The sequence below is a fragment of the Pipistrellus hanaki genome (assembly GCF_964339955.1).
Source record: "Pipistrellus hanaki genome assembly, chromosome: 9".
NCBI lineage: Eukaryota > Metazoa > Chordata > Mammalia > Chiroptera > Vespertilionidae > Pipistrellus > Pipistrellus hanaki.
In genome coordinates, this window is record NC_140511.1 from 79,273,912 (window position 1) to 79,404,383 (window position 130,472).

The 130,472-nt window shown below is 61.7% G+C and overlaps 12 protein-coding genes across 36 annotated transcripts in view; 7 read left to right on the plus strand and 5 right to left on the minus strand.

Moving 5' to 3' along the window:
* The first annotated feature begins 2,141 nt into the window (after nucleotides 1-2,141).
* ZNRD2 (zinc ribbon domain containing 2) lies at nucleotides 2,142-4,124 on the plus strand. The gene is made up of 4 exons (XM_084894732.1): nucleotides 2,142-2,395; nucleotides 2,490-2,641; nucleotides 2,773-2,857; nucleotides 3,252-4,124. Exons 1-4 carry the CDS (start codon nucleotides 2,377-2,379, stop codon nucleotides 3,593-3,595), a joined length of 600 nt encoding a protein of 199 aa, XP_084750858.1. The 5' UTR covers nucleotides 2,142-2,376; the 3' UTR covers nucleotides 3,596-4,124.
* A 136-nt stretch (nucleotides 4,125-4,260) lies between these two features.
* On the plus strand, nucleotides 4,261-5,892 carry FAM89B (family with sequence similarity 89 member B). Its single transcript, XM_084894733.1, has 2 exons — nucleotides 4,261-4,705; nucleotides 5,097-5,892. Exons 1-2 carry the CDS (start codon nucleotides 4,406-4,408, stop codon nucleotides 5,373-5,375), a joined length of 579 nt encoding a protein of 192 aa, XP_084750859.1. The 5' UTR covers nucleotides 4,261-4,405; the 3' UTR covers nucleotides 5,376-5,892.
* Nucleotides 5,893-7,809: 1,917 nt separating this feature from the next.
* Nucleotides 7,810-22,590, plus strand: EHBP1L1 (EH domain binding protein 1 like 1). 12 transcript variants are annotated; one of them, XM_084894803.1, is made up of 21 exons: nucleotides 7,813-8,166; nucleotides 10,478-10,535; nucleotides 10,739-10,834; nucleotides 11,146-11,199; nucleotides 11,285-11,463; nucleotides 11,542-11,684; nucleotides 12,109-12,144; nucleotides 12,232-12,297; nucleotides 12,383-12,545; nucleotides 12,695-14,090; nucleotides 14,163-14,717; nucleotides 15,166-15,323; nucleotides 15,408-15,456; nucleotides 15,863-16,462; nucleotides 20,020-20,077; nucleotides 20,192-20,247; nucleotides 20,338-20,461; nucleotides 20,678-20,777; nucleotides 21,704-21,777; nucleotides 21,851-21,965; nucleotides 22,248-22,590. In XM_084894803.1, exons 1-21 carry the CDS (start codon nucleotides 8,063-8,065, stop codon nucleotides 22,345-22,347), a joined length of 4,284 nt encoding a protein of 1,427 aa, XP_084750929.1. In that variant the 5' UTR covers nucleotides 7,813-8,062; the 3' UTR covers nucleotides 22,348-22,590. The 12 variants fall into 12 exon arrangements, with proteins under 12 accessions (XP_084750930.1, XP_084750929.1, XP_084750924.1 ...); XM_084894805.1 differs by having other exon boundaries at nucleotides 7,815-8,166; nucleotides 12,695-13,376; nucleotides 14,550-14,717; XM_084894806.1 differs by having other exon boundaries at nucleotides 7,815-8,166; nucleotides 12,695-13,376; nucleotides 14,556-14,717.
* Nucleotides 22,591-22,827: 237 nt separating this feature from the next.
* On the minus strand, nucleotides 22,828-27,093 carry KCNK7 (potassium two pore domain channel subfamily K member 7). 3 transcript variants are annotated; one of them, XM_084895515.1, is made up of 3 exons: nucleotides 25,531-27,093; nucleotides 23,831-24,229; nucleotides 22,828-23,040 (listed from the first exon to the last, which is right to left on the minus strand). In XM_084895515.1, the coding sequence occupies exons 1-3, from the start codon at nucleotides 25,847-25,849 to the stop codon at nucleotides 22,919-22,921; spliced, it is 840 nt and encodes a 279-aa protein (XP_084751641.1). In that variant the 5' UTR covers nucleotides 25,850-27,093; the 3' UTR covers nucleotides 22,828-22,918. The 3 variants fall into 3 exon arrangements, with proteins under 3 accessions (XP_084751641.1, XP_084751643.1, XP_084751642.1); XM_084895517.1 differs by having other exon boundaries at nucleotides 22,907-23,605; nucleotides 23,831-25,649; XM_084895516.1 differs by lacking the exon at nucleotides 22,828-23,040 and having other exon boundaries at nucleotides 23,485-24,229.
* A 64-nt stretch (nucleotides 27,094-27,157) lies between these two features.
* On the minus strand, nucleotides 27,158-40,746 carry MAP3K11 (mitogen-activated protein kinase kinase kinase 11). Its single transcript, XM_084895514.1, has 10 exons — nucleotides 38,945-40,746; nucleotides 34,528-34,708; nucleotides 34,193-34,341; nucleotides 33,928-34,103; nucleotides 33,561-33,804; nucleotides 32,994-33,107; nucleotides 32,058-32,193; nucleotides 31,874-31,965; nucleotides 28,580-28,963; nucleotides 27,158-28,019 (listed from the first exon to the last, which is right to left on the minus strand). Exons 1-10 carry the CDS (start codon nucleotides 39,675-39,677, stop codon nucleotides 27,682-27,684), a joined length of 2,547 nt encoding a protein of 848 aa, XP_084751640.1. The 5' UTR covers nucleotides 39,678-40,746; the 3' UTR covers nucleotides 27,158-27,681.
* Nucleotides 40,747-41,401: 655 nt separating this feature from the next.
* Nucleotides 41,402-60,267, plus strand: PCNX3 (pecanex 3). Its single transcript, XM_084893854.1, is given in 36 exon segments — nucleotides 41,402-42,157; nucleotides 42,513-42,700; nucleotides 42,901-43,000; nucleotides 43,122-43,161; nucleotides 43,246-43,341; nucleotides 43,558-44,682; nucleotides 45,153-45,276; nucleotides 45,353-45,531; nucleotides 45,951-46,041; nucleotides 46,392-46,527; nucleotides 47,907-48,028; nucleotides 48,704-48,857; nucleotides 49,100-49,132; nucleotides 49,362-49,533; nucleotides 49,629-49,739; nucleotides 50,006-50,097; nucleotides 50,244-50,353; nucleotides 50,532-50,637; nucleotides 50,739-50,831; nucleotides 50,959-51,109; nucleotides 51,837-51,981; nucleotides 52,282-52,459; nucleotides 53,799-53,907; nucleotides 54,048-54,177; nucleotides 54,515-54,576; nucleotides 54,659-54,874; nucleotides 55,481-55,734; nucleotides 56,650-56,880; nucleotides 57,220-57,323; nucleotides 57,605-57,752; nucleotides 57,863-58,093; nucleotides 58,419-58,422; nucleotides 58,425-58,692; nucleotides 59,066-59,199; nucleotides 59,278-59,573; nucleotides 59,648-60,267. Coding segments are annotated over 36 exon segments (6,081 nt in total). The 5' UTR covers nucleotides 41,402-42,004; the 3' UTR covers nucleotides 59,843-60,267.
* RNASEH2C (ribonuclease H2 subunit C) lies at nucleotides 46,378-102,440 on the minus strand. 3 transcript variants are annotated; one of them, XM_084893846.1, is made up of 5 exons: nucleotides 102,215-102,440; nucleotides 101,846-102,027; nucleotides 101,651-101,770; nucleotides 101,317-101,360; nucleotides 46,378-46,388 (listed from the first exon to the last, which is right to left on the minus strand). In XM_084893846.1, exons 1-4 carry the CDS (start codon nucleotides 102,384-102,386, stop codon nucleotides 101,334-101,336), a joined length of 501 nt encoding a protein of 166 aa, XP_084749972.1. In that variant the 5' UTR covers nucleotides 102,387-102,440; the 3' UTR covers nucleotides 46,378-46,388; nucleotides 101,317-101,333. The 3 variants fall into 3 exon arrangements, with proteins under 3 accessions (XP_084749972.1, XP_084749973.1, XP_084749971.1); XM_084893847.1 differs by lacking the exon at nucleotides 46,378-46,388 and adding an exon at nucleotides 56,151-56,160; XM_084893845.1 differs by lacking the exon at nucleotides 46,378-46,388 and having other exon boundaries at nucleotides 101,228-101,360.
* On the plus strand, nucleotides 60,878-71,809 carry SIPA1 (signal-induced proliferation-associated 1). Its single transcript, XM_084893826.1, has 16 exons — nucleotides 60,878-60,956; nucleotides 63,512-64,277; nucleotides 64,889-65,016; nucleotides 65,096-65,272; nucleotides 66,080-66,254; nucleotides 66,945-67,048; nucleotides 67,279-67,436; nucleotides 67,512-68,127; nucleotides 68,466-68,740; nucleotides 70,134-70,355; nucleotides 70,481-70,592; nucleotides 70,675-70,783; nucleotides 70,876-70,977; nucleotides 71,067-71,121; nucleotides 71,305-71,383; nucleotides 71,474-71,809. The coding sequence occupies exons 2-16, from the start codon at nucleotides 63,599-63,601 to the stop codon at nucleotides 71,582-71,584; spliced, it is 3,102 nt and encodes a 1,033-aa protein (XP_084749952.1). The 5' UTR covers nucleotides 60,878-60,956; nucleotides 63,512-63,598; the 3' UTR covers nucleotides 71,585-71,809.
* RELA (RELA proto-oncogene, NF-kB subunit) lies at nucleotides 73,926-82,755 on the minus strand. Its single transcript, XM_084893841.1, has 11 exons — nucleotides 82,573-82,755; nucleotides 82,046-82,072; nucleotides 81,798-81,949; nucleotides 81,551-81,699; nucleotides 80,612-80,703; nucleotides 80,137-80,268; nucleotides 78,772-78,876; nucleotides 78,384-78,596; nucleotides 76,235-76,315; nucleotides 76,069-76,143; nucleotides 73,926-75,322 (listed from the first exon to the last, which is right to left on the minus strand). The coding sequence occupies exons 1-11, from the start codon at nucleotides 82,577-82,579 to the stop codon at nucleotides 74,706-74,708; spliced, it is 1,650 nt and encodes a 549-aa protein (XP_084749967.1). The 5' UTR covers nucleotides 82,580-82,755; the 3' UTR covers nucleotides 73,926-74,705.
* On the plus strand, nucleotides 93,814-101,177 carry KAT5 (lysine acetyltransferase 5). Of its 9 annotated transcripts, none has more exons than XM_084893833.1 (14): nucleotides 93,814-94,095; nucleotides 94,195-94,261; nucleotides 94,558-94,626; nucleotides 94,718-94,854; nucleotides 95,110-95,292; nucleotides 95,382-95,456; nucleotides 95,532-95,636; nucleotides 96,088-96,336; nucleotides 96,408-96,497; nucleotides 98,144-98,284; nucleotides 98,365-98,458; nucleotides 100,135-100,294; nucleotides 100,408-100,489; nucleotides 100,562-101,177. In XM_084893833.1, exons 1-14 carry the CDS (start codon nucleotides 94,084-94,086, stop codon nucleotides 100,694-100,696), a joined length of 1,599 nt encoding a protein of 532 aa, XP_084749959.1. In that variant the 5' UTR covers nucleotides 93,814-94,083; the 3' UTR covers nucleotides 100,697-101,177. The 9 variants fall into 9 exon arrangements, with proteins under 9 accessions (XP_084749959.1, XP_084749957.1, XP_084749964.1 ...); XM_084893835.1 differs by having other exon boundaries at nucleotides 93,815-94,095; nucleotides 95,562-95,636; XM_084893834.1 differs by having other exon boundaries at nucleotides 93,815-94,095; nucleotides 95,137-95,292.
* A 7,482-nt stretch (nucleotides 102,441-109,922) lies between the features above and the next one.
* Nucleotides 109,923-113,300, minus strand: AP5B1 (adaptor related protein complex 5 subunit beta 1). The gene is made up of 3 exons (XM_084893827.1): nucleotides 113,269-113,300; nucleotides 112,798-112,965; nucleotides 109,923-112,706 (listed from the first exon to the last, which is right to left on the minus strand). The coding sequence occupies exons 2-3, from the start codon at nucleotides 112,945-112,947 to the stop codon at nucleotides 110,220-110,222; spliced, it is 2,637 nt and encodes an 878-aa protein (XP_084749953.1). The 5' UTR covers nucleotides 112,948-112,965; nucleotides 113,269-113,300; the 3' UTR covers nucleotides 109,923-110,219.
* A 7,048-nt stretch (nucleotides 113,301-120,348) lies between these two features.
* Nucleotides 120,349-130,472, plus strand: part of OVOL1 (ovo like transcriptional repressor 1) — an 11,828-nt gene continuing 1,704 nt past the window's right edge. Inside the window, exons 1-4 of one of the 2 annotated variants that reach the window (XM_084893844.1) lie at nucleotides 120,349-120,487; nucleotides 128,053-128,270; nucleotides 129,965-130,154; nucleotides 130,325-130,472. The exon at nucleotides 130,325-130,472 is cut by the window's right edge and continues 1,704 nt beyond it. In XM_084893844.1, coding sequence (XP_084749970.1) covers nucleotides 128,139-128,270; nucleotides 129,965-130,154; nucleotides 130,325-130,472 — 470 coding nt within the window. In that variant the 5' untranslated portion in view covers nucleotides 120,349-120,487; nucleotides 128,053-128,138. Of the gene's footprint in view, nucleotides 120,488-120,690; nucleotides 120,983-128,052; nucleotides 128,271-129,964; nucleotides 130,155-130,324 lie in introns of those variants that run through there. The other variant, XM_084893843.1, reaches the window with a different exon arrangement.

Genomic DNA, 130,472 nt, shown 5'->3' on the forward strand with positions numbered 1-130,472 from the left:
CTCTCCCTTCCTCTCTAAAAAATCAATAAAATATATTTGAAAAAGAAATTTCAATCGTTGTGCTGTTGATATTTGGCTCTGTTGACTAAGGAGTTTGCCAACCACTGGGCTAGATGGTTTGGTCAGCTGTGGTTTGTTTCCCCAGTTAGCGGAAAACTCTATTGGGCGGCTGGGCTATTATTGACATTATCTATTTCATGTTTGGGACTCTTGGCTCAGCAGCTTCAGCCGCACTGCCTGCCTTCCAGCCGGAACTGCCCTGCTCACAGGCATGATGCCTGCTGGGCAGATGAGTGATTGAAGTCCGGAGAGGTGAGGTAAGCCACTCCAGGTGGCAGCCAGGAAGCAGAGACGCAGGATCAGACCTGGGCCTGCCTGCTTCCAGGCCTGTGCCTGGCCCACCCTCCTGCGAACCTGAGGCAGGGAGGGGCCCTGAGCGGAGAAAGGCTAGCGGAAGAATGCAGGGAGGGCGGGAGGCGCTGAGAGGGCTGAGGGCCAGCTTTGTAGGACCTTGGAAACCACAGTAAGGACTTTGGATTTTCATCTAAATGTGATGGGGAGATGCCAGAGGGTTTTAAGCAAAATAGTGACATGATTTGATTTCTATTTAAATAGAATTACTCAGTTTCCTGCTCTGTAAAATGGGGCTCACTGTAGTACCGCCCCCCCCCCTAAGGTTGTCATGAGGAAATGAAAGGGACTAAGTGGATGAGTGTAAGGGTCTCCGGTGGTGCCAGGCAGACAGGCTGTTGAGTGGATATTGGCCATGACGATGACACAGAAGGTGCACTGAAGAATTCAGGGTGGGGCTGGGAGCCGAAGACAGCGAGGACCTGGAAGGTCTACGCATACAGGTTAGAATCCAAGAATCCCTCTCGTCAGCTTGGCAGGACTGACGTGAGGCCGGGTCCCGAGTCAGGGACGCTGCCAGGAGAGGGCGAGAGCGAAGAGGGCTCAGGCTCTCCAAGCAAGAGGCAGCAAGGATCAGAAAATGGCAGTCCCGTTTTCTTATTTTTGTTCATCCTCACCTGAGGATGTTTTTCCATTGATTCTTAGAGAAAGTGGAAGGAAGGGAGACAGAGAAAGAGGAATATCAGTATGAGAGAAACACATCAGTTGTTTGCCTCCTGAACTCAGGATGGAGTCTGCAACTGAGGTACGTGCTCTTGACAGGAATGAACCAGGGACCCTTCGGTACACAAGTCAATGCTAACCACTGAGCAACTGGCTAGGGCAAAATGGCAGCTCCAACGTTTGTATAAGAAGATGGGGCCCTAACTGGTTTGGCTCAGTGGATAGAGCACTGGCCTGCAGATTGAAGGGTCCCAGGTTCGATTCCAGTCAAGGGCATGGACCTTGGTTGTGGGCACATCCCCAGTAGGGCACATCTCCCTTCCTCTCTATAAAAACTTAATAATATATATATATATATATATATATATATATATATATATATATATATATATATAAAAGAAGATGGGGCTGGGAGGGCACTCAGTCTTCAGGTTTATTGCAGAAGCTTGTGCTGTCCAACTAAAGGAGGAGGCTGCAGATGAGATTATGGGATGGCCTGCGCATCTGCCTGTCCCACTTGGCTTCGGACGTGTATGGAAAAGGACAGAGAAAATAGAAAACAATCACCAAGACCAATGTTAGGGAGCACGAGTGATTTTAATAGCAACCGACCCAAGAAAGGCATAATGGTTACCCACACGGGAAACAAGCCCTGCACCCCGCAGCTGTGGCCGCTCCCGGAACTGCGCATGCCCAGTGCAGTGTTTTACGCACCAGACTTTTTGAGGGCTTAACTTAAAAAAAAAAAATAAAAGTTAGGAGCTGACTCTGCTATCAGTCCCGGGCCTGAGGGTGGGTAGGGGCTGGAGAGACCGAGGCACCAAACATGCAAACAGGCTGAACGGAATGGAACGTGGGAATGGTGCCTGCTGGCCCGCCTTGCAGGCTGAAGGGATAAGTACTGAGGCCTGAAAAGGCTCCACGCGCGGGCCAGGGCCCGTGGGCCAGAAGCGACGGTGTCGTAGCGGTGACGCCACGGCCGCGCCCGTCCAGGGACCCGCCAGTGCGGAAAGGGAAACCCCGGGGGCGGAGCCGGCGCGCAGGACGGCGCCTGCGCAGTCACTCCCGTGCGCCGCGAAGGAGCGGAGTCACCGCGGGGAAGTCCCGCCTCCTGGGTTCCCGTCGGGGAACGGCGCCGGGTGGGCTACAGCAGACTCGCCTCACTCGGGGCGTCGGGACTTCCGGGAAGCCTCTGGGCGTCATTTCCGCCCTCGTCCCCTGCCCACACGGAGGGGGCGGAGCCGGGGACCGGCGCTCTGCCGGTGCGTCACTTCCATTGAGCCGAGCGGCGACAACGGCAACATGGCCCTGAACGGTGCAGGTGAGGGCTTGAGCTGCGGGGTCCGCGGCCGCGGGGTCCGGGGGCCCCCTGCTCCGGCGAGAACACCAGGCCCCTTGTGCCTTTCTTTCCCCAGAAGTCGACGATTTCTCCTGGGAGCCTCCGACCGAAGCGGAGACGAAGGTGCTGCAAGCTCGGCGGGAGCGGCAGAACCGCATCTCCTCGCTCATGGGCGATTACCTGCTGCGTGGCTACCGCATGCTGGGCGACACGTGCGCGGACTGTGGGGTGAGGACGGACTCGGAGTGCGGGAGCAGGGATGGGGCGCAGACCAGGCCGCACGGCCCTTCCCCAGCATCGCCTCTCCGGCCCCTATTGCCTGGCGTCTCACCCCCGCCCCTGTGCTTTCTGACCCATAGACCATCCTCCTCCAAAACAAACAGCGGCAGATCTACTGCGTGGCTTGTCAGGAGCTCGATTCAGACGTGGATAAGGACAATCCGGGTGAGGGGCTGCGCATGCCGGGTGGAGAAGCGTGGTGATAGAACCCTGGGGCCGCAGTGCTGGGAGGGGACAGTGGCGGCCTTGGGTGGGACGGAGGTGAGGCGCTTTCCCTTTTAGCTCCGTAAGGAGCATCCATTCAGTAAGAGCGATGAGCATTGCTGTGGGCCAGACACAAGGGAGGGTCCCAGCTCCAGGAGCGATAGTCCTGACGAGACAGATGAGTCCAGGACATGCGTAAATAGGATAGAAAAAGCAAACGAATGAGTTGCCCTATCCAGCGGCAGGGAATACATCTGAAGCACGGACAGAGCAGAGCAGTAGAGAGGTGGGAGGTGGCTCAGGGCCGAGGTGGGCGGGGCATCCTGACCATTCTACTCGGTTTCTCCTCTTTTAGCTCTGAATGCCCAGGCTGCCCTCTCCCAAGCTCGGGAGCAACAGCTCGCCTCTGCCCCGGACCCCCCCTCAGGCACTCGGCCCGCCCCTCAGCCCCCAGTACCCCGCCCAGAGCACTGTGAGGGAGCTGCGGCAGGGCTCAAGGCAGCCCAGGGGCCGGCCCCTCCTGCTGGGCCTCCAAATGCAGACGTCATGGCCAGCACCCGGGAGGCCCTCCTGCAGAAGCTGGCCTGGGCCTCGGCCGAATTGGGCTCCAGCACCTCCCTGGAGGCCAGCATCCAGCTGTGTGGCCTCATCCGGGCTTGTGCTGAAGCCCTGCAAAGCCTGCAGCAGCTGCAACACTGAGAGACCCGCTTGAGAAAAACCCGCTAGAAAAACAGCTGTTCCTCTTGTGTGGTTTGTTCTTCCCGTGGTTCTGAGTGCATGCCAGCCCCAGCGGCTCTCACCTTGCTCCTGCTTTAGGCCTCTCCCTCCCACTACCTCTTCTCCTTGATGCCCCAAGACGTGAGTTGGGCTTGTTTCTGCTCATTTTCCCCACTCGGAGGGGGGGGGGGTGACAGGGAGGGAGAGGACTCTGGGATAGTTGCCTCCTGGAAGTCAGGAACAGGAGGGCTGGGCCTCTGCAGCACCCCTAGCCGCCTGAGCCACCCGTGCTCCTTCCCCTTCAGTGAGACAGGGATTCCTGTCCCCTTGGTAGCTTCTTTCCTGCCCAGCCGGGCACTCAGACACTCACAGGCCCCAGGCTGCACGCTAGGGACCAGGGATGGATTTACCCCGGCCTCCTGACCCCCCTTAGATCCCCTTCCTTGGGAGTTATAATTGGGCCGGACAATGAAACAGTGTTGGGGGAGCATAAAGGACTGAGTGAACCGTGGCCGCCGCTTTTGGTCTCTTCCCTCCCCACTTTCTGCCTCCCTCTGTCACCCATTCCCTTCACTCCGCTTTCCCTGCACAGGGGGAGGGGAGCTCGGCCCGCCGCCGCCGCCCCTTTAAGAGAGGCCCCGCCCACGCGCAGGGGGCGGGCCTGGGGCGGGGCCGGAGGCCTCTGGGAAGGAACAAAGCGCGGCCTGCGGCGCTGGGCTCGGCCGGTGCGGCCCGGGGTGCGGGCCCGAGGGCGGCAGCCGGCGGACGCGGAGCGGAGCGCGCCGGCCGGCCATGAACGGGCTGCCCTCGGCCGAGGCGCCGGGCGGCGCGGGCTGCGCGCTGGCCGGGCTCCCGCCGCTGCCGCGCGGCCTCAGCGGGCTCCTGAACGCCAGCGGCGGCTCGTGGCGGGAGCTGGAGCGCGTCTACAGCCAGCGCAGCCGCATCCACGACGAGCTGAGCCGCGCGTCCCGCGTCCCGGACGGGCCCCGCGGCGCCCCGGGCGCTGCCAACGCCGGCCCCGCCGCCGGCGCCCCCGGCCCGCGGCGCCCGGTCAACCTGGACTCGGCTCTGGCGGCGCTGCGCAAAGAGATGGTGAGCGCGGCCGGGCCGGGGTTCGGGTGGGAGAGGGGTGGGTGCTGCTGCGGGATAGGAGAGTCCGGGGTGGGTGGGGTGGGGCGGGGTGGGGTGCAGAGCGCGGAAGCTGGCCCGGGGCTCCGGACATGCAGGGGCCGGCGGGTCAGAAGGGATAGGCTAACGGTAAGCAGTTACCTTTATGGCAGTAGTTCCACGTGTTTTTAAACGCTTTCCTCGGATTTCATTCCGGCCTTACAGATGTGGGTTCGTGACTTGCTAAAGAGTCACAGCTTGCAGGTGGTGTCTGTGTCCACAGACATTCTCACTCAGTGTGGGGAGACGGCGAGGGCTGTGGCCGGGCTGAGGGCGGCCTGGACCCCAACCCCAGCCCACCCTCAGTGTTTTGCAGGTGGGGCTGCGGCAGTTGGACATGTCCCTGCTGTGCCAGCTGTGGGGCCTGTACGAGTCTATCCAGGACTACAAGCACCTGTGCCAAGACTTGAGCCTGTGCCAGGACCTGTCCTCCTCCCTGCATTCAGACAGCTCCTACCCACCTGATGCTGGCCTGTCTGATGACGACGAGCCTCCTGATGCCAGCCTGCCCCCAGACCCGCCTCCCCTCACCGTGCCCCAGACGCACAATGCCCGTGACCAGTGGCTGCAAGATGCCTTCCACATCAACCTCTGAAGAGCTGGGGGAGGGGGGGGGGGCATGTACCATGCAAAAGGCTCAGAAACTTCCCCCCAACAAGTACTCAGACTCTGGTGCCTGCTTTCCCCCATGCCACCTCACTCCACCCCTCAGAGGCACAGCTGCCAGCCTCCTCTGTCTCGGGTTGGCTGGCCCTGGGGCAGGCACCTGGGCTACAGCCTCTGCCCATGGCACTGGCCTCCACTTCTCCACATGTACGCACCTCAGCTTAGCCAGCTCCGCCTGTCAGCGGGCCCAAAGCATCTTGCTCTCCCTTGGCGTCTCTGGGATTGGGATGAGTATCTGGCTCCCATCTCCCTTTCCCCTGCTGCTGCTGTTGGCAGCTGCTGGCTCAGGGGCATGCCACCTCTGTCCCTGGGTTCCACTGCCCTCCACAAGGGCTCCAGGACCCAATCCTGCACCCGCCCACGGCCTGGAGGGCCAAGACTCTGCAGGGCATTTAAGTTTAGGGGCCAACCCCCTTGGCCATAGATAAATAAATACTCTCATCGTTCCTGGTGCTCTGACTGCTTGGTTCCGGGGCGGGAAGATAGCGGTTTCTGGCCAGTGCGGTCCCGAGCTCCGCCGGCAGGTGGCGCCAGGACCCTGGGTGGGAAACGGCTTGGCGGCGGCGGCGTGCGAATCCTCCCCCAGGCGATGGGGAGCCTTCCGAGTTGGCCTGGCCTGTCCCGCGGTTGTGTGTCTGCGGGCGAGTCACTTCCCCTCTCTGGCCGGAGGCCTGGGCGCCCAGCCTTCCCCGCTCACTGGGCCTTCCTGGCCGGCCTGGAGGGAAGGAGAAGGAGCCGCCCATCTTCAGGAGAGAAATTTTCCACCCCAGTGGAGGGGGGGCGGAGCTGGAGCAGCACAGGAAATGGGTGGGCCGGAGCTCCGGGCCGCCAAGGGGCCCCTCGGAGGGAGAGGGGAAGGCGCTTCTGGGAAGGGCCTGGGAGCTGAGTGCGCTGTGGGTGGAGGAGAGCGCCGCAGAGGTAGACGGGGTGAAGTCGCCATTCCAGTCTCCCAGAAGCCAGACAGGCCTGAAGGGGCGATGGCGGTCAGTGCCCCAGGCTTTGGTGCATAAGACAAGGTCCCAAACACCCCCATTCCTCAGTCTCACAGACCGCCTGGCCCCGCCCCTCCGCACTTGGGACCTTGAGGGTTTAAGTTAAAAGACAGGAAATGGAGGCCTACTCTGCTGGGATGGAGCCAAACCCGCCAGAGGAGCCTGCGCACTTGGGGACGGTGGGAACGGTGGGTACTCATTCCCGCATGCACACAAACACCCCACAACTTCATACAGACACACACACAGCCATACATACATATACATATACATATATATATATATATATATATTATATATATAATTGATTTCAGAGAGGAAGGGAGAGGGAGAGAGAGAAACATCAGTGATGAGAGAGAATCATTGGTTGGCTGCCACCTCACTGTGGATCGAGCCCACAGCTCAGACATGTGCCCTGACCAGGAATCAAACCATGACCTGGTTCATAGGTCACTAACCACTGAGCAATGCCGGCTGGGCACCACCCCACCACGTCTGAGACCAAGAGAGGTCAGGCCTCAAAGCGGACACTTGGGCTTTGGGGTTCTTGCCTCCTGGAGGCAGTCAGTGGTCCTCCCGCAGAGGAGGCATTCTGTGGACGTGGGTGTTTATCAGGCACCAGGTTCTCGGGCCGCGCACCGACCTCAGAGCTGGGCCCGCAGGGTGGGAACAGGCCGATGCGATGCCCGGGCCAGTTCCCTAACTGGGCTTGACACCCGCGGCTCATTACCATACTGGGCGGACGGGTAGGCTGCGGCTCTAATCTAGGTGTGAACAGGCGGCTTCCGAGGGGAGGAGAGTAAACACACATCCCGTTAGTGATAACGGATTCCACCTCACCAGACCTCACAGTGTAAACAGACACATCTCCATCCCTGGGGAAGGCGGGGCTGTCATTCCGCCTGTTTGACAGGCGGAGCGGGGGCTCGGCGGGAGAGCCTGCTCAGGGCCCGCACTCCCGGAGGACGGGGTTTGAGTCTCCAGCCCCGCTCGCTGGTGCTGGGACTGGCTCCTGCTGACGGCTCAGGAGTCCGGCTCTGCCCGGCACACGGATGCTGCCCGCGGCAGAGCCGCCAGCCCGGTGCCTGACTCCTCCTCCGGGGCCGGCGATGAGTGATGGGTGCGCCTGGCTCCGGTCCAGGCTCGCACTGTGGCTCTGAGCAGTCTCCCTTTCCTGGGCCTCAGTTTCCCCGCCTGGGGAATGGGCTGCCGGTGCGCACCCCGCGGGGCTGTGGGCAGGAGGAGGGCGGCCCCGGGGTGCCCTCTCCCCGCCAGCGCGTCCCCGCCGCCCCGGGGCGCAGCGAGCGGCGCTGAGTCCCGCCCCCCCCTCCCGGCGGGGAAAGGCCCCGGAAGCCCGGCCGCCCCGCCCCGCGCCCGCCGAGCCCCGCCCGCCTTCCGACGGGGGTGCGGCTGCAGGAAACGGCGCGCTCCGCTCCGCGCTCCGGCACCGACGCCCCGGCCCCGCGTCCCAGCCGGACCCGCCGGCGCAGGCGGCCCGGGTCCGAGCCTCAGACCTCCGCCCCGACGGGGCGGGCAGCGCGCCGGAGCCCCGGAGCCATGCGGGCCTGGGCGGGGCCGGCGGCGGGCCAGCGGGAGCCCGGGCTCTGAGCGCGCCGGCGGGGCCATGACCTCGGTGTGGAAGCGCCTGCAGCGCGTGGGCAAGCGGGCCGCCAAGTTCCACTTCGTGGCCTGCTACCACGAGCTGGTGGTGGAGTGCACCAAGAAATGGTGAGTGCACCGGGGCCGGGCTGCGGGGACCCCCTCTGGCCTCCGGAGCCCGGGAACCGGCCCCAGCGCTGGGCCAACGTGCCCCCGCCCCCGGCTGGCCCTGCTGTCCGGGCACAGACACCAGAAGGGCCCTGGCAGCTTGTGGGACCCCCAGAGCTGGAGGGGGTGGGGGGGAGCTCTGAGGGAGTGGAGTCAGGACTTCCGCTGAGGCTGTCTGTGCCCGCACTTCCCTCAGCTGCGCAGGGCTGGGGGAAGGGAGGCCTGGTTTTGGCCAGAGGATGGCTCGGGGAGGCCAGCTCCGAGGTGTGCGGCGCCAGGCTGGGGCGAAGCCTCCAGGGGCCTCAGTCCAGCTGGGAACAAGGATGCTGCCCCTCCCCCTGCCCACTTGTTGAGCCAGAATCCCCCCCCCCCCCAGCCAGCCTGGGCTCCGGGAGGCTGGATTCATCTCCACCATGTCCTTAAAAGGGGAAACTGAGCGCTGGAGGGATGAGGAGGGAGGCGGGAGTGGCTTAAAGGGGCCTCGGAAGTTGTGGGTCCGGGAGGAGAAGGCCTGGGGAGGCAGGGTAGGGGGTTGGGGGAGACGTGGGGGGCCGGGGCCCGGCCCGGACGGCCAGAGGACCGGGGGTGTCTCGTTCTCCCCAGCTGCCGAGGCCCCTGCGTCACACCCTAAATATATGTGCTCACCGGTGTCAGCTTGCCTTGGCTGGATTAGGGCACAGCTGAGGGGATCTTACCCGCCAGGCTAAATTTAGGCTCCCGAGAGGAAGGGCTGCGGGGCAGGAAGGGACTTGGGGTCCCTTAGGGCGCTGCCATGTCCCTGGTCTTGCTGGGCCGGCCCGCTCAGCGAGGCCCGGGCAGACGGCTGGCAGGGGAGGGGACTCTGGCCTCTGGCTCTGCCCCCCGGGGAAGGCCAGAGGACAGCAGACATGGTCCCGGAGAGCAGGCCAAAGGTGTGGGCAATGTCACTGCGTGAGTCACAGCGGCAGACAGGCCTCCGGCTTCTGAGCCAGGTTCGGGAGCTGCCCCTGCCCAGGTCCAAGCTCCCGGGAGGGCGTGCCCAGCTGAGTCAGACTGCCGGCCAGGCCCCGCCCTCCCTGGGCACCCCTGTCCACTTCCCCTTTCTGGGCAGGCCCCATGGGTACCCCTGCTGGGCCATCGCTGCTGTTTGGGGTTGGGGAAGGAGCTTGGCTCCAGGCCGGAGGCCTCAGGGTCAGCTGTGTGACCTTCCTGGCCCCCCTATCTCCAGGCCTCAGATCCTCAGGGTCTGACCAGGAGCCATGCATCTTGGCTCCGACTCCAGAGCCAAGGGGCAGTGCACTGGGTGAACTCAGTGCCCTGGCAGGAGACTGGGCTCAGGCAAGGAGGCTCTTGCTGCCCTCGGCCGTCCCCACCCTCTCACCCAAAGGGGCCCTTCCTCCAGGCCCAGCCAGGTGTGAGCTCGTGTGGGGACCGGGCCCTGCACCGGGGACTCTCCTCTGGGTTTGTCTGTCTCCTCACACCTCTGCCTGCCCTCTGAGTCTGCCCTGCACATCTGCTCAGCTTCGATAGAGCCTGGAGGCCTTCCCGGAGGCCCCTCACGGGAGTCATCACCCTGCAAAGCTGGGGGCGGGGCTCCGGGTGTGAGAGGTGGGACGCATGCTGATTCCCAGGCCGGGTCCCTGGACTGGGCACAGAAGGCCCTGGGAGGGTGTCTAAAAACAAGGGGGGCCTCCAACCCTCTGGCCACCTCTCACCCCTGCCCCCTCCTCTGACTCAGGGCCTCCCCCCAGACTTGGACCTTGCACTTGCAATGGACCCCGGAGCCCTCACACTGCCCGTCCCTCCCCCACACGTGCTCTGCGCCCACATCCGATCTCCAGGAGACCCCGTGCAGGCACCACACGCTTGCGCGGCTCTCTCCCGCCTCTGAGGTCGGCGTGAGGTCTTTTTCTTCTTGGTTAGCACTCCCCCACCTTTGTTGTTCTGAGCCCAGGGGTCCTGCCTCTGCTCTGCCCCTGAGAGGTGCTTCACAGACGGTGTGAGTGAAGGGCTTCACAGCCTGGCTGGGCCTCTGGCGGGTCCTCCTGAGCTTCTCTGTGCGGTCCCTTCTCCCTGCCTTCATAACCCCCGCCCCCAGCCACACCGGGCCTCTGCCCTTCTGCCCTGGGCCCCGCCCTGCTCAGCAGCCCCGCCCTGCTCCTGTGGCTTCAGATAAGGGGCTGTCCATGCCCTCTCCTGGGGGAGGGCAGTGTGGGCAGAGGGAGGACCCTGGAGGAGATGGAGGAGCTGGGTAGCCTGACTGAGCGTCCCCCGTTTCCCTCCCCCCTCCCAGGCAGCCGGATAAGTTGGTGGTGGTGTGGACCCGGCGGAACCGGCGCATCTGCTCCAAGGTGGGGAGATGTGAGCTGGGGGTGCAGGCTAGGGGTGGGCCCGGGGGTGTGTGGGTAACGTGGGTGAGGGCTGATGGGGTCTTGGGCTCCGGTTCGGATCAGAATCCACAGAACGGAGAGAAAGATGCCGTCAAGGTTGAAGGCAAGGGCAGAGGGGGAGGGGAGGATTACGGCTGGGGGAGGACTCAGGCTGCTCCTTGCAGGCCCACAGCTGGCAGCCGGGCATCCAGAACCCGTACCGGGGCACCGTGGTGTGGATGGTGCCCGAGAACGTGGACATCTCCATCACCCTGTACCGGGTGAGTCTGCCTCCCGGGAGGGGCTGGGCTGGGGTCCCCTGCGGGCCGTCCATCCAAACAGGGAGGACTGGTGAGACCGGGGACAGGGCTGCCTATTCAGCGGGAGCGGCCAGGAGGTCTCCTTGGAGGCGTTCATGACCTGCCGCCGGCGTAGGACAGAGCTGGGACCAGGAGGAGCCGGGGCAGCCCAGGCAGGATGGACCAGCAAGCGGGAAGGCCCCGACCACACACCCCTGAGCCGGCACAGGCTCTGCTCCCGGCCCTGCCCCTACCCAGCAGCCCCTGCGCTCACCGGGGCCTCCCTTTTCCAGGACCCCCACGTGGACCAGTATGAGGCCAAAGAGTGGACGTTTGTTATTGAAAATGTGAGTGCTGTGGGGGCTGGGGGCTGGAGGCTCGGGGGCAGCTCTGTACTCATTCCTCCGCCCCCCTCCCCCCCCCCGCCCACAGGAGTCCAAGGGGCAGCGGAAGGTGCTGGCCTCGGCCGAGGTGGACCTGGCCCGCCACGCGGGGCCCGTGCCCGCCCAGGTCCCGCTGCGGCTGCGGCTGAAGGCCAAGTCGGTGAAGGTGGTGCATGCGGAGCTGAGCCTCACCCTGTCGGGGGTGCTGCTGCGAGAGGGCCGTGCCACGTGAGTGCCCGCCCGCCCTCCCCGGCCCTCGTCCTCAACCTCTGACCCCAGCCCTCACGCCTGACCTCTGACCCCCAGGGACGATGACATGCAGAGTCTGGCGAGCCTTATGAGCGTGAAGCCGACTGACGTGGGCAACTTGGACGACTTTGCTGAGAGTGACGAGGAGGAGGCTAACGGCCCAGGGGTCCCCGAGGCGCGGGCTCACGCCCCCCAGCCAGGTGGGCTCACAGCCGTGGCCGTGGCCTGACCACCCAGACGGAGGGAGGGTGGGGCATAGGAGCCACTTGCCCTGTGGGGCAGGGGCAGCTGGTGCACGCCAGTGATGGAGCTCACAATCGCCCAGGCCGCTCTGCCCTGCCACCCTGGTTGTCCAAACTGGGCCCCCGCTCCTGTGGGGCCTGGGGCCTTGGCTGACCTGCAGGATGTCCTGGCCCTCTCCACCTGCCTGGGTGCCTCCCCCACCTTGTCCTTGTCCTATAACTGTGCCCAAGGTGCAGAGAGGGCACCCTCACCACTCTCACCACCCCCGCTTCTGCCCGTCACAGCTTCCGCATCCCTCCCTTTAGCTTATTGAGGCTTTTTTCCTGTCTGTCCTCCTGTTCTCTCTCTTCTCTGCATTCTCGGGCCTGTCTCTTCTCGCAGGCCGGGGCGGCGCCCTGAGGCCGGGGCGGCTCCCAGGTAGGCCCAGCCTCCAGTTGGAGGGAGGGGGTCAGACCTTCGGGGCTCTGCCTTGAGCTGAACCTGCCCCTCCAAACCCTCCCCCAGATCCCCCTCGAGAGCTGAAGACACTGTGTGAGGAGGAGGAGGGCCGAGCACAGCCCCGGCAGGCAGGTGAGGCCCAGACTGGGGCTGGATGGGGCCTGGGCCTCCAGTCATGGGCCCAGGCCTCAGCACCCCCTCCCTCCTCCTTCCCCAGGTGCCAGCCCTCCGGGTACCAAGGATGCCAGCCCAGCCCCTGTGAGTGTCCCTGTGCCCCCCGCCAGGGCCTCCCGGGGCCAGGGGTCAGAACCAGCTACTGTAGTTGGGGGCCAGGTGGGGCCTGGAGCCCCAAGGCCCCCCGGAACCCCGCTGGAGACAAGGTGAGCTTTGGAAACAGCCCCACCCCCGTGCCCTGACCAGTTAGGACGCTGCACACCCTCTACCAGCACCCGGGCAGTCTGAGGGCGGGGGCGGGGCTGAGAGGGGGGGGGCAAAAGACTCCTCCAACACCCCCTCCTTCTCTCCTCAGGTCCTCAAGACACTCAGACCAGGATCTGGCCCCCGTCCCGGCCCCTCGGCTCCGGAAAGGCTCTGATGCCCCCTGGCCCCCAGTCCCCCAAGGGAAAGATGAGGCCCCCAGAGCCGCAGGAGTGGGTTCTGCTGGGGAGACCCAGGCCCGGGCAAGCCCTCAGGAAGGGACAGAGGCCCAGGGCGCCAGGCTGCGCGCAGGCATGGAGGACGGAGGCCGCAGGAACTCTCTGGGAGAGCAGACAGTCAAGGTTGAGGAAGGCACCGTTGGGGACAGGCCAGAGGCCAGTGTGGTGGACAGTGAGCAGGGGTCAGGACCCAGAGGGGTGAACACTAAGAGGTCAGAGGCCAGAATGGGGGAGGCTGAAGAAAGTTCAGAAGTTAGTCAAGTGGATGCTGAGCAGAGGTCAGACATGAGACAGGTGGACCCTGAGGGACCAGAGGCTCCAGGGGCGATGTCTGAGGCAAGGGTGCAGGGAACGCCTGAGGCTCCTCTGAGCACCTCTCAGGAGAGGTCTGGGGTCAGCACCCAGGATGAGGCTCCTGCTGCCCAGAGCTCACCCCCAGCGGGACCTGCAGGCCAGGAGAGAGAGGGTGCAGAGGTGAGGGGCGGGGCCCCTGGTGTTGGGGGGACAGGCCTGGAGCAGGGCCCCTCTGTTGGAGCAGCAAGCACCAGCCCCCAGGTGAGCAGGTCCCAGGAAGCCCCACCCACAGCGGACCAGGGGGCGGAGTCTAGGGATCTGGGGGTCTGGGAGGCAGAAACTGGGGTCTTGAGCATCCTGGGGACAGAGATGGGGAGGACGGAATCAGAGGTTCTGGGGACCCAGGAGACAGGAGCAGAGGGGTCAGGGTTCCCAAAGACAGAGAGCGGGACGGCAGAAGCTGAGGTGTCGGAGGCCCAGGAGACAGAGGCTGCGAGCTCAGGGGTCCTTGAGTCGGAAGCCGCTGGGATGGCAGAGTCTGAGGAACTGGAGGCCCAGAGAACAGAGGCTGGGCCTTCAGGAGTTCTGAGAACGGAGACTGGGATGGCAGAGACTGAGATTCTGGGGGCCCAGGTGATAACAGAGGGCTCAGAGGTACTGAGAATAGAAGCGGAGATCGCAGAGCCTGCAATTCCGGGGGCCAAGGAGACAGAGGTGGGAGGGTCAGGGGTCTCAGCAATAAAATCCGAGGTACGAGGGACCCAGGAAACAGAAGTAGGAGGTTCTGAGGGTCCAGGGTTTGAGACTGAGACAACAAAGGCAGAGATACTGGGGACCCTGGAGAAAAGAGCTGAGGGCTCAAGGGTCCCCGAGATAGAAACAGACATAGAGGGTTCTTCAGGGGTCCCAGGGATGGAGACTGAGGCAGAAGCTGAGATATTGGGGACCCAGGAGGTAGCAGCTGGGGGTTCAGGGGTCCCAGGGGAGGTGACTGAGACAGAAGCTGAGATATCAGGGACCCAGGAGGTAGCAATTGGGGGTTCAGAGGCCCCAGGGGCGGGGACTGAGACAGCAGGGGCCCAGGAGACAGAGGTGGGGGATGCAGGGGTCTCAGGGCCAGAGGTTGGAATGTCAGAGGCTGAGGGACTGGGGACTCCGCAGACAGAAAGCACCGTTTTGGAGGCTGAGAACTCGGTTTCTGGGGTCCCGGAGGCAGAGACCGGCCTCGTGTGTGAGGAGGCGGTAACGGCCCCAGGTACTGAGCGAGGAGCGTTAGGGTCCCAGGACTCAGAGGCAGAGCCTGCCCTTTTGAGGGTCCAGGAGTTGGAGGCTGGGGTTTTGGGGATCTCAGAGGCCAAGCCTGGGGTGTGGGGAGCCTGTGAAGCAGAGACGGAAGTTTTAGTCCCCCCAGAGAACCAGTCTGGTATTTTTGAGGCCCAGGAGGCAGAGGCTGGGGTCTTGGGAACCGAGAAGGGGAGAGAAGCTGAGGCCAGCCTGACTGAGACACAGGTGGCCAGTGGGGCAGGGGCTGGGGTGGCCAGGCCCTCAGGGGCCTCCTCCCCAGAGGAGCCCGAAGAGGACGGGAGGCTGCCCGGCAGCCAGGTAGGGATGGGGGCTGCCGAGGCCCAGTCTTCTGCTTCCCACTAACCTGGGGCTGAGCTGCCGGCGGCTCTGCATGGACCCACCTGGCCGACGGGGTGGGGTGGCGCGGGCTCAGCTCCGAGGAGCCCCCTCACCCCTCCTCTCCGGGACACCCTGGCCCCCACCCCCACCCCGTCTTCCCTGGGCTGCATGGAGTGGGACATCCTTAAGCTGATTTTTCTGGGTTGACCTTGAGGTGTGGCTGCTGTGACCTCTGATCTTGCCTGACCTTGCCTGGGGGTAAGATCATGTAGATGACTTTGGCTGATGACCCCAGAGCTGGAAACTCTTGCCTGGCTCCGAGGCTCTGGCCGGTGGTCTCTGGTGACTCCTACAAACCCAGAGCTGGGGCTGTTTTGTGCCCAAGGGCAGAGGGTGCCTGTTCATGTCCCCATCCCTGTGTCCCCAGGCACCACCCGGCCCGGTCAGCTCCAGCCAGTCGCTGCTGGAGTGGTGCCAGGAAGTCACCGCTGGCTACCAGGGCGTCCGAGTCACCAACTTTACTACATCCTGGCGCAACGGCTTGGCTTTCTGCGCCATCCTGCACCGATTCCACCCCGACAAGATGTGAGCCCCCAGAGGGGGTAGGAGGGCCCTGGGGAGCCTGCGGGGGCCCTGCGAACCAGCCTGTGACCAGAGCTCTCTCCACAGTGACTACGCCTCCCTGGACCCGCTCAACATCAAGCAGAACAACAAGCAGGTGAGGGGAGCGGGGAGCAGGGCCTGGCGGGAAGGGGGGCCAGGATTGCGGTCCATTACCATGTCTGCAGGAGCGGAATCAGGTGGCTTTTGGAAGTTCTGCCACCTTTTATCCTTCTGGCCTTTTAAAATTTAAGTTGTTGGTGTCCCACAGTTTCGTTGTGTGGGTGTTAAAGCGTATTTCCACTAGTTGGTTTTTCCAGAGCCGCTCCTTCCTGCGCCGTTGCTGGGGTGCATGAGCGTTGCACTGTTGCTACGCTCCCTCCAATGGGAGAGCGGAGGCGTTGCTAGGCAAACCCTGGCACGCGGGTCGTGGGGAGCCTGGGCGGCCCAGGGTGGTGCCACAGCGGAGCTGGGCAACGGGCCCCCACCGGGCCGCCCCGCTGACCCGCGCCCTCCGCCCCCAGGCCTTCGACGGCTTTGCAGCCCTGGGCGTGGCGCGGCTGCTGGAGCCGGCGGACATGGTGCTGCTGTCGGTGCCGGACAAGCTCATCGTCATGACGTACCTGTGCCAGATCCGCGCCTTCTGCACGGGGCAGGAGCTGCAGCTGGTGCAGCTGGAGGGCGGCGGCCGCGCGGGCAAGTACCGGGTGGCCAGCGCCCAGGCCGGCCCGCCCGACGCCCTGGACGCCAGCGGCCTGGCGCAGCGGCTGCGGGAGCACCGGGCGGAGCCGGCCCCCGAGGAGCCCCAGGAGCCCGCGAGCCGCGGGGCAGGCGCGGCCCCCGAGGGCGCTTCCGAGGACCAGGGGCCCGGGGCCGCCCCGGAGGCGCGCTCGGCGGAGGCCCCGCCGGCGGAGGGGCTGGTGAACGGGGCCGCGGCGCCCGCCGGGGCCGTGCGGCTGCGCCGGGCCTCGGTGAACGGGGAGGCCGGGCCGGTGCCCCCGCCCCGCGCGCACGGCTCCTTCTCCCACGTGCGGGACGCCGACCTGCTCCGGAAGCGCCGCTCGCGGCTGCGGAACAGCAGCTCCTTCTCCGCCGAAGACCCGGACGCCGGCGCCGCGGCCGCGGTGAGTGCCCCTCCCCCGGGGGCACGGGGCCGGGGGCGGGTCCCCAGGTGCCCCAGGGCAGCGCCGGCGCGGGGAGAGGTTTGGGGTTGGGGACTCGCGGGGCTCGGGGAGGCCCTCTCCGATCAGAGGGAAGAGCCAGCCGGGCCGCCGGAAGCCCAGCGACAGTGGCAGAGCCCTGGCCGGGGCGTGGGTGCCTGCTGGTGCCGGTTAAGTGCTGGCACCCAGCTCCTGGAGTCCTGGGCTCCAGAAGGAGAGTCCCAGAGGCTCCCGGTGTGGGCATGCAGGGCAGCACTCCGTGTGGCCTTGGAGTGGGCGGGCCCTCCTTCCCCTGCAGGTGGCCCTGGGTCAGCCGGTAGCAGTCGCCGCCTCGCAGGCTGGGGGCAAGCTGTCCGTACCCCCGGGGCCGCTCAGGGCCTCCCAGCACCGAGTCTCTGGCCTGGGTCCTTAAACTGGAAACCAGTTTCCTCCTTTCTGTGGTGATGGGGGGCTGGAGACTGGAGACCCCGCTGGGCACCCCATACTCCATTCATCCCCTGCGGGTCTCAGGCCAGAGTCTGCCGGGTGTCACGTGGTCGCCACAGATCTTAAAGGAGAGATGGTCCCAGAGGGGGCAGGGGGTTGCGCAAGGACTGACTCCGAGCCACTGCAGTCCAGGCCAGGGCTTTCCAGCCGGTCTGCCCGCTACACCATCCTGCCTGTGACGGCAGGAGCAGTGGTCAGACCACTGGATACACTGGAAAGCCTTTTCTGAGCCAGGCGGATAGGACCGGCAGGCTTCCGGGGTGGGGTGGGGGATGGGAGGGGTGCTTCTAAAGTGGAGGGGCCCGCACAAGCCAAACATGGCGGCAGGAACTGCCAGGCTTCTGGGGTCAGGTCCGCAGGTGGGGGTGAGGCAGCGGGGGGGGGGGGGGGGGGGGAGCAGAAGCCTTGAGGGCAGGGTCAGAGGCACAGCCCTGAGCCCTGAGGAGAGACAGGGAGCCCCAGGAGGTGTGATTGACAGGAGTCAGAGGGACACAGCCGCCGGCCTGGCCAGTCTACTGGCCTCTGGGCACAGCCTTGCTAATGGCTTCCCAGTGGCGTAGCTCAGTGGTTGAGCGTCTACCTACCTATGGGCCAGGAGGCAGCCAATCAATGGTTCTCTCTCATTGGTGATGTTCCTATCCTCTCTCCCTCTCCCTTCCTCTCCGAAATTAATCAAAATATAAAAAAATAGAGGGAGACTTCATCCTACAGTCTCCTGGTCCTTCCCAGCCAGGCCTCTTCCGGTTCTTGTCCCACAGGAGACATTGGGCCGATGGGCGAGAGGGCGTCTCCTCGGGCCGCGCCCATCCCCCACGCCTCCGTGTGAGAGGGGGCATGTCTGGGGCCTCGCCCTGGGGCGCTCCCGTGTCCTGGAGGAGGATGAAGGCCGCGCCCTGAGGCTGGGGTGGGGCCGCAGCAGTGCCCTGAGGAGGGCAGGGTGCCCGGTGCCGGGCAGCAGGGCTTCCGGGAGCAGGGAGCAGGGGCCGCACACGGGGTGTAGGAGGGGGGTCTGGGCAGACAGGAGGAAGTGCTGGAGTTGCCACCAGCGCTGCTGTGAGTAAGCTCGGCGGCTGCTGAGGTTGGGTTTCTGCGCTGTCCTGCCCCTGCCTGCTGCTGGTGAGCTCTTGCCTCCACACCCATGTGACTCCTCACTGTGCCCCTTCCTGGGGGAATGACTAGCCCATTTCGCAGGTGGGAACAGTGAGGCTCAGGGCGATGGTGAAAGAGGCAAAGGGTGTGAACCCGGCTCCTGAGCCTGAAGGGTGGCCTCCTCTGGGCCAGCACTACTGGCTGTGTGACCGGGGAAAGCCCCTGCCCTGACCAGAGAGGCAAAGGCCTGGGAACCCCCCAGGGGTCTCTGAAAAGGGAGTCTGTCTGGAGCCTGCAGCTCCAGGTTACACAGGGCTGGGATTTCTTCCCATTGGACATTCAGGAGCACGAACAGAGGCCCAGGGGTTCTGTTCAGCCTAGAGCCGTGGTCGGCAAACTGCGGCTCGAGAGCCACATGCGGCTCTTTGGCCCCTTGAATGTGGCTCTTCCACAAAATACCACGGCCTGGGCGAGTCTATTTGGAAGAAGTGGCGTGAGAAGGAGTTTAAGTTAAAAACATTTGGCTCTCAAAGGAAATTTCAGTCGTTGTGCTGTTGATATTTGTCTCTGCTGACAGTGAGTGTGCCGACCACTGGCCTAGAGGCAAGCAGCCAATCGGTGGCCACGCTGCGAACAAGCCTTTGGCTTAGCATCCCTGGGCCCTCGGCCAGGCTCTGTATGAGCCTCACCTGTGACCCTCAGTTTCCTCATCTGTAAAGTGGGCAGAGCAGTCGTGCCTGCCTCTCGGGGTTGTTGGGGAACTAAATGAGCGAATGCAGGCAGAGTGCCCAGGGTATGAACGCTGAGTCAATGTCAGCTATTCTTTAATGATAATATAATAATGCTTTACGGTAATCCGTGTGCTCTGAGGGCGTGCTCTGGGCCCACCCTGTCTGCAGGGGCTGCCTCTGGCCGGGGAGACACGGGGAACTGACAGCACGATGGGGTGGGGGGGCTATGATGGGGGAAGCATCTGCCCAGCCTGGGGCTCAGGGGGCGCTCCGGAGGCATGGAGGGCCAAGAAGGAAGCAGGAAGTGGTACGGCAGCCCGAAGGGGCTTCTGGAGGGGGTGGAGCTGAGCCGGGTTGTGAAGGTCAAGTTGACTCCAGGCTGAGGAAGCTGCTTGGGGAAGTGAAGCCCATGACTGCAGCTGGAGGGGGGCCCTGGGAGGGGTCAGGGTGGTGGGAGTGGAGGCTGGGGTTGTGGCTGGAGAGGCGGAGGGTCAGGAAGACCTTCGGTGTGCCTGAGGGTGTTACAGGCGGGGCACGGGGAGCAGCTGGTGCGGAGTCCACTCTGACTCCGGCCAGAGAAGTGGCACCTGAGCAAGGGGTGTCTGGGACTCCTTCTCAGAGGGGTGCAGGGTGGGGTGGACAGTGGGGAACCAACAATGGGGCCTGGCTGTCAGCTGAGCTGAAAGTTGGGGGCCCCCAGGCCAGTCCCTGGGATTCGCCAGGGGTGGGGCACATCAGGGGCCAGTCCTGCCCTCCAGTCTAAGATGGTGGTTCCAGGCAGCTTTCCTGTCCTGAGGGGTGTGTGCCGCGGGGCTGCTCCCGGCCTAGACATTGGTAACAGGAGAGCACCCCCTTTTGGTCAGTAGGTGGAGGTGCTGTCCCTGTGTGGGGCCCTGGCCATGACGGGGATGCCAGGAGTCAGAGTGGCCTGAGGGGGGAGCTCCGTGGAAGAGGGGCAGTGGGGGAAGAAGGGGCTCCAGCTGGCCCCTCGCAGCCTTTCGCCCCTGACTCTCAGCAGTGCTCTGTGAGGCTCAGAGAGTGGACTGGCCGGGACCGAGGGCCGGGAGGAGAAGGCCTCCTTCCTCTGGGGAGGCATCCTCCTAGAGGAGCTGTGTGAGCAGGACCGGAGACACAGCCGGGTGGGCAGGGATGGAACTGCGTGTGTAAGGCTCTGGCTGGGCCCCTCCGAGCCCTCACCGTCTCCTTCCTCCACAGGAAGGCCCCAGCCCTGCCCCCAGCCCACCCCCAGCCCCGGCCCCCCAGCAGCCCCCCGGTGAGTAGTTTGGAGGGGCGGACCCAGCCCAGCCCAAGCTGCTCAGGGACCCTGCGCTGGGGGCCTCCTGGGCGGGTTTGGCTGGGGGTGCCTCAGCCTGGTCTCTGTCTGCAGGTGGCGGGCCCCCCGCGGAGGAGCCGGCCCCAGGCCCCGGGGAGGAGGCCGGGCTGGTAAGGCGGGCGGAGGCGGGAGGGCTGGCGAGCGGGCACTCCCTCGGCAGGGCCTAGGGGAACCCACCCTGGCCCCCTCCCTTTCCCCAGCAACGGTTCCAGGACACCAGCCAGTACGTGTGCGCGGAGCTGCAGGCCCTGGAGCAGGAGCAGAGGCAGATCGACGGGCGGGCGGCTGAGGTGGAGACGCAGCTGAGGAGCCTCATGGCATCAGGTGGGCGTCTGGAGTCCACGCCCCAGCGCCGGCCCCCTGCAGCCCTTCCCGGCCTGGGGGAGCTGGGGGAGGCGAGACCGGGCTCACAGCCCCACTGACAGCTGGCACCCTGAGGCCCTGCGCCGGGAAGCAGCTCGCTGGGCGCACTCTGGCTTCTGGGATGCCATGAGGGAACCCCGGGTCCAGGGCAGGCCGGTGACTGTCGGCCCAATGCAGGTGCCAACAAGCTGCAGGAGGAGGTGCTGATCCAGGAGTGGTTCACGCTGGTCAACAAGAAGAACGCTCTCATCCGGAGGCAGGACCAGCTGCAGCTGCTGTGAGTGCGGCCCCTGCCGGCCCCGGCCCCCGCCGCCCACGGCCCAGAGCAGAGGGGCTTTGCTCCTTTGATTAGGGCGACTCACTGCCTTCTTCTCTGAAGATCTTTTTGAAAAATTGCTCAGCCATCTTATCCCCCAATTTCCTGTTTAAAGTGTGTGCCTCTTAAATTGGTGCTAATTGTACTAATGAGAGAGAAATGTGGTGCAGACAGGTGGGGGCGGAGGCCCCGGGTTGACCCTGTTCCTTTACAGTCAGGAAACAGGCCCAGCGAGACTGAGCTGGTGTCCCAGTGGCATCAGAGGAGCCGCTCTGGCCATAATCGCCTTTGTCGTCCTGCATTTTGGATTTTTCAGAATAAGTTTAATACCTGCTGTTTATGAGTAATGTCCATGCAGATAATCCCGCTGGGCTGCAGAGGAAGTGATTTTTTCATGGGTTCTAGGGGGAGAGATAAGAGAGGGAGATACATCCATCTGTCTCCCAACTGGGATTGAACCCACCACCATTCAGTGCAGGGAGCAATGCTCTCCGAGCAACACACAGGGCTGTTTTATATTTTGAAAAGGGGTGGGGCACCCTGGCCGGGTAGCGCAGTGGTTAGAAAGTCATCCCCGTAGGCCAGGATGCAGGTTTGATCTCTGGTCAGGGCACATACAAGAAGCAACCAATGAATGCATATGTAAGTGGAACAACAATATCAATGTTTCTCTCTCTCAAATCAATAATTAAAAAGGGGTGGGGGATGGGAGGAGACAATATAAACTTCCAACAACTGGGGGACAGTTGGGACAAAGGAGAGGGCTGACTCCAGGAGACAGCTCTGCCCCCAGCCCAGTCCTCGGACCTGGTGGTGCGGCGGATGGGGGCCAGGGAGTGGCTCTCCGTCCCCTCCCCTGACCCGGCACCCGTCACCTCGCCTCCCAGCATCGAGGAGCAGGACTTGGAGCGGAGGTTCGAGCTGCTGAGCCGGGAGCTGCGGGCCATGCTGGCCATCGAAGGTGGGAGACGGGCCGGAGGGCGGGGTGGAGGGCGGGCCGCGGCCGGGCCTCCTGACCCGCCTCCCGCCCGCAGACTGGCTGAAGACGGCGGCGCAGAAGCACCGCGAGCAGCTCCTGCTGGAGGAGCTGGTGTCGCTGGTGAACCAGCGCGACGAGCTGGTCCGGGACCTGGACCACAAGGAGCGGATGTGAGTGGCGGGGCGCGGGGCGGCGGGGCGGCGGGGCGCGAGGCGGCGGGGCGGCGGGGCGCGGGAACGGTGAGCGGGGAGGGCGCGGGGCGCGGGGCGCGGGGCGCGGGGCGCGGGGCGCGGGGCGCGGGGCGCGGGGCGCGGGGCGCGGGGCGCGGGGCGCGGGGCGCGGGGCGCGGGGCGCGGGGCGCGGGGCGCGGGGCGCGGGGCGCGGGGCGGGAGGGCCGGGGCGCGCACCCCCAGCGCCGGCACGGCCGCGGGCTGACCCCCGTCCCCCCGCAGCGCCCTGGAGGAGGACGAGCGCCTGGAGCGCGGCCTGGAGCAGCGGCGCCGCAAGCTGACCCGGCAGCTGAGCCGGCGCGAACGCTGTGCGCTGAGCTGAGCCCCGCGGAGCCCGCGTCCCGTCCCCATCGCCGCGGCCTCCCCTGCCGCGCCGCCTGCAGGGGGCGCTGTGGCTCCTTCTCCGGAGGCTCCTTCCCCGGAGGCTCGGGCGGCCTCGGTCGGGGAGGGAGGGCGCCCGGCCTATTTATTTTGTCTGTGAGTGAGTGTGTCCGCGGGGCGGGCCCGGTGGCCACCCGCGCCCCGGCCCCGCGCCCCGCGAGCAATAAAGTTGGACGAGGCTCGCTGCACGGCTCTCTCTGGGGCCGGTTTTCGGTGGGCGGGAGGGGTTGTCTGCGATCCTAAGGGGGCCGTGCGGGCTTTGAGGGGGACCCGCCAAGGCTGATGGGCTTTGGGGTGGCTGGGGAAGAGACAAAAAACGGAGTTGGGATTGTTGACCATTTTATTTTATTTTTTTATTTTATTTTTTTAAAGTTTCACTTTTTTTAAAAAAATCTCATATTGTTTTTCTTTTTTTAATATATTTTATTGATTTTGTACAGAGAGGAAGGGAGAGTGATAGAGAGTTAGAAACATCGATGAGAGTCATCGATCAGCTGCCTCTTGCACACCCCCTACTGGGGATGTGCCCGCAACCCAGGTACATGCCCTTGACCACAATCGAACCCGGGACCCTTCAGTCCCCAAGCTGACGCTCTATCCATTGAGCCAAACCGGTATCGGCTAAAGTTCCACTCTTTTTAAAAAATATGTATTTGTATTGATTTCAGAGAGAGAGAGAGAGAAACATCAATGATGAGAGAGACTCATCGATCGGCCGCCTCCTGCTCGTCCCATTGGGGCCCACAATGGGGATGGGGCACACAACCCGGCATGTGCCCTTGACTGGAATCGAACCTGGGACCCTTCAGTCTGAAGGCTGACGCTCTACCCACCGAGCCAAACCAGCCAGGGCAACCATTTTATTTTTTTTAACATTTTATTCTCTGAAGTTCCCACATCCACGCTTCCCCTTCACCTCTGGAGGATTCCTCCTCAGGCATCTTCACCTGAGAGGAGTTACGCCATCACCTAACGCCTGCCGAGCCATCACCTGTCGGCAGGCGGGGCCTGGTCGGGGGCTGCAGCCGAGGGGGGCAGGGTGCTCAGAGCCAGCTCATCCTGACCCAGGATGCCACCCTGGTCCTCAGCAGCCAGAGGGCCACTGGCCCCAAAGAGCTTCACCAGGGCGCGGGCCTGCGGCAGCTCCGCGAACGTCTCCGCCGCCAGCAGCACGGCCAGCAGCCCCAGGAGCAGGTAACCTGAGGGGAGAGGCTCCAGGGCAGCTTTGGGGGTGCCGCCGACCCCCTTCGCCCCCCGCTAGCCTGGCGACCCACCCTGGTACCCGATGCCGCTCACAATTCCCTGCCTGGTTCTTCCCACTAAAATCCCCTACCCCTGTGAGGCTCAGCTCCCCCAGGGGTGTATGGGAGTTGTAGTCCAGGCTCCTTTCCTCCCACTGGGTGCTCACTGGCAGCTGAACTCACCGAGAAGTGCGATCTGGCCAAGGTGGTAAAGCACTGGATTCAGGTCCCGCTCACGCCCAGGCAGCAGGTCCCCCAGGCCGATGGTGCTGAGGGAGCCGAAGCAGAAGTAGATGGCCCCCAGCAGGCTGTAGTTGCCCTGCAGGCCCCACAGCAGCAGCGCGGGCAGCAGCACGAAGGTGCCAGCCACCAGCAGGCCCAGACCAAGTGCCTGCAGCAGCGCGGCCCTGGCTGGGGCCAGCTGCCAGCGGACAGCTACCCAGGCCCCCGGGCAGCTGAGCAGAGGCAGCAGGCAGTGGCGCAGTATGGCCATCAGGGCTAGGGAAGCTGGCAGCCCCAGGGCCGCGTAGACCACACAGAAGGCCTTTCCGCCTGCGGATAGTGGGGCCATGTGGCCGTAACCTGGACAGGAGAGAGACGGTGGGCAGTGAGTCCCTGTGTGCAACGCCTGCTAGGGTCCCAGCTTCCCCCAACGCCTCAGCGAAGGCTGCCCTCTAGTGGCTGAAACTGCTGGAACCGCTGGGGCTCTGGCTCTGCTCCCCATCAACCGGAGAGCCTTGGGCAAGTCCCTTAACCTCTTTGGACTGCTTTTAAAATGAAAAACCGAAAGAGACAGCCTGTCCCCAGGCCTCTTGTAGCTGGGACAATTCTGAGAATCGCTGTCCTGCCCCAGGAATCTGGCTTTCTAAGAACCTCAGTCTGCCCTGGGCCGATACTTCTGCACCCTCTGGGCAGGCCTCACCCCCCCTTTCATTCCCCAAAGGTGTTTTGTGTTGTCCTGCGCGCTGGGCCTAGGGCTGGCATCTGGGTCTGAGGCCCTGCCATGCGCTGGGCAGAGGGCAGGGAAGTCTGTCCGGGCTCTTCCCCGGAAGAGCTGGCGGAGAGGCTGCTGCCCGGGACAGGGCCTCGGCGCCAGGGCAGCTGCGGGAAGCAGGGAGAGGGGGACAGCGGAGGACAGGACCGGCTCGGCCAGACCTTGTTTACTCAGACGCCGGAGGAGCCAGACAGTGGAGGAAGCAGGAGACAAAAGGGAGCGGTGGGGACTGGTGCCCTGGAGAGCCTGTGCTCTGCCCGGGAGGGCAGGCCCGCCCGCTGCTGCCAGCTGGGCCTGCAGGGATCCTGGCTCAATGCAAATAGGTTTCCTGATTTTTCCAACCGAAGTTGGAAAACAGATGAAAAAAAAAAAATATTTAGCGACTTTGCTGACAAAAAACACCAACCGAAAAAGCCAGGGCTGCGTGTCCCGTTGCGTGTTTTCTCCGGCCCCTCACACCTGCTGCTCCCTCTGCCGGGGATCCCTTCACCCTTCAGATCCGCGCCTCGGCTGCCATCTCCTCAAACTTCTCACCGCGGAGCCTTCGCTCCGGAGCCAGTGCTGCCCACCCTGCTCCCAGTTCCCTCACTTCCCTCCGCCCGGAACCCACCCCATGGCCTGCTCCCTGCCTTGCTGCAGGCCCATGGGGTCCGGGCACCTCTCCTGGGGCTGAGTGTGCCTCGGGGTGGGGCCGGGAGGCCACGCCCCTCCTGGCAGCTGAAGTTGAGGCACCAGTTGGGGTGTGTTGGTGTGGAGAGACCCAGCTGTGATGTCAGGCCTCATAGGGCCTGGGCTCTGCCTGGCACTTCGGAGCTGGGGGAAGGGTTGTGCCCCCAGGGACCCCAGGAATTAGGAGGCTCCCTTCTGCCCGGCCACCTGGCAGCCTTACCCGTGGTGGTGAGGAGGCTGGCAGTGAAGAGCAGGGCTGAGGGCAGATCCCAGGTCCCAGCCTCGGAGACGTTGCCCAGGCTGGAGATCCCATGGGCCTGGGCTGCCAGGGCGGTGCCCAGCAGCTCCTCCAGTGCCCCGGTTGGCAGGCATGCCCCATACTCCGCCTGGAAAGCGGCCAGCTCGGCCCTGAGCTGGGCCTGGAGCCGGCGTGCAGGGGGCCCTTCCAGGGCCTGGAGCACCGCAGCCCCGAGGCCCAGGGCCAGCAGGTGAGCCGCGGTCAGCAGCCCGTACCGAGCCCAGGGCCCCAGCCCCCCCATGGTGTCTGCCCGGGAGTCTGAGGTGTCCTGAGAGCCGGCTGCTCCACCTCAGGCAGCTGGGAGGGTTGGCAGGTGGGGCTGGGAGGAGGTGCCGCGTGGGTGGCTGAGGGTGAGGCCTGGGACCCAGCTGGGTGAGTGTGAATGGGAGGAGAGGAGCTGGCTCACGCCTCCCAGGTTCACGCCATTATTTGCCCAATTCCCCCAAGCTGGGTGCTGAGGCCCAGGCGGAGGAAGGCGAGGCCGGAGAGGTAAAAGGCTCAGAACCGCACTGCAGTGGTTTACCAGGGACACGACCCCTCGGTCACCCCCCTCCCCATCCACTGGGCGCGGCCTGGATCCGAGGACACGGCGGGAGAGGACAGACCCGTCCCTTCCTCTTCGTTCACACAGGACCTGTTGGCAAGGAAGCCTGCGGGTCACCTGCCTCTGCGCCCTGAGGGCACCCCTGGCAGCGGGCGAGAGCCTGGGCAGCAGGGGCCCTCGCTGGGCAGGCTCCTGGAGGAGTGCCAGTTCAGCTGGGGATAGAAGAGGCTGTCAAGGTGGGAAAGAAAGGGCTGGGGTGTGAGAGGAACGGGCTGAAGGTGAGGAACAGGGCCTTGAGGACAGATGGGGCCCGGAGACGTATGGGGAGGGCATTACTGTTTGCCTCCTGGATGGCAGGCAGTGGCTGGGCAGCCGAGTGGGACAGGGACATGGGATTGGGATGGGTCTGGTGGGGAGAGGGTGGCAAGGCGTGGAGGACACAGAGCACTTGGGACGGATGGTGCCGTCAGGTCCCATTCCAAATCCTTCCTGGTACCCCCCCCCCCCAACCCCCCAACACTGGAGACAGTGAGCCTGGCTGCCGTGGACCATGGAGGGGAGGGGAGCCCAGCCTGGGACTCCCATAAGCCTCGGGACCCCATGGTGATAGGAGAGTGTGAGTGGAGCCAGGCGCCAGGGAGGCTCACTCCTGTGTCCAGACCCTGGGACAGACAGCCAGCCAGCCAGGACAGACCTCTGGGATGCTGCCCAGCGAGCAGCGTGGCCGAGTCCCAGGCGAGGTCACACGAACTGGCCCCAGAGGCTCAGCAGGGGCCTCCGGCAGCGGGACCAATCAGACGGTCACCTGCGGTGGCGGGAAGGGCCTGGCAGGGTGAGGGGGTGGGTGAGGCCAGTTTGGGTGGGTGCCAGGGAGGCCGACAAGGGCCTCGAACGCCTGCCTGAAGCTGGTGGACTGGACCCCAGGAGAGGGTGTGGCCCAGGCCCACTGCCCGTCTGCCAGGGGTTGGATCCCTGGTTACTTCCAAGAACGGCGACAGGCTGTGCTTGGGGCGGTAGCTTGGGGAGTTTATTTGGCTTCATTGGATCCTGAGGCCAAGGCCCCAACCCTGGCCGGGCCGGCAGGAAGGCACCTAGAGAACCCTGGCCCCAGACGGCCCCCAGGGCAGGGGGTTCAGGCACTGAGCCCGGGGGCAGGGGCCACAGTAGCAGGACTTGGTCAAAAGTGCTGGTGACAGCTGAGGCCGGCCCCTCGCCCTCGCACCTCCCTCCTCCCTGCGCCACCCCTGGGGGCGATTCCCTGAGACAGGCTATGGTCCTCCCAACCAGCTGGGCACAGTGTCAGGCCCCGTGGGGCAGGTAAGGCGGGGGACCCACAGGCTGCAGGCATGCGGGGGGTGCAGGCCCCCCATCCAGTGTGAAGGCTTCCTGTGCAGTGTAGTGTTCCTGGCCCCCAAGGGGGGCGGGTCCCTGGGGGAGGCCAGGCAGCGGCAGAGGCTGGCCAGGCTCCTGTTCCAGTGTATGCTGTGGCTCCTCGGGGGCGGCTGGAGCGTGGGGAGCAGCCGGTCCACTCACGGCCCCGCCTCCGGCATCCACGGGGCCTGGGCACCCATGTCTTTGGTCTGCGCCCGACAGTCCTGAGGCGCCCCCCGGAAGGGGTTGGCAGGTGGAGAGTCCCAGAAAGGGTCCGAGTCTGGGAACAAGGTCCAGGGCGCCCGCCGGGGCGCGGGCTGTGGCGAGGGCAGGGGCGAGGGCCGCGGTCCGGCGGACACGAAGCTCCACGGGTCGATGCGGCTGCGCAGGGGGGAGGGCCGAGGCCGGCCGATGAGGCCCAGGGGCGGTGAGCGCGGGGTCCCGGGGGTGCCCGGGGCAGAGCGGGATATCCCCGGTGGCGGGGAAAAGGTGCTTCCTGTGAAGAGGGAGAGGACGGAGGGTCAGGCAGCACCTTCCTTGGGTGCCCAGGAGGCGCGCCCCCTCCGGGCCGTTTCCCCACCTGCACAGCGAGCTGCCTGCCTCCTCACTTCCCGCCCCTCATGCTCTCGGCGCCTCTTCCAATGCAGGTCGGGAGCCAGGCCCCGGGGCGGGCGGCCTGGGCTGGGCAGCGGGAGCCGCAGTCCCTGGCTCTCCCTGTGCCTTCGTTCCCCATCAGAGATGGGCCCACCAGAGCAGCTGCCACAGGGTTCCTACAGGACCCGAGACAACCTCTGCGAAGCACTGGAAACAGGACCTGCCATCACTGTGTCACCCTCATTCCTTTTATTTCTCCGCCAGCCTGGGGGCCCCGCTCCACTCCTGGCACTGATGGCTGAACTTAGGATTCAGCTCCTTTCAAGCGTGCCCAGCCCAGGTGGGGGGGCCCAGCCCAGGTGGGGGGCCCAGCGGAGACCAGGGGGCTGGCCCTACTGCCTGCACGCCCGCCCAGCCCTCCCTCCCTCCATCACCAGGCAGGAGCCTCCCCGGGCCACTCACCGCGCCTCCCTTCCTCGCGGCGGGGACTCTTGGCCGAAGGCTGGCCCGCGGGGACACCCAGCTCCAGCAGCAGGGGCGCAGGGGTGGGCGGGCCTGGGGCTTCGGGGCTCAGCCGGGAAGCGGGGGCTTCGGGCGTCTTGGGGGAGGCGCGGAGGAGCCGGGAGGGCAGTGAGGACGGGGGCTGGGTGGGAGGCAGGGTGGGGGGCGCTGGCTGGGGCTCCCCACGCGGCTGCAGGTCGCGGCCGAGGCCCAGCGAGGCGAGCAGGGCGGTGCCGCGCAGCAGCGCGCGCTGGATCAGCTTGGGGGTCCCGGAGCCGCCGCTGCGCTCCGCCGGGGCCGGCCGCCGCGGCTCCTCCGGCTCCGGGCTGGGCCGCGGGGGGTTACCTGGTGGCGAGGGGGCATGTTAGGGGGTCTCCAGGTGGGTGCTCTGTATCCCTCACTGGCCCTGGCGTGAGGACTAGTTACCATCTCCCTGACCCGCTGGTTGTCCTCCCCCATCGCACACACCCGGGCCTTTCACGGGGGGGCGGGGCGGGGGGCGGGGGGAGCCGTGCAGCCAGAGCAGTGGCGAGGGCAAAGCCCGGAGGCAGCTCGGCGCCTGGAGCCAGAACTGGGGTTGTAAGGGGAAGAAAAGGTGTCTCAGAGGCAAGCACTGGCCAGGTCCTCGCTGGCCAGGCAGGAGCACCTCAGGGCCCCAGGGACAGGGTGAGGGACAGGGTGAGGGCCTGAGCCCCTCGCCCACAGTCCTCCTGGCTGGGCAGAGCCCGGTCCTCTGCCTGCCTGTCCCCGCTTCGAGGTGGCTTATCGGGGGCAGCAGGTGACCTCCAATGTGCACAGCAGCCCCAAGAGGCACATCTCTGTCCTGTTCCGGAAGTGAGGCAGGCTCAGAGAGGCCCAGCTGGACGGTTTAGCGAATGATGTTGACTGATCTCGTTCCGCAGGAGGCCCAGGATCAGAGAGGCGAAGGGCTTGTCTGAGGCTGCACAGCCAGGATGGGGTGGAGCAGAGGCCTTTGTCCTCCACCACTTCCCAACCGTTCTGCTCTGGAGTGCAGGACATCTGTGTCCTGGGCCCAGGGGACCTGTCAAACTCCAATCTGGCCGGCCCTCCGTGGCTCCGGGACCTGCCACGGCTCTCCGTGGCCGCTAGAGGAAAGGCCACGCTCCTCGGTTGGGCTTTCAGACCCTCCCCGGCCTGCCCCTCCCCTTCCCTTCCTCCCTGGGCCCAGCGTAACCCGGGCCTCCTAGAGTGGAGCACTGGGCGGGTGTCAAGAGAAAGAACTAAAACTGGGGGAAATGAGCTTCTACTTTGAATCAGAACTTGGGTGTTTTTTGGGGGAGGGTGTCCCTGTCCTCAGCCACAGCCCTTACGCAGTCTCTGCCTCTGAAGACAGGTCGCTGCGTAAACCCCCCACCATTTTCAGGCTCGTCCTTAACGGGCGCCTGCCTATTTCCCAGCTTTGGTCACTCACTCAACAAACTTCAGCTGACCAACTCCCACTGTCAGGGCCGCGCTGGGCGCCACAGACCCCCGCGGCGCGGGCCTGGCGCTCTCGGGTCACTGCCGGGCTCCCAGCCTGCTCTGCGTCCCGCCAGACTTCCTGGTGCTCAGGGCTGCGGGCCCCAACCATTCCCTCCGCCCAGCACACCTTTCCCGCCCAGCGAGACCCAGCTCAGGTGCCGCCGCCTCCGTGAAGCTGGCATTGTGGTTCATAATAAGAAACATATGCCTGCTCTTCCTCTCATTCCAGGCACCGAGCTCCTCAGACCCTGGAATTTCCTAAGTGACAGAGTGACAAGGGTAAAAGGAGCACCTCTTAAAATTCATAACAAGCCCCTTCGACCACACCTGAGTTCACATCGATGGGGTGACTTTCAGAAAGCCCGTAGGGATAGGGGTCTGGTCGCCAGAGGAACCAGCCACATCATTAGAGTTGGAACTTCCCAGGGAGGGGAGGGGCTGGAGATTGAGTTCAGCCACGATGTGTTCATCGATCCATCATATCCACTCAATGGTAAACCCCGGCTGAAGGGGCTCGGAGAACTTCCTGGGTAGTGAGCACAGCTGGGCGCTGGGAAAGCGGTGCATGCTGGGAAAGCGGTGCCTGCAGGGAGGGTGTTGGCGCCCACGCCCCTCCCCACAGCCCTTGCCCCATGCATCTCCTTCGCCTGGCTGTTCCTGATCCGTATCCTTTATAATCAACTGGTAACCCAGTAAGTACACTTTCCCCGAGTTCTGTGAGATGCTCTAGCAAATGATCAAACCCGAGGAGGGCTGTGGGAACCTCCAATTTATGGCCAGGCGGTCAGAAACCTGGTCTTGCCCCTGGCACCTGAATGGGAGCAGACTTGAGGGACGGAGCCCCTAACCCAGGGGTCTTCAAACTACGGCCCGCGGGCCACATGCGGCCCGCAGAGGAGTCTGATCCGGCCCGCCAGGTTTTTTGGGCAGTGAGTGCAGCCGAGGTGTTACAGTGGGAATTAGTAGTTCATATAGTCCGGCCCTCCAGCTCTCTGAGGGACCGTGATCTGGCCCCCACTTTAAAAAGTTTGAGGACCCCTGCCTATGGGGTCCAGGTAACTCACTCCGGGTCAATAGTGTCGGAAATGAACTGCACTCTTTGGGTTAGGGTTAGGGTTCGGGTTATTGTGTGGTATTTTGTGGAGTGGGAAGTTCTTGCAGGGGCTAGGAGGTTAAGGTCATGAACTCTCGTGGGCGACGGGAGAGCGGCTTGCACTCGGGCAGTGGTCGGCACACTCACTAGTCAACAGCCAAATATCAACAGGACGACGATTGAAATTTCTTTTGAGAGCCAAATTTTTTAAATTTAAGCTTCTTCTAACGCCACTTCTTCCAAATAGACTCACTCGCCCAGGCCGTGGTGTTTTGTGGAAGAGCCACCCTCAAGGGGCCAAAGAGCCGCATGTGGCTCGCGCGCCGCAGTTTGCCGACCACTGCGCTAGGGGAACCCAGAGCTCAGCCGGGGCTGGGTGGGCAGGTGATGTCCTTTCAGGGGGCCATTCCATCTTCCCTCCTCCCTAGAGCCTGCCGAGGGCGCAGGGGCTGCCGTGGGGCCAGGAAGGTGCCCTGTTCCGGCCAGGCCTGCCAGGGGGACCGGGGAGCCAGGGAAGAGCCTCTCCAGACTCCGGGCTGGGAGGCTGGGCTCTCCAGCTCAGCTGTGGGCCTCAGTTCCAAACTGGGTCCCAGGGCTCGCTCTGCTGTGCCTGCTGGCTTCTGGTGGTCTCCCCACAGTCCCCCCAGAAAAAGCCTTCCGTGGGCAGCAAGGCCACTCACCATTGAGCGTTGGGGGCGTGGAAGGAGATCCTAAGGGGGAGGAATCCTCCGAGTCCAGGTACCAGGTGGCTTCGTCCATGCGGGACCTTCTCCTGGTTACAGGAAGGGGAGGGCGTTGTGCTGGGTGAGCCTCGGGACTGTGGGGAGGCAGACAGTCCCGGACGGGGGGCGCTCAGGCACTCACCTCCCGTTCTGGGCTTCCCCGGGCTTGGGGGAGCTGGGACCCCAGGCCCAGCAGGCCCGGCGCTCCCCATTGCTGGAGTCCTCCTGCCGCCGGGGGGACTGGCGGCCCCAGGCCTGGCCTGGCTCTGCAGGCTCCACTGTGGAGGGAAAACCAATGGCGCCTGAGCTGAGGGCCAGGCTCTGCCCCCTGTGCTCTCCCGTCATTAGACCCGGGCTCCGGGGGTAACAGGTTAGAGGCTGGGAGCAGGCCGGGCTCCGATCCACAGAGAACTTAACAGAACTGGGCTTCGTAGGTGGGTTTGGGTCCTGGGGTAGGCAGCAGGGGGTGGGGGCATCTCATGTAGTCCTCCAGCGGGCACCTGCTGTTTACAGTCAGTGCAGACACTGCAGAACTCGGCCTGGGTTTGAATTCTGCTCTGTCATCAGCTGTGTAGTGTTAGGCAAGTTGCTTTTTTCACTTTCCTTGTTTATAAAACTTAAAAGGGCAGCTCCTCACAAAGTTATCGTGAGGAATTAAATCAATATTAGCAAAACATTTAGAAAAATGTGGACTCATAACATCAGAACATACTAGTATCATACAACTGTTTGACGTTTTAAAAGTCAGTAAAACAAATGCTTGCCGAAGCCGGTTTGGCTCAGTGGATAGAGCTTCGGCTTGCAGACTGAAAGGTCCCAGGTTCAATTCCAGTCAAGAGCATGTACCTTGGTTGCGGGCACATCCCCAGCAGGGGGTGTGCAGGAGGCAGCTGACCAATGTTTCTAGCTCTCTATCCTTCTCCCTTCCTCTTTGTAAAAAAAAAAAAAATGTTTAAAAAAACACACACAAAAAACAAATGCTTGGGGAACTCGAAGGTGCCAGCCTAGACTGATAAGAAGGGAAACTGGGGCCGGGGCTCACGGATCAGGTTGGACAGGAGGAGGTGAGGTTGCTTACACTGGATGGCCCGAAACCGGGGGAAGGTGGGCGAGTCCCCAGCTCCGACCTCGAAGACGTTTCTCCTCCGGTCCAGGCCGGGCGAGGCCTGCACAGTGATGCGGTGTTTGAAGTCTGGGTTTGGGAAGGAAGCAGGGCCGGTTCGTGGTGAGGGAAAGCCAAGGTCCCATCCTGCAGGGGCCCTGGGCCAGCTCGGAGGCCGTGCGGGACCGGGCCCGGCGCGATGGGAATGTGACCGGGGCCAGTGTACCGCCCTCCCTGGCCCGGGCTCTCCTTCTGCCTGGACTCCAGCCTCCGGAGGAGCAACCGAGCCGAGCTTCCCCGAGGCCGCCCCGCCCCGCCTTCCCAGAACTTCCGGGGTTCCCGCCCCTTTCCCGTTGCAGCCACTCACAGGCAGACATGCAAATATCACCGCCAGGCCCCGCCCACAAACACGCCGAGTCCCAACCCCGACCAGCCTTCAGCTCCCGGGCCCGCCCACTCGCTCCCCGAGCCAATCGGCACGAAGGCCTGACCCCGCCCCCGCCGCCAATGGCGGGCGGCGCGCCGGGCCCGCCCCTTCCTTACCGAGCGGCATACTGATGCGCTCGCCGCCGTCGCGCGCGCGGAGCTTGCTGCGCTTGAAGGTGCCGCGGCGGCGGCGGACGTGCGGCCGCTCGCGGTCCACCTGCTGCAGCAGCAGCGTCAGCTCGCGCTCGAACACCTCCAGCTCCCACTGCGCCAGCAGGTGCTCGCGCCGCCGCAGCTGCTCGGCCTGGGAGCGCTGCTCGCGCGCCGCGCGGGTCAGCTCCTCCTCGCGGCTCAGTAGCTCCTGTGCCCGGGACAGCGGAGACTGCGTGTCAGTCCGGGAGGGCCTCGGCCCCGCCCCAACTCTCCGCTCGGAGGAGACCCGAGTGTCTCCCTCCTTCCGACCCCGGACACTGACTCCTCCCACCTTTTCCTTGGCCCGAAGCTCATCGAAAAGGCCTTGGATCTCCCGCTTCCAGCCTTCCTGCATGGAATGGAAGGAGTCCCGCGGCATTTCCCGCAGGACCTGGGCCTCCAGCGCCTCCAGCTGCTGCAGGATGGAGGCGAAGTCCGGCCTGCGGTGGGGGTCCTGCGCCCAGCAATCTGGGGACACAGCATGGAGGGGGACAGAATAAGAAGAGGTCTGTGGGCGGGGGAGATCTGTCCCGCACCCTCCCGCCTCGTCCCCTTACCGGCCATGAGCTGTGCGAAGGGCTCGGGGCAGGTGGACGGGATGGGCAGCGTGAGCTTGTTAACGGCCACCCCGTAGGCCACGGCCAGGCAGTCGATGCCGCGGTAGGGCACCTCTCCGGTCAGCAGCTCCCACAGCAGCACCCCGAAGCTGTGGGAGAGAAGGGCGTGTCCTCTCCGCTGCTCAGCGCCCTCTCACCCCAAAGCAACCAGGAACTAAGGGGCTTGGGTGCTTCCCCCTGAGCTCCACCTGTCTGCCCAGCCCTGGGCTTTGACAGCCACATCTACCCTCTGCAGCCCCACGGCTGGCCCCGTCCAGCCTCCGTCCAGGCCGCACCTCCAGACGTCGCTGCCCTTAGAGAAGGTGGAAGCCTTGATGACCTCGGGCGCCATCCAGGCGTAGGTGCCCGCGGCACTCATTTGCGTGGTTTTGTGCCACTCGCGGGCCAGGCCGAAGTCCGTGATCTTCAGGGTCTTGTGCTCCATGTCGTCACCCTCGATGGGCTGCAGCAGCAGAACTGGGGGGGGGAGAGAGGCAGGGCTGTGGGTGCTCCAGGCTCAGGCGGGAGGGACCGGGGAGGAGCGGGGAGCTAACTGTCCTCTGACAGACATCTCGCTGGGTGCTGGGGGTACAGGCGATCTGACCCGGGAAGGAGAGCTCACTGCCGGGGCTGGGATGGAATCGGACAAAAATAACCAAACTGGGGGATGTTTCCAGAGGGGCTGCTATAGGCCACGCGCTGTACACTCAGTTCCAGCAGTCACACACAAACGTGTTGTGAGGTAGGCGTCCGTATCCCCATGTTACAGGTGAAGAAACGGAGCAAGGGAATGACTAAGGTCACAAACAAATTACACAGAGATTCCAACCCAGCCTGTGTGGTTCCAAAGCCCGGCCTGTAACTTTCTCCGGACACTGCAGTGAGTAGAAACTAGCAATACAGCAGCCTCCTAGCCCCGATGGCCTCCATTTCAAGAGAGACCTGCGTCTTATCACTTTGCTAACGCAGGAGTGTGAGCCAGAGCCTCCCTCGGGGTGGGGAGCAGGAGGGAGCCCTCTGGGAAAGGAAGTCCACCAGGCGCCCAGACCCCTGGTGCCCATATCGCAGTGTGGCCGGGGCCGCCACTCCCCAGGGAGCGAGACTCCGAAAGATAACTCCTCACGCAGCTGGATGTGAGAGGAAGGGAGGGGTCTGGGCAGAGGACGGCTCTTGGCCAGAAAGGAGGAGCCCGGGGTAAATGTAGGAGTGGATGGTTAGACTTGGCAGGGGCTCATGGCTTGGACCCAAATGGGGCCACCATATCTGTACGGAGAGAAGCAGCAACTTGCAAACCTCTCATCAGGAAAAACAGGGCTCACAGGAGAGGCGTTTCAGAGGACAAATAACAGAATCCCCAGGCTCTGAAGGACCTCTGCTCTTCTCGTTGTGGAAAACTGCACTGCAGGAGTGCCGTCCACGCCAACGGCATTTCTGAGCCTGGGGCACTCCAGAGCACACCTCAGCTCTCCTGCCCAGGTGGCAGCTGCATAGTGGGGGCAGCACAGGGTACTGGGGCGGGGTGCCAGCGTGCCCTCGGTCAGGGGCGGGCCCCAGCACCCAACGCAGCCCCGTGAGTCAGAGAAGACTTCTCAGAAGAGGTGGCAGAACCGGGGTACTCACTTTTCCAGGCCTAAAAGCCACAACTCCTGATCCTGCTTCTGGCCAAGCACCTGGCTCCCCAACCCTTCCCCACTGTCCTTGGCTCCTGGGCCTCTGACGGCCGTGTTTCCTTCAGGGCCTCCCCTCTCAGGGCAGGTGTCCCTCAGGTCCTGGCCTCTCTTACCCCTCTGCCCACTGCTCCCAGCCTGTGCTGGCTCTCCCGGGTGCCCGCCACCCATTGGCACCTCCCACAGTTGGACCTCTAGGCCAGAAGTCAATTCAGCTGGCCTACCTGATGCCCACAGGCCCTCAACAGCCACCTCATCATCCCGCCAGGCCCAGCCGTTTCTCCTCATCATCCCGCCAGGCCCAGAACTCTTGCCATTTCTCCTCATTCAGAGAACGGTCCTACGATTTCCCCTCTCCTCTGAGCCTGAGGGGCTGGGTCCCGAGCAGTTAATAAAGGCGAGGAGGGTTGTCACGGGATCCTGCTTTTGAAGGAAAGCCTTAGCACAGGGTCTGCCCCCAGCAGGAGCATGCTGAACGCCAGTGTGCTAAAGACGTCCCTCACTCACATCTCTCCGTAGACTCTCTCTCGCCTCCATCCTCTACACAACATGCTCCGGCTTGGCTGCTGGAGGCTCAGAACGGGGCCGGTTAGCAAACCCTTCAGGGGCTCATTCCCAAGAACTGCAACACGCGGGGCAGGCGGCTGGAGTGGGACCGCCAAGGGGGTCTGTGTGCCGGGGTTGGGAAGGGACTCCTGTCTCCTCTGGTGCCAGGACCCGCCCGTCCTCTTGGAGACCAGCCCTTGCTGCCCCTTGGCTGTGTCTCTAGCCACAGGTGGGACCTCACAGACCAGCGAAGCACCTTCTGCACCAGAGTCTCAGGCCGGCAGGCCAGCGCCCCTTTCCAGCCGGCGAATCTGAGACCCAGATAACCCACCCCACGTCTCAGGACTGGTTCGTACGGCGGCCATTCTGCCGCCTCCCACCCGGCTTGACCTGACAGCTTCCATGTCTCGTCCTCTCCCCGGCATCTCCGGTTTTTCTCCGAGGGCTTTGAACTTGTCCCACCCCAAGTTGCTCTTCTGGTGTCTGATGCGAACCTTGGGGACGGGGTGGTCAGGGGCCATTGGAAGAGAGAGCTAGAGACGCCCCTCTCAGCGCCCCCTAAGGGCTGTCTGGCCCCAGCCCCCCCCCCCCCCCCCCCCCCCCCCCCCGGCTGCTTCTGTGGGGCTCGGGAGTGGCCTCGGCCGCTCACACCTCTTCCGCTTCCCTCCCACGGTCCCCACTTCTCCTTTCTGCGGGCCGGCGCAGGTCTCCAATGGGGGGGGGGGGGGTCCTTCGGGGAGAATTGGGGAGGTCAGCCCCAGGCCGGGCTGGCTGGTCAGTCCTGTGACTCGTGGGCCTGGAGAATTCCCCCTCGCTCCCGCCAGGCTTCCTCACAAGGCCCCCATTGTCCGGGAAAATCACGCCATTGTTTCCTGCCTGCGCCCCCCCAGTCCAGGGACTCCCCCGCCCCAATCCCGCAGACAGTACCTCAGGCCTAGGGCTGGGGTCTGCAAGGTGGGAGGCCAGGTCAGGGAGGCTGAGGGCACCCCGCCTGCCCTTGGCCACCACCACCCAGCCTGGGAGAGAAGCAGGGGAACGGAGAGGAGTGGGGGTGCAATCCCTGGCTCCTTCCTCTCCCGCAAGCCCCCCGCCCCCAGCTCTTTCCTCCCCTGCAGGCAGCTGGGCTGGGGAGGGAGCAGAGGCTGGAGCCGGGGCAGGAAGCTGGCTCAGGGGCAGCAGGAAATGCAGGAAGCGGTGGGGAGGGTGGGGAGCAGGGGCCTGGGCTATTGTTCCATTTTTTCTGGAAAGAAAACTGGAGGAAAAACAGAAGATGGAGTCCCCTCCCCCTGGGGCCTTCGGGGAATCCCCCTCAGGCTGGGCTGTGAGTTGGGGGTCCTAGATGGCTGGAACCGAGAAGATGACAGGAGGGGGTGGCTGGCAGACAGCCCCGGCCCCTCTGGCCCTGGCAGGGGCTTGGAAATCACCGGGTCCCAGCGATCTCCCTCCAGGTTCCTGTCCGTGGTGAGCCCAGGCCAGGAGGCTCAAAATATACACCTCACCCTGCAAGCACTGCCCGTGCCTCTCCAGTAATCCCGCCGGCCCCTCCTGCGCTTCCGTTTGCTCCACAGCCTGCACCCGGCCTCCCCAGGCCCAGCCCTGTGTCCCCCCACTGTGTGCTGGGTGCCGCCTCCTGGCCTTCGCTCTGGCCAGGCCCCGCTGGGCGTTCAGCTGGGCGCCTCTCTGGACGCTGACCGCCTTGGCCTGGGTGAAGCCTGCTGCTCGAGGACGCGCTCTGAACTGTCACTCCTTCTTGTGGTCCCTGCTGAGCAGTGTGCACTCCCAAACGGCCGAGGACGGAGGCCCCGTCCCCCCCCCACCCAAGGGCTGTTCCGGGCGAGGCCCCAGTGGTGATCCAACCCCCAAATGTCCACACTCACGACTGAGGACCTACTGTGTGCGGGCAGCAGACACCAGGGCTTGTCAAGGCTGTGAAGCCATTTCCCCCTCCCTGTTACTCCCTTTTCACAGAGCCTGAAATTGAGGCTCTGAGTGAAATAACCACCTGGAGGTCATGCAGCCAGGGGGAGGGGGAGGGGGAGGGCGGGAGTTGCAGCCCACGACCACCAGGACCCCCAGGCTCTCCCCTCGGAGATCTTTGTCTGGAGTACCTGCCCGTCACAGAGGAGGGGAGAGGAGAGAGCCAGCAGCACAAGTGTGAATTTTAGGGGCCAGGAAGGCGAGTGGCAGCACCCAGTGTTCTGCTACCATGAGGTGGCCATCATTAGGCCGGACCATTGTGGCCCACCTGAGCGGTCCCAGTGTGTCAGCCTCTGTAAGCTGGGGCCCAGCACTGCGGCTGGGGCATGAGGGACTCTGGTGCCTGGTACCCCTGCTTTGGGGGCAGTGGGCATCCCAGCCAACTGGGACTCCCCTTGGGCAGTACCACAGAACATCCTGGTTCCCTCCAGAGGCCAGGCAGCCCAGCGGGTCCAGCTGAGCCTTGGCAGTGTGTGTGCGCGCTCGGCCGTGCCACCCGCCAGCCCTGCTCCCCAAAACTCACTGTTGTTGGACTTGAGGTCGCGGTGGATGACGGGCACGAGGGCCTCACAGTGCAGGTAGTGCATCCCGCGGGCGATCTGCACGGCCCAGTTGACCAGCACGTGGGGGGGGACACGCCGCCCGGCCAGGGCGCGGCTGAGGGGGCCCCCGGCCGCGTACTCCATCACCAGGCACAGGTTGGGCTCCTCCAGGCACACCGCCTTGAGGGCGATGATGTTGGGGTGTGCCAGCATGGCGAAGAGCCGGGCCTCCTGGCGCACGCTCTCGGCCGTCACGCTGATGTCCTCGTCGGGGTCCTGCCGGGCGGCCTTCACGGCCACCAGCTCCCCCCGCCAGCTCCCGCGGTAGACCTTGCCGAAGCCGCCGATGCCGATCACCTCCTCCAGCCGCAGCTCCTGAAAGCTGGCCACCTCGCAGGGGGGCGGGCCGCCCCGGGACACGTAGTTGGACGGGAAGATGCCTACCTGGCCGCCCACCTGGCCCGCCCACCAGCCCTCGTCGCCGGAGATGGCTGCATCGCGAGACAGCACCTCCACCCGGTCCCCCTTCCGCAGGGCCAGCTCGTCCTGGCCGTTGGGCTCGTAGTCAAACAAGGCCGTCCACACGGGGTTGGCGTAAGCCGCTGCTTTCGGGGCCCCCTCCGGCCAGCCGCCGCCGCCGCCGCCCCCGCTGCCGCCGCCGCCGTTCCAGGAACCCAGCGGGCTCTTGAGGAAGAGGTTCTTCAAGGGCTCCATGGCGGGGCGCCGGCGCCGGGGGTGTGCGGGACCGGCCCGGGCGCCCCGGGTCTCCACCCCTGCCGGCCGCGGAGGCCCTAGTCCTGGGCCCCGGGCATGCGGGCCCCGGCCTCTCCGGGGAGCCGGGATCGCCTCCGGGCCCGCCGCATCGCGGGCTTTCGGAGGGGGGCGGCGCCGCGGCGCGGTCAGGCTCGGGGGCCGGGACCCCGGGGTGTCCGGCGTCTCACCATCGCCAGCTCAGGAGGGCCCGGCGTCCCTCGGCAGTCCGGAGCCCGGCCCGGCGCCCGCCGAGGGGGAGGGGGCGGCGAGGGGCGGCGCTGGCCTCCGGGCGGGTCTGTTCGCGGCCGGGGCGTCCCTCGGAGGGCCGGGCTGCCCCTTCCTGGCCCAGCTCCCTCGGCCCGACGGCTCCAACCCCGTTCCCTTCTTCCTCCTCCCTTTGTACTTTGGCCCCGGGGGCGGGAGGCAGAGGTGGAGGGTGGAGTTTCACTTTTTTCCGCTCTTCTCCCTCCTGCAGGAAACAGCATCAGATGACGCGGCTGGTAGCAGGCTCTGGACGGAGGCTGTGGGGACGGAGCGGGGCAGCTCCCGGTCGCGGTGGAGGAGAGACCAGAGGAGGGGGGGTGGAGCCCTCCCCGGTCGGAGTGGTCTCTGAGGACGGGCCACCCCCGCCCTTGGCCTCAGTTAGGAGCCCGGCTTGGAAGTGGAGCAGACCCGCGTCTGGTCTCGGCTCCGACGCTGTGACCCATCCTCTCCGCGCCTCCTCCTCCTGTCTGAAATTGGGGCTCGCTCGGCAGAGCCAGTGGGGCGGGTGGGGGAGATGGGAGGAGGGCAGAACTGGCTGCACCTCACATTCTTGGAACCGGTTGTCTCAGGCGCTCCTCTGCCCCTCACCGGGGAAGCAGTCCGCTTCTTCATGCCTCTTCCCAAGGAGGCGGAGGCCTGAGACCTGTCCTGAGCGTAGCCCAGGGATTGGCGTCAGAATCAAGGCGCCCTCCGCCACAGTGTTGACCCCAATTGCCTTGAGCCTGTCACTTTAAGAAAAACGATGCTATCCTATTTTGACTACTCCCGCCTGCCCTGGAGTGTCGCTCTCTGCACTCCTAATCCGAGCTCTGACCCGGAAGTAGAGGCAGCTCCAGTCCACAGATGCTCATGACGTTTGAGGTCCAGCCCTAAAAGGGGCTGACGGAGAGGGAGGTGCTCCAGCGGAGCTGAAATCGCTGTAACCCTGAGGAGTCCACACGTCCATCCGTTTCCCCACCGCTTTCACTGGGAGGGCTTTAAAAAAAAAAAAAAAAAAAAAAAAAATATATATATATATATATATATATATATATATATATATATATATATATTTCTTTATTGATTTCAGAGAGGAAGGGAGAGGGAGAGAGAAACATCTACTGGGGATGGAGCCCGCAACTCAGGCATGTGCCCTTGGGCAGAATCAGAACTGGGACCCTTCAGTCCGCTGGCCGGCGCTCTGTCCACTGAGCCAAAGGGCATGGGAAGAGCTTTGCGCCAATTAACAGTTCCTGCGTGGGGGTTGGGGGGGGGAAGGGGTCTCGCTCACTGCCCGTTGGCTCTTGGACCCGCCCCCGAGCACCTTCCGTTCCACCCAGCGGTGGTTTTCGCTCGGTTGGCAACGCCTAGGTGTGCGCATGCGCCCAAGGGCTTCTCCCCTGTGGCTGCGCCTCCCGTAGACTTGGACTCTGCGCATGCCCAGAGGGCTCCGGCTTCTCGGCGCTCCGACGCCGTCAGATTTTCCTTTTCCGGGTCCCAACCGGGCCTGTCGGGCGCATGCGCCGCTGCAGGCTGGCGGCTCGCGGCACCTTCTTCCGGCCTCCCCCTGGGCCCGGCGCCTGCGGGAGCGGGGCGAGTGTGGGTCCCGGAGCGAGTGACCGGTGACCCCGGAAGTGGACCTCAGGGTCCCGGGGCTCTCCCGGACCGGAGCCGGGGAGCCGTCGCCTGCGTCTCCGGAGCACCCACCCCACGCCCACCTCTGGATGCCGCCGACGGGTGCCCGGCCCGTGCCCCGCGCCCGCTCGCCGGTTCGGCCTCTCGGAGCAGTTCTGGGTCGGGGGTGGGGGCCCAGACCCCGCCCCTGATGCGGCTCCCCCGCCGCGCCCTGGCCTGGCCCCGCTGACTGCCCCGACCGGCCCCGCCCCCTGCCCGCAGCCTCGCCCCGCGGACCCCTCTTCCCTGCGGGGGAGGCCATGGCGTGAGCGCGGCCAGCCCCGGGGCCTTCGGGCGCCAGGCGGGGCATGGGCCGGGGGCCGCCCCCATGAGGGTCCCAGGAGCGGGGCGCGCGCAGCAGTGGCGGGGCGATGGGGTCGCAGGTGTTACAGATACTGCGCCAGGGGGTGTGGGCCTCGCTCACCGGCGGTTGGTTCTTCGACCCGCACCAGAGCACCTTCTCCAACTGCTTCCACCTCTACGTCTGGATCTTCCTGCTCACCTTTCCCTTCCTGCTGTACATGGTGAGACCCCGCCGCCGTCTACCTGTAACTCCCGCCGCCCAGAGTGAGGGCAGATGTCACCGAGGGTTGGCAGCCTGGCAGGGGTTCGGGACTGCGCCCTGGGTGCCGGGGTGCGGAGAGAGGAACCTCCGCAGAGTTTGGATCGCGTGGAGGAGTCAGATTCTTCCTTCGCTGGGCTGGGTGACCTTGAGCACCTCATGTAATTTCTTGAGTTAGGAGGCAGGACCCCCGGCAAGGTGTCCCACTGGTTTCCCTGAGGGCTGGCAGAGCTGCTCGTGAGTTTGAGAGTGGCAGCCACACCGTGGGGGTCGGGCTGTTGAGAAGGGACCTGACCTGCTCCTGCCCACCCCTCCAGGTCCTGCCCCCCAGCTTGGTGGTGGCCGGCGTGTACTGCCTCGTGGTGGCCGTCATCTTCACCACCATCAAGACCGTGAACTACCGGCTGCACGCCATGTTTGACCAGGGCGAGATTGTGGAGAAGCGCAACTCTACCCTGGGGGAGCAGGAGGAGGAGGCTGCCCAGGGGGGCAGCAACCCGCTCAGGTGGGCGGGGCGGGCGCCTGGGCCTGAGCACTGGAGGGTGGAGGAGGGGCCTAGGGAACATTGGCTCCAGGAGTGGGCAGTGCGGCTCTGTGGTTGGCGCTGGAATTGAGGGAGAGCCGGAGAAGTGACGGGGATGGCAGAGGAAGTGCGATGTGAAGAGAGAGGGGTAGTTCCTAGCTGACGCTCTCTCCCCCTGTCAGGGACCCTGGAGTGGAGATGACAGTGTTTCGGAAAGTGAGCTCCACGCCCCCAGTACGCTGTAGCTCCCAGCATTCCGTGTTTGGCTTCAACCAGGTCTCGGTGAGTGGTCCCGGCCTCCGGCCTCTGCTGCTCCTCTCTTGGGAGCCCTCCCCACCATGGGTATGTCCTGGGCTTACTTCCTGTCCTGTTCTCCCCTTCACTTCTTTTTCCATCTGCTCAGGAGTTGCTTCCCCGGATGGAGGACTCTGGGCCGCTCAGAGGTAGGGGGCTGCAGGTGGCCGTGGGGAAGGGGAGGGCAGGCAGCCGCCCTGGGCCCTGCTGATGCCTTCGGGTCTCGGTTGCAGACATCAAGGAGCTGGTGCGGGAGCAGGGCAGCAACAACGTGATCCTGACCTCAGCCGATCGGGAGATGCTCAGGCTAAGCTCCCAGGAGAAGCTGAGTGAGTGGGCCTGGTGTGAGCGGCTTGGGGGAAGACTGTCTTGTCTTAGGGTCACCCCAACTTTGCTTCCCTGGTGCTTTCTTTGTTCTGGGGGGGGCCTCCTCGGGGTCCTACCCCTGCTGGGCTCTCAGAGAGAGCACGGGCCCCGGGTCCCTCAGCCGCCAGGTCCTTTGGCAACGTGTCCTTCACTCACCTCTGCCTTCCGTCTGTTGACAGTTGGAGACCTTCCCCAGACGCCCTTGGGGGCTGCCCCAGACCCCTCTCTCCCCAGCACGGATTCTTCGGAGCGCTCTCCCCTGGCTGGAGGCGGAGCCGCCTGGAGCGGGAGCAGTGTCGCTGACACTCCCATGAGTCCCCTGCTGAAGGGGAGCCTCAGCCAGGAGCTGAGCAAGAGCTTCCTGACCCTGTCCCGGCCCGACCGGGCCCTGGTGAGGACCAGCAGCCGCCGAGAACAGCACCGGGGCGTGGGGGGCTACCAGCCTCTGGACCGGCGCGGCTCCGGGGACCCCATGACCCAGAAAGCTGGCTCCTCGGACTCCTGCTTCAGTGGCACCGACAGGGAGACGCTGAGCAGCTTTAAGAGCGAGAAGACCAACTCAACCCACCTGGACAGCCCCCCTGGCGGGCACGCCCCCGAGGGCAGCGACACAGACCCGCCCTCCGAGGCCGAGCTGCCGGCCTCGCCGGACGCCGGCGTGCCCTCCGATGACACGCTGCGCTCCTTTGACACGGTCATAGGCGCGGGGACACCGCCGGGCCCAGCGGAGCCACTCCTTGTGGTGCGGCCCAAGGACCTGGCCCTGCTCCGGCCTAGCAAACGGCGGCCGCCTGTGCGGAGACACTCCCCGCCTGGCCACGCCCCCCGCAGGCCCCTGCTGGAGGGCGGGGGCTTCTTTGAAGACGAAGACACCAGCGAGGGCAGTGAGCTGAGCCCGGCCTCCAGCCTCCGATCTCAGCGCCGCTACAGCACCGACAGCTCCTCCTCTTCGTGCTACTCCCCGGAGAGCTCCCGGGGCGCGGCGGGGGGTCCCCGGAAGCGCCGGGCCCCTCATGGGGCTGAGGAAGGGACCGCCGTGCCCCCCAAGCGGCCCTACGGGACCCAGCGGACGCCTAGTACTGCCAGCGCCAAAACACACGCCCGTGTGCTGAGCATGGATGGGGCGGGGGGCGATGTCCTGCGGGCCCCCCTGGCTGGCTCCAAGGCCGAGCTGGAGGCGCAGGCAGGGGTGGAGCTGGCTGCTGGGGAGCCCACCGTGCTGTCAGCCGAGGCCCACCGGGGACCTGCTGCCAACCAGCCTGGTTGGCGGGGGGAGCTGCAGGAGGAAGGCGCTGTGGGCGGAGGTGAGTGCCAGCTCCAGGCTGGGCGGGTGGGGAGCCGGCTAGAGGCTTGGGTTCAGACAAGGGGCAGGCTGGAGTGGGCCCGGTCAGTCGGCTCAGCCTGTCTCAGGCAGCAGATGGGTGTGAGCTCAGCGCTTGAGTGACATTGTCTGCCAAACCCCTCAGGTAAGCGGGGCTGTGAGGAGACGGGCAGACGCCTCGGCACCTTGCCCTGGGTGCTGCGGTTCGTACCTGAAACCTCTGCCCTGAGGACTCAGCCTCACATCGTCATCCTGGGCCCCCAGTGGGCAGGGCAGGTCGCACTGTCCTTACTGTCAGACGGGGAGCTGGCATGAGCGGTTGGTGGCCTCACGGGGGCCGGGACCAGGGCATGGTTGGACTAGGCCTGACCTTCGCTCCAGGCAGGAGTGCCTGCCCGCCCCAGCAGCTCTGTCTCAGCCTCTGTCCCTTATGCCTGGGGTCTTTCCGGGCAGCAGCTGAGGAGGCCGGAAAGCGGGACCACGTGAGCAACGTGAGGCGGACCCAGGCGATCCGGAGGCGCCACAACGCGGGCAGTAACCCCACGCCCCCAGCGTCTGTCATGGGCTCGCCCCCGAGGTGAGCGCCTGCCCCGGTCGGAGGGCGGGGGGGCCCACGGGCTCTGGGAGCTGCTGACCCGCGCGGACCTGTCCAGCAGCCTGCACGAGGCGCAGCGGGCCCGGGCCTCCTCCCACTCCCGTGCGCTGACGCTGCCCTCCGCCCTGCACTTCGCCTCCTCGCTGCTGCTCACTCGGGCCGGCGCCAACGTGCACGAGGCCTGCACCTTCGACGACACCTCGGAGGGCGCCGTGCACTACTTCTACGATGAGAGCGGTGAGCCTCCCGAGCCCCGAGGGCCCTGCAGGCCCAGCCTCTGGCTCCGGCCGCCCAGCGCCCCCCTTCCTCCTGCCCGGCCTCGTCAGCCCCGCAGCAGTGCTCGCCGTGGGGACGTCCGCACCTCTGGCCTCTGCTGAGCGCCTTGCCTGCATCCCACCCGCGGCCTCTGAGATGTGGGTGGTCTCCTGCCCAGCCTGCTGATGAGGAAGCTGAGGCGCAGCCTGCAGTCAGAGGCTGAGCCGGTGGTAGAATGGGATCTGCACCGGGTGCCCGAGTGCAGGCCCTCCCTCTGCTCTGTCCTCGGGCTGGGCAGGGGGACACAGCAGAGTGCTCTCAAAGGCTGTGGTGTCCCCGTGGGTCGGGCCTTGGTGCTCCTGTCTCTGACATGTTGTCCAACGCCCTCACCCCTGCTCCAGGCGTGCGGCGCTCCTACACCTTCGGGCTGGCTGGAGGCGGCTACGAGAACCCCGTAGGGCAGCAGGGCGATCAGGCAGCCAATGGGACCTGGTGAGTCTTCCCGGTGTGGGCTGCCCTTTCTGAGACGTTTTCTCTCCCAGGCTGAACTGGAGGCCCAGGTGGGGGTGGCAGTGGCTCTGTGCGTCTCCCATGTCTCCGTTCGCTGGGTTGGGGAAGGGGCAGTGAAGGCAGGCCTGCAGGACCTATTGGGTCCCTGAGTCCATGATACTTTTAAGCAGGAGGCTTCCAGGGTCTTCCAGGAACCCAGGGCCTCCTGCCCCCTCTGGAGCCCCCGATTCTGTTCTTTTCCTGCTCTGAGCAGCCCCTCCAGTTATGGCCTGTGTTGGCCCCAACCCCGCCCAGAGCCAACGGCCCTGACCCCACGGCTGTGGTTTCCACAGGGACCGCCACTCACATTCCTCCAGCTTCCACTCGGCTGACGTCCCCGAGGCGGCCGGCGGCCTGAACCTGCTGCAGCCGCGGCCCGTGGTGCTGCAGGGCATGCAGGTGCGCCGAGTGCCCCTGGAGATCCCGGAGGTGAGCGCCGTCGGCCCGGCGGGGACCTGCGGAGGGCGGGGGGAGGGAGGGCTCCGGCGCCTGCAGGTGTCTGTTCCGGGCTTCGGTGGCTGGCACAGGATTTGCCTGGATCTGAATAGTTCAGGGAGCTGCTTACTCAGCAGATGCAGCTGGAGCATCGTCTTTTTCTTAACATGTTCTCACTGATTTCAGAGAGGAAAGGAGAGAGAGAGAGGGAGAGAGAAGCACCAGTGTTGAGAGAGAATCATTATCAGCTGCCCCTGCCCGCCCCACACTGGGGATGGAGCCCACAACCCAGGCACATGCCCCGGCCGGGAATCCCCCATGGCCTCCTGGTCCATAGGCTGATGCTCAGCCCCTGAGCCACGGGCTGGGCGTGGAGCATCGTCTTAATCCTGGAGGGGCCACAGTCAGTGGGGATGACAGTTGTTTGCGAATCCTTACAGAAGGGGCAGTTTAACTTACCAGACGGTAACTGCTGCTCCCTGACACGTGGGGTAGCTTGGGGCCAGTGTTCTGCCTGTCATCTCAGCAGCCACAGGGCTCTCTTACTCTTAAAAGTGTCCTGATTAGGACAGTAATTTGCAGGGTCAGCCAGAGCTGGAAGTACTAGGCAGGCGTGGAACAGAGATTCGGAGGTTAGAGTGGTGATAGGAGAGCACTCAGGCCTCTAACACCCAGGCCCACGGGCAGACCCTGGGCACTGCGCAGAAGCCCCAGTGCCTCTGCCTGAGGCACACGTTCTCCTTCACTTCCACACGGGGCAGCTGCGCTGTCCTGCACAGCCGCCAGTCACCTCCAAGGGCGTGCAGTGTGTTCCTGCTCTCCCTTACATCCCCGGCCCAGCACCCAGCCAGGCCCAAGGCTGTGCCCCATAAGTACTTGGGGAATGAAGAACACAAATCAAAGAGGTTGTAGCAGTGACAGTGGCACCAGGTCTGTCCGAGCCGGTGTTCTGTGGGCGCCAGGGTGGCTAGTCAGAGTGACCCCGATGGCTCTGTCTGGGAGATGAGCAGCATGGACACTGAGTCCTGAAGGACAAGGTGAACTTCATTGAGCCCCGGAAGAGGCAGGAGGTGCTGCCCGAGCGGAGAGGACAGACAGACGCGGGAGTAGTCCCGGGCAGGCGTGAGCCATGTCCTGGGAACCTCGAGCCATGAGGAGGCCCTTGCAGTGGAGAGTCAGGGCAGGGCACGGGGCTGCTGGAAGGTGGGGACTTTCTGTGCTGGAGGGAGTGGTCCACCAGTATAGTATGCGAGGGGGGGGGGCGGGTAAGCGGGGGAGGGGGATGGACTGTGGAGAGGGCGCCGGGCTGATGGCCGCGGCTGTGGGGACTGCAGTTTGACCTGCTGGACCAGGACTCCCTGCACGAATCCCAGGAGCAGACACTGATGGAGGAGGCCCCGCCCCGAGCCCAGCACAGCTACAAGTACTGGCTTTTCCCCGGCCACTGGACGTCTGTGCGCTACGAGCGTCTGGCCCTGCTGGCCCTGCTGGACCGGTGAGTGCCCGCCGTTAGCCCCCGTCCCTTCCGGACTTCGTGCATGTGGAGGCTGTCATGGCGTCAGAGAGCCTGACTGCTGGGGCTCTGAGGGGCCCCGAAGACCAGTCTGCAGTGGGGTTTCTTTAGGTTCCCCTGGGCACAAGGGGATGGCCAAGTGGGTAACACTCTCTCCCAAAGCTCTGCTCAAACTCCTTTTCAGTCTATCATGTCATTTGTTTCTATAGCACATTTGGCTAGATTGAGTCCTGTTGCCTAAAAAGCTGACAAGCTATTTGTCACCCATTTCTCGGGAAACTGAGGCCCAGAAAGTCCGATGACTTGTTGTCTGTGTGGACAGTTCGGCCTTGGACCCCCGTCCTGGCTTCCTGTGTACTGGGTCCCCCAGGCTCTGAGCAGCGTGTGCTGAGCACGGCCTGGGTCAGAGGGTGGCATGCCTTCGCTGGGCATGGGCAGGTCCCACGAGTGGTGGCACCTGGAGCCCTCAGTCTCTAGAGGGGGCACAGATTGGGGCACAAGGTGGCTTCCTGGAGCAGGTGCAACCTGGCCACGCCCCTGAGAGGTCAGAGGTCAGAGGATGAGCCTGGCCTGAGCACAGGCCCAGACGGGGCCTCTGTGGTCAGGTCTGGCGCCCGTTAGCGGTGAGGAGGTGTGTGACGGCCGCTGTCTCTCCAGGACCCGGGGGCTCCTGGAGAACGTCCTCGGTGTGGGCCTGAGCAGCCTGGTCGCCTTCCTAGGCTACCTGCTGCTGCTCAAGGGCTTCTTCACCGACATCTGGGTCTTCCAGTTCTGCCTGGTCATCGCCTCCTGCCAGTACTCCCTGCTGAAGGTCAGGCTCCTCCCCTCTCCCAGCCCTTCCCACGGCCTGTCCGAGGGCGGTGAGCAGGCAGAAGGCAAGGTGCCTTCACCCCCTAAGCCAGCCCCATCTTACAAACGGGAGAACTGGGCTCAGTGCAGTTTAGGGTCCTTCCCTGTCACTCATAACAGCCCGGTGGTAGCACTCAGGGGCTCCTGGGGCCTCTGTCCCCCAAGGGTGCTGGCGCCCATGCAGTGTGGCTCCCTCTCTTCCAGAGCGTCCAGCCTGACGCGGCGTCGCCCATGCACGTGAGTCCTGGAGGGCAGCCTGTGCCAGGAGGCTGGGCCGGGCGGGGCTGGGCCGGGAAGGGCGGGTTCGGCCAGCCCCAGTCCTCCGTCCTCCTGCCCCTCCCGGCCAGGCTTTCTGTCTTCGGTCCCGGGCCAGGCCTGGGCGCCTGAGTGCATGTACGCGCCTGAGTGTGCACAGCGTGCAGGGTGGTCGGTGGGAGGCCCCGCTCCTCACAGGCCCGCTTCCCAGGGCCACAACTGGGTGATCGCATACAGCCGGCCGGTCTACTTCTGCATCTGCTGCCTGCTCATCTGGCTGCTGGACGCCCTCGGCTCGGCCCAGCCCTTCCCGCCCGTCTCGCTCTACGGCCTCACGCTCTTCTCCGCCTCCTTCTTCTTCTGTGCCCGCGATGTGGCCACTGGTGAGCCTGGGCAGGGCTGCAGGGGCGCGGGGAGCACAGCCTCGGGTGGGCCTGGGCCAGTCCCCAGGCTGACCGGGCCCCCCTCGCCCTCCCAGTGTTTACCTTGTGCTTCCCCTTCGTCTTCCTCCTGGGCCTCCTGCCCCAAGTCAACACCTGCCTCATGTACCTGCTGGAGCAGATAGACATGCACGGCTTCGGGGGCACAGGTACGTGCCCGCAGGGCGCTGGGAGGCTGGGGGCGGGGGCCCCAGGAGGCACCATGGACTTGAAGAGCTGTTTGTTCCTCTCCTCCCCAGGCAAGTGGTTTAAACCCCCAAATGCCAGGAGCTCCGGAGGCCTCTCAGGGCTGGGGGACTGAGAGGGGCCAGGGATGGGGTCCCCGGAGGCTGGCCTCTGGGAGGTGAGGGGAGCAGGGCAGTGAGGGGGCCGGCGGGCGGGAGCAGGGCTTCAGCTGCCGTTTCCTCCCTCGCAGCCGCCACCAGCCCGCTCACCGCGGTCTTCAGCCTCTCCCGCAGCCTGCTGGCGGCCGCGCTGCTCTACGGCTTCTGCCTCGGGGCCATCAAGGTAGCGGTGACTGGGGCGGGGTGCGCTGAGGCCCAGGGGCTGCCGAGACGGGCTGTGTATCGGGCTTAGCTCAGCAGCGGCTTCTCCCGGGGGTGGCCCCCCTCCCCCCTCACCTCCCGCCCGGCCGGCATGCCTTCTCTCCCCAGACTCCTTGGCCAGAGCAGCACGTCCCAGTCCTCTTCTCCGTCTTCTGCGGCCTCCTGGTGGCCCTGTCCTACCACCTGAGCCGGCAGAGCAGCGACCCCACCGTGCTCTGGTGGGTGCCTGCATGTGCCAGTCCGTGTGCACACGTGTGTTCGTATGTGTGTCTGCATGGCAAGGGTTGGGGGCGGCGGTCTGTGGGACTGCATGTGCCTGTCACCTCCTGACCTTGGGGCTGTGGGCGGAGGGGGCCTCTCCAGACCTGGAACCTGGTTCTTCTCACCACCCCCCAGGTCCCTGATCCGGAGCAAGCTCTTCCCCGAGCTGGAGGAGCGGAGCTTGGAGACAGCCCGGGCCGAGCCCCCCGACCCCCTGCCAGACAAGATGCGCCAGTCTGTGGTGAGGGCCGAGGGCGGGGCTCTGGTCCTGGGAGGGCGCTGAGAGAGGTGTTGTCGGCCACTGGGCGGCGGGCACCCAGCTGGTTTCTCCTGGCCCCGCAGCGCGAGGTCCTGCACTCCGACCTGGTGATGTGTGTGGTGATCGCCGTGCTCACCTTCGCCATCAGCGCCAGCACCGTCTTCATTGCCCTGAAGGTCTGTGTGGCGAGCCCCACTTGGTGCTTGCGGGCGCCCACTTTATCTGAGGCCCCTGCCCAGCCTGTGCCCAAGGCCCCTGTGCCCCTCGCTCCCCCCGTGGCTGAGCCTCTGGCCTCTCTTGCAGTCCGTGCTGGGGTTCGTGCTGTACGCACTGGCCGGGGCCGTGGGCTTCTTCACACATTACCTGCTGCCGCAGCTCCGCAAGCAGCTGCCCTGGTTCTGCCTGTCGCAGCCTGTGCTGAAGCCGCTGGAGTACAGCCAGTACGAAGTGCGCGGTGAGTGCCGGGACCCTCCACCCCACCGCCTGCCTGACTTCCTGGCTGAGCCATGTGGTCCTCTCGGCTCAGAGTGCCAGCAGGGGGCAGCCTCCTCCTGGGCTGCCCTCTGCTTCACGGCCCTCGCTGCCCTCGCCTGCCGCTGGGCCTGCTTGGCCCCCGCTGTGCCCTCCCTGCCTGCTCTGCCCTCTTCTGCTCACCGTGCTCTCCGAGGAGAGGGGAGAAGTCCGGGCCTTGCAGAGCTCTCTGGTCCGGAATCACCGGCTGTTACTGGCGGACTGAATCCGTCCGGTGCACATTGTCACCGGGCGGGGCAGCAAGCTCCCTGGAGTCTGTATTTAATCGTCTGGGTCTGTTCTACCGAGGTCCACGGGCCTTGTTTTTATAAAACGATGGCAGATTTCGCCCCTGGGCCAGCTTTTCCATGTGGTTATAATTAGCTCGAGCCAAGCCCTTCAGAAGGGCCCTAGAGCTCAGGTCACTGTGTACCTGGCCTCACCCACCGCCTGTGCGGCTGTGGCATCTTGGAGCACCGCCCTCAGCCCCTCAGTGCGCCCTGCCCAGGCCCCGCACCTCTGTGCGCTGCAGAGATCACCGCCTCCCACACAGTCTCCGGGGCCCGGGACCCCGCGCCCAGGTCTGCCCTCCCCGGTTCCTCCGAGGCACGCCTGCCCGCTCTGCGGCGGAGGATGGAGGGCAGGGCTGACAATGGCGCCTCGTGTTGCAGGCGCCGCCCAGGTGATGTGGTTCGAGAAGCTGTACGCCGGCCTGCAGTGCGTGGAGAAGTACCTCCTGTACCCCGCCGTGGTGCTCAACGCCCTCACGGTGGACGCCCACACGGTGGTCAGCCACCCGGACAAGTTCTGCCTCTAGTGAGGACCGCCCCCACCGCTCGGACTGGGCCGGAGGAAACGGCCTGCTCTGCCCGCAGGCGGGGGGGGGGGGGGGGGGGGGGGGCCCAGCCCCTCACCTCTGTCCGGGAGCAGTGTGTCTCCCAGATAGGTCTAAGGAGGGGACCTGAGAGGGCAGAGACTAAGTGTCATCGGCCCGAAGAGCAGGGCCAGCCCAGAGAGCCCAGACAGCACAGCCCCTGTGCCCTGAGCGCCCCCCTCCCCACCCCCCCTCCCCCACCCCGCCAGGCAACTGACACAGTGCCTGCCCCTCCCCCGCAGCTGCCGGGCGCTGCTGATGACCGTGGCCGGGCTGAAGTTGCTGCGCTCGGCCTTCTGCTGTCCACCCCAGCAGTACCTGACCCTGGCCTTCACCGTCCTGCTCTTCCACTTCGACTACCCGCGCCTCTCCCAGGGCTTTCTGCTCGACTACTTCCTCATGTCCCTGCTGTGCAGCAAGGTGAGCCGCACGGGGCTCCCGGCGGTGCGGGCTGGAGGTGACTCGCCAGGCCTGCGCCCCTCTAGCTGCCGCCCCACTCAGCCCGCTGTGGCCTTCCGGCAGCTTCTAGAGGGGCCGAGAGGAAGGTGTGGTCTAACGGGGTAAGTGATTTGCTTCAGGTCCCCGAGAGATTGGTGGCCAGCTAGGATTTGTGTTTATTTACACACACACACACACACACACACACACACACACGCATATATATTATTTGATTTTGGAGAGAAAGGGAGAGGGATAGAAAGAGTAGCGTCAACTGGCTGCACACACCATACTAGGGATCGAGCCTGCAACCTGGGCATGTGCCCTGACTGGAAATTGAACCCAAGACCTCATGGTCCATAGATCAATGCTCAACCACTGAGCCACACTGGCTGGGCCCCACCCGGACGTGAATCCCGGTCTTCCTCTGAATGATGATACCTCTCCACCCGTCTTGTAAGCAGTAGATGGGTCTTAGCCTTGTTCTCGGACACCGACCTCTGAGCTCTGCCCCTTGGCAGCAACAGCCCTGGAGCCCAGTTAAGAGCTGAGTTGCAGCCCTAGCTGGTTTGGCTCAGTGGATAGAGCGTCAGCCTGCGGACTGAAGAGTCCCGGCCAGGGGCACACGCCTGGGTTGTGGGCTTGATCCCCAGTGGGGGGTGTGCAGGAGGCAGCCGATCAATGATTCTCTCTCATCACTGATGTTTCTATCTCTCTGTTTCTCTCCTTCTCTAAAATCAATAAAAATATATATTTTCAAAAAGAACTAAAACAACAACAAACCCTCTCTGCCAGCTGCAGGACTCCCGTGGGTTGGGCTCACAGTGAACAAACCACTGGTCCTGGCTCTGCCCTGGGTCCTGCCGTCTTGCCGCCTCGTAGGCCCGAGCCTCTCGCTCGCTGGGCGTTCTGGCCTGGTCTGGTCTGGCCCATGGTGACGGGGAGCCAGCTCATCTCTGAGCACAGCGCCTGTGACTGTGTCTTGACTTCGGTCCCATAGTCGAGGCCAGCCTCCTCACTGCCAGGGATGGCCTGAGCCAGTCCTGTTCCGCGCTCCGTCCTCTGAACCTCAGCCTCCGGCTGTGAAGGGAGTCTGCAATGGAAAGCTCTCGAGTGGTTGGACGAATTAAGTGCCCCTCAGTGTGGTTGCTAATGGTAACAAGGGCTTTGAGCCAGGTCCAGAGAGAGGGCTGGGAGTGAACTTGAGCTTGACTCCCATGTGGGCAGCCAGTGGGCTGCGCCAAGGCTCTGAGTGGGCACTTGGTAGACCCCACTCTGTGAGTGACCTCATGTCTTTGACCTTCTCCCTCTGACCCTGCAGCTGTGGGACCTGCTGTACAAGCTGCGCTTTGTGCTGACCTACATCGCGCCCTGGCAGATCACCTGGGGCTCGGCTTTCCACGCTTTCGCCCAGCCCTTCGCCGTGCCCCGTACCCGCCTACGCCCGCTCCTGGGCGGGGTGCAGAGAGGACCGTGGCTCGGGAGGGGTGCAGGGATGGATTGGCGGGTGAGGGGGTGAGGGGGCGGGAGGGTCCAATGTCCGGCCGCCTCCTTGACTCGTCGCGCCCAGACTCGGCCATGCTGTTCGTCCAGGCCCTGCTCTCGGCGCTCTTCTCCACGCCCCTCAACCCCCTGCTGGGCAGCGCCGTCTTCATCATGTCCTACGCGAGGCCCCTCAAGTTCTGGGAGCGCGACTACAAGTGAGTCTCGGGGAGACGGCACCCACCCCGAGGGCCCGGAGGCGGGCTGCTGCCTGAGGCAGGCGGGGGCAGCTGGGGCCCTGCGGCGGCGGGGTGCCGGGCAGAGTGGGCTTCGGGTGGGTGGTCCGATGAGGGCAAACCCAGGCCACGCCCAGGCCTCGGGCCCACTCCCTGGGCTTCTTGGCGCGTGGTCCTGTGAGTCCTCCGCCTGAGTCTCAGCCTCCTCCTCAGTAACGGTGCCGCTGGCAGCCGCCCGGGCCCGGGGCGGTCAGCGGGACGTGAGGGACGGCGGGACTGCCGTCTGAGCTCACCGTGTTGTCTCTCTCTCCACAAACAGCACTAAACGTGTGGATCATTCCAACACCCGCCTGGTCACCCAGCTGGACCGGAACCCGGTGCGTACAGCCACCCGGGGCTTCCGGTGGGTCTCCTGAGGAGGAGCCTCGCTTACTTGTCCACTTCCTGTCTGTGCCGGGCCCAGGCGCCGACGACAACAACCTCAACTCCATCTTCTACGAGCACCTGACGCGCTCGCTGCAGCACACGCTGTGCGGGGACCTGGCCCTCGGCCGCTGGGGCAACTACGGCCCCGGCGACTGCTTCGTGCTGGCCTCCGACTACCTCAACGCCCTGGTGCACCTCATCGAGGTCGGCAACGGCCTGGTCACCTTCCAGCTGCGCGGCCTGGAGTTCCGGGGTGAGCTGCTGTCCGTGTGCGCAGGCTGGTGCCAGTCAGCTCTGCCGGTTTCCGGTGACCTTGAGCAAGGCTCTTCCTTCCTGGCTCTGCCGGGCTGGGCAGTGGGTGGCAGGGCCTCCTTTGGCCACGGCTGTCCCTGCCGGGCCTTTGGGGCTGCTGTGACTGAGCGGCTGCATGGCGAAGGCTTGGGCCTGGAGCTCTGCGTTCTCCCGCCCGTGCCTGCTGGCCTGCCCCGTGGCCGTGGCCGTGGCCGTGGCTGTGGCCATGGCCCAGGCTGGGTGCCACACATCACGCCGCGGGCGAACTAGCTTCTTCCCCACAGAGAGACGCACACACTGGATACCCGCTTCAAAGCGGCCCCGGGCGGTGCACAGGCCTCTAAGCTCATCACCCTCAGCAAAGCCCCTTCTCTGTGAGCGTCAGTCTGTCTCTGAGAGGGACCAGAGCCCGCCCTCCACTGCCACCCCATGTGCCCCTGGAGTTGGGAGAAAGACGCCTGCTTGTTAGCTCACGCACACAGCACCCCGCTGGGAGGGTGACTGGTGCCACCCCTGCGCACTCGCTGGGAGGAGGGCCTGGGGTCCTCTGAACGGGCGCTCCCCGCAGGCACGTACTGCCAGCAGCGCGAGGTGGAGGCCATCACGGAGGGCGTGGAGGAGGACGAGGGCTGCTGCTGCTGCGAGCCCGGCCACCTGCCGCGGGTCCTGTCCTTCAACGCCGCCTTCGGGCAGCGCTGGCTGGCCTGGGAGGTGACGGCCAGCAAGTACGTGCTGGAGGGCTACAGCATCAGCGACAACAACGCCGCCTCCATGCTGCAGGTCTTCGACCTCCGCAAGATCCTCATCACCTACTACGTGAAGGTACGGCCGCTCCGGCGGGCACCCTGCCCGCTCCGGGGTGGGGCCTGTTGTGCCCGCGGGAAGCAGAGGCCTCCCGGTGTGCAGGCTGGGTGCCCGCCTCAGCACTGCTTCAGAAGGCTCGCCGGGGAGGTAGCACGGAGGCAGTGGGCAGCCCTTACTGTGCCAGGCCCGCCCCTCCCGCATCCCTTTTCTGGTGCTTGGAGGCTTGGTGGGCCCAGCCTGTGGAGATGGTCAGCCAGGAACTGGTCTGCCTGGAGCCCCAGAGACCTCATAGCCATGCTGCCTTAGGCTGCTGGTAGCCCTTCCTCGTGTGCAGGGCAGCCAGCCCTCTCCAGCTGCCCCCTCCGCCCTCAGCCCCGGGGGAACGGTGCTGCTGCCGTTCCCGCCGCCATGACTGAGCTGAGGGGCCCCTCCGCGTGGCTTCCAGACGCCCCTCCGTTTGCCCAGCAGGCTCTTGGGGGTCCGGGGCCCTGACTGGGCGCAGGATGGCTTGTTTCTGGGGGTAGGTCCTGTGGCTGTCACGCACTGGCCTGTGGGCAGCCCCGCTCACTCAGCCCGCCTTCCCAGCTTCTGGGGTCTGGGCCCCATGGCACCATGGGATTGAAGGTCCTGGGATCCCACCTCCCCTCAGTCACCTGCTGTGTGAATGCAGGCAGGTCTGCGGTTTGTCCGAGCCTCAGTTTCCCTCACAAACGGGGCATCTTCTGAAGCAAGCGTTTGCCACGGTGCAGGGCCCTCCCAGGGCCGCTCAGGAGTGGCGCTTGCGTGGCCCAGGGGAGAGCAGATTTGCCTGTGGCTTCAGGAGGCTGAGCCCTGCTGGTCCGGGAGAAGCCCTGTACCCGCTCTCCGGCAGCAGTGCCCGCCAGGCTCAGGCACTGCCGGCCCGGGCCCCGCCCTGACGCCTGGCCTCCTCAGAGCATCATCTACTACGTGAGCCGCTCGCCCAAGCTGGAGGCGTGGCTGAGCCACGAGGGCATCGCGGCAGCCCTGCGGCCCGTGCGGGCGCCCGGCTACGCCGACTCGGACCCCACCTTCTCCCTGAGCGTGGACGAGGACTACGACCTGCGCCTCTCGGGCCTCTCGCTGCCCTCCTTCTGCGCCGTGCACCTGGAGTGGATCCAGTACTGCGCCTCCCGGCGCAGCCAGGTCTGCCCTGCTCCCCGGGGCCTCCTCCTCTGGGGCTCCCTCTCCCTCAGCCCCACCCACCCCACGGTCCCTCCCAGGTCTGCCCCGCTCCCCGGGGCCTTCTCCTCGGGGGCTCCCTCTCCCCTCAGCCCCACCCACCCCACGTTCCCTCCCAGGTCTGTCCCCGCTCCCCGGGGCCTTCTCCTCACCCTCAGCCCCACCCACCCCACGATCCCTCCCAGGTCTGTCCCCGCTCCCCAAGGCCTCCTCTGGGGGCTCCCTCTCCCCTCAGCCCCACCCACCCCACGTTCTGTCCCAGGTCTGAGCTGGGCTCTGGGGATGGGGGTCCTTGTGCCACAGCCCGTGGATCAGGATTGGAACTCGCCGCTGGTCACTCTGTGCTTCGGCCTCTGCGTGCTGGGCCGCCGGGCCCTGGGGACAGCCTCGCACAGCATGTCTGCCAGGTGAGCGCCCCGTCCGTGGGCCTGTCACCCCCCACCCACCCACGGAGCGTTCCAGGCCAGGGGCCAGCAGGAGGCGCCTCTGGTCTTCCTTCAGTGCGGCTCCCTAGTGGGCAAGGCGCCCCCTAGCGTGACCTGTGCTCCTCACCTCCCCGGGAGGGACTGGGCAGAAACTGACCTTGTCCAGACGAGGAAACTGAGGCCCAGAATGACGAACGGCCTCAGCTCAGACCGCTGCCCGCGGAGCCGGAGCTGGCAGCCCGGCTCACCTCGCTCCTCCCCAGCCTGGAGCCCTTCCTGTTCGGCCTGCACGCCCTCTTCAAGGGCGACTTCCGCATCACCTCCCCGCGGGACGAGTGGGTCTTCGCCGACATGGACCTGCTGCACCGCGTGGTGGCCCCCGGGGTCCGCATGGCCCTCAAGCTCCACCAGGTGGGAGAGGCGGCGGGCAGGGGGCGGGGTGTGTGTGTGTGTGGTGTGTGTGTGTGTGTGTGTGTGTGCAGCCTCAGGCCGGGCCCTGACCGCCCCTGCCCCTCCTGCAGGACCACTTCACGTCCCCGGACGAGTACGAGGAGCCGGCCGCCCTGTACGACGCCATCGCCGCCAACGAGGAGCGGCTGGTCATCTCGCACGAGGGCGACCCGGCCTGGCGCAGCGCCATCCTGAGCAACACGCCCTCGCTGCTGGCGCTGCGCCACGTGCTGGACGACGCCTCCGACGAGTACAAGATCATCATGCTCAACCGGCGCCACCTCAGCTTCCGCGTCATCAAGGTGGGTTACCGCCCCCGGCCCGGCCCGGCCTGTCCCCCTGCAGCCCCCCCGCCCCGTCCCCCGGGAGCCCCCGACCCCGTCCCCCCGCAGCCCCCGACCCCGTCCCCCCGCAGCCCCCCCGACCCCGCCCCCCGCAGCCCCCTGACCCCGTCCCCCCGCAGCCCCCTGACCCCGTCCCCCACAGCCCCCTGACCCCGTCCCCCCGCAGCCCCCTGACCCCGTCCCCCCGCAGCCCCCTGACCCCGTCCCCCACAGCCCCCTGACCCTGTCCCCCACAGCCCCCCGGCCCCGGCCCCCGCAGCCCTGACCCCGCCTTGGCCCGCAGGTGAACCGGAGTGTGTGCGCGGCCTGTGGGCCGGGCAGCAGCAGGAGCTGGTGTTCCTGCGCAACCGCAACCCGGAGCGCGGCAGCATCCAGAACGCCAAGCAGGCGCTCCGCAACATGATCAACTCCTCCTGCGACCAGCCCCTCGGCTACCCCATCTACGTGTCGCCTCTCACCACCTCCCTGGCGGGCAGCCACCCCCAGCTGCGGGCGCTGTGGGGGGGCCCCGTCAGCCTGGGCGCCATTGCCCGCTGGCTCCTGCAGAGCTGGGAAAGGTGAGCCCTCGCCGCCCACCCACCCCTCACCCCCACCCCCCCACCGCCCCACCCCCCACCCCCGCCTGGGGGCTGGTTCACGGGCAGGAAGCTGAGGCTCGGAGAGATGAAGCCACTTCCTCCAGGGTCTCGGGGAGGAAGTGCCGGAGCCAGGATGGAGCCAGAGCTGACCCCTTCCCAGAGCTGACTTGGCCCCACCCCAGCCCCCAGCCGAAGCTGGCCTTTAGCCTGCGAGCCGTGGGGAAGGCCTTCCTGACAGACCCGGAGCGCAGACGGCACCCCAGGGCTCAGGAATGTCAGAGGCTTGTCCCGGACTGAGCACTTCCGTTTGTGAGGTCTCTGGCCTTTCCACCAACCTCTTCGCCCCCCCCAGGCTTCACAAGGGCTGCGGTGCCGGCTGCAACAGTGGCGGGAACGTGGACGACTCGGACTGTGGCGGGGGCGGCGGCCTGACCGCCCTCAGCAATAACCCGCCCTTGGCGCACCCCACGCCCGAGAACACGGCAGGTGAGCCGAGGCCAGGCCGAGCCAGTGAGCGAGGGGCCGGCCCGGCTGAGTCTCTGCCCGCTTATCTGTCCTCCACAGGCAGTGGCGACCAGCTCCTCCTGCCGGGCGCCGGCTGGGGCCCGAGGCCCTCCCTCAGCAGCTCCGGCGATGGCCGCCCCCCCCTGCTGCAGTGGCCGCCCCCTCGGCTCCCTGGACAGCCCCCCGCTTCACCGGCCCCCACTGAGGGTCCCCGGCCCTCAAGGCCCCCGGGCCCTGGTCTCCTCTATTCCGAAGGTCCCAGTGGGAAGTGGAGCTTGGGGGGTCGGAAGGGGCTAGGGGGATCCGAGGGGGAGCCAGCCTCAGGGAGCCCCAAAGAAGGCACCCCCAAATCTCAGGTAAGGATCCTGTGGGAGGACTGGGTTCTGGGCAGCTCGGGTTTCCTTCTACCAACCTGTCCCCCCTCCCCCAGGCGCCCCTAGACCTCAGCTTCAGCCTGGACATCAGCACCGACGCCTCACCCCCCAGAGCAGCCCAGGACATTCCTTGCTTGGACAGCAGTGCTCCTGAGAGCGGCACGCCCCCGGGGGCCCCGGGAGACTGGCCTGCCCCCTCCGAGGAGCGGGAGAGCCCCGCCGCCCAGCCCCTGCTGGACCATCAGTACTGAGCGCCCCCTCTGGATCCCGCCGGGACTCAGTCACCTGGACCATGGCCTCGGCCTCTGCTGGACCACAGGACGAAGGGTTTTGGCTTCTGTCCACGGCTGAGCCTGACCTCTGGTCGCCTTAGCCAGAGCGCCAGACTGAGTGGCCAGAATTCTTACCTTGACCCTTGATCTCTCAACCCGAGTCCAGGGCCTGGACTTCCAAACGGAGGCAGGAGCCTCCCAGCCGGGCCCAGAGCCAAACCCATGGGCTGGTCCCGCTTCAGCCTGCGGCCAGGACTGGGCCTCTGGCCGCACTGCCTGCAGGGCCGCACTGCCTGCGGGCAGCCTCGCCGGGACCGGGCTGAGTGTGGGAAGGGTGGTTTCTGTTCCTTTTTTTCTTCCGTGCTTCGGAGACACCAGAATTAATAACACTATTTTTGATTTTGGTTGGTGCTTTCTACTCTGTGTGGGGATGTTTGGGTGGAAGGGAGAGTTGGCCAGTCAGTGAGTGAGCGTGGAGAGGAGTGTAAAGGATGGGGATGAGGAAAGTTCAGAAGACACACTGTTAGTCCCATTCCCTTTTCAAGCCTTGACCTAAAATCCATTTTATTCCATTTCTTCTCACCTGTGTGGCATGTGAAGACGGTTACAGTGGCTGGCTCCTACAATTATCAGCCCTGATACTGGCCTTATGTGGCCCAGACCTTCCTCTGGACTAATTTCTCCCCCACAAGGAAGGTGACGCCTGTCTGCGGGTTTTAAGGACAGAAGTGTGTAGAGCAGGACCCAGCGCTCAGCCAGTGCCCGGCAGCCGCGGTCCGAGCACCTGCTCTGGCCTGGAGAGCGGACACGAGGTGGCCTGTCCTCACCCTCCGGGTGGCCCGGGGGGCGGGCGTGCTTGTTCGTGCGGCTCAGCCCGGGCCTGGACCGGAGAGCCGGACACTCGCTGGGCCGGGCCTGGCCGCCGGCGCTGCCCTCCCCAGCGGCTCCGGGCCGGCCCCGCCCCGCCCCGGCGGCCCCGCCCGCGGCCCCGCCCCGGTGGCCCCGCCCCCAGGCGGAGCCGGCGCCCGGAGCGGTGGCCGGAGAGCCGGCAGCGGGACCCGGCGCGGGAGGCGGCCCAGGCGGGAGCCCAGAGGTACCGGCGGGCGCGGGGGCGGGAAGGACGGGCCGGCGGGCTCGGTGCCGGGTGTGCGGGAGGGGCCCCGCCGCCCGGGCTGCTGTGGCTTCCCACCCGCCCTCCGGCTCCGGTCCCAGCCGGCATGCCGGGTCCCTCGCCCGCGGCTCCAGGTCCCGCTCTGGCTGCTTGGCTGCCTCGCCGGCGGGCGCGGGCGCGGAGGAGGGAGGCGGCCGCCCCGCGGCTGGCTGTCTGCGGGGCTCCCCTGTTTGGGGGCTCCCTTCTCCCTGGGTGGCCTCCTCCCTCGCCTTTGCACACCGCCCCGAGCCCGGGCCGGCCGGAGGAAACATCTGTCGCACCCCTGGCAGCAGCAGGAGGGTCGTGACCTCCAGATGTGCTGGGAAGCATCCAGCGCCTTCTCCTGGGGCAGCCGGGCCTTCCGGATCGGTGGGGGCGGGGCCAGCCCCCCTTCCCCGGTGACACAGGCCGGGAGGAATGTCCCGGCCTCAATGGACCCTGTGTGAAGCTGCTGGTGGGGGGCAGAGCCCAGGAACACCCCAAGGCACGGCCGGAGCCTGGCCCGGAGCCAGACAGCGAGCGCGGCCCGCGGGCTCGCACACACGGAGCTCGGCTCACAGGGCAGGGCTGGACCGACCCCTCCCTCCGTCCCCTCACTCAGCACAGCGCACGCCCAGGCCCGGAGCTGGGCACACGGAGCCGGGCTGCATCTGCCTCTCCACACCTCGCACATGGCCAGCTTTCCCTCACCCTCCAGTCTCCCTGAGTGCTGAGAGGGAAGGGGCTGGTTAACCCCTTTTAGGGATTAGAGATCAGAGGCTCAGGTCAGTCAGGGCTTGTCCTGGGAGGAACAAGGAGGAGACAGCCTTGCAGACCCCCCCTGGCTCGGTTTGGAACTAGCTGAGGGGTGCACAGAGCCCCTGTCCCAGCCCCACACAGTGTTATTGGATGATGTATACAGACCCACTAGCCCAGTGGTCAGCAAACTCATTAGTCAACAGAGTCAAATATCAACAGCACAGCAATTGAAATTTATTTTTTTAAAAACATATTTTATTGATTTTTACAGAGAGGAAGGGAGAGGGATAGCAAGTTAGAAACATCGATGAGAATCATCGATCAGCTGCCTCCCGCACACCTTCTACTGGGGATGTGCCCGCAATCAAGGTACATGCCCTTGCCCGGAATCGAACCCGGGACCCTTCAGTCTGAAGGCCGACGCTCTATCCCCTGAGCCAAACTGGTTAGGGCTGAAATTTCTTTTGAGAGCCAAATTTTTTAAACTTAAAACTTCTTCTAACGCCACTTCTTCCAAATAGACTCGCCCAGGCCGTGGTATTTTGTGGAAGAGCCACACTCAGGGGGCCAAAGAGCCGCATGCGGCTCGAGAGCCGCAGTTTGCCGACCATGGCACTAGCAGATGCCGGCACCCCTAGCGGCCACCTCCATCCTGGGTTCACACGCCCCCTCTGCACCTGCCCCTGGCCGCACACGTTTCCGCACCTAGCAGGTCCCCGGGGCCTGGGTGTCAGCCGTACATCCTGTGAGATCTTGAGCCTCGGCCCAGCCCCCATCTGCCCCGCACTGTACACAGGGGCAGGCGTGGGCGGCACCGCACTGTTCATGGAAATGGACAGACCCAGGCTCAGACCCGAGCTCTGACGCGAAATTGCTTCAGGCAAGAGCGTCCCCTTAGGGTCCTCAGTTGGACGGCCTGTCACCTGGCTCAGACCTCCCTCAGCACCGGTGAGGCCGGCAGCAGAGATCCCCGCGGGTCTCGGCTCCAGAAAAGGGGCCCAGCCATTGGGACTCACTCCCCTGCCCCAGGCACGGCCACAGCAGCCAGCCAGAGGCTGAGCCAGGCCTGTCCTTCGGGCCGGTGTGACTTGGGTCCCATGACTGAGCTGGTGTGACCCCAGCACCTTCCTCAGGATGTGGGGCTGGGCAGGGGGCTGGGCCCAGAGTTGGGGCCACTTCCTGTGCCAAAGGAAGTCCTCTTGTCACTCCTGCTGCCCTGCCAGTGCCCCTGGGGACCCCTGTGTCCTTGAGGTTTGGGGCCGTGAGGGCCGGGGCACGGAGACCTGGCCTCTGGGTGCTCAGCTCTCGGGGCCCCAGAGGAAGCGGGAGGGCAGGGAGGAAAGCCTCTGGGGACAGGACGTCCTCCCTTTGTCAAGTGGGCAGGACCCAGACACCAGCGGCCCCACGGGTTTCCCGTCCCGGCCGGACAGGCCCCTGTCCGCCTGGGCCGGGCCGTGGTGGGGACCCGGGTCTGGGCCCCGGCCAGCGCCGGGCGTGGGAGTGGGAGCCGGGGCGCGCTGGCAGCCTGGGGGCCACCCCGGCTCCCGACCCTCGGGGCCAGGGCCCCGGCCGCCCAGCCCGGCCCTGGGCCGCAGGAGGGGCTGGAAGCCGTAGCCCAGGCAGAGGAAGTGGCCAGGAAAGCGGAAGCGGCTTTGATGGTCTCAGAGGGGCCGGAAGCCAGCCCGCGTGGTGGAGGACCGGGCTGGGAACCGGGGTTCCTGTTTTCTCCCCGTCCCGTCTGAGCACCCCTCCTCCCGCAGGGCAGACACCGGCCGAGGGGACCAGCGTCCGGCGCGCCGCGCCCCCCATGCGGCCGGGCCCCGGGAGCCCAGGCCCGCTGCTCGCCCATGTGGGCCGGCGGCGCTGGGAGCCCGCGGCGGGGCGCGGCCCCCGCACCCACCGACGACCTCTTCGCCCGGAAGCTGCGGCAGCCGGCGCGGCCCCCGCTGACCCCGCACACCTTCGAGCCCCGGCCGGCCGCGGCCCGGGGCCCGCTCCTGCGCAGCGGCAGCGACGCCGGCGAGGCCCGGCCGCCCACGCCCGCCAGCCCCCGCGCCCGCGCCCACAGCCACGAGGAGGCCGGCCGCCCCGCTGGGGCGCCCCCCCGCCTCTTCTCCGACCCCCTGGCCCTGCTGGGGCTGCCGGCCGAGGAGCCGGAGCCCGCCTTCCCGCCGGTGCCCGAGCCCCGCTGGTTCGCCCACTATGACGTGCAGAGCCTGCTCTTCGACTGGGCGCCGAGGCCCCGGGGGGCGGCGGGCGCCCCCGAGCCCGGCCCCGGGCCCCCGGCCCCCGCGGAGGCCCGGGCCGCCCGCTCGGACCTGCTGCTGGAGGCCCCCGGCTTCGTGAGCGAGCTGGGCAGCGAGGGCGAGCCGGGCCTGGGCGGGCCGGCGCCCCCGCCAGTGCCCCCCGCGCTGCCCAACGCGGCCGTGTCGGTGCTGGAGGAGCCGCAGAACCGAACCTCGGCCTACAGCCTGGAGCACGCGGACCTGGGCGCCGGCTACTACCGCAAGTACTTCTACAACAAAGGTGAGGCGGGCTGTCCCCGCGGTGCAGACTGAGACTGGCCTTTCCCTGCCCGGCCCCGGGCCGGACCCGGGTCAGGCTCTGCCTCTGGGCCCGCTGCTCGCGGGGCCCGGCGCTAACCACCTCCCTGCGGCCGGGCCCCCTCCGCCCAGCCCGGCACGCCCCTCTGCTCCCACCTGCCTCCTCCGGGCTCAGCCTCATGCCCCTCGGGCTGGGAGAGCTCCCAGCTACATTTCTGAGGGGGGGAAACGGAGGCCTGAGAGCCCACGCTAACAAGAACCTGGTTCTTGTCGTGTCCAGGAGGGAGGTCCACACACCCGGAGCCTGGGAGGTGTGGGCGGGGCATGGCGGCTGTGGGCGGAGGAGAAGCCGCACTGGGCCCTCAGTCTGGGACAGGCCTGCTGGGGGGTGCAGAGGTGGAGGGGCTTAGGGCCTGGTGTGAGGGCAGGCGCTGGGCGTGGTAGCATGTGGGCGGGCTTCGGGGGGGCCTGAGTCCAGGGTCTGCACTAGGTGATGAGATGGGGCCTCAGAGCGGGACTTGGTGACGGGTGGGGCCCAGCACGGGTGGGACTGCTGGGCAGGCGCAGGACTGGCCGCCCTGTCTGGCCCCTCAGAACACCAGAACTTCTTCGGGCTGGACGAGGCGCTGGGCCCCGTGGCCGTGAGCCTGCGGCGGGAGGAGAAGGAGGGCAGCGGAGGGGGCACTCTGCACAGCTACCGGATCATCGTGCGGACCACGCAGGTGGGCCGGGGGCAGGGGCAGACCGCGGTTCACCCCCAGCCCCCTGTGCGGGTCCTGAGCGCCTGCGTCTGCCCCGCAGCTCCGGACCCTCCGGGGCACCATCTCGGAGGAGGTGCTGCCCCCGGGGCCCCCCAGGGGCCTGTCCCCGAGAAAGCTTCTGGAGCACGTGGCGCCCAAGCTGAGCCTCTCCTGCCTGCGCCTGGGCTCCGCCTCGCCGAAGGTGCCGCGCACCCTGCTCACGCTGGACGAGCAGGTGGTGAGTGGCCGGGACCCCGCCTGCCCAGCTCCACGCACCTAGCCCGACCGTGGTCCCGGACAGGGAGGGAACCCCAGGAAGCTGGCTGTTAGAGAGGCTGTGGGCGGCCACCTGGAGCCCGGCCTCCGTCAATCAGACCCAGACCAGCCGCCGCATCACCTGGGCCTGCCCAGACCCCGTGCCTGAGAGCCTGACCCTGAGGATCTGATGGGTTGGGGAGGGAGTTGGGGGTTAGGAGTTGGGGTGGGACTGGGCTGCAGGACTTGGGGGTGAAATTAAAGTGGGGGCCACGGTATAGACAGGATTGGCATGAAGAGGGGAGGCCAGAGCTGAAGGGGGGCGGGGCCACCGAGCCTCGGGGTGCAGTTGACCCCGGGTGGAAAGGAGCCGGGAGCAGACAAGCAGCATTGGTGGTATGGGACGCAAGGCCTCAGAGGCTGGGGTGGGGTGCTGGGGTGTGAGGGGGCAGGGGGCAGGCTAGCTCTGAGATGAGGAGGATGTGAATATATCTGGAGACCAGGGCACCCTATGTAGGATCCTTTCCATGAATCATCTCCTCTGTGGACACAGGAGCACCAACCCCCTCCCCGTCCTGTCCCACCTGGGACTGCTCTACCTCCTGAGCGCTGGGCACACGCGCAAACCCTGCTGATAGGCGAGGACACAGCTTGGAGGCGGCGCTCAGGGCTGGGCACCCAGGCAGCCCAGCCTCCAGGCCAGCGTCCCATCCGCTCCCGAGACCCAGTGTGGGGGGGACTGGGGGGCACTGAGGCCTGTGTCTTGTGCCTGTGCCTTCCCTGCCCCCAGCTGAGCTTCCAGCGCAAGGTGGGCATCCTGTACTGCCGGGCGGGCCAGGGCTCGGAAGAGGAGATGTACAACAACCAGGAGGCAGGACCCGCCTTCATGCAGTTCCTGACGCTGCTGGGCGACGTGGTGCGGCTCAAAGGCTTTGAGAGCTACCGGGCCCAGCTGGACACCAAAAGTGAGACCCAGCCCCCGCCAGTCTGGCTCAGTGGGTAGAGCATCAGCCTGTGGGCTGAAGGGTCCCGGGTTTGACTCTGGGCAAGGGCACATGCCTCTGTTGCAGGCTCAATCCCCGGTCCTGGTTAGAGTGCATGCGGGAAGCAACCAGTTGATGTGTGTCTCTCACATCGATGTTTCTCTCTCTCTCCCTCTCCCTTCCGCTCTCTCTAAAAAAAATAAAATCAGTGGAACAATACCCTCTGAGACCCAGGAAGCTGGGGGTGGAGGGTGGGGGCAGACCCGTGCTGAGGGGCAGGATGCCTTGGTGAGAACCAATGGTTCTTGTCACTCTTCTGTCTCGTTGTCCCGGGGCGGGGCCAGGAACGGAGGGTGCTTTGGGTAGCTGGGACAGGGATTGGGGCTGGCACTGGGGCGACCCCTCCTCTGATTGCCCCGCTTATGCCTTCCATTCTCTCTCTGTCCTCTCCTAGGACATCTGTCCTGCCTCCCTCTTAGCAGGCCATTTCTTATTTCTGTCTTCATTCTGTCAGCACCCCAACCTGACCCCAGGCTGGCGGCTGGAGCCTGTGGGGGGGAGGGGGCAGGGAGCCGCCGAGGCTGACAACCCCGCGGCCTGGCCATGGGCTGGTGCAGGAAGGGTTCCACCTGCCGGCGGGGGCACAGACCACCCTTTCTCCCTGTGTCCCAGCCGACTCCACCGGCACGCACTCGCTCTACACGGTGTACCAGGACCACGAGATCATGTTCCACGTGTCCACAATGCTGCCTTACACCCCCAACAACCAGCAGCAGGTGTGAGGCCGGGGAGGGGTGCTGTGGGGGGCCGGGGAGGGGTGCTGTGGGGATGGCAATCTTTGAGCCTTGGCTTGAGCTCTGCTGACCTCCAGCAACCCTCCCGGCTGCTGACACTCCTCAAAGGGCGGATCCCCGGTGCCCAGGTTCCGCCCTGCTTGCATGCGGAGGGACTGGGGGGAGGGGGAAACAGGTCCCCCTCACCCCCACTCCCCCCCATCTGACCGCAGCTCCTGCGCAAGCGCCACATCGGCAACAACATCGTGACCATCGTGTTCCAGGAGCCCGGCAGCAAGGCCTTCTGCCCCAGCACCATCCGCTCGCACTTCCAGCACGTGTTCCTGGTGGTGCGGGCCCAGGCGCCCTGCACCCCGCACACCTCCTACAGGTGGGCGCCCCCGCCCGTCCCGCCCCGGCGCCCCGGAGCCTTCCCGCGGCCCTGACTGCCGTCTTCCTCCCGTAGGGTGGCCGTGAGCCGCACCCAGGACACCCCAGCCTTTGGTCCGGTTCTGCCCCTAGGTGGAGGCCCCTTCGCGGCCGACGCCGACTTCCGGGCCTTCCTGCTGGCCAAGGCGCTCAACGGCGAGCAGGCGGCGGGCCACGCGCGCCAGTTCCACACCATGGCCACGCGCACGCGCCAGCAGTACCTGCAGGACCTGGCGGCCAACGAGGTGACCACCACGTCGCTGGACGCGGCGTCGCGCTTCGGGCTGCCGTCGCTGGGCGTGCGGCGGCGGGCGGCGCCGCGGGGCGCGGGCGCCGAGCTGCAGGCGGCGGGCGCGCTGGTGTGGGGCGTGCGCGCGGCGCCCGGGGCCCGGGGCGCGGCGGGGGCCCCGGCGGGCAGCCCGGACCCCGAGCCGCCCGAGGTGCCCTGCCTGCTGGGCGTGTCCGCCGAGGCGCTGGTGCTCGTGGCGCCCCGCGACGGCCGCGTGGTCTTCAACTGCGCCTGCCGCGACGTGCTGGCCTGGACCTTCTCCGAGCGGCAGCTCGACCTGTACCACGGCCGCGGGGAGGCCATCGCCCTGCGCTTCGACGGCGCCCCCGGGCAGGCGGTGGGCGAGGTGGTGGCGCGGCTGCAGGTGAGGCCGGGGGCGGGGGCGGGGCGGGGGGGGGCTGGGGGGGTAGATGAGGCCGGGGGCGGGGGCGGGGCGGGGGGCGCCTGCAGGTGAGACGGGGCGGGGGGGGGGCAGGTGAGGCCCGGGGTGCGGGGAGGGTAAGGGGGAGGCAGGGCGGCGCTCGCAGCCCCCCTCCGCGCGTCGGGGGGAGCCGCTGGGGGGCGGCGCTGGGCAGCCCCAGCCCGTTCGGCCGCGGCTGCGGGGTCCTGTCGGGGGCCCCGGGAGGGCTGTGCGGCCGGGCCGGGGTCCCGCTGGGGCCGGGGCGCCCCCTCCGATCGCCGCTCACGCCCCCCCCCTCCCAGCTGGTGAGCCGCGGCTGCGAGACCCGCGAGCTGGCGCTGCCCCGCGACGGCCAGGGCCGCCTGGGCTTCGAGGCGGACGCCGAGGGCTTCGTCACGCACGTGGAGCGCTTCACGTTCGCCGAGACGGCGGGGCTGCGGCCCGGGGCGCGCCTGCTGCGCGTGTGCGGCCAGACGCTGCCCGCCCTGGGCCCCGCGGCCGCCGCCCGCCTGCTGCGCGCCGCGCCCAAGGTCTGCATCACCGTCCTGCCGCCCGACGACGGCGGCCGGCCCCGCAGGTCAGCGCGGGGGGCGGGGGGCGGCTGCCCCGGGGCCTTCCGTGCAGTGATAAATGGTGTGCCCGGCTCTGAAGCTTTAGTTACTGACATTTGAGCTTTATGAGCTTCACGTGTCATGAAACGCCCTGATTTTTTTCAGCCGTTCTTAGCTTGCATTAGTAAAGAAACAGGCACACCTGAAAGAGAAGAGGCAGAGGCTGGATCTGGTCCCCACACAGTAGCTTTTGGGTCTCTATGCTAAATGATTTACCCGTGTTATCTTTTTTTAAATATATATATTTTATTGATTTTTTACATAGAGGATGGGGGAGAGAGTTAGAAACATCAATGAGAGAAACATCGATCAGCTGCCTCCTGCACACCCCCTACCAGGGATGTGCCCGCAACCAAGGTACATGCCCTTGACCGGAATCGAACCTGGGACCTTTCAGTCCGCAGACCAACGCTCTACCACTGAGCCAAACCGGCTTCGGCTATTTTTTTTTTTTTAATATATATTTTTTATTGATTTTTTACATAGAGGAAGGGAGAGAGATAGTTAGAAACATTGATCAGCTGCTTCCTGCACACCCCCAACTGGGGATATGCCCGCAACCAAAGTAGATGCCCTTGACCAGAATCGAACCTGGGACCTTTCAGTCTGCAGACCAACGCTCTACCACTGAGCCAAACCGGCTTCGGCTATTTTTTTTTTAATTAATATATATATTTTATTGATTTTTTACACAGAGGATGGGAGAGAGATAGAGAGTTAGAAACATCGATCAGCTGCCTCCTGCACACCCCCCACTGGGGATATGCCGCAACCAAGGTACATGCCCTTGACCAGAATTGAACCTGGGACCCTTCAGTCTGCAGGCCGATGCTCTATCCACTGAGCCAAACTGTTTTCGGCCCGTGTTATCTTTTTGAAAATATTTTTATTGATTTCAGAGAGGGAGAGAGAAAGAGAAACATCAGTGATGAGAATCATTGATCGGCTGCCTCCTGCACACCCCACACTGGGGATGGAACCTGAGACCAGGCATGTGCCCTGACCAAAGTCGAACCGTGACCTCCTGGTTCACTTGGTTCATTGGTTGACGCTCAATCACTGAGCAACACCAGCTGGGCATACCTGTGTTACTATGTTAGTCCTCTCAGCGTGGCGTGAGCTCAGGACTATTGCCCCGTTTCACAGGAGGAGCAGGGACAGTGACTTGCCCTGGACGCCCAGGGTGGCACTGCGGGTTAATCTAGGTCCGGGAACACGGACGGAGCCAGGCTAACGTTCTCACTGTGAGGGCGTGCGGCAGGCTCTCCTCCCGGAAGGGAGCCCCACAGCTGATGGCGGGCTGGGGGTGCGGACGCTGGGGACCAGGTGTTCCCGCCTGAAGCTGCCCTTCCTCCCCAGGAGCTTCTCGGAGCTGTACAGGCTGTCCCTGCAGGAGCCCAGCAGGCGCGGGGCCCCGGAGCCAGTGCAGGAGGAGGCCCCCGAAGTGGGCCTGATGCCCACCACGCAGCAGCTGCTGCACGTGTGCCTGAGTGACGGCGGCGGCGGCCCTCCGGGGCCCGGAGACCTAGCGGAGGAGAGGACCGAGTTCCTGCACAGCCAGAGCTCGCCGTCGCCCTGCAGGTGTGCCCTCTCGGCGCCCTCCCTCTCCTCGCCGCCCCCCAGCCCCCAGTGAGGCTGGACAGGCGGCCTCTGCTAGCAAGGGCCGCGGTGCAGCTTCTGCCGCTGAGCTCTCCGTGCTCTCCCAGCTCCCTGTCGGATGAGGCCCCTGTCCTGCCCAACACCACCCCAGACCTCCTGCTGGCCGCCACGGCCAAGCCGGCGCCTCCCGGGGCCGGCAGGGAGACGCCCCCCGCCCAGGTGAGCAGAAACAGAGCTCTGGAGCCCTTCAGGCAGGGTGGGCACAGGTGACAGGGGGCGTCACACCCATCCCCGCCCTCAGGACGGGCCGGCCGGCCCCCGCGGCGAGGAGGACAGAGGTGACCCGGCCCCAGAGATGAGGGCCTCCTTCCTGCCACGAACCTTGTCTCTCCGAAACTCCATCAGCAAAAGTGAGTGTGGGGCCCGGTGGAGCTCAGGACGGGAGGTGGGCAGGGGGCAGGCTGGCCCGGGCTTCCCTGGCTGAGCCTCCTCCTGTGCCCAGTCATGTCCGAGGCGGGCGCGGACACCCTGGAGGACGAGTGGCAGTCCATCTCGGAAATCGCCTCCACTTGCAACACCATCCTGGAGTCGCTGTCCCGGGAGGGTGAGGCCACTGAGGGTGTGTGCTGCGGGGAGGGGCAAGGACGGGGCTCTCACTTCCTTTACCGACCTGGGGTTCCTCTTTCCCCGCAGGACAGCCCATCCCGGAGAGTGGAGAAGCCAGAGGAACCCCCAAACCTGACGCTGAGTAAGGCCCCCCACCCTGACCTGGCCCCCGCCCCGCGTCTGTGTGAGCGCCCCCTGTGCCCGCGCCGTGGACTTAAGCCCGTACCTATGTCTGAGAAGACGGGCCGCCCGCTCCGGGGGCTGGGGCAGGCTGTGGAATGACCTCTGCCTCCGTCCCGCTGAGTCTTGACCCCCATGTGCTCAGGCCAGAACCCAGGAGCCTGTCGGAGAAGGTCTCTCACCTGGAGTCGCTGCTCAGGACACTGCAGGAGGACCTGCAGAAGGTGCGGGCGGCTGGGTGTGCGGGGAAATGGCAGGGGCCACACAGGAAAGGGGCCACCGTTCTGACTCTGCCTCCTCGCCCCTCACCCCAGGAGAAGGCGGACCGAGCGGCCCTGGAGGAGGAGGTCCGCAGCCTGCGGAACAACAACCGCCTGCTCCTGGCCTCCAAGCGCCTGGGCTCGCCTGCCACGGACCTGGCCTGAGCCGCGGGGCCAGCCTCCCCGGCCGCGGGCCTGCTCGGACTGCCCAGCCCTCAGGGCACGGGGTCACACGGCCCCCGGCCCCCTCAGGAACTCGCCCTGCGCACGGGCGTGACTTAGCACTGCCCCCACTCCCCAGCCCGTTCCTGGTGGCCAAGTTGCCCTCCCCGTCCCTGTTTGTAAATATTCTGTGAGAAAGGGACTTCAGGGATTAAAGAAGCCACCGCAGTTTGTGTCGTTTGTGTTTGATGTCCATGACAGGGAAGGGGTTCTGCTCTCAGAGACGCCGGCTCCCAGGACCTGTCAGAAAGGCAGGCCCAGGGGACCGGGCTGGGCTGGCGCTCACTGAGGGGTGTCTGATGCGCAGCCACCTTTGGCTTCTCTTTCACGGACATCCATTTGGTCTGTGGGAGGCACGTGGCCTCACTCACACCTGCTCTGCTTAGTTATCCAAACGAGGCCCAGCCAGGTCCCTGATGGAGCCAAACCTGATGGGCTGCAGTCAGGGGCAGATGGTGGATCTGCAGGACAGGAAAGGGATGAAGTTTAGGGGTCAAGGAGTCTGACCACCCCCTTTTCACCTTGCAAGCCCCCCTCCCTCACTTCCTCCATGCAGGCGCCTCCTTTCCTCTCTAGTCACTGAGCTCCCAAGCCTGCACTGCCTACTCCCCTCCTGAAGGGCCCTCTGGGTGTGTGTCTGCAGAACACAGATCTGGTCATGTCGTTGATAGATGTTCAACGTGAGACCAATGAGGCAAGATTTGGCTGCAGAGAAAGCAAAGCCAGGGAGGAGGCTGTATCAGCAGCCCTGGTGGGAGTGGAAGCCTGAACTAGGCGTGACGGGTGGAGATGGGGAGGAGGCGGCGGACTTGCCAGGACCTGGGCTTGGGGAGAAAACGCAGCGTCCGCAGTGGCAGCCCCTGGAGGACAGGGCCATCGCGGAGCTGGGGAGCGGAGGCTGGGGACAGCTCTGCTCATTTGAAGCAGGGCTCTTTGGGGAGGACGTGGGTGTGAGCTGTCCAGTGGACTGGCACGCAGAAGAGAGGTCTAGGCTGGAGATAAGGGTTTGGGGCTGGTGCGCCCTGAACAGGATGAGGTCACTCAGGAAGTGTGGGAAGGGTTTCCGGGGGTCACGGGAGGACACTGCCGGACGCTGGGGATGCCAAGAAGAGCGGACCGAGGCGTGGCTGGAGGACCCCTCTAAGCCGCAGGTTGGCCAAATGTCGGGCAGCTCCTGCCCCGCCATCCACTTCCTCAGTCTAGGGTTAGCCTCCCGCCAGACAAGGCCCCTCCTCCAGCTCCCCGGGCGGCCCAGGACCCGGGCTCCATCTGCCCCGCCTCCCCGGGGCTGCCTGGCAGGTTCGCCGGGTCTTGACCCGCCGCTCCGGTCAGGCCCCGCCCCTCGCACGGAAGTGCAGTCGGTGCTGACCCCTGCGGAGCTCACCCTGGTTCAGGCCCCGCCGCTGACCCCGCCCCTGACCGAGAGGCTGCAGCGGGGTCCACGCTAGACATTTTCCGGTTTCACCACTTCCCGCCGCCCCTGCGCCGTCTGCGGTGCTCCCACGGGCCTCGCCAGCTGCTGTGGCAAGTCCCGCTGATAAACCGCTCGCTGCTGCCTTCACCCTCCTGCAACACCGCAACACCCGGAACACAGACGTCATCTGCTACCCGCCCGGGATTTTCCCCGAGCGCGCTACCTGGCTTCCGGGCAGACTGCTACATGCGCGCACGCGCACTCAGAAAGGCTGGTCCTCGCGGCCGGGTTCAGTGCACCGGAATCCTGATTTACTGCGCATGCGTCAAGCCAAACCGGAAATGCCTCTGTTCTAGCCCTTGGGGTCGTGGCCTGGCTTTGTTTAGGCCCCGTGGGGCTGCGGAGTTAGGATTTCTTAGGTCCTTGGTCCTAGAACAGGCTACCAAACCACAGACCTTTACCTGGCACTCACTTCCCCAACAGATACTCTTCCTTGGCCACCCCGGAGATGAAGTCCAATCCTCTTAGTCCAGCATTCTTGATCTTTCACAGCCTGGCGCCATTGAACCTTTCCACACCGTTCTTTTACCCTGCTCACCTACGGATGCTGGCTGGTCCCTTTGAAATCCACCTTCCTCTGTATCCACGAGCTGAAGTTCCCCACAGCCAATAGGCCCTACGAGGCCTTCACTAAGCTGAGAACCCCACCCATCTTAGCTGCCTTCCATCCACTGGACAGTGACTAGGGGTTTCTAAGGGCATCCTCAGAGGGCAAGCTCCCCAATGATTAAATATCCATCCAAATCTGTATCACCAATGCCCAGTCTGACGTGACCAGCGTGAGTGTGATGAAAGAAGGCAAACCTCTGATAGGCTTGGCAACAAGTTTATTAGTTCAGAGTGAAAGCAAGAGTCCAACTGCTTTGATTCTTCAGTAAAAACTGAGCCTGTTGACTGGAGAGCTGCCAGCCTGCCCTCCCCCCCACTCTCCAAACAACTCGCCCTATTAAGGCACTTAAAAAAGGGGAACAGAAAAGTCTCAGACCTAACCTCCCTGGATCATGGAGAGGAGAGGAGAGGGCCAGAGCTGTCCCACCAGTCTCCTCAGCCACAGCTGAGCAAAGCAAGAGCCGGCAAGAGTCCTTGGCAGGGCAGGAAGTCCAGCCTCTCAAATGCTGGTGTTAGGCACAAGGGAAATGCCAGCACCACGGAAGAGCTGGTAACAGGGGCATCATTTTGGCTCAAGTGTAAATGAATCCATGATTTGAGGAAGACACTTGATAATAAGGCTTTGTGGCCTCCGAGGCGTAGCTCCAGCCTGTCCCTCTCTCTAGGAGAGTACTAGAAGCTGGAGGGTGGTGATGGGAGCCTCCAGAATTCTCTACAGAGAGGAGCTGAACATCAGGACAAGGGAGGGGTCTGAGTCCTCCCAACGCCATTTCCAGAGAAGTTAATGCTTCTGCTTAAGCACCTCCAAAATGAGAGATATTGCCGATGAAAGAATAAAATGCAACCCCCACCACCACAAAGACATCACCCAAAGAAGTCGGGGCAGGTGGAGCACCCCTCCCCCAGAATCCATAAGTGCTTGCTTTGGGAGGGCTTCCATCTCCGCACCCCCTGCTCCGGGCAAGGCAGGTGTCACCCCACTTAGGAGCTAATCTGACTCAGCAGGGCTGAGAAGTCCATGTCTGCGATGGAGGAAAAGTCTTCATCCCCTGACAGGAGGCCGTTGGAGAGGCCAGAGGGGCCCAGGGGAGCAGGAGCTGGGTCAGGGGGATTCTGGGACCCTGACACCAGGCGTGTTATAGCCTCAGGGTACTCCATCAGCATGGGCTCCGCTGTGTGGGGGGCCATAGACACACCCTGGCTCAGCATCTGCTGAAACTCAGAGTTGTCGACAGATGCCAGGTCCGTGAACACGGCCGGGTCAGAATTATTGCCCAGCAGGGACCCCAGGTCTTCATCAGCGTCAAACTGCAGCTGTAGCAGGGCGTCCGTCAGTGCCCCTTCCCCTGCCGGGGTGGGCTTGGGGGCAGGCGGGGCCACAGCCTGAGCAAGGCTGGAGGCTAGGATTTGGACAGGGCCTGGGGTCTGAACCAGAGCTGGTGCCATGGCTGAGGGAGGGGCAGGTGCCATGGCTGAGAGAGGGGCTGGTGCCATGGCTGAGGGCTGGTTTGGGATCTGCTCAGAAAAGATCATGGGGGAAAACTCCTCAAAGTTGATGGTGCTGAGGGAGGATGGCGTAAAGTGATAGGGCTGGGGAGCTGGAAGAGAGACAGAGAGAAAGGGTCAGAGGAAGCCTGAGACCACTGTCCTCTGTATCCCAGCCCATCAGTACGCACAGGACCAACCCCTCCCTGTGAGTCTGGCCAGCATCCTTCACCCAATCTGTCTAGGCTGGGGGTCCAGTTCCTGCCCCACCTCCCTGGAGCCCTATCCACACCAGCCAGAAAGCTCTTCCAGCCATCACAGGAAGGGATGCTGTCAGGAGTCAGCTGGTCACGTGTCATCTTATAGCTGAAAAGCCAAGCCCCAGGAGGCATGGGCCCACAGAGTATCCGGAAGTGTGGCCTGAAGGACACCACTCTTGTCTGAGCCACACACCAGCACATGCATTTTGCTGCTTTGGACGTGATTTTTGTTTCCCTAATTCAACTGAGAGCTGAAGGCAGAGACCGTCCTTTTGAACTCTGGATCCCCGGTATCCAATCTGGAGTTTCTAACGGGCACAGCGGTCCTCAGACCTCTCTGTGCATTGGCTGGCTCCTGACCACACTTCCAAAGCTCCTAATTCCAGATGTGTAAGGGCTCGGGACCTGCACTTTACCTCTCCAGACGGCTCTGGCAGAGATAATTAGGCTTCAGGCCCTGAGAAACACGAGCCCAACACGCAGCAGCCTCCAGACACCTGCGGATGAGGCTGGCCGCTCTGTCCTCTCCCAGCGCGTGTGTGAGCCACAGATGGAACAGATTTAAGCCTTTAATTCCAGTGACAATAGCAAACGGTTACCTGGCTTGGGGACGGAAGTCGAGCTGCGGGAAGGCACTGCGATGCGCCGGGGAGGAGGCCGGGGGTCGGTGGGTCCTGTGGAGCAGGTCCGGGTCAGTTCTTGGCCCCCAGGGTCTCCAACCCCCCCCTCCCCCGTGCCTTCTCTAACCTCCCCACCGCCACTCACCATTGAAAGGACTCTTCTTCATGATGCTCTTGAAGGTCTCGTATGTCCTTTTGCGTTTCTCCTCAATCCGGTGACGATCATCTGGGAAAGTAATGGGAGAAATGAGTCGTTCTTCTCAGCTAGACCCCAAGCTCTCCAAGGCCCTCAGGAGGAAGGCGATGAGCCAAGCTTCCCTGAAACCCTTTCTCCAAACCTCCCCGGTCAGTGAGAAGAGCTGCATGACACTCAGTGACCCTAAGAATCCCCCAGCTTTCTGAGAAGTCTCTGTCTGAATCTGTCTCCTTCGAAGGGCACAGGAGTGCCTCCAAGTGGAGGGGCCCTGACCTGGGAGAACGGGGGCCTCATGAGGCCCCAATCTCAGCTCATCCTCTTCCTTGCACTGCTCACTCCTAGCTCATCTCCAGCCTCGGTCCAGGCCTGGCGGTGATCTCCTGTGCTCGGGGACAGCTGAGGCCTCACAGGCCTGCTCCGGCTCCCACAGAGGCATCTTCTTTGCGAGCTTGCTAGTTGAGTCAGAGCTTTCAGAACTGTCTTTCTAGCTATAGCAGCAACTGGGTAACTCCCAAGTACTCAACACCATCAGTCCAGAGCCAGCCTCACATCTCTCCTCCCGTGCTCCCTCCCCACCCGTCTGCCCTGTCACCAAAGCTAGCAATCTCGGAAGGCAGCTATGTTCACCGCTATACCACCAACGCTGCAGAAATCAGAAATCTTGGAACCATCCTCAGCATCTTCCTCTCACTCACACCTTTCACTGACTTAACATTTATTTACCAACCACCACCTATGTGCCATGCTCCATGTAGCCACGGTGGATACAGCCCTGAGTAACCAGACAAGGTTCCTGCTCCCAAGAGTTGACATCCTGGTGGCAGAGGGCAGGGAAACCACCAAACAAAGTGGTAAAAGAGCACCAAGGAAGACACAGGTGAAGGCCAGTCCCCAAGGAGAGGTCAGAGAGTCTCGCTCAGAGATGGCCAGGAAAGCACTGGGCAAGCCATCACATGAAGGCCTGGGGCCAAGCGCTTCAGAGGCGACAGCGAGAACACAGGTCCGGAGGCGGGACGAGCTCGGTGTGTGAAACTCAGAAAGGGCTGAGGGGCTGCTGGGTAACAGAGGACAGCAGTGTATGCCAGCGTGCTGCCATTCCCTCTGCAAGGCTCAGGCAGAGTCTTCTCTTCCTGGACTACCGTGACACCGTCCAGCATGGCCTCCAGCCTCCAGCCTCTCCCTCCCAGATCCTCTGCTCACCGTTGCCAGGGTGAGCTTCCAGACCTGCTCACATCACCTCTCCGCTTAAAAACCTTCGGTGGCTGCCCACTGCCTTCAGGACGAAACCTAACATTCATGGCTCTCCTGCCTGGGCCTGCTCACTGCCCAGTGCCACCTCCCACCACAAAGCTGCCCCAAACACTGTGCATGCTCCAACACCCTCCCTCCCCGGCGCTGTGCGCCTGCCTGGGGGCGTGCTTCTACCTTTCTCCATCTCAGTGCCACCTCCTCCTGCTGCTGCCTCCAGCACATACCTCCCTCCGTTTCACAAGTCACTCTGTTTGCATGGCTTCCTCATGTGACTGAACCTCTGGGGTCAGGGACCACGTCTTAGTCATCTCTGTGTTCACAATACCTGGCACAGGCCCTGGCATCAAGTGGCCCTCAATACTTATTTGTGGAGTGAATTGCTGGCTGGTTTGGGGGCTGCTTTTCAAGCTCCTAGGGCAGAAAACAGGCTTGATGAGGGGCACTGGACAGAGGATCATTCTGGCCGTTCCTACTGTGGTGAGATGCACAAAAGCCTTGACGAAACCATGCCGTGTGACAGTGACAAGAGACACGGCGTGGTCAAAGGACCTGCGTTCAGTTGCTGACTCTGGTTCACTATCTGTGTGACCTCAGGCAGATTAGATGCTATCTCCTACCTCAAAGAGTTCCTGAGAATAAAATCAGGCGATGCACTGATATGCTTGAAATAGATGCAAGAGTGCAATGAGAGCTCAATAGTCTTGAATATTGTTATTACTAAGCAAGGCCAGAAAGAAAGTGATTACTGAGTCAATCCCACCAGCTCCAGCTTCAGACTCAGCTACACCCAGCCCGGCCTCGCTCTCCACTCTCCTCGGCTGAGCCGCCCTCCGTTGTGTCTGCGTACCTGTGTCCGGCAAGTACTGGAACTCCATGGGCTCGCTGAGCTCCCGGTCCGAGGGCCGCCGCAGCTGCATGGAGACGCGCACGGGGGCCTGCAGGGTGGGGTCCGCGTAGGGAGGCGTCCGGAACACAATGGCCACTTGCCGGTGCACGTCGGCTTGTGAGAAGGAGCCGCGGGCCTCCCAGCCCGGCCCCGTGAAGTACACCTCGATGTCCTCTGCGGGAGAGAGCGGCCGTGTGGGCTGCGCTCGCCTCACCCGCAGCCCACCCACCCCATCGCTCACAGGCTTCCCCGAGGTGGTGGGGGAGCATTAAACCGGTTCCCCCATTTCCCACCTCTGCTCCGCCTCGCCCGCACCCTGCTCCAGTCTCGCCCTGCTTCCTGGACGTACCTTTCTGCACCTTGTCACACAGCAGGAAGATCTCGTCCCCGCCCAGGCAGCTCCCGGAGTTCCGGTTCACGCGGCAGATCTTGAGCTCCGCTGTGTTGGGGGCGCCTGCGGGTGGGAACAAGGAAGAAAGCCCTGAACCACCAGAGGTCTCCAGGACTGGCCTACCGAGGACGCAACATCCTGGTGCATCCCAAAGCCAGCATCTGCAGAGCTTGCTGGCCACACCTTTGCAGCCACGGTTCAACCATTCCCACTGCTCCTCACCCCAACCAACTCAGCACCCGTCTCTCCTCTAGCCCTACTGTGTGCCCCGCACTCCTCTAGGCATCAATGCGACGACTCAAACCGAAGCATGTCTGCCCTCATGGAGTTACAGTCCGTGGGAACCAGTCTGGCCACACCTCCTTTCTCAGTTGATTACACCCACTTTGGCAATGAACCCTTCCCTCCAGAACCCCCACCCCACCCCCACCCCCGGCCCATGCATTCTAGTTTCCTGTCCTTAGGGCCTAGAGCTCTTGTATTATATTTTTTTAGAATACTTCTATTGATTTTTAGATAGAGGAAGGGAGAAAGAGAAACATCAATGTGAGGATGTAACAAGAATAGGCTGCCTCCTGCACGCTCCCCACTGGGGATCAAGCCAGCAACCCAGGCATGTGCCGGACCAGCAATCAAACTGGTAATCTTTTGGTGCATGGAGCAATGCCCAACCACTGAGCAACACCGGCCAGGGCAAGAGCCCTTTGTTTTCATTCATCCTTTTGGTTATTTTTTTTTTTTTAAATATATTTTATTGATTTTGTACAGAGAGAAAGGGAGAGAGTTAGAAAGTTAGAAACATCGATGAGAGAGAGTCATCGATCAGCTGCCTCTTGCACACCCCCTACTGGGGATATGCCCGCAACCAAGGTACATGCCCTTGACCGGAATCGAATCCGGGACCCCTCAGTCCCCAAGCCGACGCTCTATCCATTGAGCCAAACCGGTCTCGGCGCTTTTGGTTATTTAATTAAAGACTGCAATTAATCAATGTCAGCCCAATTGATCTGTGAACTTCCTGTCAGCTTTCATCACTGAATTATTACTTTCTAACATGGTCTTGCTTCTGGGAGCTCATTTCCTGGAGTCATTACTACAGCTCTAGGCACGCATCCTTTCATCTAACTCCCCGCCGGCCTGGAAGCTGCACCCCAGGGCAGCTGAGCCTTGCCTGCCTTGCCTCCCCGGCCAGCAGGACTGCACACAGACGACGAAAAGGCCGGATGACCGAACGAAGCCAGAGTGCCCCTCGCGGCCATAACCACCAACTCCTTCTCCTCACAGGCCCACTCCTCTCCCTTCCTGCACTCCCTGGCCACTCACGGTTGTCAAAGATGGGATGAGAGAGGACAGGAGGCAGGCGGAGGGGCCTGCCCGATGGGTCCCGCACTGTCACCTGGAAGCAGAGCCGCACAGCATTCAGGTCGTAGTCTCCGCGCTGCTCCTCTATGGGAACTGCCAGGAGAGCAGCTGTCAAGGGGGGGGGGGGGGGGGGGGGCGGGGCGGGGGGGGCGGGGCGGGGGGGGGGCAGAAAGCTGGGGCTAGGAAGGGCTGTTTGAGGGTGTGTGAAACAGGAGGCTCCTAGAGGAGGAAGGGAAGGTTCTAGACCCATCACTGACCTGCGCGACCCTGGCTGTCATGTCCCCTCTCTGGGTCTGTCTCCCCAGTGGTAAAATGGGAGTGGCCGAATGGCCAGCCAGAGTCCAGCTGTACTGTGAGTCTTGGCCAATGAGGGAGATGCAGGGAGGTGGCCTCGGAAGGGTGACAGAGGGTGGGGGCGCTCTGGGCGGGCCCTCACCTTGGAAGGGGTTGTTGTTGGTCTGGATGCGCTGACTGATGGCCTGCTCCAGGTCCCGCTTCTTCACACACTGGATCCCCAGGTTCTGGAAGCTGAGTGCCCCAGGTGTCAGGTGCCGTCCCCAGCAGCCTGGGCCCTCCTGCCTCACCCCGTCTGTCCCTTCCTTCCCTGTCCCCTCACCAGCCCACCATGCCATGCTTACCCTCTGGCATGGCTTCCCGCTGTGCTGCAGTGAAGCCCACTCCTTCCTGGCTGACAAGACCCTCTGCCTGTGACCTGGCCCTCGCCACAGCCCTGCCAGCTCCCACCCTCAGTCACAGCGGCTTTTCTGTTCTGCAAACACGCTAGCCTCATTCCCGCGTCAGGGCCTCTGCCCTTGTTCCTTCTGCTCGGAATGTCCTCTCGGAGCCTCCCGGCTCCAGCTCCCCTGCATCTTACCCGGAGGAGGTCTCCCTGCCCTCCCAGTCCAAACCAATGAGCCCAGCTCCCTCGCCTCCCCACCCAGGCTATTCTCCGACTTATTCCTGTTTCATCTTCCTCTTTAGAGTATTACTCTCAAGCAGGGTTTTGCTTATTATTTATATTTTTATTTACAGCCTGTTTCTGTCAACTGGCACGTAAGCTCCAGGGGAGACTGTTGGTTCTATGGTTTTCTTTCTGGTGAGAAAGACATGTTCCAGCCACACGGTTAGGGTCAGAGGTAATTAGGGACCCAGCCCCATCTGATATGGCTTCCCACTTGCGCTGCAATGACGTAGATCTGCTTCAGAGATCAGACATACACATCCTTTCAAGACCAAGGACTCTGCCTGCAGAGCTGGGGACAGAGCAGCAGGGAGGATTCTGCCCCGTGTCCGGGAAGAAGAACTCGGTAACAGTGACCCCGGCCCTCGCCTTGTCCTCCCACCTCACCCCGAAGCACGGGCTGCGGGAGCTCACCTGTGGATGCAGCGGTCCGGGCAGAGCTCAGCCTCGTAGAAGCCATCCCGGCAGTCTTTCCCTACCAGCTCGTGGGGGTGCGGCCGGTGCGGGGGGTCCTTGGTGACCAGGGAGATGCGAACCGTCCCTGGCCCCGTGTAGCCATTGATCTGTCCGAAGCACAGAGCGCGCTGAGGCTCAGGAGTTCCAGACCCGGGTTTCCCCCCCCCCCCCCGCCCCCCGCCCCGGCCCTGCAGGCCCCGCTGACCTTAATGGTGGGGTGGGTCTTGGTGGTGTCCGTGCTCCTCTCGCCGGGGATGCTGCCCGCCGAGCGGCCCTCGCACTTGTAGCGGAAGCGCATGCCCCGCTGCTTGGGCTGCTCGATGATCTCCACGAAGGGGCCGGGCGCCTGGGCGGGCTCTGCGGACACACAGCCCGTCAGGCGGACACACAGCCCGTCAGGCGGCGCCCGCCCCCCGCGCCGGCGGCCCTCAGGGCGGGAGGAGGTCCACTTACCCGAGGGGAAGATGAGGGGGAACAGGTCTGAAAAGGGAGGGAGAAAAGGGTCAGCACAGGCCCCTTCCCAGCTCCACCGGGGAGGGCCTCCCGGGGAAACTGAGTCAGGGCCTGCCCCCTGGAACCTGAGCGGATCTCAGGGGTGGGAGAGGAGCCAGGAACCCCGGGATGGCGTTTCCCCTTCACTCGGGGAAACTGAGTCAGGGCCCTTTCTACTTCCCTAAGGGAAGCGACGGGGCGGCCCCTCCCACCGGGATCCTGAGAGGAAACCGAGTCAGGCACACTCTCCCCCAACAGGGGCGCGGACTCAGAACTGCCCCGCAGCCCGGGGGGAAACTGAGTCAAAGCCCCCGCTTCCGCCCCCTACTGAGCCCAGGTCGCGGCCACCCGGAGGGAGGGCCCGCGAGCCGCCCCGCCCGCCCCGCCCCGCGGCCCCCGCGGCCCCTCCGCGCAGGACGGGGCGGAAGGCGCGCGGGGGTCCCGCCGCGGCCCCGCGCCGCACGCCCACCGCGGCCCGGCGCCCTCACCGTCCATGGCCGGGGTCCCGGGGCCCGGGGGCGGGGCCGGGGTCGCAGCTGGGCGCGGGCGCTACTGCGGAGCCATTCGCCAGAGGCGGAAATGCGCCGCCGCCGCGGTCACTGCCGGGAAGGCGCGCCTGCGCGCTGCCGCCGCCGCCGCCGCCGCTCCTGCCGCCGCGGGGCCTCCGCTCCGCCTCAGGCCGCGGCCGCCGGGCTGGCGGGGCGCCGCGCCGGGGGCCGGGGCCGGGGCCGGGGCTCTGTCCTGCGCGCTGCGGGCGGCCGCTCGGTCGCTCTGGGCTGCGCCGCGCCGGAGGGCGGGCCGGCGGTGGCTCAGTTAGGGGATTTCGGGGCCCCCCCGCCGCGGAGGGGCGGTGATGTCACCGCCTGGAGCGCCGCCAGCGCGGCCGCCCGCCCGCAGGAGGCCGGGGCCGAGCGCGGGCCGCGTTCCCGACGGCGGAGGGTGCGCCCGCCGCCGGCCTCGCCGCGGGGGGGGCTCCGCCGGGCCCGGAGGGGGGCGGGGAGCTGCTACGCGGAGGACAGCGCGGTGTGCGGACCTCACTCCGCAGCCCGGGCCCTGGGGGCAGGGCGCCCGGGCGGTGTGTCCCCGGGCCTCGTCCCTGCGGCCTGGCTGCCCCTCAGGAGGCCCGGACCCCCGGGAGGGACGGAGCGGCCGGAGCGGCCCCGCTGGGCGGTGTCCGGGGACCCCCACCCCCGCGGGCCTCGGCGCAGCCCCGGCGGCGGCCTCGGCCGGAGGCGGGGTGCTCAGCCCCGAGGCCGGAGGCAGGGTGCTCCCGGCGGGCGGCGGAGTCTTCCCCAGATGGAAAACGACTTTATTTCCTACGAGTTCGTTCTAAATTAGGGAATCATGTGGGAATTGGAAAAGACTGGAAATTCTGAGCCGCGTTCTCAGGCCCTGAGAAAACAGGAAGAGAAAAGTGAAAACAGTTACCGCCCTCCCACTCTTTTCGTTTCTCACGTGGCTGGCCCGGGTTAGTCAAGGCATTTACTTCTCCGAGGCGCGGAAGAGGCTCCTTATAACCTCTGCTTAATGACAGGCAGTCACCACTGACCCTTGCGTGATCCTTTAAAAATGAAATTCTGATACCTGCTACCACAGGACAAACCTTGAGTACATTCTAAGGGCAGTAAGCCAGGTGCAAGTGGGCGGCCATTGCATGAGGTACAGAGTTAAGTTCACAGAGGCAGAAAGTAGAATAATGGCTACCCATGGCTAGGACAGCAAGGATGGGGAGTTAGTGTGTAATGGATACCAAGTTTATGTTGGCGGATAATGAAAAGATTCTGGAGATAATGACGATAGTTGCTCAACCATGTGAATGTACTTAATGCCACTGAACTGTACACTTAAAGTGGTTAAAATGGTAAATTTTATGTACTCTTTACCAAAGGATATAAATTATCAATGATACTAATCAGTTATTCTTTTGATCTACCTCACACTATACACAAAACACTCCCAGCATAACAATACCAACCCTATCACCAAAAATGTGATTACTGAAACAGTACGTATTTTTTCAGTTCTTGTTCCTAAACTATTTGTAATTTTTGGTACATATCCATTGTCAAATTAAGGTAGCTCCTTTCACGTCTAGCTGGTTTGCCTGTTGGTCTGCGGACTGAGGGGTCCCAGGTTCAATTCTGGCCAAGGACGCATGCCTGGGTTGTGGGCTCCATCCCCAGTAGGGTGTGTGCAGAAGGCAGCGACAGCCAGTGAATGCTTCTCTCTCATCATTGATGTTTCTCTCTCTCCCCCTCTCCTTCTCTAAAATCAACAAAATTTATATATTTTTAAAAAGGAAGCTCCTTTCTACTCTTCATTTACTAATAATGGTTATGAGAAATCGGTGTTGGTTTTTATCAAATGCTTTTCCTGCATCTATAGAGATCATGAGATTTTTCTCCTTTATCTGTTAATGTAGAGTATGACATAGGTTTCCTAATAGTAAACCATCTTGTATTTTGGGATAAACTTAACTTGCTCACGGTGGTGTCATACTGTGGAATTTGATTCACTGATATTTAGGAGAGGATTTTGCAACTCTCTCTGTAAATGAACTGACTGTAGTTTCCCTTCATTTGTCCTGACCTTGTCTAATTTTGGTATCAAAGTTGTATCAGCCTCATAGAATGATTTGAAGAAATATACCACCTTTTCTATTCTCTGGAAAAGTCCATGTCAGTTTGGAATGCTTTGTTCCTTAAAAGATTTTGTTGCTGTAAATCCTCACCCGAGGATAGGATATTTTTCCATTGATTTTTAGAGTGAGAGAGTGGAAGGGAGAGGGAAAGAAACATCGATGTGAGAGATGCATATTGATTGGCTGCCTCCCACCCGCACCCTGACCACCAGGACCAGGGATCGAGCCTGCATCTGAGATACTTGCCCTTGACTGAAATCCAACCCAGGATCCTTCAGTCCGAGGGCCGACACTCTATCCACTGAACCTAACTGGCCAGAGCTGTTCCTTAAAGGATTTATAAAACTCACAAGTAAAATTGCCTGTAGCTGTTGTTTTCCTCGGCAGAAAGATTTTAGCTTTTTTTTTCTTTTTCTTTTTCTTAAAATATATTTTTATTGATTTTTTACAAAGAGGAAGGGAGAGAGATAGCTAGAAACGTCGATGAGAGAGAAACATTGACCAGCTGCCTCTTGCACACCCCCTACCTGGGATGTGCCCACAACCAATGTACATGCCCTTGACCGGAATCAAACCTGGGACCTTTCAGTCCGCAGACCGACGCTCTACCACTGAGCCAAACCAGTTTCGGCAGATTTTAGCTTTTTCATTTTGAACATTTTCAAACATATAAGGCACATGTGTCAAACACAAGGCCCGCGGGCCAAATCCAGCCCGCCAGGCCTTGCAATGTGGCCCGCACCGCGCTGTCATCACTGCACTCCGCTGTCAGTTTATGACATTGTCAGTTTATGACTGTTCAGTAAACCATTCGGCCCGAGATTTAGGCTGGATTTTAGATTTTGGCCCCTTCTCTGATTGAGTTCGACACCCCTAATATAAGGTTTCATTATGATATTTGGGGGGTGGGGAGGGTGGAGTGTGGAAGGAAGAGGGAAAGACAGACACCAATGTGAGATACACATCAATTGGCTGCCTCCTGCAGGAGCCCGGACCAGGGCCCGCACCTGGGAGAGACCGCAACCAAGGTACATGCCCTTGACCGGATCAAACCCTGGACCCTTTGGTCCACAGGTTGACTCTCTATCCACTGAGCCAAACCGGCTAGGGCCAAACACTCAGCATTAAAGAGAATGGTATAATTAGCCTCACTTACCCATCCTTCAGCTGACGTCAATGACCAACGGTGATGCTTGTTTCATCTCTCTCCTCCACTTCACATGTGAGCGGTCCTTGTTCACGGGCCCTGGGCAGCAGCCCCTCCAGCCGGGCTCCAGCCCTGTAATGGCAGCTAATGCTTGGGCATTGGCGGAGTGCCAGGTGCTGAGCTAAATGCTATACATGGGTGACCATTTGAATCTAAAGCTTACAACCCACTTTTGGGATAGGTGTTGTCCCATTGGTATCTACTCATGGGAACAGGTTCAGAGACATTGAGTAACATGCCCAAGGCCACACAGCTTAATGGAGGAGTCAGGATTTGAACCGGTTATGTCTGACTTGAGAGGGGACATTTTGTGCGGTTACCTATCGCAATGTGACCATGAGCCAAGTCCTAGAGTCAGAGTCAGCTTCCTCGGTGCCCCTCCAGACCCATCTCTGCCCCCGTCTGGTCAGTTAGGCAACAGGATGCTCACAGACGCTCTGGTGTTTCAAGGTCCTTTCTGATGGAGGGTCCAAATCTGTCTCCCTCTGACTTCCCTGTCAGGGTCAGCCTTCTGCCCTCAGGCCCTCAGACCCAGCTCCTGACTCACTCATTCACCAGGTGTTGGCTGTGTGCCTCCGATGTGCCTGGGACAGAGCGTAAACAAGACAAAGTCGTAGCCCTGGTGGGGTTGATGTTTATTTTATTTTTAAAATATATTTTAATTTCAGAGGGGAAGGGAGAGGGAGAGAGAGATAGAAACATTAACGATGAGAGAGAATCATGGATCGGATGCTTCTTGCACGCCCCCTATTGGGGATTGAGCCCCAGGGCACGTGCCCTTGACCAGAATTGAATATGGGACCCTTCAATCTGCAGGCCGATGCTCTATCCACTGAGCCAATCTGGCTAGGACTGGAATTGATGTTTTAAAAGGAGACAGACATAAGCTCCATGTCGACAGTGGCACACACACACACACACACACACACACACCCTGTCCCCTTCTAACCTCTCTGGTTCATTCCAGATTTCCAGATTCCACAGCCTTTGGAGAAGTCCCACATGAGGCAGGTATACAAAGCACATCCATTCAGGGGCTGCCTGTGATGACCCCACAAGGCATACCCTGGCTTGTTCCTGGGGCTCGGAGTGGCCACAGGTCTGGGTAACCCCAGAACTTCCCTCTGTCCAAATCCTGGCAAAAACAGGAAAAGAAAATCCTGTTTCCAGCTGCCATCCACCACACAAGCAGGCAGTAAGACACGTCCATTCTACTGGCCGCCTACCCTCTCCCAAGGCCAGACGCCCCTGTCGCCCCTCCCCATTCCCCTCCCACCAACTAAGTCCTGCCTCTGCTTCCGCTCTCTCCTAGCCAGGGCCTCTGGGCACGTCTAACTTAAGTCCATTCGGCCTTTCTCCAGCCCAAAGCTTGCCGGCATAGTCTCACTGTGCCCAGACACACATATCTCAGTCCCTCCTCTGTTTTCAGTCCAGGCATGGCCCAAGCCCAGGAGTCAGCCCTGTTTCCTTAGCCTCCCACCCTTCCTCTGCACCTCCTCAGCCTGACACATCTCTGGCACGGGAGAATGTTTTGAGATAGCATCACAGGACACACACACACACACACACATACACTTCCTTGTACCCTGAGACACTCCCTCTTTAGTCACTGACTCAGGACCCAGTGGAACAAAAGAAGTCATTGATTTCAGGGTCATAAACAACAGATTTGGAAGAATGAATGCTCGGATACTGACACCAAGGGGAATGATGCAAAGATGAAGTGAGGGAAGACAGGAACGGCAGAAGTGTCAGAAAGGAACGGCAGAAGTGTCAGGGTGTTCCCAGGAAGAGCCTGTTGGCCTAACTGCAGCTGCAGTGTAGAAAGGAAGAGAACCAGAGAGAGGCTTGTGAGCGCCCTGATCCTGTGCCGTGTTTCTGGCTGGAACCAGGCCAAGGGCACATCCAAATGCTCAAGAGGGAGCCTGGGAGTCGGAGTGAGCAGCCTCACAGAGTCCCCGGGCCTTGGGAGGGGTCAGGGCACAGAAGGAGGCTCCCCTAGCCACCAAGAGTTAAGTGATTTAGCATCAGGAGCTGGTAGAAGGAAAACAACACTGCACTAATTTGAAAAGATATATGCATTCCTGTGTTCACTGGAGCATTGCTTGCTTATAACAGCCAACACATAGAAGCAAAAACTAGGTGTCTAGCGATAAATGAATGGGTAAAGAAGATATGGTGTGTCTTCATAATGGACTATTATGTAGCGATAAAAAAGAACGAAAGCTTGTCATTTGCAACCATATGGATAGATCTAGAGGGTATTATGCTAAGTGAGATAAGTCAGACAAAGACAAGTACCATATGATTTCACTTTAGAAGTGGCATCTAAAAAAAACAGAACAGCTCTAGCTGGTTTGGCTCAGTGGATAGAGCGTTGCATGCAGACTGAAAGGTCCCAGGTTCAATTCCGGTCAAGGGCACATGCCTGGGTTGCAGGCTCGATTCCCAGTAGGGGCGTGCAGGAGGCAGCCAATCTCATCATTGACGTTTCTCCCTCTTTCACCCTCTCCTTTCCTCTCTGAAATCAATAAAAATATTTAAAAAATAAATAAATATCTGGGAGGTGAGGGCATGTGTGTGTGGGGCAATAGTAAGATATGTACACATATAATACCTTAATAAAAAATGAAAATAAATAAATGAAATGAAAAAACAAATGAATAAACAAAACAGTAAGATCCATAGATATAGAGAACAAGCTGATGGTTGCCAAAGGGGGGCGGTTAGGGGAGTTGGGGGAGGGGCAGAAAGCAACAAGTGCAAAGGCCTTGAAGTGGCATTTTTATTTATTTTTTTATTTTGGGGGAGTGAAATATAAACTTGGGAGTATTTTATTTTTTATTTTTAAAGTTTCTTTATTGATAAGGTGTTACATATGGGTCCTTATCCCCCCATTACCTCCCCATCCGCCCCACTCATGTCCTCAACCCCTGTTGTCTGTGTCCACTGGTTAGGCCCATATGCATGCATACAAGTCCTTTGGTTGATCTCTCCCCCTCCCCCCACCCTCCCCAACCTTCCCTTGAGGTTTGATGGTCTGATCGATGTTTCTCTGTGAAGCGGCATTTTTTTTTTTTTAAATCAATCTTTATTGTTCATATTATTACAAAGGTTCCTCATTTCTTCCCCCCTCCACCAGGTTCCCACCCCACCCTCTGCCCCCTCCCCATCCCCCATTGTCCTCATCCATAGGTGCACAGTTTATGTTCAGTCTCTTCCTCCCTCCCTTTCCCCGATAGTAAATCCCTTTTCAGATAGTAAATCTGTTACTTAGCATTTTCTCATATCAATAATACCTCCACATGCCCAAGGATACACTTCACACAAAAGACATTTTCAAATAGGTCAACCAGCCTCATCCAGGCCCCACCCAAGGCACTCACAGATCAACACCCCAGCGCTATACTAACTCAACACATCCAGATCTAAGCCTTCATCACTTGATTCAGCAGACCCTCAAGTTCCCGCAAAAGTTTCCAGCCATGTCTGAGAGGCAGCCGTGGGCAGGGACAGGCGAGGAGCGAGCTGTTTCGGGCCTGGCTGCTCCGGGCCTGGCCTCTGTTGCTCTGGTTCGTTCCACAACCAGCTGCTCCGGGTCTGGTCACTGCCGCTCCCGACCTAGTTGCTCTGGACTTGGCTGTTGCTGCTACAGGCCTGGCCGCACCCGACCCGGCTGCTCTGGGCCCGGTTGCTCCGGTCCCGGCCACTCCGGGCCTGGCGAAGCGGCATTTTTTAAAAAGAGCTGGCAGGCCTGGAGTGGCTCTGCCTTCAGGATGAGGAGGCACAAGATGCAACTGAAGGGACCAGGCAGACTTCCCCTGGGTGCCACGAGGGACCAGAGGAGAGACCAGACACCCCTCCCCCAGCAGTAGCATCTAGCCTTTGTGGAGGGCTCCCAACAGGACCCTTCAGGTGAATGAATCTCATTTAAATCTCAGAACAGCCGAAACCGGTTTGGCTCAGTGGATAGAGCACATGTGTCAAACACAAGGCCCGCGGGCCAAATCCAGCCCGCCAGGCTTTGCAATGTGGCCCGCACCGCGCTGTCATCACTGCACTCCGCTGTCAGTTTATGACATTGTCAGTTTATGACTGTTCAGTAAACCATTCGGCCCGTGATTTAGGCTGGATTTTAGATTTTGGCCCCTTCTCTGATTGAGTTCGACACCCCTAGGATAGAGCGTCGGTGTGCGGACTGAAAGGTCCCGGATTCGATTCCAGTCAGGGGCATGTACATTGGATGCGGGCACATCCCCAGTGGGGGGTGTGCAAGAGGCAGCTGGTCGATGTTTCTCTCTCATCGACGTTTCTAACTCTCTATCCCTCTCAATTCCTCTCTGTGTAAAATCAATAAAATATATTTTTTTTAAAATTAAAAAAATAAATCTCAGAACCTGGTGAGGCTCTCTCCTTCCATTTTGCAGGTGAGCGAATTGAGAAGGGAAGACACTCACTCAAGGACTCCGCACAGAAGTGGCAGGGCAGGTGTTTCCCTTGCTTTAAAAAACCCGCGTCACTAAGGCCCATTGCATACAGTAGGTGCATATGTTTTGAGTGTGCAGTTCAATGAGTTTAGCAATGTTTACATCCACGTATCTATCACCACAATCAAGATATTGAACATTTCCACCCCCAAAACGCTCCGTGCCTCCTCCCAGCCAAATCCCCACACCCGTCCCATGCCCCAAGCAATCTGTGATCCGTTTTCTGATTCTATTAATTCAATTCGTCTTACCTAGAATGTCATAAAAATGGAATCATACAATATGTACTCTTTTATGTCTGGCTTCATATGTCATCTATCGTGAAGTTTCCAAAGTGTTTGCTGTTTTGTTCTGTAATTGAGATTTTAGAGTCCTTCCTACATCTGGATACCAGTCTCAAATTTGAAACATGTGTACTGCAAATAGTTTCTTCCAGTTTGTGGTTCACCTTTTCATTTAGCTAATGATGACTTTCTAAGAATAGATTTGTATTTATTTCACACTTTTAAAAATATGTCTATTGATTTCAAAGAGGAAGGAGGGAGAGAGAGAGAAACATCAATGATGAGAATCATTGATTGGCTGTCTCCTGTACGCCCCACACTGGGGATTGAGCCTGCAACTGGGCATATGCCCTTGACCAGAATTGAACCCTGGACTCCAGTCCTGTTCCAACTCAGCCTCAGGTGGAAACGTATGCACAGGTGAATGGGGTTCCTCAGCCAGAAACTGGACTTATACGGGTTGCCCACAGTTCTTACTAAATTTGACCGAGCATAAACTAAAAACAAGAGACAAACATTGAAGATGCACGAATCACACGGTTTATTTACCAGAGTCCTGGTGGTTTCAGAAGCCTAGGCAGGTCCCCTGGAGATCGGCGCCGACAGACACACACTGGACAGGAACGATGCCGGCAGTGCTTCGGCCACAGTGGAGGCTCAGAGGTTTGGCTCCCGGGCAGAGTGACAGCGTGTCGGGCAGAGCTTCACGCGGTATTTCGAACAGGAACAGGAAGGGAGCGAGAGTCACCGTCAGTGGAGGAGCATCAGGTGCCTCTAGGTCCCTTCTTTTATGGCCATTCTGGGTGTTCCCTTGTTCCTTCTGGGTGTAACCAATGGGTCTTCAGTGTGTGTTATCAGGGGTCTCACAGGCAGCATTACCTGGCACATTGCTACTTGTTTACAACTTTAGAGATTAACACATGTTAGGGCGTTCACACTTGGGGTAAACTTGTCTACAACTTTAAAGATTAGCACCTGTTAGGGCATTCACATACACTCAGGGTTACAACTTCAAAACAACTTCAAAATGGGGTTAGTTATGCTAGGTTTAAATCACATAAGGTAAACACTTCCATTTAAGTTTAAATCACACACTTATAACTATAACAAGCCCGCAGGCTGACATTCTATCCACTGAGCAAAACAGCTAGGGCTATTTCACACTTTTTTTCCTTTGATGGCTTATGCTTATGTCTTATCAAAAGAAATCTCTGCTGACCCTTAGGGCACAAATTTTTTTCTCCTGCATTTTCTTCATTAAGTTTTTTTTTGTTTGTTTGTTTGTTTTAGGTTCAAATTCCACATCTTTATTTTTATTTTTTTATTTTTTTTATTATTTTTTCTTCATTAAGTTTTATTGTTATAGTTTAATGGTTTTTGTTTTACAGTTAGGTTTAGAATCAATATTTAATTACATATAGGCTACGAAGAATCAAAGCTCATTTTTCCCCCATATGGATGTCTGGCTATCCCAGCTTTATTTGTTAAAAAGCCTACTTTTTCTTCACTTAAATTCTCTTCACTTTGTCACGAAACAATTGACTATATTATGTGTGGATTTATTTCTGGATTTTATTCTGTTCCATAGTTCTGTTTTGATATGTTTCTATTATGCTAGTATTACACTGTGTGGCCTCTGATCTCATTCTTTTTCAAAACTGTATTGGCTATTCTGGGTCCTTTGAGTTTCTCTATATATTTTAACATTAGCTTGTCAATTTCTATCAATAAAATCTACTGAGATTTTTAAAAAAAATATATTTTATTGATTTATTTTTACAGAGAGGGAGAGAGAGGGATAGAGAGTTAGAAACATCGATGAGAGAGAATCATCAATCAGCTGCCTCTTGCACACCCCCTACTGGGGATGTGCCCGCAACCAAGGTACATGCCCTTGACCGGAATCGAACCTGAGACCTTTCAGTCCGCACGCTGACACTCTATCCACTGAGCCAAACCGGTTTCAGCAAAAATGAATGTGTTTTTGACACTCTCTATACGGTGGATGAACCTTGAAGACGTTGTGAAAATAAAGGAAAACATCACTAAAAAAGGGGTCAGAAGGCCAGTAGGGGGAGCTCTCACTCAGTACCACTGTAGCTAAGGACAATAATGGTCATTTACAGACCCCAACAGAAAAGATGTACATTGCAGCTCCTACAGGAACTGCACCACCCCAGCAACTCAGGGAATGAGAACTTTCAGTTCCCTGAACGCTTCTTGCCTTTCTCCAATGGACTTTTGTTAAAACAACTCCTCCCAACTTCCTCTTTTTCTCTCCATAAAACAATGTTCCCCTCTTTTGTTTGTCAATTTGCCTATTTGCTTGTGGCTTTTGCTATAGCTTGCTTGTCCTGAATTACTATTCTTGGCACTTCCCTAGTAAACCCATTTGTGCTGGTAAAAATCCTAATGGCCCTTGGCAGAAAAGAGGTTCCCTACCCCTCCTCTAAGTCTTTTCTCAACTGATACACTTCCAGCCAGGCCTGCCCTGACCCTATTTAAAATGGCAACCTACCTGCCCATCTCCTTCCCCTTGTGCATTCTTTTTGGTTTCCCCACTTACCTCTCTTTAATATACTGAATAATTTACTTTATTTTATAGTTACTGTTTGTTACATACATCTTTTTCCTCCCAACCTCAAGAATGTAAGCTCCATGAGGGCAAGGTTCTTTACTTACTGATGCATTCCACACTCCAGGAATAGTGCCTGGCACAAGATAGGAGACAGTTAAACATTTGTGGAATGTCTGAATGAATAATGATGTGTTGTTCTTACAACACATAAACTTCATGTACAAGACAACCTAGAACTATCCTCAGTCCCCAAAAGTAGTCCCTTCACAGCCCCACCCGGACTCCCAAACCTCCCAGGCCTGACACACACACACACACACTGACACACACACACACACACACACACACACACCCCCGCCACTCACACACACACACACACACACACACACACACACACACACACACACACACCCCCCGCCACTGCGGAGCATGCGCAGTTCACGCCCATCGACACCTCCCACAGCCCCTGGGACTGAGGCCCGGCACCCCCAAAGCACAAACACAGTCACCCGCGCTGCGCCCACGTGACCGGCGTCGCACCCGGAGAGCGTCACGTGACGGACTCAGCTTTCCTCCAATCGTTGTGTACGTTGTGGAGATTCCACCCAGGACCCGGGCCGCGATGTAAAACGCCCCATTGTCCTGCCGGCCAGGCGGGCCGTCCTCCCGCCCCCAGCGGGGCAGCGGGGCCTCTCACGGGTCCTCGTCGGGAGCGGCACCGGGAAGCCCGGGCCTGTAACGCGTTCAGACCCGGAAGTGACGTCTCCCAGAGGGGCCGGAAGTGGCAGTGGAGGGAGGGAAGATGGCGGAGGTGGTGAGTCCGGTGCCCGGGGCGGGGCGGAGGGAGCCAGGGGAGGTGGGTAGAGCCCGAGGACCCCCAGTAGCCGACCCTGGCGCCGCGCTGTCTCCCCAGGGGGAGATCATCGAAGGCTGCCGCCTGCCGGTGCTGCGGCGGAACCAGGACAACGAGGATGAGTGGCGTGAGTGACGTCGGGGGGCGGGGCTAAGCGACCCGAGGGCGAGGGGCGGGAGGGAGTCAGCCGAACCCTCGGGAGGAGGAGGGACGGGAGGATTCTGGGGCGGGCGGGCCCGGTCCCCAGGAGGGCGTGGCCTGTGCGGCTCCGCGATGGGCAGGGCGGGGCTTGCAGAGGGGGTGGCTCTGGGTGCCCGGGGGCTCCCGGGTGCCGGGGCGTAGAGATCGGCTCGGGAGTGTGGTTGGGGGAGAAGGGTGGAGCCTCCTGGCCTGACCCTTCTGTGGCCCCTGTGCTGTTCGCAGCCCTGGCCGAGATCCTGAGCGTGAAGGACATCAGTGGCAGGAAGCTTTTCTACGTCCATTACATTGACTGTGAGTGGCGGGCTGGGGTAAGGAGGGGCCGCGGGGCAGAGTTGGGGGATGGTCTCTGGCACTCCTTCCTGAGCCGTCCCCACCGCTGCAGTCAACAAACGCCTGGATGAATGGGTGACCCACGAGCGGCTGGACCTGAAGAAGATTCAGTTCCCTAAGAAAGAGGCCAAGACCCCCACCAAGAACGGGCTCCCCGGGTCCCGCCCTGGCTCTCCCGAGAGAGAGGTGGTGAGTAGGTCCCCTGCTTCACCTCCTCTCCTGCCGCCGCCGCCTCTCCTCTCTCGGCTTCAGTGGTTCCTGGATGGGCTGGAGGCAGCACCCTCCCATCCTGGTTTCTGCTTGCAAAGGATGGGGCCCAAATCGCAGATGTAGCTTCCAGAGTCCAAAGGCTATTCCTGTGTCCTTGAGAGGGTGGGGTTTGATGATTCCATGCCGAGGGGCCCCCCACTGCCCTGTCCCATCCCACCACCATCCCCACCCCAGAGGAAGACCCTGGACCTATCTCTACAGCCGGCCTCCGCACAGGCCAGCGGGAAGACCTTGCCAATCCCGGTCCAGATCACGCTCCGCTTCAACCTGCCTAAGGAGCGGGAGGCCATTCCCGGCGGCGAGCCCGACCAGCCGCTCTCCTCCAGCTCCTGTCTGCAGCCCAACCACCGCTCCACGGTACCCTCAGCAATTCCAGGGACCTTGCTTTCCTCTCAGGTCCCCCCTTCTCTACCCTCTGACCCACCTTTCTTGGTTTCTCTCTGCAGAAACGAAAGGTGGAGGTGGTTTCACCAGCAACTCCAGTGCCCAGTGAGACAGCCCCCGCCTCAGTTTTCCCCCAGGTGAGCCCTCCAGACCGCCTTTCCTTCCCTTCCTTCCTCTGCCTTCTGGGAGCCCCTTTCAAACGCATCTCACAGCCACTGCTGTTCCTGTCATCTCACCTACAGAATGGGTCAGCCCGCAGGGCGGTGGCAGCTCAGCCAGGACGGAAGCGAAAATCCAATTGCTTGGGCACTGATGAGGTGGGTCTCGGGAAGAGGGAGGCTGAGTAAAGAGGAAGGGACATAGACAGGTGGAGTTTAGTGGGTAGTTTAAAAATAAACCAGTGGTCTTGGTTTCTTTATCTGGAGAGTGGGGGTTATGTAGTATAGCGGCCGGCAAACTCTTTAGTCAACAGAGCCAAATGTCAACAGTACAGCGATTGAAATTTCTTTTGAGAGCCGAACACCGACTTCTGCGCAGGGGCCACGAAATTTCAATCGCACCGTATGTGCACGCCCGCACGTGGTGTTTTGTGGAAGAGCCGCCCTCAAGGGGCCAAAGAGCCCCATGTGGCTCTTGAGCCGCAGTTTGCCGACCACTGATGTACCTGCTCCACAGGCTGCTGTTAGGCTTGAACAGGGAACCTGGGGGCGGGGGGCAGCTGTGCGCTGTGGTCTCCTGTAACCCAGGGTCTTCCCCTGGCCCGGGCAGGACTCCCAGGACAGCTCAGACGGAATACCATCGGCTCCGCGCATGACGGGGAGCCTGGTGTCCGACCGGAGCCACGACGACATCGTCACCCGGATGAAGAACATCGAGTGCATCGAGCTGGGCCGCCACCGCCTCAAGCCGTGGTACTTCTCCCCGTACCCACAGGAGCTCACCACCCTGCCCGTCCTCTACCTCTGCGAGTTCTGCCTCAAGTATGGCCGCAGCCTCAAGTGTCTGCAGCGGCACTTGGTATGAAGGGGCCAGGTACCGCCCTACACCACCCCCATCCTTCGCTGCCCTGACCCGCCTCTCTCCCCCAGACCAAGTGTGACCTGCGCCATCCCCCAGGCAACGAGATTTACCGCAAAGGCACCATCTCCTTCTTTGAGATCGATGGACGCAAGAATAAGGTGAGTGACTGAGGCTCGGTGCCGAGTCCTGGGAACTTGGAGTCTGGGGAAGTCAAATGCTTAGGAAAACACTGACCAGTCCAGCCAACAAGTTGGCTCACACCAGTTTTATTGAGTTCCCATCCTGCCTCTCCCTGAAGGGCAGGAGCTGAGAGATAAAAACATGACCAGGAATTAGACAGAAATCTCTGCTGAGTGCTCAGTCCACGGAGAAAACAGACACACCGATTGTCACTTTTAAAAAATATATATTTTATTGATTTTTCACAGAGAGGAAGGGAAAGGGATAGAGAGCTAGAAACATCGATGAGAGAGAAACATCGACCAGCTGCCTCCTGCACACCCCCCACCGGGGATGTGCCCGCAACCAAGGTACATGCTCTTGACCGGAATCGAACCCGGGACCTTTCAGTCCGCAGACTGACGCTCTACCACTGAGCCAAACCGGTTTTGGCGCCCCCCCCTCCTTTTTTTTTTTTTAATGCTCATCCGAGTCCATATTTTTTCCATTGATTTTTAGAGAGAAGAGAGGGAAAGACAGAAATATCGATGTGAGAGAAACACATTTGATTGGTTGCCTCCTGCACACATGCCGACCGGGGCCTGGGTCAGGGTGGAGCCTGCAACTGAGGTACGTGCCCTTGACCAGAATTGAACCCGACGCTCTATCCACTGAGCCAAGCCGACCAGGGCCCAATGGCCACTTTAGATCTCCCAGGGCGTTAGGTGTCCTGAAGCAGAGGGTGAGTTATTAGGACCCAAAGGAGGCAGTACCAAAGCTTCCCAGAAGAGGTGACTTTTGAGCCTTGACGTGAAGGACGAGGTGGTAAGGGACCCCCAAGCTGTGGGGTTCTGAGGGGCAGGCACGTGAGGGTAGGTGCGAAGGGGAGGATGAGGGGAAGCTGTTACAGGGACAGCGCTCCGGAGGTGGGAGTGAGGCAGGTGGGAGAGTTGGGGACACCGTAAGAGTAAAGCTTCCAGCTGCTTTAGTCTGGTTGTGGGGAGGAAGGGGTAACCTGGAGGCACCGCTGAGAGACCCCCGTTCCTGGGCCCAGAAGGTGGTGAGGGAGGCAGGCACCTTGCCTGGCAGCGGAGAGCTCTGGCTTGGGTGCGGGGAGCTTGAGAGGAAGAGCCGCTTTACCTCTGTTCTGTGTTAAGGGTGAACATGGCATCCCGGTGGCAGTGCCCAGCACGTAGCTAAGAGCCATGACTGAAGCACGGGATAATTATGTGCAGAGTAATAAGTTTTTTGGGCAGGGGGCTCCTAAGGCTGTTTTTTAAGTTCTAGAATGCCTTACCTCAGTTTAGACTGAATCAGTTCCCAAGAGGTGTGACTGTAGGCAAAAGAGTTGTCTTTTTGACAGCCAGACTCCTGTCACATGGGCAGGGCTTCTCTCATCAGCCTCGTCAGCCTTCCTGGGTGCGCGTCAGCCTATTGGCTGCCGACGACAGCACAGGGCGGTGCGGTCCCCGGGGCTGATCCATGGGCTTCTCCACACTGCAGAGTGGCCCTGCCCGATGGAATCAGGCCTCAGGGAGGAAGGCGTGCCACCCGTCAGCCTGGGCCACAGAGCAGCCCCGGGGGACTGTCCCGGCGGCCGTGCTGGGATCGGGGCCGGAGCCCTGACAGGCCTTTCCCTTCACAGAGCTACTCCCAGAACCTGTGTCTCCTGGCCAAGTGCTTCCTGGACCACAAGACCTTGTACTACGACACCGACCCTTTCCTCTTCTACGTCATGACGGAGTACGACTGCAAGGGCTTCCACATCGTGGGCTACTTCTCCAAGGTGAGCGCCGCCGCCCCCAGCCGCCCACCCCCAGCCGCCCGCCCGGGCCGGCCCCGCCCTCACACCCCTCCGTTCCCCAGGAGAAGGAGTCCACAGAGGACTACAACGTGGCCTGCATCCTGACCCTGCCTCCCTACCAGCGCCGGGGCTACGGCAAGCTGCTGATTGAGTTCAGTGAGTACCTCTGCTCACGGCCGGGGCTGGGCCAGGGCTCCCATCACATAGGCCGTGGTTCTCAGCCCGGCACCTCGGCCAGAAATCAAGATGGGACTCTTCCAAGATTCTTTCACTCTCAGGTTCACTGCCACAGTCAGCTGGGGTGGCACCTCAGGACAAGGTTCTCACCCCTCACTGCTCCTTGACCGAGGCTCTAAGCATCACCCACCTCTCCCCAAATTTGAGTCACATCCTGCCCAGGGCCATGGGCTGAAGCCGAGTGAGCCACTGCTCATCCCTCTGCCTCTGTGTTGTCCTGCAAGTTCCGGGATGAGGACCAGCTGTTTTCGGAGCTTGGTAGACAGATGTTCAAAGTGCTGCTCATTCAGCAGAGGTGGAAACTGGTTGCATGGTTATGGCCCTGTCCAGTGTCTTAAGCCCAGAAGGGACTCTGCCCTCATCCCTCGTGAACTCTTCAGTGTCCCCTCCGATCCCAGGTCTCTCTGCTGCCCAGCCTCCCTCTCCCGTTCTGTTCACTCGCCATTCACTGAGCTAGCCAAGCTCCGAGCTGGAAGGCGGGGAGGGGGCCTTAGCTGTTCGGGAAACCAGGCTGGACTTGACCAGGTCGTGGCCCGCTTGGGAAATGTCATTGGTAGAAAGAAGCTGCGAAGGGACCCCATCTTTAGAAGCCCTCAGCCTGGTAACAGGTGATGCTTAACGAAGCCTCAATGGAGAGGGGTGCAGGCAGGGCTACCAAGGAGGGGCGCTCAGTTTGGCAGTCAGGGTGGGAGGGTGTGAGGCCAGTGTGGTGTCCAGTGGATCTGTCAGGACTTGACACGCACCATGACCCAGCAAGGTTAAGTAGGAGCCGTGTGTGTGGCGTCCTCCATGCTTTCTCTCCAAACACGACCCTCTCTGCCCTCCACACCGGCTTCCTTGGTGGAAGTCGGGAGGTTGGGCAAGAGGGCCAGACTGGCTGACAAAGATGAACCGAGAGCAGGGAAGCAGAACGGGCTGTGGTGCAACACAGAGCGCTTATGACTGAGGATGAGGAAGGGTGGAGAATCCCAGGGCGATGAAGACTGCCCAAGAGACGTGAGGCCATGCAGGGCTTTGCAGGTCTGATTCTCACCAGGAACCGCCAGTGCCAGCTCAGCAGGCCAGAGGGCAGGGCAGTCGAGTGGGAGGGAGCTTCGAGAGGGAGGACTGTCTTCCCTGATTGGGAAGCGCTTTGGTGCTCCTTGCACCCTCACAGCCACCTGGTCAGCCCAGTCTCCGAGCTGCTGCGGCTCAGGTCACAGCTCGGGAGAGCGCCTCTGGCCTGGCCCACAGGTGGGGTCTCTGCTTCCCTCCTCACACACCCAAGTACAGAGGGAGTGTGGAGCGACACAGGGAAATCGGAGACTTCTTTCTAGAAGCCGTTTTCTCTGCTTCCCCGCACTCCACCTCTAAACTCTTACCCTAACCCCACCACCCTCCCAGCTGGTTGTAGCCACTTAGTGCCTCCAGTACCCGCCACTGTGCTTGGCACACAGGTCATTGTCCTTCATGAGGAAACAGGCAGAGCAGACAAGCCCCCCCCCTGTCCCAGACCACCCCACAGCAGGGCCTGAATGGGAAGCGGGCGTTCTGCCTCAGCGTGGTTACATGAAGCCGTGGCCCTGTGCTCATGCCCTCCCTCCCCGATGCTTTAGGTTATGAGCTCTCCAAAGTGGAAGGGAAGACGGGGACCCCTGAGAAGCCCCTCTCGGACCTTGGCCTCCTGTCCTACCGAAGCTACTGGTCCCAGACCATCCTGGAGATCCTGATGGGACTGAAGTCTGAGAGCGGGGAGAGGCCACAGATCACCATCAAGTGAGCCTGGCCCACCTACGGGGGTGCATGGCCTGGCCGGGTGCTCCCAGACTCTCTCCCCCTGAGCTCCCGGGGCAGAGAGGGCCCGGGACCTGACCTTTGTCCTCCCGCAGCGAGATCAGCGAGATCACCAGCATCAAGAAGGAGGACGTCATCTCCACCCTCCAGTACCTCAACCTCATCAACTACTACAAGGTAGGGGCGCAGGGACAGGGCTGGAGGTGCAGAGGGCTCGCCCCGCGCTGACCGGCTGTCCCCTCCCGCCAGGGCCAGTACATCCTCACGCTCTCGGAGGACATCGTGGATGGGCACGAGCGGGCCATGCTCAAGCGCCTGCTCCGCATCGACTCCAAGTGTCTGCACTTCACTCCCAAGGACTGGAGCAAGCGGGGCAAGTGGTGACAGGCTCAGCCGTGGGAGCGCCCACAGCGCGGCAGGACGAGCTGACGGCCCCTCCCGCCCACAGGGCCCCCTGGGGGACACCAAGGGAGACAGACCAGGCTGAGGACAGTTCCACAGGAGAGGGCCGGCCTGGCAGGGGCTGGTTGGTGCCCAGCACCAAAGTGAGCTCAGGGCTCAGGCCACCTCCCCGGCCAGCTGGCTGCTGGCTGCAGGCCCGGCTTGCTGTGAACCAGGGACCAGAGGGAGCCAGGCAGACGTGTACAGTGAGAGGGGAGTGGGGCACTCTGTACAGAGGGTTGGTGGCTGTAAAAAATTTGTAAAGTAGGAGTTGGGGCTGGGGTGGGTATTGGTTACAAAATTCTGGCCTCTCGCCCCAGTACCCGTCCTGCCCCTGTATTGTCTCACACACACACACACACACAGACACACACACACACCTGTGTCCCCTTCCCCCTGTAATAAACTGTTTCTATGGGCCAGAGCCATGAAATGTTCTTGTGGGAGAAAGCAGCTCAGGTGTGGGCAAACACGGAGGCTGAGAGAGCTCATTTATTGGGGCGGTGGACTCAGTGGGTCCGAAGTGGAGAGCTGGTTTACTGGGTGACGGGATCGTTGGCTTCGTTTCCCGCTCTGGTTCTCAGTCCTGCGGCACCTGGGCATGGATCTGCAACAGGAGCCCCTTTCACCACCGGGCCTCTGAGGTGGGGGGCTGGGGGTGCAGTACTCTGGGGGGACCCTGCTCCTCAGAATGATGGCCCTTCCACGCAGGAGGAGAGGGGTGGTGGGGAGCCACACAGCCCTGGCCCAGTCTGACCTTCCACTTAGAGCCAGGCTCCAGCAGCCCTAAAGCCCAAGGCCACCGAGGGGCAGGATTCTAGGCAGCCCAGTGAATACACGGAAGCCTGGGACGCGAATGGATGGGCCTGGGAAGAAGCGGGCCGTATGTCTACTCACCGCTTCCGCGAGGCCGGGCCAGGCCAGGGCCGCACGCACTTTGGCATCCGGGCCGGGGGTGGTCTCCAGGCCCCACAGGGTGAAGCGGCTGAAACTGGCGGAGGCGCCAATGAAGCGGTCCTGGGGAGGCGCCGGCTCAGCGTGGGGCCGCCGCTCCCGCCCGCACCCCCGCACCCCCGCGGCCCCTGTGCTCACGAAGTCCCGCTCCAGCGCCTCCGGGGGCTCCACCAGCTCCTGCTCCTCACGGTCTGATCCCGCGGAGAAGCCCTGCTTCCCCGCCGGCTTCTCCTCCATCACCATCACGTAGCCCAGCAGGCCGGGCGGCACCTCCACCTCCTCGCCCCGTAGACTGCGGCCCCGAAACGACACTTGGAGTCCTGAAGGAGGTGGTCGTAGGCCTCAGTGAGGCCTGGTCCCTGCCCAGCGGGGCAGCCCCGGTGGCGGCTCTCCCGCCGCCTCCGGTGGACCACGGTTCCCAGGAGCCCTCGCGCCCGTCCTCGCCGAGGAGCGCGCGGCGCCGGCGCGGGGGCTACCGGGAGCCGTAGTCCAGCCGCGAGCGCTCACCGTCGGGACCCTGACGGATGGCCGGCGTGAAAAAGCGCTCCACGGGGGCCGGCCGGCTAACCCCGACTTCACAGGGCAGAAGGTGCAGCGTGGCAGGCGCGGCGTCGCGCAGAGTGATGCGGCACAGGTGGATGCGGTGCTTCCCCACGTCTTCCTCGTCGCCGCTGTCCATCCTCTGCCGGGTTTCCGTGGCCAGAGCTGGCGCGTAAAGTGCGCGAAGCCTGTCGGGAACCCTTGGACAGTCAGCGCAGAGCCTCCTGGGAAGCGTAGTCTTTTCTGACTTTGCAAGCCCCATCTCCCTGTTTAAGTCCCAGTTTTGTTTTTCTTCTTGAAAATTATTTCTTCTCTTTTTAAAACATTTATTGTCCATCTGGTGTGATTCAGTGGTTGAGCTTTGACCTAAGAACCAGGTCACAGTTCCATTCCCAGTGCCAGGACATTCTGGAGTTCCGGGCTCAGTCCTCAGTAGGGGGCGTGCAGGAGGTGCCCACTATGATTCTCATCATTGAAATCAATAAAATCGTTTTTTAAAAAATTATTTACTTATAAAAAATAAAATAAAATAAATTTTAAAATAAAATTATTTTAGAGAGGAAAAGAGAAAACAACAACAACGACTGGTCGCTCCACCCATTTATGCATCTATTGATTGATTCTTGTATGTGCCCTGACTCGGAATCAAACAAAACCTTGGCAACCTTGGTGTATAAGGACTATGCTCTACCAACTAACATACCGGGTCAGGGCCTTGAAAATTTTTTCAATGGTATATTTTTTATTTTGATAAAAATTTGTTTTCTATTACAGTTAGCATACGATATTAGTTTTAGGTGTAGAATGGTACATTCTTTTTTTTTAATTAAAATTATTCCAAAAATATATTTTTTATATTGATAGGGAGGTTCTTTTAAATTTTACTAGGGATATCAGCTCTTCCTCAAATTAATTGAAGGTATTTTATATTAATTTGTGGTTTGTCTTCCAAACCTGTGTATTTTTATTTTTATTACACAGATGAATTTATTTTGTACAAATTTACCAATCTACCAATCTTTTATTTCTAGGTCTTTTAGTTTTCACAATACTTTTTGGGTTTCTTAACTCTTCTCTAATATTTATCTGTATAGCTATGTTCTGTCAAGTTCTCTCAAAAAAACATCCCCAGACATCGGGAGCTGGCCTTGGTGTTCTGTTGAACTTGAATAATTCCATAGATTATCAGACAAGGTCATGAGGGACCAAAAGAAAAACAAGGTCGCTCTGTAATCACGTGAACATGGACAAAGGCAAGCATTGTCCAAACCACAAAAATGACGAAACATCCCTCTATTGTGGATTTTATGTGATTTGCTTCTTTACCAATTATAGCTTTAGCCTCCATCTAGTGAAGATGTCAACATTACTATCTCATAGAAATACTTCCATTCTGAACAGCATCCAATCCAGAGAAAAGCTTCCTTAAACCCTCCCCCAAATCACCTAACACATGCACAGATCCTAAAAATCCTTCTAACACCCACTTATTGAGATGCCCCACAGTGTAAGAGTAATAAACCCATTCATTCAGCTACAGACGTGTTCCTGGTGGTCTTTGGCTGGAGAGTATTGACAGGTTAATTTAGAGAATCTTTTTTAGTTTCCTATCAAGAATAAGATACATAACCCTGGCTGGTGTGGCTCAGTTGGTTGAGCATCATTCCATGCACCAAAAGGCTGCCAGTTCAATTCCTGGTCAGGGCACATGCCTGGGTTATGGGCTTAATCCCCAGTAGGGGATGTGCAGGTGGAGGCAGCCAAATGATGTTTCTCTCCCTCCCTCTCTCTAAAATCCATTTTAAAAAGTTTAAAAATAAGATACAAAGTACCAATTACAACTTTTATGTCTGTACAATTGAGGTTTTCTTAATACAAAATAGTTTTTATTTTTTCAAAGTGTTTTAATTGATTTTTACAAAGAGATGAAGGAAGAGTAATAGAGAGATGGGAATATCAATGAGAGAGAAACATCAATAGGCTGCCTCCTGCAAGCTCCCCACAGGGGATTGAGCCTGCAATTCCGGCACCTGCCCTGACCAGGAATCGAACCAGCGACCTCTTGGTTCCTGGCTTGACGCTCAGCTGCTGAGCTACATCGGCTGGGCAATAGTTATATTTTAAAGTGTATTCCCAGATCTTTTTTTTCATTTTACCTTCTGATTATTTACATACATAGCACAGGTTGGCAGACCTCACATATGATCTCTGTCACAATTGCTCAACTTTGTCATAAAAACAGCCATAGACAATATGTAAATGAATGGGCATGGCTGTGTTCCAATAAAACTTTTTTAAAAACATTTTTTTTATTGATTTCAGAGAGGAAAGGAGAGGGAGAGATAGAAACATCAATGATGAGAGAGAATCACTGATTGGCTGTCTCCTGCACACACCCTAATGGAGACCGAGCCTGCAACCTGGGCATGTGCCCTTGATTGGAATCGAACCCAGAACACTTCAGTCCACAGGCTGACGCTCTATCCACTGAGCCAAACCAGCTAGGGCCCAATAAAACTTTATTTGCAAAATCCAGCAGTGGGAAACCAAAGCATTTGTATGACTCACTTTATTGCAATATTCACTTGATTGCGGTGGTCTGGAACCAAACCCCAATATATTCAAGGTTGCCTTATTTTATGTCACTTAAAGAACTGTCCATTTATCAGATTGGAGGCATAGAGTAGTTCATAATATTTCATTATCCTTTTGGTTTTTAAAAATATATATTTTATTGATTTTTTTACAGAGAGGAAGTGAGAAGGATAGAGTGTTAGAAACATTAATGAGAGAAAAACATCAGCTGCCTTCTGCATGCTCCCCACAGGGGATATGCCCGCAACCAAGGTACATCCCCCTGACCGGAATCAAACCCGGGACCTTTCAGTCTGCAGACCAATGCTCTATCCACTGAGCCAAACCGGTTAGAGCTATTTCATTGTCCTTTTAATGTCCATGGAATCACTAGTGATGACCCGTCTTTCATTTCTTGGAATGGGTGCAGAGTGGAATAACTGTCCTGTGAATATTCACCCAAGAGCACCTTCTGCAGATAGAAGGCATCATTTCCTTTCCAAATCATGCCTCTCCTTGCCCAACAAGCTCATGAAAAGGCCGTAATGGGAGGCACTGGCCAGGCAGCTCAGTTAGTTAGAGCATTGTCCCAATACTCCAAGGTTGCGGTTCAATCTCCAGACAGGGCACATGCAAGAAGTAACCAAGGACTTTCCTAGCCAATGTAAGCCCCGCACACATATCATTTAAACATGACACACAGAATGAAGAACAAGATGCATCTTCTTAAACCTATAAAATAAATATTCTGCTACTAAAATGATATACAAATGAAAAACAAAAAAGTGACCAATAAATACATTAAGTGGAACAACATATCGATATTTGTCTCTCTCCCCTTCCTCTATCTCTCAAATCAATACGTTAAAATTTTAAAAACTATTTTAGTATATTTTTATTGATTTCAGAGAGGAAGAGAGAGAGCTAGAAACATCAATGATGAGAGAGCACGGACCATGGCTGCTGCTGGAGGACCTTGGGTACCAGACAAGCCCTTCTGCGATGGCTCCCCTGCGCCCTCTACCGACAAAGCTTAGTAATGCGCCCGCTGACGAACATAAAGGGTCCAGGCCCATTTTCAGAGAGGCAAAAGAATGAATTTGGAGCTGAGAGGCAACTACTCAGCCACCAGTCAGCTTATCTTACTTTCATATTTCCCTCTCCCTTCTCTCATGCTTTTTTTTAAAAATCAATCTTTATTGTTCATATTCTCATGCTTTTTAAAAAAATATATTTTATTGAATTTTTTCAGAGAGGAAGGGAATGGGATAGAGCCAAAAGCATGGATGAGAGAGAAACATTGACCAGCTGCCTCCTGCACACTCCCCACTGGGGATGTGCCCACAACCAAGGTACATGCCCTTGACCGGAACCGAACCCGGGACCCTTCAGTCCGCAGGCTGACGCTCTGAGCCAAACTGGTTAGGGCTCTCATGCTTTTTTTAAAACTATTTTTTAATTTACTTCAGAGAGGGTGAGGGAAAGAGAAACATTAATGAGGAGAATCTTTGATCGGCTGCCTCCTGCACACTCCCTACTGTGAATTGAGCCTGCAACTCAGGCAGGTGCCCTGTCCGTGACCTCCTGGGTCATGGGCCAAAGCTCAACCACTGAGCCACATCCACTGGGTCTCCCATGTTTTTAGTGATATTGTTACTTCACGATGATATATGACCTACTTATTTATTTACCCTCACGTCCACCTTTTAGTCCTAGATCATGTTTATTTATTTCCTAGTTTATTTTTTTATTTTTTTAAGGTTGCTTTTTTAAAATTAAATTATTATCTGTGTACATATTTTAACATTGCCCCCCCATACATACCCTCCCTCCCCAGTTTTGTGTCCATTGGTTGTACTTATATGCATGTATACAAGTCCTTCGGTTGCTAGATCATATGTTTAGATCAACACACACACACATGCTCATATCTCCTGGTTGGATGAAGTGCAGTCTCTATCAGATTCCCTTATGGGTGCATAAATACTTGCTGAAAAACACAAAACTGTTTCCTAAAGCCTTGACACTTGGAAGGACAATCCATGCGAATATAAAAACCTCGGTTTGCTCTTAAATGTTTAGAAGATGCTGCTCCAAACGCCATGTTACTTTGTATGTGCCATTTTGCCTTTTTTTTTTTTTTAAATATATATTTTATTGATTTTTTACAGAGAGGAAGGGAGAGAGATAGAGAGCTAGAAACGTCGATGAGAGAGAAACATCAACCAGCTGCCTCTTGCACACCCCCTACTGGGGATATGCCCGCAACCAAGGTACATGCCCTTGACCGGAATCGAACCCGGGACCTTTCAGTCCCCAAGCCGACGCTCTATCCATTGAGCCAAACCAGTCTCGGCCCATTTTGCCTTTCTAAGTTATTTGATCTTCCTGCTTGGAGATCTTGGGTATTTTTGTTAAAAAAATTTTTTGAAATCTAATAGTTTTATGAGGATGCCTCAAAGTTGACTGTTCTGTGTTAATTTTCCAAGGTTCCCAGTGGGCCCCTTGAATGTGCGGATTCTTCTTCTTTGGAGAGTTTTTTAGAATGCGGCGGTAAATACCGCTGTGGTTCAGCGGTTAGCTTTTCTTCAGGGACCCGAAATGCAAATGCGACTCCTTCTTTGACTATCTTGTTTTCATGACTTTCTTATGATCCCTTGAGACTCCTTTGTCTCACTTTCATTCTCTTGTTTTTGTCTTTCTTCAATGCCCCTTATTATATTTTGAGTCTATTCTCCTTTGGGCATCTTGTAATGGAATCTTTATTTCCAGATACTTTTGTGTTTCTTTTTTTAAATATATTTTTATTGATTTCAGAGAGGGAGAGGAAGAGATAGAAACATCTCTGATGAGAATCATTGACCAGCTGTCTCCTGCACGCCCCCTACTGGGGATCAAGCGGCAACCCAGGCACACGCTCTCTAGTGTATGACAGCTTTCTTCTGTTTCCAGGCTGCCTGCCCAGGGGGGGGGTGTGGACTACTTGGGGAGATGAGGAGACCCATTTTCTTTTTTTAAATATATTTTTATTGATTTTTTACAGAGAGGAATAGAGAGCTAGAAACACCGATGAGAGAGAAACATCGACCAGCTGCCTCCTGCACACCCCCCACTGGGGATATGCCGGCAACCAAGGTACATGCCCTTGACTGGAATCGAACCCGGGACCTTTCAGACCACAGACCGACACTCTATCCACCGAGCCAAACCGGTTTTGGCAGGAGACCCATTTTCTGATATTTTGCAGTAACTCTGTTAATCTTTATCTTGTTCGTTTCTGTGCTGTTGGATGTTTTATAAGATCCTGTCAACACTGCCGAGTCCATATTTGTTAGTGGACGTGGGCGGAGTTGTAGGCCTGATTTTGTTTTGTCTGCAAAACCAGGACATTTCTCCGTCTACTTCCCTTTTCACACCCAAAAGACTCGTTCTTCCTTTTTGTGTGTTTTGCTCCCCCAGAGATTACGTGTTTCAAAGGCTGCCACTTCAAGTGGTACACACACTTACAAACCCCTTCCCTGCAGTCCCAGGCCTAACCCCAGGCACTTACCGTTTCCAGACTTACAGGGACTGTCTTTCCGGTGCTGTCTTGGACCAAAGAGGCCCCCTTGCCTTCTTTGCAGAAGTTGTTTTCATGTTACCCGCAGTGTGTCCGGATGCTGCGATGGGGCTTGGGTGTTCAGTCCCTCCTCGCCTAATTTCAGGTGTCAGAGTCTGGGAGACTGAGGCCAGGAGGGTCCTTGGTTTGGGATCCCAGCTCCCATGGTGGGGGGGGGGGGGCGCGGAGAGTTTTTGCAGTTGAGCTTGAAAGAGTAGGTGGTTTGTGTGTCTTGCCTGTCCTGAACAGGGTCTGTGGCCCTTTAAAAAGTTGGATCTGTGATCCCGGGTTTCTGTGACTTTGTTCTATGGCTCCACTGAGGCTGGCAGACCTGTTTATAACCGACAGGGCCTCCTCCTTGGGAGACGTGTGATATTGTGTTGGAAGTTCTTTGATATTTAAACATTTTGCCACAGCACATTTCCCAGGTACCATAGGAGTCTGGAAAACACACTTGCTTTTTTGACTTCAGATGCAGATGTCATTAATCCTTTGCCCAAGATTAAGGTAATTGGCCGATGCAAGGACTCACAGCCATCCTTCCATCCATCAGAACCCATTCATGCCTCCACAGGTCAAGGGCTGTAGGCTGTGGTCTGGGCACCAAGCCTCCTGCAGCACCAGGGGTTGGGCCACAGCTGGATTGCAATAGCTGTACAGCCCCAAAATGCCCAGGGTGTGACGTAAGGTATACAGCTGTGACTCAGGGCCCAGCCATGGCAGCAACACAGAAAGAGGGACAGTGAAGACACCAGACTCGTCCAGGTGCCAACAGCACTCACACCCGTGCAGGTCCCGCTCAGTGAGCTCCCCACCATCCAGTGCTGGGTTGACTACACTCTACCTGTCCTCCTCCTCCGCCCCCAGTCCCTCCCCCTGCAAGAGATGACAGGGAGAGGCAAAACCCGAGTGTGGAGAGAGGAGCCTGCAGCCCGCTGGGTACCATGGCCCCAAGTCACAGCTGTCCTCTGTCTTCAGAGTAATTCGGCCCTGGCCAGGTGGCTCAGTTGGTTGGAGTATCATCCCATACACCAAAGGTTTCGGGTTCGATCCCTAGTCAGAGCGTTAAAGAAGCGACCGATTGATATTTCTCCCCCCCCCCCCCCGCTAAAACAATTTAAAATATATATATATATATATATATATATATATATATATATATATAAAACATATATATATATATATAAAATCTCTCCATCCTTGGGGGATACTGATGGGTAAGGAAAACCCAGCTTCCTTTTGGCCCAGACCATGGGCCCCCTCGGCCTGGAAACGGTGCTAGCAGGCCTTCCTGGAGCTGGCTCCAGCCCTCAGCCTGGGAGCCCTCTCCAGGGAAGCAGCCACTGCAGTCTCAACTGTTTCGAGCCCAAGCTCCGGGGTCAGGGACCCTGAAACCTCAGGAGTTGGAGAGCATGGGGCACAGGTCAGGGACCCGCTCCTCAACTGCTGGGTGGCTTTGGGCAAGACCGGGCCCTCCGGGAAGCAGAGGAGGCTTTTCTCCTGCCCCCCTCCCCTGCCCGGGGCAGATCCTGGGGAATCCCAGCCTAGTGGGGCAGGAAGGGCCTCTGGAGCCCGCAGTCTGGGGGTCCGACTCTAGAAGCTTTCTGGGAGCCTCTGCCCCATCCCAGGGTTCCACTCCCGAGGAGGGCCCAGAAGGAAACAAACAGTCATTGGGGAACGGGTTTTTAAAAAGGGTCCATAGGACTGTCCTGCTCTGCGGCTGCTCCTCTGAGACAAGACCCTGTAAGGGCCACAGTCCTGTCCCCCCGGCCCAGCCCGGCCCGGCCCGGCCAGGCCGGCTCAGCCCGCAGCGGACAGCCCTCGGAGGTAGTCCCCCGCCAGGGGCAGCACCGTCCAGTCATCCGTCCGCAGGACCACGGGCACGCCGCCCGCCTGGGCCGCCTCCAGCCGCAGCAGCAGTGCGGAGTCCGGGGGCAGGCGGATGGCTACGTGGTAGCTGGTGGGGGGCTGGGCCACCACTACAAAGGGCTCCAGGTGGCGTGACACCAAGGCCTCCAGACCGTGTGGCCCAAGAGGGCACCACAGGCGACTCTCGGCGCCCTTCGGCAGGCAGGAGTCCCACAGCTCCTCGAAGAAGCCGGAGCTGGCACCCCCAGGGGGCGTCGGGAAAGGCAGGAAGAGGTCGGCGAACTTCACAGGCAGCGGGGGCAGGTGGGTGTAGCACGTGAGGCCAGTGGACCGGGTGTAAAGAGCACGGATGTCCAGCTGAGTGGGGGCTGGGCGCCGCGGCCGCAGGGGCAGGAGCAGAGGGCGGGCCGGGCGGCCAGGGCACAGGCAGGGCACGTGGACAGCCCCCAGGGGCGCATAGACGTGTCCTTCCACTCGGAAGCGCAGCTCCAGAGAGTACACTGGCTCCAGCACCTCCACCTGGAGCTGCAGCACGGGCACCGGGCCCTCAGCCCTCTGGGTTCCCACGCTCAGCCGAATCGGGGCTGGGGCCTCCTGCACCATCAGTGCCGTGGCAAAGCCCTGGTTCTCGGCCACCAGGGAAGAGGTCAGTGCGGGTGCAGCAAGGGAGGGGCCCAGAGCCACCCCCAGCTTGGGCCCCGACAGGTGGCTCAGGAGGATGTAGTAGAGGCGGGCGTGGTCCCGCCCATCCGGGTCCTCCAACTGCCTGGCCAACGCCTGCAGCAAGTCCGCCAGGCCTCCCCCGACACCCGCCCGCAGCAGGGCCCGGCAGACTCGCAGCAAGGCCTGCTGGAGGCCCCAGTCGGAGCAATGGACAGCTGCCGCCTGCAGGAAAGCGAGGGTGGCACTCTGAGCATCCCTGTCCGCCACCCTTGCCAGCATCTGCAGGTGCCAGCAGAGGGCCTCACCCCCGCCTGGCCTGGATACCACCTCGTGCCTCAGCACCACCCTCAGGGGCTCCCCCAGCTCAGGGGCCACTCGGTCCAAGAGGTCAACGAAATGGGGAGCCAGCACAGGCCGGGCTCGGTAGAGCCGGGCCAGTCCGTGGGTCAGGGGTGTCAGCACTGCATGGTGCCCGGCCAGGCAGCGGGCGACGAGGTATGACGCCTGGAAGCAGAGGGTAGCCAAGGCCCGGGGGCCTCCCGGAAGGGCCGCCCTCTGCTGCAGGCCAGCCAGGAGCTCCTGCAAGTAGCGGCAGGGGCTCTGAGCCTGTGCTTTCTCCTCCTGCTCGTCCTCGGCACAGAGAAGGCACAGCAGGTGCAGGCGGGCCAGGAGGGCCATGGGGTCGAGAAGGAGGTTGGGCAGGAGGCCACGGCAGAGCTGCGGCTCCAGCAGCAGGGGGGCAGCCTCCTCGCCCGCGGGGCCCAGCGGGCAGTTCTCCGGAAAGCTCAGGAGGCAGTGCAGGTAGAAGAGGTGGGCGGGCAGGGGCAGGGCTGGGTGCTGCGCGGCCAGGGTGAGCCGGCGGAGCAGCAGGGCCTCGTCCTGAGCCGTGAACAGCGCCTCGCCGAAGGCCGCCTTCAGCGCCAGCACCGCGTGCAGCAGGGCCAGCTGGGCTGTGCCCAGCAGCCGGACCAGCTGCGGCTTGAAGAGCACCGGAGGCTGTCCCCGCAGACCCCGCAGGGCCCAGCCCAGCAGCCACAGGAGCTGGGCCTGGGCCACAGGTGTGAGCAGGTACGAGGTGTCCAGCAGCTGGGCCACCGCAGCCCGCAGCTCCCGGGCCTCCTCGGGGCTGGGCTCTAGCGCGGAAAGGCCGCACTCCTCCTCAGCGGCCGGCCGGCTGGGAGCTGGGGGCTGAAGGTGGGCTTCGCCCGCTTGAGCCAGTGTCCAGTTCCAGGGGCCACCCCCAGGGGGAGAAGCCCCGACTGTGAGCAGGCCCTGCAGGCTGGCCCCGGCCCTCGCCTGTATCACCAAGGTGTTCCGCAGGGCCAGCGCCAGCAGCAGGCTGAGCGGCTGGACCGGGGCCACGGGGCCTTCTTGTCCCAACAGGCCACGGAGAAGCCCCAGGCAGCCCCCCAGCAGCCCCGGCTGGCAGCTCTCCAGCTCCCGTAGGCACTCGCACGCAGTGGCCTGCAGGGGTCGCTGCTCAGAGGCGGGGCCAAAGCCTCGCCCCAGATCGCCACCTGAAGCCAAGCCCAGCAGCAGGGGCAGAAGCCGCAGGGAGGCCCCGGAGGTGGGGCCGAGCGCACCTCCGGTCACCAGGGCTGTGGTTGCTGCCAGCAACAGGGGCCTCCGCAGAGCTGACGGCCGTGGGGGTAGAAGGACTAGGGTATCCAACAGGGAGGTGGCGGCTGCCTCGGCTGCAGGGGCATCCGGCCACATCTGGGCTGGGTACTCCAAGCTCAGGGCCAGCATGGAAACCTGGGGTGGGAGATTTGGAGGATGGAGTTCAGAGCGCGGTGGGTTGGGGAGACCATACGGGCCAGGGCAGGGGCGGGCGGCCGGGGCCTACCTTGGTCTGTTCGCTCAGCTTCTCACTCCTCAGGTCGCTCAGCAGGTCACGACCCAGATCCTCACCCTCAGGAGCTGCCATGAAGGCGGACGGACTGGCCCGGAAGGCGCCCAGGCGCTGGGCCCAGGCCTCCCGGCTCAGGGGCCCCATGGCCAGGCACGTGGGTCTCTGCAGGGAGGGGGGGGGATCAGGCCGGCGCCGCCACCCCGAAGGAGGGAGGCAGCGTCACCCCGGGGCCCTTGCAGCCCTCAGGCACCCTGACTGCACGCCAACGCCGGGGGACCCCAGCCGGTTCAGGGCGCCGCCGGGCGGGCCGCGGGATCTGCGGGGAGACAGCGGGAGCGGGGCGGGGGCCGGCGCGGGGTGCGTGCCGGAGCTCGTCAGCCCGCCCTCCGCCCGCGGCCGGCACCGAAACCACAGCGCCGCCCGGCGCGGCGCCCGGTAACGGCGGCCGCTCGCCTCCTGACTCACCGCCGCCGGCGCTGCGGGCCGCTCCTTCCGGGCGGCGGGCGGGGCGCGGCGCGGGGCGGGGCGGCCGGCCGGGCGGGGCGAGGCCGTAACGGGGCCGCCGCCTTCCCCGCCCACCGGCCGGCAGGTGCCGACTCGCCGGTTTCGCCGGCTGAGTAACTGTCCCGCTGCGCGCAGCCCCCTCCCCCGAAACCGCCGCGGGCCGCAGGGCGGGGGGCGGGGGCGCTCCCAGACGCCGGGCCCGGGCCGAGCTGCCGTCCCAGGGCCGGGGGACAGCGCCCCGGGGTGGCGGGTGGCAGCCTGCGCCCCCCGCCGGCGCCCGGGCGCACCGCACCCCGGGGAGGGGGCGGCGCAGGGGCCGCTGCGGGCGCGGGGTGCGGCCCGGGCTCCCGCAAGGAAGCGGCCGCGGCCCGGCTGAACCGGTCGGGCCGGCGCCCCGGGGCTTGGCTTCGCTTCCCCGACGCCGCCCGGGGAGCCCCCGCCCGCTCGGCGTGGGGGCGCGGAGCCAGCGCGGGTCACGGCGGAGGAAGCTGCTGGCTTGTGCCAGCGGCGGCGCCGGCGGCCGGCCGTGGTCGCGGCTGCCGGGCCGGCGTAAAGCTGGGGATGAAGCCGAAAACAACGGGATGCGGAGTGCGGGCTGGCAGAGCCTGGCCTGTCACGGGGTCATGGCACCGCATGCCTGGCACCGACCCGGAAACCTAGGCTTTGCGGGAAGACCTGGGGCCAAGAGTGCGGGCTCCACAGAGGCTGGGTCAAGGCTTTGGGGGCCACCAAGGGAGCTGGGCAGGGGTTCCCTGGGAGCTGGTCCTGGGCCGGGACCAAGGCTGCTGATGCCCCCATGCTGCAGGTTCCCAAGGCCCGGAACTGCAGGCGGCGGACCCCATGCCCGCTGGCCTGCCGCCTGCGGCTCTCATCAGCCGCTTTGAAGATGAAACAGGCCTGAGCCCCGCACTAGCAGCTGCTGACTAGTTTCTCTCTCCTCCAGGCTTCACAGGTCCCTCCCTCCCCCAACCTGCTGCCCTCCAGAGGGGAGGAGACAGGAGTGATGGGGTAGCTGGAAGAGAGGGCTTGGGGTGCCGGGGGGATGGAGACAAGGATCCTCCCCAGGACAGGTCTGACTGGAAAGCCTGTCCCGGCTCCAAGGCCCTGGCTCCACAGTTGACTCACAGGCGGCAGCCCCAAACCACTGCCCTGGAGGTGCCTCCGTTTCTCCACCTATAAAATGGGAGTGATGCCCCCTGAAAGAGGGTGGGGTGGGCGGCCTGGCTCATTAGCCGAAGATGAAAGAGCCAGGATGAGGGCGGCCTGGGAGGGAGCTTGTCTGGTTTCCCTGTCTGAGGCCCAGAGGGTGCTGATAACTGACACCCCAGCCCGCAGCACCCACAGGAGGGAGCGCTGGTTATTAAACCCTTTTACAGCGGAGGGGACAGGCTTCAAAGGGTCCGAATCTGACGCTGCTCTGGCCCCCACTCCGCCGCGGACAGCCGCCAGCCTCTCTGAGCCTTGGCTCCCTGTGGCCCGGGCCCGATGCTGTGGTGGCTCATCCACGTGGACTCAGCCCACAGCACCCTGCGGGGCCCTCGGAGGGGTACCGCTCCCAGGTGGGGAAGGAGGCCTAGAGTCCCAGAGCTCCCTCGAAGTGGAGCCCGGACTTAAGCGCTGCCCCTCGCTGCCCTGACGTGGCCTCCTCCCATACCAGCTGCCCTCAGCCCTCCTGGCTGTCCAGATCCTCGGCTGGGCCCTGCCCGCCGCTGCTTGCCCTGCTCCCCGGTGGGCGGGTGGTGCTGGGCGGTCCCGGGCACAGGACAGGCACAGAGCTGAACTCAGCTCACCAGCAGTGAGGGCCTGAAGGTTCCTCAGGCTGCAGCCGCAGACCTGCCTCTGACGGTGACCGCCCAGGGACGCCCGGTGTGGGCCACGGCCAGGTAGCCAGGGAGGGAACTCCCCGCTCGACGCCCACACCTCCCTGCTCTTCTTCCTTCCCCTGCAGTGCCGCCTGGCTCTGGGGAGGTGATAAACACAGGCCTGGACCAGGGAAAACCAATTTCCTGAGGGGTCCTGAGCCGCCTTCTCACCTATAAAGTGAGGGATGCGATCAACCTTTCCTCACAGCACTGGGCACTAGGAGTACAGGGGTGTTACATTTTATTATTATTTCTGTATGTTTTTATTGATTTCAGAGAGATGGAGAGAGCTATAGAAACATCGATGAGAGCCAAAACCGGTTTGGCTCAGTGGATAGAGCGTCAGCCTGAGGACTCAAAGGTCCCGGGTTCGATTCCGGTCAAGGGCATGTGCCTTGGTTGTGGGCACATCCCCAGTAGGGGGCGTGCAAGAGGCAGCTGATTGATGACTCTCTCTCATCGATGTTTCTAACTCTCTATCTCCCTTCCTCTTTGTAAAAAATCAATAAAATAATCATAATAAAAAAAGAAGTATCGATGAGAAACAACAAAAACAAAAGAAACACTGATGAGAGAGAAACATCACTTGGCTGCCTCCCACATGACCACTCTCCCTCACCCCCGGGGACTGAGCCCCAAATCCAGGCATTAAACTGTGACCCCCTGTTGCATGGGATGACACTCAACCAACTGAGCCACACTGGCTTCATTAAATGTACGGGGGTGACAGGAGACATTTGAAAAGAACACGCCTGAGAGAAAGCAGAGCAGTGGGTGCCAGAGGTTGAGAGGAGTGGGGAGTGACTACTAATGGGTACTGGGTTTCATTTGGGGTGATGGTTGCACGTGGTGAAGACATTAAAAACCATTGAACTGTATACTTTAAAAGGGTAGATTTTCTGATATACGGATTATCTATATATAAAGAGGTAATATGCAAATTAGACTGGAACACTGTAATCGTAACAGGTCACGACGGGACAGAGGGAGGTTGCGTGCAAAGAGACAAAGACAGAGACTGCTCTGGCTTGGGCAGCCCTGGAGTGGACACAGGCAGGGCAGCGGGGCTGGCCTGGGGACCGGAGCTCTATCACTCGCTATGACATGCACTGATCACCAGGGGTTGGCGTGGAGCGTGGCAGGTCACTAGCAGCTGCAGCGGTTCTAGCCGGGGGGTCAGTTCTCAGGAAAGGGAACGTTTGGCTGAGACCTGAGTGATGAGAGGCAGCCAGCCATCAAGTAGCGAAAGGCGTTCCAGGTTGCCGAAACCGGTTTGGCTCAGTGGATAGAGTGTAGGCCTGCAGACTGAAGAGTCCCGGGTTCGATTCCAGTCTGGGGCATGTACGTTGGTTGCGGGCACATCCCCAGTGGGGGATGTGCAGGGGGCAGCTGATTGATGTATCTCTCTCATCGATGTTTCTAGCTCTCTGTCCCTCTCTTTTCCTCTCTGTAAAAAAATCAATAAAATACGTTTTTAAAAAAAGAAATAAAGTCTGGCAGGTCAGACACGTGGCCACAGTGGTGAGCCTCACCAGGCGTTGGCCTCTTCCAATAGGAACCCATGGCTTCCCTCGGCGTTCCCGAGGCTCCAGCTGGTCCAGGGAGCCTGCTCCTCTGCCCATGGCCCCCAGCACCATCTCAGGAGCTTCTTATCCACGTGCAGCCCCCTCCCTGCCAGCCCCAAGCGGTCCTGCCCCACCCCCCACCCCCCGCAGTTGGTTGAGAGGCCCATGGCAGGAACTCAGCAAGAGATGAAGGAATCAGTCCCCCAGCACTCCACTCTGTTCGGGGCTTTGGAGCCTCCACAGAGCTGCCAGACAGGCTGGACAGAGGCCTCGGGGCCAGGGCACACTGGCCGCTTTGAGGCTGAGTTCATTTTCCAGGGCTGCTGGCCTTCCGGCAAAAAGAAATTGATAGCATCATTCGACAGCTCTGAGGAGCAGAGCAGGAACGAGGAGCCCCACTTCACAGATGTGTAAACGGAGGCCCCAAGAGGGAGAGTCTGGGGGACCCGACTGGCCAAGTGCTCTCTACTGCTTGTCCTCTCAGCACGTCTCAGCGTCCGGAAGCCCCCTGGCCTGAGGCTGCAGCCTGCACCCGTCCCGGCTCCTCTGGAAGCCTTCCCTGAGAACAGGAAGGCTGGATGCAAACCTTCTCCCTCCACCCGCTCCTGTCCTCGTTGTCCTGGGCTGCTCTGGATGGCAGCCACGCACTCCGAGGGGCATGGTCCTCCCTAGCCTGCTGGGTTCCGCCTCCTTCACACCCCGGTCCACCATGCCTGCGAGAGGCGTTCACCCACATCAGAGTCCACGCTCATGGCCGCTGGACTGACCCAGGCCCTGTCACCTCCGGCTCCAACTGTAACAGCAGCCTCCCTTCCCGGTCTCCCCACTGCCACCCTCACACACACCCCTCCTCCGAACACACTCCATCCCCGTTCCCTGGCCCGGAGCCCCGCCACGCTGGTCCTCACACGATCTGACCCACCTGCCTCTGCTGCCCCGGTTCCCACACCTCCCGTCCCCTCCCCTCCCAATCCGGCCGCCTCTCCCTTCGGTTCACCGCTCCCACTCTGGAGGCTTCGCACCAGCTGTTCCTCCTGCAGGCCTGCTCTTCCCAGCTCCACACAGCTGGCTCCTGCCTCTCCTTCAGACCTCAGCACCCCGCCTGTCACCATCCATCACTAAAGTCCTGTGTCACAGCAATAGTTTCCTTAGCTTTTTGTTTACCTTTACAGGTTATGTGCCTACTGTACAGCTGATGTTCAATAAGTACTTGTTGATAATTAAGGAATGCACGAATGATATCTAACTGGATGCATGGACAGTGTCTTCACGGAGCTCACAGTTGAGCTTCCGTGTTTACCCAAGTTCGGACACACTGGTTCCAGAGCTGCCCAGGAACCACAGGCCACACTCCATTAGCCTGAGACAAATCTGACCCACGTAGGCATTTTATTGAACTCATTCTATGTTTTAAATTTTTTTGCGTCCACATACTAACCTGGAGTTTCTATTTCTCTTGGAAAAGGACAGATGTGGCCACATTGGGTTTCTCTGTCACTGTCCCTGTCACCGCCCCTGTAGGTAGCACATTATCCACAGTCCCCAGCACTCTCCAGCCTCTCCCTGACAGCCAGCGCCAGTTGCCTCTTATCACCGAATTTGCACTATTGTTCTCTTTGTAATAAAAAAACTTGCTCTGGCCTGGCCAGTGTGGTTCAGTGGTTGAGCATCAACCCGGTCAGCACATGCCTGGGCTCCATCCCCAGTAGGATGCATGCAGGAGGCCGCAGATTTATGATTCTCTCTCATCTTTGAAGTTTCTCTCTCTCTTTCTCCCCCTCCACTCTCTCTAAAAATCAATGGAAAAATATCCTCAGATGAGGGTTAACAGCAACAACAAAACACAAAGAACTTTGCCCTTTACCTATGTGTGTACCAAAAGCTGGAACAGGAAAGGCTGAATGGGTCACATGAATCAAGAAAAGCAGGATATTCATTCATTCAATCAATATTGCTAGGCCGCCACGCCAGGCACACAGAGGTATAAAGAGAGCCACGGACAGCAGGGGCCTCTTTCCCAGCCCATGAAAAAGACCGCCTCTTGTACCCAGGGCCGCCCCTGAAGACGGCCACAAGTGCTCACCGAGCCCCGCCTGTGTACCAGCCCCCTCAGGCCTGGCACGGCCAAAGTGCTCAATCCATACGTACTGAGTGAATGAGCTAAGTGCACCTCTCCTAGGCAGACTGTTAGTCAATATTGTTTCTCCGGGGTTTATCCCAAAAGATAAGCGCATAGTAGGTGCTCACTTGGGGTCAGTTGAAAGAAAGTCTGGGATAAAAGTGGACGGTTGACAGGCAGACATGGGCTGCCTGAAGGCAGATCCCTGGGAAGGAAAGGGAAGGGTGAGGTGAATAGTACCCCCACTGCCAAGTCCACACCCCCTCCCAGGGACCCTGGGAGGTAGGTGATAGGATTCTCAGGTGACAGACGAAGAAGCAGGAAGGAAAGCCCCTTAACTACACTTACAGGTTCCGGGAAGGAGTGGAGGAGGAGGTTCATTTGACCCCCAGGCCCACCCTCACCCACCCAGCTGGATGCTCCACAGCCGCCCTTGGGGGAGGGAAAGGGCCTCCGGAAGCCACCCCTTGAAAAACTGTCCTCTCCAGCTGGATGCCCGAAAGGACTCCTCTTTTCACTTGTGACTTTTGAACCTTGTTCAATGTGACTTGTGAATTCATTTTTCAGACTCATTTCCTCTTAATCTGTTCCGGGAAACGTTTAATTTGTGAGGAAGGTGTGTGTGGTTGAGATGTTTATTATGGGGCAGGGAGAGAGCGAAAAAGGAGGGTCCCGTCCCATTCCTGCCCTGACTCTGTAAGAGAAGCTCAGCTGAGGCCAAAGTGGCCAGTGGCCAGCCTCATGGAGGCCCCCCCCAACGCTCAGTGAGCACCTACTATGCACTTATCTTTTTTGATAAATCCTGGAGAAATGACATTGACTAATGATGAATGGCTGGGGAGGGTCCCAGGCAGAACCTGGGCCAAGGATGGGCTCTAGGGGGAAGCCGGCACGAGCTTCCTGTCCGGGCTGCAGCCAGGCTGGGACTGACTTCCTATGGAGTCCGCGGCTCTCCGTCCATTTGGGACAAAGATGGGGGTGTCTGCGTGTGTGTAAGCCCCAATGATTAAGGCCCTGGCGTCTTTCAGGATCCCGGTGAACTCGGCGGTTTAAACGCCCCCTTCCTCCACGAAGCCCTCCGCACGCCCTGGCCAGAGCCCAGCGCTCCCCGCTTCCCATCGCGGCCCCGCGCGTGGCCGCCGTCTGCCCGCTCCGGGCCCCGCGTGCCTTCCCGCACGCAGCCCGCGCCCAGCAGACATCAACGGATTGCTCAGTCCCGCCGCCGGGATCCGGGCTCCCCGGGCCCGGGCGGGTTCAATGAGTGTGGGCCGGCCGCCCGCTCCCGCCCGACGGTTTCGCGCCTCCCCAGGCCCGGGGCGCGCCGGGCCGGACCCAGTTGGGCGAGTTTCATTTCATCACCCCAGAGCGTGCGAGCGCCGGTGCAAATAACGTTGCCTCCTCCCTCCCCTGCCCTCCCCTCCCTGCTCCCTCCGAAACTCCCCACTCCGCTGCGAACGCGGCGCCCCGTCCGGGAGGTCTGGGCGGCGGCGGCGGCGGCGGCGGCGGCTGAGCTGGTTGGGCGGCCGGGAGCTGGGTGCCCGGCGCCCGCCCCCGCCCCCGCCGCCACCCCGCCCCGGCCGCCAGGCCACCTCACCCGCAGCGGAATGAGAACCGGTCCGACAGGTACCGCATAGGTGGGTTGTCACCGTTATTTCCCAACGCATGCGCCGTGCGCCGGGCCACTGCACGCTAATTAGCCCGGATCGCCCGCTCCCGCCCCGCCACCGCACGCCGCCGCGCGCCCATAAAGCGCGCCCCGGCCGCCGCCCGCACTTGAGGACTCGCCGAGCGGCCGCGGGGACGCCAGCCGAGGGGAGAGCTTACCTGCCGCCGCCGCCGCACCTGGCTGTTCGTCCTTCCGAGGAGGAGCGGGACCGGCGCGCGGCGTCCAGGCCACGGGCTCTGAGGAACGCCGGGCGCTTCGGCGACTTCTTCCCGACCGCCTCAGCCCGCCGCCTCAGCCCCCGGAAGGTGGACGGCGCCGCCTTGGGTTACGGAAGCGGCCGGTGCCGGCGAGCAGGGTTCGAAAATGCCCCGCGCGTTTCTGGTGAAGAAGCCGTGCGTGTCCACGTGCAAGCGGAACTGGAGCGAGCTCCCCGACGAGGAGCGCGGCGAGATCTACGTGCCCGGTGAGCGCCCGGCCCGCCGCCTCCCCCGGCCCGGCCCGCCGCCTCCCCCGGCCCGGCCCGCCGCCTCCCCCGGCCCCGTCGAGGCGGTGGACGCGCGGGCGCCCGACTTAATGTTCCAGCGGCCGCGGCCCCGTTAGCCGGCGCCGGGGGGAGGGGAGGGGGCAGGGGCAGCGGAAGGAGAAGCCGGGGGGCGGGGGCGGGGGCGGCCGCGCCGTGGGGGAGAGCGGTTCCCAGGCCCCGCGGCGGCGGCGGGCGGCGTCCCCCCCTCACCGGCCGAGCCGCGCGGGGGGCGGCCGGCTGTGTCCCCGCTCCGGGACCCCCCGCTCCCGCGTCGTAAATCCGGAAAGCCGGGCTTTATGAGGCGGGAAGGGGCACTGGAGCGATGCCTCCCCGGGGGGCAGGGAGCGGGCTGGACTTTCGCTGAGATTTGTGCAAAACGTGAGAGAGACCCGAGTGTGAGCCGCCTCCATTGGTCCCGCTCCCCCTGCACGGCGGCCGGGGGTGGGGGTGCGGCCGGGCGGGCGCTGAGGGGACAGCGCTGGGCTGCACCCCGCTCGCCCTGGAGACAAGGTGGGGTCAGGGCTCCCCCGTTACAAAGGCGCCTCCCACCTTGCGGAGGACGCGGCGGAGCTGAGAGTGGGGTTGAGGAGGCTACCCCACAGCCAGGGGCCAGGCCAGGCCCGGGGGCCGGGCACCCCGTTTGTGTGGAGACGTCGGGGCCGCTCTGACTGAGGAGCCCGCGCTGCTTCCCGCCGCCGCCCCTCCCTCAGCCCAGCACCTCTGTGCGGGGCGCCCTCCCCCGCCGTCTCCCCCGGAGAAGCCGCCTCCGCCGGAGCGCCCCCTCCTCAGGCCGGGGCGGGAGGTGCCAACCCCCGGCAGCGCCTCCGGGGGGAGGCGGCCATTAACCAACCGACTTTGACCCTTGGCCGCTGGCACCGCCCCAGGCCGCGGAGGGAAGCGGAGACGGAAGGCGGAGGGAGCCTGGGAGGGCTCTTGCCTCAGTTTCTCTCCAGAAGTTTCTGGAAAAGGCAGTCTGGTTACCTGTGGTAAAGGCCGCGGCCCGGCGCGAAGTCTCTCAGCTCAGCCTCCTCTCAGCCCAGCCCCTCTCCTCGGCCCGCACCCGGGGGCCGCCCGCCCCGCTCTCCGGGGGGACCGACAGGAGGGGGCCGCCTGCCTGCGGGCACCGGCCCGGGCGGCGTGTTTACCGGCCCCGCTCCCCGTCCCCGTCCCCTTCCCGGCGCCGGCGCCTCCCGGCCGCCCTCACGGGGTGTGACTTGCCGCCTAGCTGCGCCCCGGGATCTGATAACCGAGCTTGGACTGAGGTAAAGGTGAGCCGGGAGCCGCGCGGGAGGCTCGGCGTGCTGTTATTTTTATTTTATTTCGCATCCCCATCGGGAACAGATCCTGTGCTGACTTTTACAAAGGACAAAGAAATTCCGCTTTTTGGAATCATTGACTTCCTTCGCCCAGTGATTTCCCCCCACAGTCCTGGCGGCCCCGAGGGGGCGGCTGAGGAGACAGCACCCCAGGGCTGTCGGGGTGGGGGGGGGTGAACGGAGGCTCCTGGGTGTCCGTCACCTGCTGCTGGGACCCAGGGAGGGAGGCCCGCGGGCCCCCGCCCTGCAGGACGGTCCCAGCCTCCGAGGGTCTCATCCGGAGGTGCCTGTGAGAATGCACCCTCATCGCTCTGCAAGGAGAACCCTGTGGAGTCAAGTAAAGGGTAGAAGTTAAAAAACTTAATTTTGCCTCAAAAGCCGTGTGGCACATTGGAGTTTTCCCACAGTTTTTGGAAATGAGAAATGGAATGTTCTCGGGCCACGCTCGGGTGCCCCAGAGGGCTGGAGAGTGGGGGGGGCCCGGCCTGTCCCCTGGCGGGGCCATCCATCACCAGTCGACTGTGACCCCAGGAGCCGGCTGGGCACGTTTCCATCACCCCACCTCACAGGCTAGGCACGTTGTGACCAGCTAAGCATGGACCCCGTCCTTTCCCCCAGAGGCGCTGCAGGGCTGGGGACAGGGAGTGTTTGTGGTCTGCCTTCCCGCCAGGCCCTCGACCCTTAAGCACAGAGCGCAGTGGAAGGAGTTGTGTTTTTACCGACCGGGCCCAGTCCGACCAGCACTCCAGCTCTCCCTGAGGCCCAGCCCAGTTCAAGAGGTTCCCCAACTCACTCCCCAGGGCAGAACCTTTCCCGTGGGCCTCACTCTCCTCCCAAAGCCAAGGACAAGCCCAGGAAGGGGGGGAGGGGGGCGCACTGCGCTGGGAGGTGAAAGGGTTGCAGTTCAGGTTGAGATGCTGCCTGCTGGTGCCCTTCACTCCCTCTCTCCCTGGTCTCCCCTGGCGTTTCTCCTTTGTTATGGCAATGCTGACTCTAGTGCTGGGAGTAATGCTCATTTCTTAGAATGCCCCCACCTTTGTACCCAGGGGCTGAATTCCATTTCCTGGGCTGAAGGGGAAGCTCCGAGCACGTCCTCCAGGGCGTTAAGTGCAGCCTCAATCTGGCAAGCCAGAAAGGCTCTGGAAGGTAGCTGGGATGACGGGAGCATCCCAAGGCCTCTTCCAGGCCCCCAGCCACCCCCTCCTCTGCTTGGAGCCTCTGCTGCCTGTTCTGCCGTTCCTCAGCACGTGCCCACCCCAGGAGGTAGGCAGGCACCTGGCCCGAAGGCAGCGCCGGAACCTTAGAAAGGCCAGGAAAGTCAGCTTTGGGTCCCAGAATATACGTGTGGGGTGGGGAGAGAGTAGGCCTCCGGGGTGATCATGAGGATGAGGGTGAGGATGATTTTTTTTAATGTAGTGATTTGAGTGAGAGAGGGAGAGAGACGTCAGTGTGTTGTTCCACTTATTTATGCATTGAGCCGTTGATTCCCCCCCCCCCCCCCTTGAGCCGTTGATTCTTGTATGTGCCCTCAACGGGGGTTGAACCTACAAGCTTAACATATCGGGACGATGCTCTAACCCAGTGGTCGGCAAACTCATTAGTCAACAGAGCCAAATATCAACAGTTTGGTTGAAATTTCTTTTGAGAGCCAGATTTTTTAAACTTAAACTATATAGGTAGGTACATTGTTATTAACTTAATTAGGGTACTCCTAAGCTGGCCTTTGCTAAAAACTCAAGGGGCCAAAGAGCCGCATGTGGCTCAAGAGCAGTTTGCCGATCACTGCTCTAACCAACTGAGCTACCCAGCTAGGCTGGTGAAGGTTACTCTTGTAATTCCTGGGAAGTGTTGGCAGTGAACGACTGGTCACCAGGCTCTCCAGGGAGCAAGGCTGGGCGAGCAGACCGCAGGCAGTGGATGGGGACAGAAGAGCAACTTGGGCCTGGGCAGTGGGCTCGATGGGACTCCTGCCTGTCCCCTGGGGTGCCACCACCCAGGCTGCCAACCTGTTTGTTCCTAGCTTGGATGACCCAAGTCAGAACCTGCCAGAGCATTTGTCCCAGAAAAAGAGCTGTGAGGGCAAGTCCTCTGGGCACAGGGAGGACAGGAGCGAAGCCTGGGCTTGGCTAATGTCTGGGTTTCTTTTTAACGCTGTTCACTTCTGACAAGTCTTGTGTGGAGTCCTGCAGGGCCCAGCCCCTGCTGAATGGAGGGTAGGAAGGATGCAAACGGGGCATAGCTCCTGGTCGGGGCTGTCCACCTAGTGAGGACTGAGGGCACAGTTTCAACTTCATTACAGATGGATGAAAAGTGGGTGGGGAATGGGGAAAAGATACTGCCTGAGAGGAAAACAGGGTGTTCACAGAATGGGACGGGGTCTTCGGCTGGTGTTCCCATTCAGCCCTGGAAATACATGGGTCTGTCCTTCAGCTGGTGTTCATTCTGTGAACACCCCGTTTTTCTCTCAGGCAGTATCTTTTCCCCACCCCCACCCACTTTTCATACCATTTGAAATGAAGTTGAAACTGTGCTCTCAGCCCTCACACTAGGTGGACACTGGCTTTCTTTCGGGCATTGCTTGCTGACCTGCTGGGGCACAAAATCCCTGCCCTTGCAGATAAGGTGTCAGGCTGCCTAACACCTACCTGGGTTCCCCCCCCCATTTAGAGCCAAGTGGACCCCCACCCCCACGTCAGCGCCAGTGCCAACACCAGCTCCGTGGTCAGAGGCTGTGCATCCTCCCATCTGCTTCACTTGCTCCTCCCCTTCACCCCCCACCCCAAGAGCTGGGACCAGACCTCCTGCCAGTCCTGGCCTGAGGCCTTAGACGGAGCAGGACCTGGCACTCTACTCTGTCCAGTATTTGGCCCAGTACCTTAAAAAAAAGATTTAATCCTCGCCTGAGGAATTGCTTATTGATTTTAGAGAGAGGGGAGGGAGGGGAGGGAGGGAAACATTGATGTGAGAGGCAACATCGATTGGTTGTCTTCTGTATGTGTCCCGACCGGGGATCGAACCCACAACCTTCCGGTATATGGGACAACACTTCAACCAACTGAGCCACACTGGCCAGGACGGACCCAGTAGTTTTCAATCCAAGAAAGACAGGACTTGCTGAGGGGGAGGGAGGGAGGGGAAGGCCTCGGATGGGCGGCTGCTCTGGGCCCGTGCCCTCGATGTCATGCAGGTGGAGGCAAGTTGGGCAACAGAAGGGGAACCCGCAAACCCCCTGAGGGAATCGGGAGAGGGCCAGGCTGGTTTGGCCTTGGCCTTGCCACACGCCACAGCTGTGGGCGGGCAATGAATAGCCACAGCGGCCACCGCCTTGCCGGAAACATCTAATTAGGGGACAGAGGTGCACAAGGCGGGCCCAACCAGTTCTGCTTCCTGCCTCCTGCCACTCAGTGACACTCAGTGACAGGAGCGCACGCCGATGAGCACTCCCTGTGCGTGCGGCAGCCTCAGGGACACGCTTGGGGGAGGCGGGGAGGCAGGTTTGGCAGGGTGGCTGGGATGAGACAAACATCCCCACCCTGGCAGCCCTGAGCTGCCCCTCGGTGGAGCTAGAGGAGGCAAGGAGGCCAGGCCAGGTGGGCGCACACTTGCCCAGGTCCTTAGCTCTATCAGGCCAAGGTGTCTGTGTGATGGGAGAGGCAGGCACAGGGTCTCCTCCCAAACCAACATGGGTCCTTAGAACGCTACCCATGGGCCCACCTGTCAAAGGGAGCCGCGAGCCACACCAGCTAACTCACCTGCTTCCCTCCTCCCTCTGCTGCTCCATGTGCACGTGTGGCCCAGCTCCCACTTTCCCGAGCCTCATGCACGCCCTCCTGCCCCGAAAGACAGAAGCGGGGAGAAGTCCGGTTTGTCTCCACCTGGACTGAGAAATGGAGATTGTCATTCAGCTTTGAATTCTTGGCCAAGATCTGTAATAGCTGCTAAACTGCCAACACTCAGACACGTCCCTGTGCCCCCCAGGTCCCCCAGCCCTGAATGCAGGCAGCCGCCTTTGTAGCAAGGCAGGAGTTGTGTCTCCCCAACCCCCCCTGGGGCTTGCTGGCCGGCCTTCCGGGGCCTGGGGAGGCGCCACGCCATCTCGGGGGCCAGGGCCAGGCACTGGTGAATCAACTCCCGGAATGAGGTGGCTCATTAAAGGTCCCCGGACAGACGGACGCCAGTGCCAGCAGAACGGGTTTGGGCGGCAGGCCGCGCATTCTTCCTCTGTCAGACCTTTGTTGTGTTTTGAGGGGGCGAGAGCCGGGGCCTCTCCCGAAACTTGTGTTCTCTCACATTCGCCCTCCCTCAGTACGTTCCCCTGCCCCCCCCCCCCCACGTCCGTCTGTCCAGCCGGACCTCGTTGCAGTGACCTGGGTCCCTCTGTCTCACCGGCTGTGGGCAGTGGGCCTTGTCATGGGCCCGACACCCCGACTCACCCTCCTGACTCCCTCCCCTGAAGCTCACTCGTCCTTCCTTTCTTGGCCCCTCTGGGTTTTCCCTTCTGTGGCTGGGAAAACGGTCCTCACCCATGGAGCCGTTTAAGTACAGAGCTTTGCATTTTTGGAAGAAAATTCTCAACTAAACTGAAACATTAGATTGCGTGCCCGCCGCCAGCTCGGAGGCTGGTTTCCTGTGTGTCACTCAGGACTCTTCCTCCTCCCTAGTGGGGCCCGGGGCCAAGCCTCCCCGGCCCCGCTCAGTGTGGGGAGCGGTCATGTCAAAGGCTGCCAGGTATCGGTGCCGAGGAGGGCGGTGGTGCCCAGGAGGGCGGGCCAGCCTCACTGTACAGCGAGCGGTCCTTGCTGTGGGGGAGGGTTGCGTAACAGCTGGGCAGGTGCCCAGGAGACTGTTACGCAGCATCCACCTGCTGCTCCCTGACCTCCTCCCTGCTCCACCCCACCTGGCCTGTTTGCCTGCCAAGCTGGGCCTGTGGGAGTGGGGACCCTGGAGCCCTACTGGGCTGCAGCAGCAGGGACTGGCCAGTCCGGAGGAGGAAGGGGCTAGGACCGTGGTCAGCAAACTACGGCTCTCTGGCCCCTTGAGTGTGGCTCTTCCACAAAATACCATGGCCTGGGCGAGTCTATTTTGAAGAAGTGGCGTTAGAAGAAGTTTAAGTTAAAAAAAATTTGGCTCTCCAAAGAAATTTCAATTGTTGTCTTGTTGATATTTGGCTCTGGTGACTAATGAGTTTGCCAACCACTGGGCTAGGAGCACCCAGTCCCCGAAGGCCAGCAGCTGTCTGCCTGGAGGAGAGGCCAGGGTGGCCCAGGCCACCAGGAAGTCTCCTGGGGCAGGCTGAGTCCCTGGGCGCAGGCCTCCGGGCTGCCCTTTGTCCTCGCAGGAGCTTGGATGAGGCCCGGAATCCAGAGGGACGGGCCCAGGTGGGGCAGGCAGACTGCTCTGGAGGATAATTGGCAGGCAGGTTCGGTCCTCCCAGTTCCGCTAAGACACAAATTACTCAGCGGGCAGGCCTGTGGGTCGAGGCGCTTGGCTGGCGTCACCTGTAATTACCTTAATGGGGCAGGAGGGAGGTGCGGTGTGTAGTGGGCTGGGGGTAGCCCTGCTCTGCCACATGCCTGCCAGGGGCGGGATAGAGGCTCCAGGTTCCAGCCAGCTAATTGCCAGGGAACCTTTCTGAAGTCCCCCTGAGTCCCCCTTTCTCCACTAAGCCTCTTGTGGCCTTTCTTCTCTCTGCAGTCAGCCTGGGCTTCTACCCACCACAGCCCCGCCCTGAGCCAGAGCCGTCAGTGGCTGAACCCCCTTCTTGCCCGCTGGCTTTGGACATGAGCCTTCGAAACTCCGGCTATAGCATGACCTCTGGACCCTGCGTGGTGGCCCAGCTGCCCTCTGAAGACATGAGCCGCCTGGCAGACCCCCAGAGCAGAGACCACGGCTTCCTGCGCACCAAGATGAAGGTACTGACCTCACACTGTCTGAGGAACGGCCAGGAGATGTGGCACAGATGAGACCTGTGGAGACCGGCCTGCGGGCTGGGCCCAGGTTTCTGCAGAGGTGGCCCTCGCTGGGGCAAGGCAGGGGCTGGAGGAGAAGAAAAGTGCTCTAAAGTGAGGCTGCCATGCTGGGAAGAAGCAGAGGGTTCAAAAAACATTTAAGCCTGTGGAGTCCATTCTGGGTTTAGTTTCATTTCTGGCCTCAAGGAGAGCCACCTCTTTACACCGAAGTCCTAGGAAAATCAGGGAGACATGAGGCCGGCTCAGCACCTTCTCCTGGCGCCCCATCCGGGCAGCGACGCGAGGGAGGCCTGGAGTCGCTGGCGGTGGCTATCTGTGGAGGCACATGCTCAGCAACTCCACCTCACCCAGCGCCCCTCCAGGCCCTGCACATAGGCAGGCGGAGGGGGCGGGGACCCCCGCTGGGCTCAGCCGGGGAAGTGGTGCGTGTGCCACTTGGGGAGCACCCTGCGGCAGGGCTGCCCTGGCTGGGCCTGCCTTCCTGAAGCTCAAGGCCAGGAGGCACCCGCCGGCACTGATCTAGTGGAAGTGTTCTTGAAGCGCCGTCCATGTGCCAAAAGATTGGAGAAACTGGCAGTGGAATCCTGACCTTCCCTCTGTTTCCTCGGAGGCCAAGTGTGTGTTGTAATGAAAGGGAAGCCGCCGAGATGTGTGCTGGGCTGGCCAGAGAGCCCGCACCTCGGGCCCCTGATCCCCATGCCGCCTTCCTCCCAGCCTGGGCCCCAGTGGATAGGGAGGATGCCTAGAAAGCAGAGCGCACCGCAGAGCGGGTGCTGGAATGAGTCCTGGTCTTATTTTATTTTATTTTATTTTATTTTAATTTAATATATTTTTTACTGATTTCAGAGAGGAAGGGAGAGAGAAATAGAAACGTTAATGATGAGAAAGAACCATTGCTCGGCTGCCTGGGAATTGAGCCTGCAACCTGGGCATGTGCCTTTGACCGGACTCGAACCCTGAACCCTTCAGTCCACAGGCCGACACTCTATCTACTGAACCAAACTGGCCAGGGCGAGTGCTGGTCTTGACTAGCTGGCAATAAGGAGCATTTGCCCGGTGCCAGAGCACAGAGGAGGAGGAGGTGCGGTGTGGCAGCTGCACAGGGAACTCGGGAGGAGTTGCCGGCGATGGCTATCCACCCACCAAGGACAGGCAGCCTCAGAATACGCCTCTACTTGGGAATAGACTTGAGATTTTCCACAATAACAAAGAACAAAACGAAAAATGCTTAGAAGCAAGCAAGTCATCAGGTAGCTAAGGGACCCAAACCATATCATGTCGGGCCTGGCTCAAGTAAAACCAGGGGCTGGGCCGACCAGGAGGAGCCCCGGGCTCCCAGCGGTGGCTTCAGCCGGGAAGGGCTGTGCAGGAGACAGTGTTGTGCACATTTCCCCCGTCCCCAAGGCTTAGAATGAGGACGGAGAACAGAAACTACCGGGAAGATTTGGGCTCAGCGAAGGGGAGAATGTTCTAGCAGGTAGAGTCGCTGAGGATGGATGGGGCTGTTTCTATAGGGAGTTCCCTGCCATCTCCAGAAAAGAAGGGGCGGCTGGCAGCCTGGAAAGTGGACTTGGGAAGCACCTGCCAACCTGCAGTCCTGGTGCTGGGTATCTGTCACAGACTGTCCTTGCCCACAGGTGACACTGGGCGACAGCCCCAGCGGAGACCTCTTCACCTGCCACATCTGCCAGAAGGCCTTCACCTACCAGCGCATGCTGAACCGCCACATGAAGTGTCACAACGACGTCAAGAGGCACCTCTGCACCTACTGCGGGAAGGGCTTCAACGACACCTTCGACCTGAAGAGACACGTCCGCACCCACACTGGTGAGGAGCCCTTGGTTGGCGCCTGCTGAGGCCACCTGGGACACTCAGCAGGCCTGCTGTCCGGGGCGGGGGCGGGGAGGGGCGCACAGGCCTCCGTCCCTTCCTCTTCCCCAGAGGCAGGCCGGGCCTTCCTGCGCCGGGTCCTGACGCCCGCCCTGTCCTCCTCGCAGGCGTGAGGCCCTACAAATGCAGCCTGTGTGACAAGGCCTTCACGCAGCGCTGCTCCCTGGAGTCTCACCTCAAGAAGATCCACGGCGTGCAGCAGAAGTACGCGTACAAGGAGCGGCGGGCCAAGCTGTACGTGTGCGAGGAGTGCGG

What these genes read in the sequence shown, in the direction of transcription:
- ZNRD2 (XM_084894732.1), top strand. An exon ending in ACACGTGCGCGGACTGTGGG is followed by an intron (nt 2,642 to 2,772) that starts GTGAGGACGGAC and finishes TCTGACCCATAG; the next exon opens with ACCATCCTCCTCCAAAACAA. An exon ending in CGTGGATAAGGACAATCCGG is followed by an intron (nt 2,858 to 3,251) that starts GTGAGGGGCTGC and finishes CTCCTCTTTTAG; the next exon opens with CTCTGAATGCCCAGGCTGCC.
- FAM89B (XM_084894733.1), top strand. Translation starts at nt 4,406, where the DNA reads ATGAACGGGCTGCCCTCGGCCGAGGCGCCGGGCGGCGCGGGCTGCGCG. An exon ending in CGGCGCTGCGCAAAGAGATG is followed by an intron (nt 4,706 to 5,096) that starts GTGAGCGCGGCC and finishes AGTGTTTTGCAG; the next exon opens with GTGGGGCTGCGGCAGTTGGA.
- EHBP1L1 (XM_084894798.1), top strand. Translation starts at nt 8,063, where the DNA reads ATGACCTCGGTGTGGAAGCGCCTGCAGCGCGTGGGCAAGCGGGCCGCC. An exon ending in CTGCGAGAGGGCCGTGCCAC is followed by an intron (nt 11,464 to 11,541) that starts GTGAGTGCCCGC and finishes TCTGACCCCCAG; the next exon opens with GGACGATGACATGCAGAGTC. An exon ending in GGCCCCCCAGCAGCCCCCCG is followed by an intron (nt 20,078 to 20,191) that starts GTGAGTAGTTTG and finishes CTCTGTCTGCAG; the next exon opens with GTGGCGGGCCCCCCGCGGAG.
- KCNK7 (XM_084895515.1), bottom strand. Translation starts at nt 25,849, where the DNA reads ATGGGGGGGCTGGGGCCCTGGGCTCGGTACGGGCTGCTGACCGCGGCT. An exon ending in CAGCCTCCTCACCACCACGG is followed by an intron (nt 24,230 to 25,530) that starts GTAAGGCTGCCA and finishes TCTCCTGTCCAG; the next exon opens with GTTACGGCCACATGGCCCCA. An exon ending in TGGCCAGATCGCACTTCTCG is followed by an intron (nt 23,041 to 23,830) that starts GTGAGTTCAGCT and finishes TTTTTTAAAAAG; the next exon opens with AGTGGAACTTTAGCCGATAC.
- MAP3K11 (XM_084895514.1), bottom strand. Translation starts at nt 39,677, where the DNA reads ATGGAGCCCTTGAAGAACCTCTTCCTCAAGAGCCCGCTGGGTTCCTGG. An exon ending in GCGCATCAGTATGCCGCTCG is followed by an intron (nt 33,108 to 33,560) that starts GTAAGGAAGGGG and finishes TCCCAAACCCAG; the next exon opens with ACTTCAAACACCGCATCACT. An exon ending in CACGCCCCCAACGCTCAATG is followed by an intron (nt 28,964 to 31,873) that starts GTGAGTGGCCTT and finishes CCTCGCCACCAG; the next exon opens with GTAACCCCCCGCGGCCCAGC.
- SIPA1 (XM_084893826.1), top strand. Translation starts at nt 63,599, where the DNA reads ATGTGGGCCGGCGGCGCTGGGAGCCCGCGGCGGGGCGCGGCCCCCGCA. An exon ending in CAAGTACTTCTACAACAAAG is followed by an intron (nt 64,278 to 64,888) that starts GTGAGGCGGGCT and finishes CTGGCCCCTCAG; the next exon opens with AACACCAGAACTTCTTCGGG. An exon ending in GGGAGACGCCCCCCGCCCAG is followed by an intron (nt 70,593 to 70,674) that starts GTGAGCAGAAAC and finishes CCCCGCCCTCAG; the next exon opens with GACGGGCCGGCCGGCCCCCG.
- RELA (XM_084893841.1), bottom strand. An exon ending in AGACCCACCCCACCATTAAG is followed by an intron (nt 81,700 to 81,797) that starts GTCAGCGGGGCC and finishes TGCTTCGGACAG; the next exon opens with ATCAATGGCTACACGGGGCC. An exon ending in GACTTCCGTCCCCAAGCCAG is followed by an intron (nt 75,323 to 76,068) that starts GTAACCGTTTGC and finishes TCTCTCTTCCAG; the next exon opens with CTCCCCAGCCCTATCACTTT.
- KAT5 (XM_084893831.1), top strand. Translation starts at nt 94,084, where the DNA reads ATGGCGGAGGTGGTGAGTCCGGTGCCCGGGGCGGGGCGGAGGGAGCCA. An exon ending in AGCCCAACCACCGCTCCACG is followed by an intron (nt 95,293 to 95,381) that starts GTACCCTCAGCA and finishes TTCTCTCTGCAG; the next exon opens with AAACGAAAGGTGGAGGTGGT. An exon ending in ACCTCATCAACTACTACAAG is followed by an intron (nt 100,490 to 100,561) that starts GTAGGGGCGCAG and finishes CCCTCCCGCCAG; the next exon opens with GGCCAGTACATCCTCACGCT.
- RNASEH2C (XM_084893846.1), bottom strand. Translation starts at nt 102,386, where the DNA reads ATGGACAGCGGCGACGAGGAAGACGTGGGGAAGCACCGCATCCACCTG. An exon ending in CATCCGTCAGGGTCCCGACG is followed by an intron (nt 102,028 to 102,214) that starts GTGAGCGCTCGC and finishes CACCTCCTTCAG; the next exon opens with GACTCCAAGTGTCGTTTCGG. An exon ending in GGCCCGGCCTCGCGGAAGCG is followed by an intron (nt 101,361 to 101,650) that starts GTGAGTAGACAT and finishes CTCCTGTTGCAG; the next exon opens with ATCCATGCCCAGGTGCCGCA.
- AP5B1 (XM_084893827.1), bottom strand. Translation starts at nt 112,947, where the DNA reads ATGGGGCCCCTGAGCCGGGAGGCCTGGGCCCAGCGCCTGGGCGCCTTC. An exon ending in AGCTGAGCGAACAGACCAAG is followed by an intron (nt 112,707 to 112,797) that starts GTAGGCCCCGGC and finishes CTCCCACCCCAG; the next exon opens with GTTTCCATGCTGGCCCTGAG.